Consider the following 139,044-nt stretch of genomic DNA (forward strand, 5'->3'; position numbering starts at 1 on the left):
AACAAATAAAAACCTCAAAAGAAAAAACACCCCCAACCCTCTTCCCGACGCCCCACCCCACTCCCCCCCCCCCCCCCCCTAGCTTTTGACGGGGACTACTTCCTTCAAATACATGGCAAATGGCTATCATCTTATATAAAGCCTCCCGATCGACCCTCTCAGCATATATTTAATTTTCTCAACGTACAAAACCCCATGACATCCCCCATCCACGCCGAGGGAATGGGTGGAGAAGCGTACCTCTACTTCAAAAGATCCTGCTTACGAGCAATGAGTTGAAGGCTAAAACATCTTCCTCCACTCCCATCTGCAGCTCTAGCTGGTCCGACACCCCGAAAATGGCCTCTAGGGAAGCAGGCTCTATTTCCATTTTTATTTTATAAATTTAGAGTAACCAATTCATTTTTTCCAATTAAGGGGCAATTTAGCATTGCCAATTCACCTAGCCTGCACATCTTTGGGTTGTGGGGACGAAACCCATGCAAACACGGGGAGAATGTGCAAACTCCACACGGACAGTGACCCAGAGCCGGGATCGAACCTGTGACATTGGCGCCGTGGGACACCGCGTTGCCCTATTTCCGTTTGTCAGATCACTGACATGGCGTTGAAGAAAGAGCCCCAGACATTCGCCAGCTTAGGACATGCCCAGGACATACGTACATGATTCACAGGGCTCCTCCCACATCGCTCGTACTTATCCTCTACCCCCTCAAACAACCGACACATCCTAGCCCTTGTTAAGGTCAGCACGGTAGCACAGTGGTTAGCACTGTTGCTTCACAGCGCCAGGGACCCGGATTCAATTACCAGCTTGGGCCAATGTCTGTGCGGAGTCTGCACCTTCTCTCCGTGTCCGCATGGGGTTCCTCCGGGTGCTCCGGTTTCCACCCACAAGTCCCGAAAGACGTGCTGTTAGGTAATTTGGACATTTTGAATTCTCCCTCAGTATACCCGATCAGGCGCCGGAATGTGGCGACTGGGAGATTTTAACAGTAACTTCATTGCAGTGTTAACGTAAGCCTACTTGTGACACTAATAAAGATGATTATTATTATAAGTGTGCCCAATGAACCACTTTTAATGGTATGAGCCCAAGCCTCGCATAGCTTGATGTGGCTTCACCAGCCCCCCCCCCCCCCCCACCTCCCCTCCCAGCTCTTTCTCCCATTTGACCTTAATCCCACCCCCAGTGACGCAACATCCTCCACCAGAATCTTCCCATAAATTCATGAAGTACTCCCCTCCTCCATCCCCGCCAACGACAGGATCCTCTCAAACAGCGATAATGGCGGCATCATCGGAAAGGTCAGAAAAACCCTCTTCGCAAAATTCCTGACCTACAAGTATCTAAACCTTTCGGACTGCACAAAACCATACTTCTCCACTAGCTCCTCCAAACTTGCAAACCGCCCCTCCAGGAATAAAGCCCCCATTACCACCACCCCTTTATCCTTCCAGCCTCTAAACCTGGTGTCCAATCTTGCAGGCTCAAACAGATGGTTACGCTCTCTGCTTTCTATCCATTAACTCATTCTCAATCCACACAATCTACTCAATATCCCAATTCTGTGCCCTCAAATTTCAATTACTGACCTCTTTTGTGGGACCTTACCAAAAGCAATCTGAAAATCCAACACTGCATCTACTTGTTCTCCTTAATCTATGCTCTAAGTAATATGCTCAAATACCTTCAATACATTTGTCAAACATGTTTTTCATTTCATAGATCCATGTTGCCACTGCCCAGCTTGATCACTCTTTTCTAAATGTCCAGTTATCACATCTTTTATAATATATTTGTTTGCCACGGGGAGTTTTTGAGGGTTCCGCTGCGTCTTTTAAGGGAAAATTGATGAGAATATGATGAAGCAATGGGATTACTCCAGCTAAGGTCCAGCTAAACACAATGGGCTGAATGGTCTCATTCTGTACTGCAAACCTCTGGGTTCCAAGATTCAAACTTTTCCCTGAACAGTACTATGGAATTATAATAAGTAAACAAGGCTTTGGCATAATGTCTCATTGGGCTGATGGTAAATAAACTGAACCTTAGTTCACCCTTGAAGCTTGCAGTGCTGTTTTCTGCACCAACATTGAAACTGTTGGAAGATCACAAGTTGTTTATTCTAATCATGTCATAAAGCAGAATACAACATTCAACAGTAAATGATCTTTGACAGACTATTTAACTGAAATGTTTTTGATAGAACAGTTGACTGCTGGGAACTCTATTTATAGTTTCCCAAGTATATAAACGCTTTAAGGACAGCCTTTAGCTTTATAAGGTTCTACAGATTCTTTTCAGCCAATTGAATTTGTCATGCTCGGAGCTGAATATATTATTGTGTCCAAATTGTCAAAATCTCCCAATTATAGATTTTTCAGCTGACTTGTAACTATTCTATTATTCCAAATATAAGACCTTGAAATCGAAGCACATTTTCTTCTATGAACACCATTTAATTTAAATGTGTGTTAACTGATGTATGTTTTGACAATATTATATCATGGATTCTATTGGTGTAGCCAAATCAAACTCATCTGATATTCTGTGATTTTTACTCAGTCATCATTAAGTTTATCCCACCGTCTGTTTCTTGAGCTTAAACCCTTGGGATATGATACTTATTTTATTAAAGATTGGGTTTACTCATTTTTTCACACATTTGTTATCACTGCTGTCATAGTGCTCCTAAATGTGACAAACAACAAAGCAGCTGTATGGCAGAGAAATGATGCAAAAATTAAAATATCGACTGGTGGCCAACAGTTACAGCTGCAAACTCATTCTTAGAAATTTGAGATATACCAGTGATTCAGAGGAAACGAGTTCAAACCCAGTTATGTGTGCAACTTCTGTGTGCAACTAAGCCCTGAATGCATGAGCGGCAAACTGGTTAGCACTGCTGCCACACAGCGCCAGGATCCAAGGTTCAATTCCGGCCTTGGGTGACTGTGCGGAGTCTGTATGTTCTCCCAGTGTCCCCGGTTTCCTCCGGGTGCTCCGGTTTCCACCCACAGTTGGATTGACCGATCCAAATTGCCCTTAGTGTCCAAACGTTAGGCGGAGTTACATGGATGGGTTGTGGTGGGTAGCGTGCTCTTTCAGAGCGCCAGTGCAGATTCGATGGGCTGAATGGCGTCCTTCTGCACTTTAGGGATTCTATGGTTCTATGATGGCTGCCAATGGTAGAGCCAAGAGAGGGGCTGGGCCAGGGTGAGGGGATGTAAAATAAGCCCTGTGTCAAAGGAACGGGATGTTTGGGGTTGTAGAGCAGGAGGAGGTTATAGGGAGTGAAGAACGTGGATGAAGGGCATGATACCACCAGCGGCAAAAGACAGATGAGAAAATGGAGACCAGCCAGCGGAGTTTCGGTGCAGGCCTAATGCTAAAAAATTCGTCACCTTTGCCAGGCTGGAGTCCAACTCACTCAATTCCTCGTATTTAAAATGTCACCTGCATGTTTAAATCTCTTCACACCCTGGATTTCAGGAGTGAATCAAAGAAACACTCTGCACACGACGGGTGGTAGAAATTTCAAACTCTCCTCTGGGGCGGCATTCTCCGAACCCCCAGCCGCGTGTTTCTCAGCGACGTGCCGTTCACTGCCAGTGGGATTCTATACTCCCGCCGCTTGTCAACAGGATTTCCCATTGAAGCCACCCCGCCCCGCCGGGTGGGGGGATGCACTGCCACCGGGAAAAGTGAATCGCAACGGCCGGAGAATTCAGCCCTGAAAACAGCAATTGGCGTTGGGTCAACTGGATTGATAAGACTTCTGCTAATCTAAGATTCCAAGGGTCATGGGGAAAGCATGATCTCACTGAATGACAGAACGGCACTTTGTGTCCTACTCCTGTTCCTATGTCCCTTCTATGGGGAGTCTGTACTCTGGGACATTTGATTCCGTAGCAGCTGCAGGTCTTCAACATGAAAATTCGTAGCCAACATTTGACGCCTTTTTTTTTTTCACTACACTGGTTCCTGTCAGCCGGTGCAGGATTACTGGTGTGGGGCCAATTATACTGGCTGCTCCCACCCCCACCTCCAGGTTTGTAAGACAGCCCTGCAGCATGCACAATAGAGACTTGTATATTATTCAAATAAAAAAACATTTGGCAAACTTGGGCCCGGGGCCTAAGAGGGTTTGAGCTGCACTCCTGGATGTTCTCACCAACACCAAAACAAACCCTTCTAGGTGGTCTCAGTGGAAGTGCTCCCAAGGATGCTATTAGGGAGCCTGCACTAGACACTCTAACAAGTAGTGAAAAATACAGTATAATAAAGGAATTTGAGTGCCGGCTACAGCTGCACAAAATCAGGAGACGATGCAGACAGCTTGGTGCCCGGGTAACGTGACTTCCTTCCAGCCGAGGTTTTATGGATCTACACTGATAACTATTAAGTAACTAATTAACTAACTGATTACTACCTAACTCGCCCTATCCTGATGCACCCATAATGTACCGCATATTAACATTTTCACTGCTTAATGGCTTTTTGTGTTGCAGTTCACTCAGTGGTCTAGTGGGTAAATGTTTAAACCTGGTGCTGTACTGGGTTATGCAGAGCAACTGTCCCACACCCTTGGTCTGTCCTGATTTGCCTGATTTGAACTGGGGTGGCAGGGTAGACACTGCAATTAGAGCCTGTGTCCTTCAGGTACAGAGTGAAACCAGAGTGCTCATTCCTATTGATTATCCAGTGATCCCCTTCGTGGAAAATCACAGGATTGTTGCCGTGCAGAAGGACACCATTTCGCCCATTGCTAAAAGGGCATCATGGCTTAGCGCCATTCTCCTGCCTTTTCCCCGTACCCCTGCACATTGTTTCCATTCAAGCAATCATCTGATGCCCTCTTGAATGCCTCGATTGAACCCGCCTCCACCACACTTCAAGACAGTGCCTTCCAGACCCGAACCACCCACTGTGTGAAAAATAAATTCTTACATAGCATTTCCTTCATTTGCAAATCACTTTAAAATCTGTGCTCTCTCATTCTTGATCCTTTTACGAGTAGGAAAAGTTTCTCCCCATCTACTCTGTCCAGCCCACTCATGATTTTGAGCATCTCTATCAAATCTCCTGTAAGCCTTCTTCTCTACAAGGAGAAGGGTCCTAACCTCTTCAATCTGTCCTCATAACTGAAGCTTCTCATCCCTGGAACAATTGTGTAGGTTTGGTCTTTCTGGAGAGCATATTTACCATAGAGGGAGTGCAATGAATGTTCACTAGATTGGTTCCTGAGATGACAGGGCGTTCTATAAAGACAGATGATGTAGACTAAGCCTATAAGGCTAAGAGGTAATCTAACTGAACACACAGAATTAATGGACTCTGGCACATAGTGTAGCAAGCTGAATTTGAGGTGAGCCATAGTTGAATGGTGGAACAGGCTGGAAAAGCCTAGTGGCCTCTACAACCCCTCATTTGTATGCCTTTATGAAAGAAAATGTTGGAGTTGTTGCAATTCTGAAATTGACTTCAATGTGTTAGGCATGATGTGGAGATGCCAGCGTTGGACTGGGGTGGGCACAGTAAGAAGTCTTATAACACCCGGTTAAAGTCCAACAGGTTTGTTTCGAATCACTAGCTTTTGGAGCGCAGCTTCTTCACCTGAGGAAGGAGCTGTGCTCCGAAAGCTAGTGATTCGAATCAAACCTGTTGGACTTTAACCTGGTGTTGTAAGACTTCTCAATGCGTTAGGGCATGGTGGCTATGGTTGCCAACCCTCCAGGATTGGCCAGGGAACTCCAGGAATTGAAGATCAATCTCAAAGACACTTGTGTGCAACCCTGGAAAAAAATGAGAGGGACATTGAAAAAAAGAGAGCTGAGCACAGGGAGGCGTCATGTGATGAAACCTCTAGGGATACATTTGATCACAGTTGACATCCCTAATGGTAAAGGGAGGGGTTACTCAAGTTGGGCCCTCTCTCTGGATCTGTATCAGTGAATATTGCTGTAAAACCACGTGTACGTAAATGTCAAGTTAGGGGCGAGTCAGAGATTGCTATGCCTCCTGCAGTCGAATAGTCTACTGCTTACCCATTAGAGGAGATGTGCGAGGCAGGTTTTTTACACAGAGTGTGGTGAGTGCCTGGAACGCGCTGCCAGGGGAAGTTGCGGAAGCAGATACATTAACAGCGTTCAAAAGGCATCTCGACAAATACATGGATAGGATGGGTATAGAGGAATACGGCACAAGGAAGTGCTGAGGGTTTTGGCCAAGGTTGGTATCATGACCGATACAGGCTTGGTGGGCCGAAGGGCCTGTTCCTGTGCTGTATTGTTCTTTGTTCTTTACTTACTCTTATGCATAATGGATGTCTGCATGGTGAAACTACCAGGAGAGGAGAGAGTGAAACAAAAACTGCAGGAAAAAAAGTAGCCAACACAGTGCCCAGCATCAGAGAAGAGCAAAGAGTGACATCTCCTCTCGTGTTTCCACGTAATAAGAAGAGGGGAATTGCATGCTAAACTCAGAGGAGATTGCAGGAAAGGAATGCTATAAGAGCACAACTTTTTTAATTGTTAGCAATTAAAGATATAAATATGTCAAATCTCATGATTCTTGCATCAGAAATGTCCCCGAACCCACGAACAGCACTTGGTCCAACATGGAAAATAGTGCGGACTGAAGCATCGCCCCTCCAAACCACCGGGAACCCTGTGCAGAAGTGAACAGATTTCCTCATGAATAATGGCACAGAGTGGGGAAGTGACTCACACGTCCCATTATTTTTCTCTTCAGAGAAGTTCAGTGAAACAAAGCAGCCTGCCAATTTTTTTTTTTATCGCAGTTTAGTCAAATTGAATGGAAAATTCAGAGGTGTACATGTATACAGTTGGCCTGGTACACACCCTTCAAATCTAAACAAAGCCACAATCTCAGAAAAGACTGTCCCGATACTATGGACTGGCTGCTGTTTTAAAAGTGAAGACACTTGTTTTTGCAGCAAAGTAGGATGGAATGCCACATATAATAATTCCAGTCTTATTTCAGAGGCTTGTAAAGAACGATGACTAAAGCTGTTAGGCCTGAACTAATCTAAGAAACAGCTGGGTTCCCAAGTCTATCGCTTTATTAATCATTTAGTCAGCTTGAACCCTCAATGGATTATTCCTTTGAGCAGCTCGTGTTCAATTTTATATATATATATATATATGTGTGTGTGTGTGTGTGTAGATCATGTAAGGGGGACTTATGCTCTTCAGATTAGTTTCCTTTAAAGAATGGGTTTCAGTGGGACGTCACAGCCAATCACCCAGCAGCCCGGCCGGTTTCTGTGGTGTGTTTATAAAAAAAAGGGAGAGAGATGATGCGAGGCAGAGAGCCCAGAGCTGACTCACTTTAGAATCAGCCTGTTTGTAACTTACAGCAGCGCTCCTGTCTACGGTGCTGTCTGCATGCAGAAAGCACAGAACTGAGCAGTTCACTCTGAAGCAGTCGAGAGGGAGAAGCTTTAAAGCAACAACAGCAGAAAATGGATTTGGAATCTGGGGAGCTGAGTGAGGGAGATCTCTCCTCAGGTAGGAATATTTGTTCAAGCTTGAAAAATGACTTCACATCATTCTCATGAAACTGCTGAAACCTGATTAGGTATAAGTCACCTTATGGTGTCCTGCTGCATGGCTTGTTAATGAAATCGACAGTGGCTCATTTATATAAAACGTTCTGTCCTTAAGTAAAATCCATATCACTGCTGTTTCTAACGTTACAGAAAAATACACTGAAAAATGCACCAGAGGAAACATTCAGCATGAAACTCTACTTCGAGCGTAGTCTATTATTTTTTTTTGGAGGGGGGGGGGGGGGGTCATTTCTCTACTTGTGATTAACGTTTTATACTGTTCCCAGCAAATGTCTTTCAGCCAAGTTAAACACTGAGTCTGCAACAGCAATCAGTCGGTGTGCTGGGGGTGGGGTGGACTTCTAACAAAAAAAAAGTTAAATTCAGTCCTCCAATGAGTTTCATAGGCTGGAAGAATTCCAATGTCTCCAGTAGCTGAAAAGTAAAACTTTCCTTTCTGAGCTACTGCTGAATTCCCTTAACCAAAGGACCGAATGCTAAAGATGTTCGACATCTGCATTAAGCTGCTCTTGCCTCTTTGATACAGAGGCCAACTGCGGCTTAATAACGTCCTCCAATTCTTCAAAAAGGGCTCTCAAGTCGCAATGTAGTTTTAGAATGAAACAGTTGTGTTGCCAAGCAGGTCTATCTGAACTTTGGGTGGTTGGGGTTGGTGTGCGGAGACTGGGGAAATAACCAGGAACTACACACAACTAATGATCAATTAGTGTTTTTTTTAGGAACTAGCAAATGTTGGGATCCGCTCCACTCCGGGTCCGTGCCCATCTGAAAATATGCTGATTCTTTTTGGCAGGATTTCTTGCTGTGCTAATGAGTAATTGTTGTTCAGCGATTAACACCTGCCATACCAGGCCGCTGCGGAGCCGAGTTAACAGTCTCATCCCATCGCCATCTCCTGTCTGATTCATGCTCAAAACCATTCATGTAAAAAAGGCTGCTATTTATGTCATCTTCGTCCACGGTAAACAGAACTAACATTCTCGGTGCCAGATTTGTACCAGCTGGAAGTCAGTGACAGAGCAACTGGTGTGAACAGGCCGAGGGTGAGTCAAATGTCACTTACCCCTCACACAAAGTTGTGATGGTAGTCCAACTCCAGTCCATGATCTTAGCTAGCTGGCAAGAGAGAAACGTCTCTCTCCCCAACCCCCTTCTCTTTACTTTATGTTTGCCGAGTGGTCATTTATTTTAACTAAAGCAGTTCTTTTAACTCCATGATTCAGATGCTGACATTATCCTTGGCCTGTGATACTGTCCATTCCCTGAACTTTGAAGCTTTTGTAATGGGGAATGCAGACTTGCCTCTGACAGTCTGCACTCCTGCAATATTAAGCTCCTTACACATATACAGATCTGGCTATGTGGCCAGACTTTCAGCAGCCTTAGTCATTAGCTCTGGAATTGCCTTTACCCTGTAAGTCTCTCTTTGAAACCTACCTCTTTGACCAAGGTTTTTGCCACCTGGTCTAATATCTCTTTATGTAGCTCAGTGTCAATCGTTTTGTCTGTTAACATCCCTGGGACACGTCTTGGGAGATTAATTCTACTATATTCAAGGTGCTATAGAAATGCAAGTTGTTACTGACATGAATGGGTGAAATTTCACGCCAGCTTGGTATGAACGGGCTGCACCATTCATAGACTCGCACTTTGAAGAAATGCTGTAATGCAAAAGGGCCGATAAAATGTGAAGCAGCACCTAGCAAAAGTGGTTTCTTTTCCTGTCTCAAAGGCTCATGGTTGTACAAGAATGAAAGATTAAACCACCCTCTGGCATCATGAGATATCACGTTGTATGTCAGCTGCAGGAGTCCCTTCCCCTCTTCAGTCAGGGAACATGAAGGTAGATACTTCATTTATATAGTGCTTTTTAAGATCTCAAGATGTCCCATAGCATTTTACAACCAATGCATTACAGTTGATATGTAAACACTGTTGTTAGGTTGCCAATGAGGCAGCCAACAGGTGTGCAGCAAGTTCCCTCTAACAATGTGATAATGACCAGATAATCTTTGTTGGCGACATTGGTCGAGGAGCAAATATTGGCCAGAATACTGGGCAGATCTTACTTGAGCAGAAAGACAGAGTCTAGGGTTTAATGTCTCAACAGAAAGATGCTATCTTAGTATGACAGTTGATTACCAGCATCAACTTTGTGCTCAGGTCTCTGGAGTATTAAGTGAACCCACAACCTTCTGACTTGGAGTCAAGGGTACTATTCACTGAGCCATGACAGATGCACAGCACAACCTCTGAACAGAAGCACGCAAACAGTATTGGCCTTATTTGCGATGATGCTATGGGTGTTCCAAATTTACTTTTTGGTGGGAATGGGATGAATGCAGGAATGCCAGCCCCTCTGCCATGGGAAGTTCCACAATACCAGCAGGCAGTGAGATGCATGGGCAAAAGGGATAGAGTAGAAAAGTAGGGAAGTGTTACTGCAACTGTATACGGCATTGATGAGACTGCACCTGGAGCACTGTGTACAGTTCTGGTCCCTTTATCATGGGGGAATGGCAGACGTGTTTAACAGTTACTTTGCCTCGGTGTTTATAGTAGAAAAGGAGGATAACTTGCCGGAAGTCCCCCCAAAAAATAATAGTCGATACAGGACAGGGACTTAATCCAATTAACGTAAGTACAGCATCACTAACCAGGAAATTAATGGAAGTACAAGAGTGACAAATCCTCAGGACCTGACAGTTTCCATCCAAGGGTGTTAAAGGAAGTAGGGGAGCACATTGTAGATGCCCTAGCTATAATCTTTCAGAATTCCCTAGATTCAGGAGTAGTCCCGCTGAATTGAAAATTTGCACATGTCACTCCACTTTTTAAGAAGGGTGAAAGGTGGAAACCAGGGGACTACAGAGCAGATAGCCTAACGTCTGTAGTGGGAAATTGCTGGAGTGTATAATCAGGCATGGGGTAACTGAGCACCTTGAAAACTTTGGTCGATCAGGGAGAGCCACAGGATTTGTGAAGGGAAGGTCATGCCTGACTAATCTTATTGAATTTTTTGAGGAGGTGACTAAGGTAGTGGACAGGGGAAAGTCTATGGATGTCATTTATATGGACTTCCAAAAGGCATTTGATAAAGTTTCACACAAGAGGCTCTTAACTAAGGTGGAAGCCCAAGGAGTTGAGGGCAAATTATTGACAGGTTAGGAAACTAGTTGAGTGGCAGACGACAGAGAGTGGGGATAATGGGTAATTACTCTAATTGGCAGGATGTAACTTGGGGCATCCCACAGGGATCTGCGCTAAAGCCTCAATTATTCGCACTGTTCATTAATGACTTGGATGATGGCATAGAAAGTGAAATCCAAATTTGCGGATGATACAAAGTTAGGTGGCATTGAAGACAGCCTAGATGATACCTTAAAATTGCAAGAAGATATTGACAGTCGAGGTGAATGGGAAAAATTGTGGCCAATGGAATTTAATGTAAGCAAGTATGAGGTCATGCATTTTGGACCAAAAAAGGATAGGGCAGGGTACTTTCTGAATGGAAAGAGGTTAGGTGCAGTAGATGTCCAAAGAGACTTGGGGTTCAGGTGCATATGCCCTTAAAATGCCAGAAATGGCAGAAAATAATCAAAAAGGCTAATGGAATGCTAGCCTTTATATCTATAGAAGATTGGAATATAAGGACACAGGGGTTATGCTGCAGCTATACAAACCCCTGGTTAGACCCCATTTGGAGCAGTTCTGGGTACCACACCTCAGGATGGATATTGTGGCCTTGGAGGGAGTGCAATGTAGGTTTATAAAAATGATACCAGGATAACAGAGGTTAGGTTATGAGGGGAGATTACTCAGATTAGATCTGTTTTCATTAGAATGTAAAGGCTAAGCGGTGATCTGATCGAAGAATTCAAGATATTAACAGTATTCAGGATATTCAGATAAACTATTTCCACTGGCTGGAGAATCTAAAACTAGGGGGCATGGTCTAAAAATTAAAGCTAGACCATGCAGAAGAGATGTTCGGAAGAACTTCTTCAATCTAAGGGTGGTAGAGGTTTGGAACTCTCTCCCACAAACAGCATTTGAAGCTAGATCAGTTTTTAATTTTAAATCTGAGATAGATAGATTTTTGTGAAGCAAAAATATTAAGGGATATGGTCCAACGACAGGTATATGGAGTTAGTTCACAGATCCGCCATGATCTCATTCAATGGCAGGACAAGCTCGAGGGGATGGATGGCCGAATTCTGTTATTTGAAGGTGGATTTGTTGCATTAGAGGGAGTTCACTAAATTGACTCCAGAGATTTACAGTGCAGGAGGAGGCCATTTGGCCCATCGAGTCTGCACCGGCCCTTGGAAAGAGCACCCCACTTAAGCCCACAGCTCCAGCCTATCCGGTAGCCCAGTTACCCCAACTAACCTTTTTTTTTTGGACACTAAGGGCAATTTATCATCGTCAATCCATCTAACCTGCACATCTTTGGACTGTGGGAGGAAACCAGAGCACCCAGAGGAAACCCACGCAGACACGGGGAGAACACGCAGACGCTGCACAGACTGTGACCCAAGCCGGGAATCGAACCTGGGACCCTGGAGCTGTGAGGCAACTGTGCTAACCACTGTGCTACCATGCTGCCCCTTGTGTACCGCTCTCCATAGCCCTTCAATGGGTTGAAGGGCTATGGAGAATGGACAGGAAAGTGGAGTTGAGGCCGAGAGAAATTCAGACTATGGGTGGGATCCTCCCCTACCCGGGCGGGGGGTTCCGGCGTAATGGAGTGGCGGGAACCACTCCGGCATCGGGCCGCCCCAAAGGTGCGGAAGTCTCCGCACCTTTAGGGGCCAAGAACTCACCTTGAGGGGCTAGGTCCGCACCGGAGTGGCTTCCGCTCCGCCGGCTGGCGGGAAAGGCCTGTAGCCACTTAAAATGGCCAACTCCCGATTCAAAATGGCGAACGGCAAAGGCTGATGGGAAAGTCAGCCAACAAGACAAAAACCAGCAGCTGCAGGTTGGCTGTGTATTTACCTCTGGAAAGGCCAGACAATATCGATACCAGCAACCATCAGCATGACAAAACAACAGCCGTCTGCATACTAATGAGCAATCCCCGGGAACAATAAGCAACATTTAGACACACAAAGCAAAACCAGACTCTTCGGCGCCAGCAGGAGCCTACACAAAAGGAGGTGAACGAGCACCTCAAGACCGCTCATCGATCAGGGAACCGCTCCAGCATTGGAGAAAATCGAACCAAGCGATTGGGACAAAGTCCAATCACTTGGGACCAGGTACAGGGTCCGCCCCGAAAGGTGGAAAGCCCCTGGGGACTATAAGAATTGAGCCCCAAGTTCAAATCACTCTCTTCTTCTCCACCTCTTCACTCTCTTCATGCTCTTCTTCCTGCCCGGGTCACCCAGCAACAACGAACCAACATTGACCGTGACCGGAGCAGTGAAGATCGAAATCATAAGTCTTAATTCAACGCTCGCTACGAGATAGGCGCTCCTAGCTACCAATCCGTACCAACTTTGAATCCCGCAGGCTCAGAACCCGAACGAAAGGCCATTTCTTTCCCTGACCTGGTGGGCCAGTCCAAAGTTAAGTATAGGCCTGTTAGTTGTAGAAGTAGCTTAGACATAGAATTTGTACATGAGTAGCGATTATTGTGTATAATAAATGTGCTTTGATTTAAACCTTACTAATCGGTGTATTGGATTATTGATCATTACTCGGACTTGAACCTTGTGGCGGTATCTTAAAGATACCTGGCGACTCGAGAGCAAAGGTAATAAAACAGAGCAATTGAAATAAGGCAAAATCAGCAACATTATTTGGCGACATCTGATGGGACCCGATCTAGAAGTGGAAAACCACTCCGGGAGAACCCAGAATTTGAATTAGAGATCCAAGTGGAAACAGAAAACCACAAGTGTTCAAGCAGTTCTGATCAATACTCATAATTCGGAAGTATGTGTATGCATGCGTAACTTAACAGGGCGATAAGGTAAAACTGATAGATTTTTTGTTGCGACAAAACTGTCGGAAGTTTATATTTCGGAAAGTAGCGAAAGCCGTACCCGTATTTACAGCACCGCCTTAATACCCCTGTCCCAAATTTGAAGAGCAGCATTCGGATTAATACTCCTGTCCCAAATTTGAAGAGCAGCATTCGGATAGGAAAGATGGCAATGCAGCACCTAATGAACCCAGAGGAATTTGCGGTCGCAGCAACCAGCAGCAGTAAAGTGGGACAATGTCCCATTTGGGAGGACGAGATCAGGAAATATCTCAAAGGTAAAGGATTGCCCCTTTGGAATTAATTCTGTGATAATGAGGAATCAGGCCCCGGGAGTAGAGGACATACTTGGTGGGAGAACCTGAGCGTGATCCACAAAAAGAGCTTAGGGAAAACTCGTAAGCCGATGGCAATCGTGTCCTGCTTGGCACAATTGCGAGGCACAGAGAAGGTCATCAGGACGCTCCAGAAAGAAGTTGAGGGCATACATCGAATGAGTAAGGTCGATGTAAGCGAGGTAGAAAAGGAGAATTTGGAATTGAGAAGGAAGTTGGCAGCAAAAGATGGAGAGGTGGAGGATGCCAAAAGGGCACACCAGTCTTGTCTGGCGCATTTAAGCAGCTTCCAGTCTCAATACGAAAAGGCCTATCAGGACACGCAACGTGCAGTCCTGGTACGTGAAGAAACAGAAAAGCAGGTAGAAGCGTTACAGAGACAGTGTAGCGATCTAAAGGCAGCATTAAGAGCACTCCATGCTGCCACCACAGAACAAAGACAAAGCACGCAAGATCACGCAAAGTGCTGGAAGCAGATTGCAGAGCTGCAATCGCTGCTGTCAGTTCAGAAAGGTTTCCAGGAAACCTTTGGAGAAAAATTAGATCAGGAAGATGGCCCTGATTGGGAAGAATTGAATGAAACAGCGCAGAGATATGTTCAGGGAACATGTGCGCAGGGAAAGCCACAAAAGAGGAAAGCGCCCCAACCCCCCACACAGCAGATAGTTCAAGCTCCAATGAACCCAGTAACCACCCACCGCACAGCCACATCGGACGATGCGGAATTTCTATACTCCACCCCCGAAACAGTGACCCAATTACAGGATGCGTGCGATAAGATCACACCGTTCCTCCTCACCTCAGACCCCCACCATTTCTTTGCCACAGTTAAGCATCAGGCGAGAAGTGGGTAGTGAAAAGATTGTCCCGCGCTTGGGAGAAATCTATACAAAGCAAACCCGCAGTCAGGAATCCCGAGGAAAAGCAGGCCGGAGCAGATATACAGGCAGTGAAAACACACCAGAACCCCAAATGGGTGAATGAGGGAAAGAACAGCCCCCCACCCAAGTCACAGGAGTGTTACAACTGCGGACAGTTGGGACACTTCGCAAGAGAGTGCAATGCCCCCAAAAAGCCACAGAGAGCCCAGCAGACTGGCGTTAGTGCCCGTTCAGATCAAACGGACTTGACCGGAACGGACTGAAGGTGTACGGGCTCCCCCAGTTGGGTCTGCGACACCCTTTCGGATAGGTCCGGACGACCGGTAGTTGCAGCGCACATTCGGGGACAGCCCATCGAATTTCTCTGGGACACAGGAGGGTCCCACACCACGATAAATTCGCCAACCCTGTTTCAAAAAGACACGTGGCCCACTACAGCCACTATCACCCTCAGCGGCTTTACAGGCCACTCACAGCAGGGACACATCACAGCCCCTGTACCCATCCAAATTGGTACCATCACCACCAAGCACCCCATAGTTTTAGTTGACCTGCCCCACACAGCAGAACACATTCTGGGAATCGATTTCATGAATTCCCATAATCTTTAATTCGATCCAGTCAACCAGTGTGTCTGGCGGATGGCAAAATCAGCAAGAGCCCCCGCAACGCTCAACATAGGAGAGTATGCAAACAAAATTAGCGCAGTAGGCAAATTTTGGTTCAACCCGACCACGCTTAGTACGGACAAGCAGGTTAGGGCAGTTCTGCAAAAGAACAGGGCAGCATTCGCGAACCACAAGCACGACTGTGGACGGATGACTGGCTCCGTACAAATAACAGGACCTGACCCTAGACCCCAAAAACAGTATGGATTTCCCCAAGAGGAAGAGGGAGAAATCGCCAAGGTAATAGAAAGCTTATTAGAGCAGAGCGTACTCAGATCAGTAGCCTCCACTAATAATGCCCCGATTTGGCCAGTGAGAAAGCCCGATGGATCATGGCGACTGACCATCGATTACCAGGAACTCAACAAAGTCACCCCCGCAGCAGCCCCCACAGTAGCCACAAGTCCCGAGACCATGCTCAAGCAGGGACTCAACTCACGATACTTTACGGTTTTGGACGTCAGTAATGGATTCTGGTCCATTCCATTGGCAAAGGCGTGCCAGTACAAATTTGCCTTCACCTTTAAAGCACAGCAGTACACGTGGACATGCCTGCCACAAGGCTTCCACAACTCCCCCTCCATTTTCCACCGACAGCTGGCAAATGTTTAGCCAAATTCTCTCGCCCCGAATGTCTGGTTCAGTACGTAGACGACTTACTACTGCAGACAGACACCAAGGAAGAGCACATTGAGCTTCTGTCCGAGCTCCTGGAACTCTTACACTCAATCGGTTGTAAAGTCAACCCCAAAAAGGCCCAGATTTTGGAAGAAAAAGTGATTTATTTGGGAACAATTAGCACACATGGTAAACGCGAGATCGAGCATAAAAGGATTGACTCGATTGCTAAATTGCCCCTTCCCCAGAACGTTTCAGCCCTCCGGTCATTTTTAGGACTGGTTGGCTACTGCCGAAACCACATTGACGGTTTCGCCATCAAGGCAGCGCCCCTCTCAGACCTCCTAAAGAAAGGAGCCCCCTGGGAATGGCTTCCGCAGCATACGGATGCTGTGGACTCTTTAAAACAGGCACTCATAGCAGTCCCCGCACTACAAGTTCCAGACCTGCTTTCCCCTTACGCCATAGAGGTAGCGACCACAGACCGCACCCTTTCGGCCGTGCTCCTCCAGGAACGGCACGACCAGTTAAGGCCCGTAGCTTATGCCTCCAGAATTTTAGATGCTGTGGAGCAGGGATTTTCAGCCTGTGAGAGGCACCTGCTCGCAGAATTTTTGGCAGTGCAGTATTTTTCATATATTACCGGACTGAACCCCATTACAATTTTCACCAAACACACCCCCACCCAACCTTTACTGGACGGACGACTCAAGGACGGTACAGTAAGCCAGATTAGAGCAGCTAGATGGACCCTTCTCTTGCAGGGACGGGACATCACTGTTAAAAGGACAAAGACACACACCTTTTTAGCTGACAACTTACAGTACCCCGGAACCCCCATGAATGTGAGATTATCTCTCCACACCACAACACAGGCCCCTTTATTGCTAAAACACCCCCCAGAAAGATAGGTAATTCAACCCAGAGCCCCCAGCACACAGACATGTGTGAGCCCATAAAGATCTATGTGGATGCATCTTCCACAGTCTTGGATGGGAAGCGCATAACAGGTTGCGGTATCTTTGTCGAGGACGCACAGGGACGCGCCCTTGAGGAAATATCGTTAAAACGCCCAGGCCACTTAGGCGCGCAGGCAGCAGAGCTCGTGGCCATCGCGTATATAGTTGAACACCCAGATTCCTTCCCCAGCCCAGCAGACATATACTCGGACAGCCTCTATGTCTGCAACAGCCTTACGGAATTCCTGCCCCTGTGGAAAGCAAGAGGATTTGCTTCCGCAGACGGGAAACCCCTCCCCTCAGCCCCATTGCTCCGTCACATTTTAGAGAAAACCCAGAACAGGACTTTTGGAATAATCAAAGTTCGCAGTCACCATCGTTCCTCCCCCCCCCTGGAAATGTGAAAGCCGACGCACTGGCTAAGGCAGGTTCCAAGCATGGATACCTTTGGACACCCCCCGAAAGCGCCCCAGTGAGTGCAGTTCAGGTCTCACAGACAAAGATCGAGGATCTAGTGGAGGCCCAGAAGCAGGACAGCAATCTCAGGGAGATTGTAAAAGGAAACTATCCAGCACCCTATGAGAGATTTAAAAATGCACTGACCACACATGATGGTGTGGTGCTAAAAGACACCCTTTATGTGGTTCCTGAACAGGACAGGAATCAACTGATTTGTTTGTTCCATGACGGTCATGGACATCAGGGAATCGATCCCACTACAGCCCATCTCAAGCAGCTTTGTTGGTGGCTGAATTTAAAGGACGATGTAAACCACTACATCGAGAATTGTCTCATCTGTGCCCAGAATAATCTGGACAGATATGCCAAAAAGGCTCAACTCAGCCACACCCGACCCGTTAATGGCCCCTGGACTAACCTCCAGATTGATTTTATAGGACCATTGCCCCCTTGCAGGAATGGCTATAAATATGTACTTGTGGTAATTAACACATTTACAAAATGGGTGGAAGCATTCCCAGCCCGCACAAACACTGCAAAAACCACAGCCAAGATTTTGACCCACCACATCTTTACAAGATGGGAACTCCCCCGCAGCATTGAATCCGACCAAGGCTCCCATTTTACGGGGCGTGTCATGCAGAACGTCCTCACAATATTTGGCATCACCCAAAAATTCCACATAGCATACCACCCACAGTCAAGTGGTATCGTGGAGCGCATGAATCGGACCCTAAAATCCACCCTCAGACAAATGGTCCAGCAGAACAACACCACTTGGGACTCAGTCCTCCCTTTTGCGCTGATGTTTTTGCGTAATACAATTTCTACTTCCACAGGTTACACCCCACACACCCTCGTGACCGGACGCCCCATGAAAGGCACAGAATATTTATTAGGTTTAGACTTGACCAGCCCCGAAGTGACGGCCCTCACACACGAGAGAGCAGTGGAGCAATTAGTTCACAATGTTAAAATGGCTCAGCTAGCAGCCGCAGTAAAATTGGGCACCAGAAAGAAACAGAGCAAGGCTTGTTTCGACAAGACAGTGCATGTGACTGAGTACAGTATAGGACAGCAAGTTATGCTCTCTGTATATAACTCCAGCACATTCCTGTCCCCAAAATACTCGGGTCCGGACTCCATTGCGGACAAAGTAAGCCCTTCCGTATATAAAATAAAGTACCCCAACGGTAAGACTGCGTGGTTCCATATAAACCAGCTGAAGGCATATGGAACACAGTCTAACCACGCACACCACGTCATGCTCGATGCAGCACACCACACCCCGCCCACCGCCAACGTAACCCTACCATCCCCCAACACGTCCAGCCCAGCCACGGATTTGACCTCGACTCCACCCCCGAAATATACACTCCGCCCCGAAACACCCACAGACTGCAGCAGCAGAGACAGCGACTGTGACTCGGACGATAGCCACAGCACACCACCCTACTACCCCCATGCAACAGGCCCCACACCCAACGATTCCGAGTACGATCCAAGTGATCCCTTCATGATCACTTTCCTAAATAAACCCCACCACCGACCACCGAACTACACTGACGACCCCAATTCCGTCCCCACACAACTAGACATCAACTATTGGCACAGAGGCAACTCGTTCCGACTCATCCACAACAACGAGAGCGACCCCACCTCACACCATGCAGCCCTTTCAGCCCTGATACACTCAAGGGTTTGGCACCCAGGAGAAGATGACGACCTTGGGTCTGACTCCCCAACCGAGAACCCCTTTGCGACCCTGTTCGCAACCGAGAACTGAGATGTCCAGATGATGTTTTAAAAGGAACCGCTTGGGAGAAGTGGTGTCCTTTCTGATGGAACCTGCAGAATGTTTTATGTTGTTTGTAAGTTTGTTAAATGTTGTTTGTCAGACAGGAAAACGGTTTCACGGCCCCATGCCTTTTCGGCCGAAACCTCTGAGGACTTGCCTACAGAGACTCACTATTGCCAGACACTAGTTCAGCGGAACTAGCTTGTCTGCTGAGACTTGTTACAGTACCAGAGGCCCATTCGTAACTGCTCTCCTGGTTCAAGGAAGGAACCACTACGGCAGCCCCACCATGATGACTACATTTCTTGCCCGTTCTTGTCGGTTGCTCAGGCAGTGGAGAAACGGCTTGGAACCCACCCTGCCTGGGAACCCCCCTCTGGTCAACTACGCTAGGGTAGGGGACACACGGCATTGGTAGCCGTCCTACCCGGGGACTCCATCCATCTCTTACCCGTCGCAGCCCATACGCACCTCATTTGGCAATTTTAGTTCAAAAAGTTTTGTTTTGTTTCAGGTAACCCTTAGGTTGCCAACCGCATGCTATTTACATCCTGAAACATTTGGATGGTAAATTGCACAGTCTGCGAGACGGCTCGCACTGGTTCATTATTGGGAAGTGTGTCTTTTCCTAAAATTCGGTTTTTGAAAAAAAATGAGGGAGTCACACATAGTGACCAATTATAAAGGGAGTAATTGGCACTACAGGACAGACAGACTATCGTACGAGATGTTAAACCAAGATAGTAACAGACACTATGCTTGTTTCCACAGAACTCCAGAAGCTCCAGGACCTGAGAAGAGAAGAAAAGAAAAGAAAAGAGCCATGAGGACTTCCTTCACATGGATCAGCATCATCTTTATGGACATTTGGTTGCGAGTGAACGCGAACCCCATGACTTCAAGCCCCCCAGCCGTTAATGTTTCACTTCCCCACAGTACCCAGAGCCCAGTCACCAGCGACACCACACCATCTTGGTGTGCCAGGTTTATAACCTGGTACTCTCTGTCATATGTAATAGAAACCTTACTGGTATTGGCGATACTCTGCTGCATCGTGCAGACTATGCGTCTAAGAAAATGGAGAAGGAGAGCCTACCGCGCTCGAACCCCAGTATATAGGATCAGATCCCCTATTTTCGGATATGACCAGACCCCCGACCCCCGCGATCTATAATAAAGAGCATTCATTTGCGGTTTTATTGTAAATAAAGAAATGTAAAGCAATGTTCATGAGCAAATTGTACGATCCTGAGCTTGACTGCCAAGCCAGGAAAACTGTGTATAAACTGCTATGATTTTGTTGTATGGTTGAGGAAGTTAGGATAATGAAATGTTTAAGTGAGTGTAGTGTATTAAGAATAGTTAGAGGTTCCCAGTTTATTGGTTTGTAATGCATGTCCCTGTTTGACATAGCACCCTTAGAATTGTCAGTTAAAATTTTTTGCATAGTTATGGTCAGTGTAGAGGCCATGAAGGAAGTGCCCCCCCATGTCAGGGAATGGAAAGCAGCATAGTTATGTGATCCTTCACGCTTCGCGTTAGGATCACAAGGAGGGTATGTAGCCACTTAAAATGGCCAACCCCCGATTCAAAATGGCAAACGGCAAAGGCTAATGGGAAAGTCAGCCAACAAGACAAAAACCAGCAGCTGCAGGTTGGCTGTGTATTTACCTCTGGAAAGGCCAGACGATATCGATACCAGCAACCATCAGCATAACAAAACAACAGCCATCTGCATACTAATGAGCAATCCCCGGGAACAATAAGCAACATTTAGACACACAAAGCAAAACCAGACTCTTCGGCGCCAGCAGGAGCCTACACAAAAGGAGGTGAATGAGCACATCAAGACCGCCCATCGATCAGGGAACCGCTCCAGCATTGGAGAAAATTGAACCAAGCGATTGGGACAAAGTCCAATCACTTGGGACCAGGTACAGGGTCCGCCCCGAAAGGTGGAAAGCCCCTGGGGACTATAAGAATTGAGCCCCAAGTTCAAATCGCTCTCTTCTTCTCCACCTCTTCGCTCTCTTCACGCTCTTCTTCCTGCCCAGGTCACCCAACAACAACGAACCAACATTGACCGTGACCGGAGCAGTGAAGATCAAAATCGTAAGTTTTAATTCAATGCTCGCTACGAGATAGGCGCTCCTAGCTACCAATCCGTACCAACTTCGAATCCCGCAGGCTCAGAACCCAAACGAAAGGCCATTTGTTTCCCTGACCTGGTGGGCCAGTCCAAAGTTAAGTATTGGCCTGTTAGTTGTAGAAGTAGCTTAGACGTAGAATTTGTGCATAAGTAGCGATTACTGTGTATAATAAATGTGTTTTGATTTAAATCTTACTAATCGGTGTATTGGATTATTGATCACTACTCGGACTTGAACCTCGTGGCAGTATCATAAAGATACCTGGCGACTCAAGAGCAAAGGTAATAAAACAGAGCAATTGAAATAAGGCAAAATCAGCAACAGGTCTTTGGCACCACGCCAGCCGGTGCCGAAAGGTCTTCGCCAGGCGACGCATGCGCGGGAGCGTCAGCAGCTGCTGACGTCATCCCCGCGCATGCGCAGGGGAGGGGGTCTCTTAGGCCTGCGCCATAGTGAAGATGGTGGGCCCCGATCGGGGGCCAGGCCACCGTGGGGGCACCTCCCTGGACCAGATCGTCCTGCACGGCCCCCAGGACCCCGGAGACTGCCCGCGCCGCCTTGTCCCGCCGGTAAGGTAGGTGGTTTAATCCACGCCGGCAGGAGAGTGTTGACAGCGGCGGGACTTCGGCCCATCGCGGGCCGGAGAATCACCGGGAGTGGGCCCGCCGACTGGCGCGGCGCGATTCCCGCCCCCGCCGACCGGTGCGCCGTGATTCCCGCCCCCGCCGCATCTCTGGTGGCGGAGAATTCGGGACACGGCCTGGGCGGGATTCACGCCAGCCCCCGGTGATTCTCCGACCCGGTGGGGGGGTCGGAGAATCGCGCCCATGATCGTATTGAGTGGCAGAGCGTGCGCAAGGGGCTGAATTGCCTACTCATAGTTCTTATTGTGACTATAATACAGAGAAATGCAATGAACAAAAGATTTCAATCTATATGTGCAATCCAACCACAATGCAGGCTCCATTGTGTTTTATTGCATCACATTGCACGTAATTTATTATCCAGAACTCAACTTTATTCTTTGGTATTTAAGATTTGTCGAAATGATAACCAAAAAATAAATTCCAGCTGTAAAGCATGATGCCCCTAAACCACATGCTTTATCTCACCCTGTTTCCTGGAGATTTACTTGTTCATAAATAAACTCTCCTTGTCTCAGCGGAAACATCTGGGACCATTGTTTAATTAACCTTTGTGCAATGTAAATATTTTGTACATCGTTAATTCATTGTTAACGGGGCTCTGACTGCCTGAAGAACGTGTCACCGGGCATTTTGTTTTGCTGGGGGGGAGCAGACCCCTGCATCATTTTCATAATGGAAACAACACAAGTAAGTGAAACAATAATCAAGATCCCACCCTACCAGAAAACGCTGACATAGTTTTTGAATTGAAATTCAAGTTCAATGCACTGAAAAACAATCAACGATCATTTCACATCAAATGTTCTATTTTGGAATGAGTTTTGCATGCAGTGTTTTGTCATCTTTGGCATCAAGTGCGCTCAAAGGCATTAAACATGATCAGCAACTTGCACTGAAAAACACAAGGAAATTATTTACTTAAATAATATGATGTTTTTTCACTTAATCCAAAAGACCTTCCTCCATAGGTGTATTGGACATTCTGAATTCTCCCTCCGTGTACAGGCTCCGGAGTGTGGCGACTAGGGGCTTTTCACAGTAACTTCATTGCAGTGTTAACGTAAGCCTACTTGTGACACTAATAAAGATTATTTATTATTATTGTTACATGCGTGAGGGCACCACCACATCACCATCAGTTCTCCATTTGTTTCACTGTACTGGGAGGTAAACATGCAGGTTGTGGAATGATTGGCGTGAATCTTGGCACCCTAGTGCTTCTCTCTTTCCCCCATGCCCCTACCCCCTAATCCCCTGGTGCCCTCTTCCATGGTGCTTACATTCATCCACACCACTTGACCTAGATCTCCCTCCTGTGGCCCTACGCCCCCCCCCCACCTCTGATGACTATCTTCTCTCCTCCTCCCAGTCTCAATGTTGCATCCTCCTCCCAGTCTTGGGCCTTTTCACTTCCCTTCTCGCCAGTGTCAGGACCTCGTCAATACCCCCGGCCTCGGGCAACACGGTGGCGCAGTGAGTAGCACTACAGTCTCATGGCGCCGAGGTTCCAGGTTCGAATCCCGGCCCTGGGTCACCGTCCGTGTGGAGTTTGCACGTTCTCCCAGTGTTTGCGTGGGTTTCGCCCCCACAAGCCAAAAAGATGGGCAGGGTGGGTGGATTGGACATGCTAAATTGCCCTTTAACTGGAAAATATGAATTGGGTACTCTAAATTTATATTTTTTTAAAATCTGGCCTCAGGACCTATCAACCCCTTCTTTTTTTAATTTAGGGTACCCAATTATTTTTTCTTTCCAATTAAGGGGCAATTTAGTGTGGCCAATCCATCCACCAGCACATCTTTAGGTTGTGGTGGTGAAACCCACACCGACACGGGGAGAATGTGCAAACTCCACGCGGACAGAGACCCAGGACCGGGATTTGAACACGGGTCCTTAGCGCCATAGTCCCAGTGCTAACCACTGTGCCACGTGCTGCCCTTTTATCAACCCCTTCTCCCAGTGTGGGGCCTCTCCACCCACTGCCAATCTTTGAGCCCAAGTCCCCGCCTTCGGCCACTGAGCTCCAGACGCTGGCCAAATACAAATGAGCAAGGTCATGCAACCCATTCATCTAGTTGAATCCCATGCATCTTATCACAATATCTAATTTGTTCTTAACCAGCCCTTGAGGTTTCCAAGTAACCATTCAATTAAAAAGAAAATAATATTGGATCATTACAGACTTTTCTGCAACCCGATCCTTAATCATTCATCAGCACCGTATTGCTGACTAATATACTGTTGTCTGTGTCTAATTTATCACTTTTTGATGTGCATTCAGAGCCATCACTTACATTTAAACAACAACATGGCCCAAGGCATTTAAAGGCATTTCTGCCTTTGTAATGAGTGTGGCCCAGCTTGGTTCTCTTAGCAGCTCCCTAGTCTCTAGGTAAAGGTGTTGATTCCTACAGCAGGACTTAAGTTCAGAACCCGGAATAATTGGGAGTGCTAAGCTTGCAGCAATGTTGTTGTTTGAGTGTATGTTGAACTCACATCTTCTTCGAATGGTGCATAAGAGTTGCCTTTATATTTCGTCCCAACAGCATGAGGACAAAGTTGCCAACCAAAGTAGTCTTCCTTTGTCCAAATCTGGCCTGCTTACATTGCTGTTGCTGTCAATTCAGTGTGGCTCATCTGTCACTGACGGCAGAAAGCCCTTAGGTGCAATATCAAAACAGCTAAACATCCCAATTTTGAAGAAGCTCTTTCTCACATTTCAATTACTCAACAGCAACTTTATTCATTCACTGAGCTTTTTGATGTCCATCTAGACTAACAGTGATGAGGGAGTGTAATTTTGCCTCCATCTAAAAGCTGAATTTTAACATAACACTCAGACACTAATGTATTTTGCAACATTACAACATTAAGTCAAAATGGGAATGTAAGTGATGGCTCTGAATGCACATCGAAAAGTGATAAATTAGACACAGACAACAGTATATTAGTCAGAAACATGGTGCTGATGAATGATTAAGGATCGGGATCCAGAAAAATCTGTAATGATCCAATATTATTTTCCTTTTGATTGGATGGTTACTTTGGCAGGATCAGTGCACGGTTTAAATGTGTAGGCTTTGGAGTTATTAATCCAAAGGTGGAATCCCTCCTGTGTATGTTTAACAGAGCCTAAATGTGTCCCTACCATTTCCAACTAATAATGCTGTCTGCAGGAAGTGGACAAGTACTGTCCAAATATTCCATATCAGAAAGCAATGTTTCTTATTTTGATCATCCTCATTGCCACTGTGAAGTGCTTGGAAAGAAACAGTAAGAAACATTCAGAATTAGAACTGACATGTGTTGTTAAACATGGATTATTTATTTTAATTTCTTCCAGACTCCCTCTGCTGGTACATGTGTGCATGCTAGCCTTAAATGGTCAAAATGCACAATGCAATTTTCAATACACTACAATTGCCCTATCCAGTTACAGACAGGAAATCAAATTTACAATTGCTTCAAATTGTTTCTACCTGAAAGCAGAACGTCCGCTGGGTATCACTGTTTACTTCAAAAGCCAGTGCCACTGTCCATGCACAGGGACATGCAGCAACCATATGTGCCTACACTGTGCCTTTAATGTAATAAAGTGGCACAAGGCATTTAAAGAAAGATAACGCAACATTTGGCACTGAGTCACATAAGGAGACGTTGGGGCAGATAAATTAATTATGATTTTTAACTTCTATCATAAACCAATTGCAATCATATATTTTGTTACCTGTAAAGTTAAATGAAATGCGTTTCACTTCCTGGTTATCAGTTTGTGAGGATGATTCAATGTTATTGAATGCTTACCCTGCATCATTGCTGCTGGACGCCTGGACATCCCGTTGACTTGGCACCAGATTTAAATTACTATTGGGAATGGGGAAATCAGTGCCATCGAGATCTCTAGACCTTTGTGGGCAGCTTTCTTCAAGATCAGCAACGAGCTCCCAATAGACAATTTCAGCATGCGGAAGAAATGACCAAAGGCAAGTAGGTTTTTTGTTTCTACTGGTGGCCCATATCCACACATTACCAGTAGAGTGCCCCAAATCCGGCAAACCGGAGAACCAAATCTGTGCCAGATTTCAGAACTTGACCGTTTTCAGAAGAAAAATCGAACACCTGAAGAAAAACCAACTGATATGATTGCAAAGCACTTTAGGTTAATGGCCATGTTGCCCCCCCCTCCATGTTATTTGAAAATATTTTTTTAACCTGCACAAAAAGTTATCCGTTTTAGTAGTCATTTGGGGTTGGTTTGAATGCTCCTGCAGATCACTCCGAGCTGAGCCGAGTGGGGTTACGGTTCACTGGGCCGCAATGTGCGAAGCCAATCAGCACTCGGCAATCCACTCCGATCTTTCCCAAGATGGGTCAGGTAGGGGGTCAAGTTTTGCTGCAGTGCAGTGGAAAAAAAATGCCCAGCTTTCAGACACTGCCGATTTCCGGTTAGCCGGATGTGAGGTTCTCCGAGTGCACCTTGACATTGGTTCACATAAGTTCCACACATGAATGGATAAAATTAGAGCGAACATTGGCGAGGCAACTTGTCCATTTCCTACTTTATTCCGCCACTATAAATCGCAGAATTTACCTCCTCGTGCACTAATGGTCGTCATTCCATTTCCAATAATAATTATCCTTTTCGCCTGTGTAACAGGATTACCAAATTCGGGATAAATTTTGAAGTGCTCTCGTCCACCGATGCCTACCATCCCTTTAGGCCCCACTATCAGCACCCTTCTTAGCCATGATCACCACCACTTACATTCCCTTTGTCTTTTCGTCCACAACATCTTTGTCAATCTCCACCCATCACTGGCCCTCTATTCTGCTCCACAACCCATACCCACCCCCAACAACAGTATAAATATAAACCACATTCTATTTCCAGTTCTCTCCAGCTTTGACAAAGAGTCATCCAGACTCGAAACGTTAGCTCCGTTCTCGCTCCACAGACGCTGTCAGACCAGCTGAGATTGTCCAGCATTTTCTGTTTCAGATTCCAGCATTCATGGTAATTTGCTTTTCACTATGAGAAATTTGGTTGATATTTGTCAATCTGCGTTAATATTAGGACTTTACAGCTCTCAAAGGCTTTCATCTCTGCGAGTTGCTTAAAAATAAAACGATAGACGTGAAAGAACGGTGCACAAACTCACAGTGTCACCTCGTTATTTCAGGATATTATTTAAGTACCACAAAAGTAAGTTTATTCTCTCTAGATAGAGTAACTTGGCCATGATTTGCAGACGGGAGTGGGCAATTGTACCACCTGCGCTAATCATCCTACTTCTCACAATATTATCTCAATGTATTTCTACGTCTAAACCTCTCAATCTTATTTCTTGACAGGAATTTGTCAACCCTTTTATCATTTTTTTTGTTCCAACATCTGTTTGTTGGTAGTGTCACATTTCTATCGAGCTCTAATTGAAAATGAATTACCCGAATATCGCATTTTCTCTTAATTTCCCTCATATGAAATTGCAATCATTTTGCGGTAGCATAGTGGTTAGTACTGTTGCTTCACAGCACCAGGTTCGATTCCCAGCTTGGGTCACTGTCTGTGCGGAGTCTGCGCGTTCTTCCCTTGTCTGCGTGGGTTTCCTCCGGGTTCTCCGGTTTCCTCCCACAAGTCCGAAAGATGTGCTGTTAGGTGAATTGGACATTCTGAATTCTCTCTGTGTGTACCGGAACAGGCGCCGGAATGTGGAGACTAGGGGATTTTCACAGTGACTTTATTGCAGTGTTAATGTAAGCCTACTTGCGACACTAATAATAAAGATTACTATAATAAAGATTATTATTAAAGGTCCAATGACTCGCTATATTCCTTGCTTGCTTCTGAAAAATTGAACTTGCTCATGTTCTACTTAATGAGTTCAGTGAATATTGTTCCTGTATTTCTTTTACAATCTCATCAATTAGTTCGCATTTTTCAGTCCATTTTTAGAGACCTCCCCGTCCTGATCCTTTACTGAAGATTTTAAAACTGCCCTACTTAACCTACTTACCGGGATATAAATAACACCTCGGTTGAACTAAAAACTGCCCCATGTGTAAAGGCTTCCTTTGTCCCTGAAGTAACCTGAGAAGGTGAAAAATAAATGCAACTCAGGACTCATGGTCAACGTCATAGGGAAACAATTTAGCCATTCAACTAAAGAACTGTCGAAACGTTTTTGACATTATCCCGTTTCTCCTGGATACTTTTTTAAAAATTCATTTACGGGATGTGGGCGTCGCTGGTTACGCCAGCATTTATTGCCCAAGCCTAGTTGCACTTCAGAAGGTGGTGGTGAGTTGTATTCTTGAACCGCTGCAGTCCTTCAGGTGCAGGTACACCCACTGTGCTGTTAGGGAGGGTGTTCCAGGATGTTGCCCCTGTGACAGTGAAGGAACAGCGATATATTTCCAAGTCAGGGTTGTGAGTGACGTGGAGGGGAACCTCCAGGTGATAGGGTTCCCAGGTATCTGCTGCCCTTGTCCTTCTAGCTGGTAGTGGGTGTGGGTTTGGATGATGCTGCCGAAGGAACATTGGTAAGTTACTGCAGTGCATCTTATAGATGGTACACACGGTTGCTACTGTTCGTCGGTGGTGAAGGGTTTGAATGTTTGTGGAAGGGGGAGCAATCAAGTGGGCTGCTTTGTCCTGGATAGTGGCGAACTTCTTGAGTGTTGCTTGAGCTGCACTCATCCAGGTATGTGGAGAATATTCCATTACACACCTGACTTGTGCCTTATAGATTGTGGACAGGCTTTGGGGGGGATCAGGGGATGAATTACTCGCTGTAGGATTCCTAGCCCTTGACCTGCCCTGGTAGCCACAGTATTAATATGGCTAGTCCAGTTCAGTTTCTGATCTATGGTGGTAAACACCAGTATGTTGATTGTGGGGGATTCAGTGATGGTATTGAATGTCAAAGGGCGAGGATTAGATCCTCTCTTGTGGAAGATGGTCATTGCCTGCTTACTGCCCAGAGTCATGGTTTTATCCCTGATTTCCCTCTCATATAATGACATTTTGTTGCTCATTTTGTGTAAATCGTTCATTTCATCAATTTCTACTTGATTCAACTCTGACATAGTCCACAGCCAAAGAGCCTACTAATGCTTAATTGATGGGATCATATATGAAGTATTAGTCTACAGGGAAAGATATTTATTTCTCAAGTACAATTTCTTTCTCAAATCCTGAAGTGCATTATTATCACCCAGCTGGCTTATATCTCCTACAATGTTGGGGCAATCGAAACAATGTTGGGACAATATTAGTAAAATGCATCAGTGATTCATAGCCCTAGTAACTCCCCAATTTCTAAGAACTGCAGGGTTTTAATTTGCTTAGTGATATACTTTTGCATCCAGCAGAGGGCAGTAGAGAGGAGCTGCTGATTGGCTGTTGCAAGGGACATTTGTATACCTCCGTTGTGGTCACCCGAACTTGAAGGTGTACCTGAGCTAGAGACCCTAGCTGTTCAAGTGAAGACAAGCATCCAGCAGAGGGCAGTAGAGCAGAGCTGCTGATTGGCTGTTGCAAGGGAAATTTGTATACCTCCATTGTGGTCACCCGAACTTGAAGGTGTACCTGAGCTAGAGACCCCAGCTGTTCAAGTGAAGACAAGCATCCAGCAGAGGGCAGTAGAGCAGAGCTGCTGATTGGCCGTTGCAAGGGAAATTTGCATACCTCCGTTGTGGTCACCCGAACTTGAAGGTGGTTTGTGGAGGAGCTGTTGTCAAGTGACACTTAAACCCAAAACACTTCTTCAGTGTTTCCCTCCCTAGCCCCTCCTCTAACCAAAACAAAACCGCTGTAAAGATCAAGAGGAAGGCTCGAGGGCAGGTAGAAGTAGAACCGTGACGTCACAGCCTGCAGGTAAGGGATTGGCTGGTGATTGGTAAGTAGTTTTTCTTTTCTTTTCCGTCAGGTGTTATCGTGCAGGGCGCAGAGGTTGCTGAGTGAGTGCTTGCTGAGAAGGGGAGTGAATAACAGGTAAGCTCTTTCTTTTTCTTTTTTTTACCTAGAGGGGATGGCAGGGAAGGTAGTGCAATGTTCCTCTTGCAGAATGTTTGAGGTGAGGGACGCCGTCAGTGTCCCTGCTGATTTCATCTGTGTGAAGTGCACCCATCTCCAGCTCCTCAGAAACCATGTTAGGGAACTGGAGCTGGAGCTGGATGAACTCTGGATCATTCAGGAGGCAGAGGTGGTCATAGATAGAAGCTTCAGGGATGTAGTTACTCCAAAGAATAAAGATAGATGGGTGACGGTGAGAGGGGCTGGGAGGAAGCAGTCAGTACAGGGATCCCCTGTGGTCGTTCCCCTTAGTAACAAGTATACCGCTTTGGATACTGTTGGGGAGGACGACTTACCAGGGGTAAGCCATGGGGTGCAGGTCTCTGGCACAGAGTCTGTCCTTGTTGTTCAGAAGGGAAGGGGGAGAGGAGTAGAGCATTAGTCATTGGAAACTCTATAGTTAGGGGGATAGATAGGAGATTCTGTGGGAATGAGAGAGACTCGCGGTTGGTGTGTTGCCTCCCAGGTGTCAGGGTGCGTGATGTCTCGGATCGTGTTTTCGGGATCCTTAAGGGGGAGCAGCCCCAAGTCGTGGTCCACATAGGTACCAACGACATAGGTAGGAAAAGGGATAGGGATGTAAGGCAGGAATTCATGGAGCTACGGTGAAAACTTAGATCTAGGACAAACAGAGTTATTATCTCTGGGTTGTTACCCGTGCCACGTGATAGCGAGACGAGGAATAGGGAGAGAGAGGAGTTGAACATGTGGCTACAGGGATGGTGCAGGAGGGAGAGTTTCAGATTTCTAGATAATTGGGGCTCATTCTGGGGTCAGTGGGACCTCTACAAATGGGATGGTCTACACCTGGACCAGAGGGGTACCAATATCCTGGGGGCAAAATTTGCTAATGCTCTTCGGGAGGGTTTAAACTAGTTCAGCAGGGGCTTGTGAACCTGAATTGCAGCTCCAGTATACAGGAGGTTGAGAGTAGTGAGGTCATGAGTAAGGTTTCAAAGTTGCAGGAGTGTACCGGCAGGCAGGAAGGTGGTTTAAAACGTGTCTTCTTCAATGCCAGGAGCATCCGGAATAAGGTGGGTGAACTTGCGTCATGGGTTGGTACCTGGGACTTCGATGTTGTGGCCATTTCGGAGACATGGATAGAGCAGGGACAGGCATCGTTGTTGCAGGTGCCGGGGTTTAGATATTTCAGTAAGCTCAGGGAAGGTGGTAAAAGATGGTGAGGGGTGGCATTGTTAGTCAAGGACAGTATTACGGTGGCAGAAAGGATGTTTGATGAGGACTCGTCTACTGAGGTAGTATGGGCTGAGGTTAGAAACAGGAAAGGAGAGTTCACCATGTTAGGGGTTTTCTATAGGCCTCTGAAAAGTTCCAGAGGTGTAGAGGAAAGGATTGCAAAGATGATTCTGGATAGGAGCGAAAGCAACAGGGTAGTTGTTATGGGGGACTTTAACTTTTCAAATATTGACCGGTAACGCTATCGTTCGAGTACTTTAGATGGGTCCGTTTTTGCCCAATGTGTGCAGGAGGGTTTCCTGACACAGTATGTAGATAGGCCAACGAGAGGCGAGGCCGTGTTGGATTTGATACTGGGTAATGAACCAGGACAGGTGTTAGAATTGGAAGTAGGTGAGCACTTTGGTGATAGTGACCACAATTCGATTACGTTTACTTTAGTGATGGAAAGGGATAGGTATATACCGCAGGGCAAGAGTTATATCTGGGGGAAAGGCAATTATGATGCGATGAGGCAAGACTTAGGATGCATCGGATGGAGAGGAAAACTGCAGGGGATGGGGACAATGGAAATGTGGAGCTTGTTCAAGGACCAGCTACTGCGTGTCCTTGATAAGTATGTACCTGTCAGGCAGGGAGGAAGTGGTCGAGCAAGGGAACCGTGGTTTACTAAAGCAGTCGAAACACTTGTCAAGAGGACGAAGGAGGCTTATGTAAAGATGAGACATGAAGGCTCAGTTAGGGTGCTCGAGAGTTACAAGTTAGCTAGGAAGGACCTAAAGAGAGAGCTAAGAAGAGCCAGGAGGGGACATGAGAAGTCTTTGGCAGGTAGGATCAAGGATAACCCTAAAGCTTTCCACAGATATGTCAGGAATAAACAAATGACTAGGGTAAGAGTAGGGCCAGTCAAGGACAGTAGTGGGAAGTTGTGCGTGGAGTCCGAGGAGATAGGAGAGGTGCTAAATGAATATTTTTTGTCAGTATTCACACAGGAAAAAGACAATGTTGTCGAGGAGAATACTGAGATTCAGGCTACTAGACTAGAAGGGCTTGAGGTTCATAAGGAGGAGGTATTAACAATTCTGGAAAGTGTGAAAATAGATAAGTCCCCTGGGCCGGATGGGATTTATCCTAGGATTCTCTGGGAAGCTAGGGAGGAGATTGCTGAGCCTTTGGCTTTGATCTTTAAGTCATCTTTGTCTACAGGAATAGTGCCAGAAGACTGGAGGATAGCAAATGTTGTCCACTTGTTCAAGAAGGGGAGTAGAGACAACCCCGGTAACTATAGACCAGTGAGCCTTACTTCTGTTGTGGGTAAAGTCTTGGAAAGGCTTATAAGAGATAGGATGTATTATCATCTGGAAAGGAATAATTTGATGAGAGATAGTCAACACGGTTTTGTGAAGGGTAGAAGTGCCTCACAATGCTTATTGAGTTCTTTGAGAAGGTGACCAAACAGGTGGATGAGGGTAAAGCAGTTGATGTGGTGTATATGGATTTCAGTAAAGCGTTTGATAAGGTTCCCCATGGTAGGCCACTGCAGAAAATACGGAAGCATGGGATTCAGGGAGATTTAGCAGTTTGGATCATAAATTGGCTAGCTGGAAGAAGACAAAGGGTGGTGGTTGATGGGAAGTGTTCAGACTGGAGTCCAGTTACTAGTGGTGTACCACAAAGATCTGTTTTGGGGCCACTGCTGTGTGTCATTTTTATAAATGACCTGGAGAAGGGCGTAGAAGGATGGGTGAGTAAATTTGCAGATTACACTAAAGTCAGTGGAGTTGTGGACCGTGCGGAAGGATGTTACAAGTTACAGAGGGACATAGATAAGCTGCAGCGCTGGGCTGAGAGGTGGCAAATGGAGTTTAATGCAGAAAAGTGTGAGGTGATTCATTTTGGAAGGAATAACAGGAAGACAGAGTACTGGGCTAATGGTAAGATTCTTGGCAGTGTGGATGAGCAGAGAGATCTCGGTGTCCATGTACATAGATCCCTGAAAGTTGCCACTCAGTTTGAGAGGGCTGTTAAGAAGGCATACGTTGTGTTAGCTTTTATTGGTAGAGGGATTGAGTTTCGGAGCGATGAAGTCATGTTGCAGCTGTACATAACTCTGGTGCGGCCGCATTTGGAGTATTGTGTGCAATTCTGGTCGCCGCATTATAGGAAGGATGTGGAAGCATTGTAAAGGGTGCAGAGGAGATTTACCAGAATGGTGCCTGGTATGGAGGGACGATCTTATGAGGAAAGGCTGAGGGACTTGAGGCTGTTTTCGTTAGAGAGAAGAAGGTTAAGAGGTGACTTAATTGAGGCATACAAGATGATCAGATGATTGGATAGGGTGGACAGTGAGAGCCTTTTTCCTCGGATGGAGATGTCTATCATGAGGGGACATAGCTTTAAATTGAGGGGAGATAGATATAAGACAGATGTCAGAGGTAGGTTCTTTACTCAGAGAGTAGTAAGGGTGTGGAATGCCCTGCCTGCAACAGTAGTGGACTCGCCAACACTAAGGGCATTCAAATGGTCATTGGGTAGACATATGGACGATAAGGGAATAGTGTAGATGGGCTTTAGAGTGGTTTCACAGGTCAGCGCAACATCAAGGGCCGAAGGCCTGTACTGCGCTGTAATGTTCTATGTTCTATGTTTTGCTGTATCTCTGTCAGTTCCATTCCAGATTCATTTATGTACTTGTCTCACACACACTCACTATAAAAGGAACTAAACTGGACTCTTTTGGGTTCTGTATTTAGATAATTCTAAAGCTATCCAAATGATTGGAAGGGTTAGTTAAAACACAAACTTTAGGCTTCAAACTAGATAATCATTAATCAAAGCAATTTGGCTAAAATATAACTGGAAGAATTAATCAAACTCACGCCTCTGGCCCAGTGCCACCTTCATGAACTCTTGCTGCATTGATTTTGGTTGACTTGATACAAAACTTTGACTAAAAAGGAAGCAGAAAATTGTAGCCAAGAGACAATATAACGGGTGGTTGGATATTTCTGATTTTGTTTTATATTAAAGGATTTTGTTTAAACTGTGTTGACTTCAGTGTGGGGGACTGGCATTGAAGAATTATTGAGCCTGACAATGTCAAAACCCAAATTAAGACTAATGGTAATAAGGGAATTAAATTCATCCATTAGAACAACAGAATGTCTATTTTTCTCCAAAACCACAAGAGGTTATATTTATATAACATCTTTAATGTGATAAATCTTCTCAAGACACTTCACAGTGAGGAGTCCGACCTAAGTCTGCAAGGTTCTGTTAAAATGGTTGATGGAATTCTGGCGTGTACATGGCTAACTCATTGCCACCACTAATAAATGGTAGAGAAGTGGGTGGGGAGCTAACAAAAGACCAACAAGAGCAGATAATGTGAGCAAAAATGAATGGTTGCTAAGGTAGGAAGGAATGAGGTTTCATTGGGATTTTTGGCTGAGAATGGGGATTACTCGGATAGTTGATGAACAGGGGGACAGAGAATCAATGAAGATCAACAAGGAGATGGGTGAACAGGACTTGGTGCAGGCATGGCTATTGGCATATCTGGATGATTTGTGATCTTGGTTGGAAGATCATTGATTCTCGAAGTTACAAAATATGGATATGAATTTCATAATCGGTAGAGTATCATGAATTTCAGCATCGACATTCACACCCTCCACCACCGATGTATAGTGACAGCAGTGTGTACTATCTACAAGATGCACTGCGGTAGCTCATTTGACCGCACTTTCCAAATCTACGATCTCTTCCACTTGGATGGACAAGGGCAACAGATGCATGGGAATACCAACTCAAGTTTCCCTCCAAGCCACACACCATTTTGACTTAGAACTATATGACTATTCGTTCACTGTCTCTGGATTAAAAACCCAGGAACCGCAGACCCCCCCACCCCGAGCCCCCAACCTCATGGACTGCATTGGTTCAAAAAAGTGGCTCAACACCGCTTTCTCAAGGGCAATTAAGGGCCGGCAATAACCTCGGAGGAGATGGTGGCATAGTGGTAATGGACTAATCTGGACTAGTAATCTAGAGGCCCATGCTAATGCTCTGGGGGCATGGGTCCAAAATCCGGTTGCCACCTAATATATCTGAAAAATAAAGTTAACTCAGTAATGGTGACCATGATAACCATCATTGATTGTTGTCGAAACCTACTTAGTTCATTAATGCCATTTAGGGAAGGAAATCTGCTGTCCTTACATGGTCTGGCTGATGTATGGCTCCTGTCAGCAATGTGGCTGCCTCTTAACTGCCCTCTGAAATGGCCTAATTAAGTCACTCAGTTCAAGGGCAATTAGGGATGGAAAACAAATGTTGGTCTTGCCAGTGATGCCTACATCCCATGAAAGAATAAAGAAAAAAAAGATGAGGCAGGGATTTTGGGGACACTCCAGAGATGGAAATAGGCAGATGAAGAAACATTCAGTTTCTGTCTTGATAAATGCTGGCAGACCTGAGGTTTTCCGATATACTCTGTTCTTGTTGTAGGAATAGGCAGACCTGGCAAAGTATGGATGTGGGGCTTGAAGCTTAGCGTGGAGCCGATCAGGATCATTACTTCCCAACTTGTTGACAAAAACCGCATTTTCAGAAATCGCATGTTTGAAAGCAGCTCGTTCATTTCATGACTGGGTCTTAATTACAGGGAAAATGGGCATTCTCTTATTTCTTATTAAAGGAGGAATTTAACCCCAAAGTTACTGATTACGATCATTTATTATGCTTGTTACTTCAGCCTCAGCCTCCAGATTGTATTTCTTGAGAGCATTGTCTCCTTGTTCCATGAATCACTACTTACAAAAATGTATTTCTTAAAAAGATGAAAATAAGAAAATTGAAAATAAGAAAATTGCTGTTAAAATTAAGACCAGGCTGCATGGCGGCATAGAGGCTAGCAATGCCGCCTCACAGCGCCGAGGTCCCAAGTTCGATCCCGGCCCTGGGTCACTGTCTGTGTGGAGTTTGTACACTCGCCCCATGACTGCGTGGATCTCGCCCCCCACAACCCAAAGGATGTGCTGGGTCGATGGATTGGCCACACTAAATAATTGGATACTCTTAAATTTATTTTTTTTAAGTTAAAATTAAGACTAATTATTTAAAAGTGCTGATAGCACTGTTCCTTAAAAACATTATGCAATTTTAAATTCCAAGCAATGCAAAATTGTCCAAGCCAATATCCATTGAGGAATTGGCCTTGGCTATGTGACCAATGGTGGGACAATCAAGTATGGGATAATCCCAAGGGATAAATATGATATCACTTGGGCTTTACATCAACTATAAGGTGCTGCCTTTTCAACCTCTTCCCTCGCCTTAGGTGTGGTGATCCTCTGGTTAAACCATCCACCCATCAGCTCTCCCCCTCAAAGGGGGAAGCAGCCTATGGTTAATCTGGGACTATGGCGACTTTACCTTGAATAATAATCTTTATTGTCACAAGTAGGCTTACATTAACACTGCAATGAAGTTACTGTGAAAAGACCCTAGTCGCCATATTCCAGCGCCTGTTCAGGTACACTGAGGGAGAATTCAGAATGTCCAAATTACATAACAAGCACATCCTTCGGGGCTTGTGGGATGAATCCGGAGCACTCGGAGGAAACCCATGCAGAAACAAGGAGAACGTGCAGACTCAGCACAGACAGCGACCCAAGCCGGGAATCGAACCTGGGACACCAGCGCCATGAAGCATCAGTGCTAATCACTATGCTACTGTGTAATAAAACTATTACATGAAATGATTTGGTAGAATTTGGGCACAGAATCTGGCGTTTAGTTCACTCTTGGAACTTTGGGCTTGAGCAGCAGAGAAGGGAGCGCTTGGGCCCCCAGAGGTTAGCACTTCTGTCTCACAGCACCAGAGTCCCATGCTCAGGTCCGATCTCGGGCGACCGTCCGTGCTGAGTCCATACCCCCCCCCCCCCCACCCAATTCATATTCTGTTACAAAATCAATTTTGTAAATCTTGAAATAGAAATCACTGAACCAGCAGTAAAGCTTCAAATGGAAAACCACCAACACTTAAAAAAGACAGTGAATTCCAACTTTTTGTTGTATCATGAGACTAGATTTTGGATTTTCAAATACCTTTCTTCACTGGAATGTATTTAATTTTACAGTGGGAAGCATGGCCTCACCGTGAACTATTAATCTATTTGATTTTAGCTTAAATACAGTTCCAACATATCTAATTAGTGTCAAAATTACTTTGAAATTTAAGATGAAAGATTGTTTTAATGGTCCCTCTAGGAAGGATGAGATTGGAGATGAAAGGCTTCCAAGGTACCTTCCCAGGTTCATGTCATTAGCCTGCAATCGTCAACTTGGCTTTACTGTCTGTTCACGGATTCTGGCAACTAGGTCCCATAGTTAATAATTTATTATTGTGCCAGATGCTAACAGTTTAGAGAGAAATATGCTTAATTGGTGCATACAGGCCAACAAGCCACTGATGCGGAATGAAAAGCAGATCAACTAATGAAGGTTCTTTTATTTCTCCTGATGTTCTTCTGTAGCCACACCAAATCCTTGCCTAATGCAACCAGAGTGTCCGACAGTGTTAATATGGGGCAGAATTCTCCTATAGTGGGGCTATGTCCCCACGCTAGCGTCAACACGTCTCTTACCTGCAGAGGGCTCGCAGGGCCCCGGAGTGCTTCTTGCAGCCCTGGCTGCGGATACGGGGCCCTGCACTTCCGGTCGGGAGTCCGCGCATGCGCACGGCGGTGGCCTGTGGCGGCCGGCACTTGGAACATGGCAGACACGCACCACGGAGCGGCACCAAAAATGTAGGTTCCCACAAGATCGCGCGCGCCCGCGGATCGGTGCCGTCCGATCGCCCTCCTAGTTGTACATGAGGCCCCCCCCCCCCTGGTGAAGGGAACCCCCGCCCCCCCCACCAGGGCGACCGCGGACTGAGTCCGCAGGCACCACCGGCCGTACCCAACAAGCAAAACGTGGTTAGAACCACGCTGTCGGGAACTCGGCTAGTTACCCTCGGTGAATCGTTGGGGGGGGGGGACCTCTGTCAATGGCCCACTACCCATGCCGTGTAGACCGCATGCGATTCGTGGTGGTTCTCCGGGGACCGTAAAATCGCGGACCGGATTTCGTCGTTAATGCACATTCTCCGCCCCCGCGCAGATCGCGATTTTGGCGTGGAGGCTCGGAGAATCCAGCCCATGGTACTTTATGTTAGTGGTAGATAATGAGTACCCTGGTGAAAACCTTGCTAATATTTGAGCACTGTTTCCACCAGCCCTGTGGGCAGACAGGGCATTAAGGTCAGCAAGGAAATCCAACAGGATTTGACAGCATGGTTAATTAAATAAATTGCATTTTCTTTGCTTTCTACTTTCGAGGATCTTAAAGATCCACATTACCAAGTTTCCTGTTAATCATAGAATTTACAGTGCAGAAGGAGGCCATTTGGCCCATCGAGTCTGCTCCAGCTCTTGGAAAGAGCACCCTACCCAAGGTCAACACCTCCACCCTATCCCCATAACCCAGTAACCCCACCCAACACTAAGGACAATTTTGGACACTAAGGGCAATTTATCATGGCCAATCCACCTAATCTGCCATCTTTGGACTGTGGGAGGAAACCGGAGCACCCGGAGGAAACCCACGCACACACGGGGAGGATGTGCAGACTCCGCACAGACAGTGACCCAAGCCGGAATTGAACCTGGGACCCTGGAGCTGTGAAGCGATTGTGCTAGCCACAATGCTACCGTGCTGCCCTTGTTAACTTAGAAACTCGCCGTTGTTTTCCAATTCTGTAACTCTGCTGTTCAGCAGCAATGTTCACCATAACTGTTCGAATTAGCATGGTTGAATTTGCAGTTAAAGGATGTGGTGGACACAACAAAGTTGAATTGTCACCTTTTGCCAAATATTGACACCCTTCCTCTGGCATATGTATCTGTTGCATTGCTACATATCTATGGCGTACAGTTTGAGCGATTGGGAACTTCCAGTCTTGAAAGGAGGATCACAAAATATGGGAAATGGTCCACTAGGCAATGAAAATAATCATTCCCTGGAATGTACCAGTTCAGCCTTTGGCCAACTGAGGAAGAGAGTATTTGAGGGCCAGGATCTCAAACCTAAAGTTAAGGTCATGGCTTACCTGGCAGCAGGGATCCCTGTACTCCTATATGCTTCAAGGACTTGGTGACCTCCAGCAGGCACCACAAAGCACTGGAGAAGTATCACCAGTAATCCCTTCACAAGATCCTCTTGATCAGGTGGCAATAAAGGCAGTGTTGTCCTCTCCCAAGACAACGCGCCCTGCATCAAGGTACTAATTACTCAGAAGCAGCTCCGCTGGGCGGGGCATGTTGTTTGTATTCCTGACGCCAGACCTCCAAAGCATTGCATCCCTGGAGAACAGGGGAGAAAGATTTTTGGGGATGCCCTCAAACTATCCTTGAAGTGGTCAAACATATTCTTCAATTCATGGGGGTCCCTGGTTTGCGACGGACCGAAATGGATGGACCCATTTGGGAAGACTTATTGAGAGACTTGGTCGGGAACATGCGGAGGCAAGGTTGAGGCAGCAGGGTGAGCGTCTGATGCTCCCTTCAAACCTCCGAACAGCCAATTTGCCTAACCCTTCATGCACCACCTGCTCTTCGTGTGGTACAGTCCGCAGGTCACACAACGGACATTTCAACCATTGGAGAACCCATCAAACCAGAGTGGAGGCAGGTCATCCCTGATCCCAAAAGATTTTAAGTGATTTGCAAAAGAAGGAAATGCAGTGTGAGGAGTGGAAACAAATGTTTTCACACCGCAAGTGGTTGGGGTCTTGAATTCTCTGCCTGGAAGTGTGATGGAGGCAGGTTCAATCGAGGCATTCGAGAGGGCATTCAAAGTTTATTTGATGTGAAGTGGGACAGGAAAATGCACAAAAATGGCACTAAGTCATGATGCTCATTCAGAGAGCCAGTGGGCTGAATGGCCTCCTTCTGTAACAATTATGTGATGTCCCCAGAATAAGACAAGAACAATGTTGGGTTTAGGTTGGGGTGGGGGGGGGGGGGGGGGGGGGAAGAGTTCTGTAGAAGCAGTGTTGCTCTTGATTTATTCTTTGGTTCTTTACATAAAATCCAATGTTTTTATTGGTTGACATGACATGCTATTATTTCAGGACATGTTTAAATTTTTGGTTCATGCTCTCAAATGTAGTGTTCATGGAGATCTTGCAGCAGATGTGCATTTTAACAGTGGTGCGTACCATTTTATTAGCTCATTGAGAAACTTCTTCTAATGCTTACCAAATAGAAACAATTGCTCATCATGGTGTGTTCTTATTAAGAAAGCCTGAGCTATCAACTCCTTTTCCTGTACAACAAATTTTTTCATGCATTTTAGAATCCAATATTGTTCATTCAATGTATAAGTGTCCTGATGCTGTTTGGGTACACTCTCTGACATGATCGATGGTACAGAGCCATGCAGATAACGAAGATCTCAAGCTTGATAATTGGTCTGTGCTGCATTAACTAATCTCAGATTGGGCAGCAGTTCACACATCTGCAAATGAGTTCAGGAGCCCTGCGCTAGGGAGGGACAAAACTCTGCCACGGCTTGGGGTCAGGAGGGTGGTGCATCTCTGGATCAAAAAACGCCTTATCAATACGCGACGGAGCTTTGTGCTTCCACATCCACCAGCCTGAAATTTATACCTATTCAACTTTACCGGCTGAAATGGCGAGGGCAGAATGAAAAACGCCAACCGCAATGTTTAGGCTTCCTTGTGAAGGATGGTCACTGAGACAGTATATCAGATAGCTTCAGCCACTTGTAGAATCATACCACCAACGGCAAGAGTTGGTGGCTTGAGATGAACACATTCTTCTAAGTTTTTTTAATTTGCCAGTGCAGTAACAGAAGCTGTGGGAATGCACAGAAAAGAATGAGAACAAGAGAAATTACCAATAGCTGAACACACACCGAGAACAAGGAGATCTTTGAAAGGCGCAATTGTAGGCTGTAAAAGCAAAAGTAATTTTTGGTCGGATTTACTGATGCTTGGACTGAAGACTTGCTCTGAGCTGCCAAACAGCTGGAGGCGACATAAGCTTCCCTTTATCAAAAGTTCCATTAACAACCTCGATTGCACACCAACCTCCGAATGTCCTAAACAGATATCTTCAGACCAAATTCCAGCCAGAATCAACTTCAATTCAAAACGCTGAATGTGAGGACAACTGAAAGTGCCTTTTATTCATTTGCCTAAAAGAATACCGAGAGCCGTGTTCTTGGCTGATAACATTGTGCTCGTTACAGTAAAAGTTACTGCTTATTAGCAAAGAGCCACAGTGGCACAGTGGTTAGCACTGCTGCCTCACTGCGCCAGAGGCCTGGCTTCATTTCCAGCCTCGGGTGACTGTCCGACTGTGTGGAGTTTGCACATTTTCCCCCGTGTCTTTTCTCCTTGCTTTTCTTTATCAAATTCTTTGTCTTCTCCCAGCTGTGATTCCAAAACCTAGGGCACTAGGTTTTAAATTTTGTATGTCAAGAGGAGAGCTTTTTGTGCAGAACACATCGCTGGCATGGTCAGCAGCTATTGCCCTTGAACTCAGTGACTTGCTCGGCCATTTCAGAGGATATTTAAGAGTCAACAACATTGCTGTGGATCTAGAGTCTCGTGTAGGCCAGACCAGATCAGGACAGCAGATTCCCTTCCCTAAAAGGCATTAATGAACCAGATGGGTGTTTACAACAATCAAAAATGGTTTCATGGTCATACCTTGACTTTTTAAAATTCCATCATCTGCCGTGGTGGGATTTGAATCTGGGCATAATCCTGGGTCTCAAGATTACGAGTCCAGTGACAATACCACTACCCCACCATCTCCCCCGCTATGCACCCTTCCTGACCCAAAGCCACAGCAATGTTCTATCCGTCCCTACCCAGGGCTACTGAACTCATTTGTAACTCCGTGAACCACTGTCCATTCTGAGATCAGTTACCACAACATAGGCCAATAACTTAGCACGTTTCTCACACGGGAAGGAAGGAGCGGCATTATTTCATACAAGTAATTCCACCAGAAGTAAGTCTGGTGATATACCTATGGGCTATATCATGGATGGATGGTGTGTTACCTCCGACCAGCAGATGGCGGTACAGACACAGCATGCGTTCTCTACACCAAGGTCATATGTCATATGACCTGTGACTCCGCTATAAGGGGAGACACATGCGGCCACCTTGAGGAGAAGAAGATTGAGAGGGTAATAAGACAAACATGTGAATGGTCAGTGCTAGGTGCAACTTCCAGAGGAGTAGTTAGCAGACTCCATGATAACGTGCTCTGTATCAGATATCTATCTTACCACACGAGACTCAATAAAATATTCTGGTTTGGACAAGTCGCAATATTTGGTGCATTCCTTCATGAAGTACAAAGGACTAAACACAACAGTAAGCTTCAATTGTATAACATTGGAAAATTTATGGGAAGGTACAAAACCAATGAGTTACCTGACCATATGGTTTCCTGAAACGAGGCACCAACCTGATACTGAAAAGAAAACACAAGGACCTCCTCTTATGCAAGGATGAGCCCAATACAGTTTAAGATGGTGCACAGGTGCATATGACTCGGGCAAAAATGCATGGGTTCTTCAGGGGGTAGCAGATGAGTGTGAGAGTTGTGGGTGGGGTCCAGCGAATCACACGCACATGTTTTGGAGGTGTGAAAAATTGGGAAGATTCTGGGCGGGAGTGTTCGCGGTCTTAGCCAGGATAGTGGAGGAGCAGGTGGACCCCGACCCTTTGGTGATAATATTTGGGGTTTCAAAGAAGCCGGAGCTCATGGAGAGCTGATTGCACGGCGGCGAATTTTGCTGGAGTGGCGGTCGGCATCGCCACCGGGGGTAGCGGCTTGGTTGGGTGAGCTGTACAACTTCCTGCGGTTGGAGAAGATAAAGTATGAGTTAAGGGGCTCAGCAGGGGAGTTTGAGAAAAGGTGGGGGGTGTTTGTGACTGCTTGAGGGGCTGTTTGTCACTGGGTGGGGGGTGGGGGGGTGGGGGGGGGGAGGGGGAGGGTGAAAAAGGGGAAAAAATCTGTACAGACTGTATAGTTGATTGCTGGGAAGCATGTTTCCCGGCGTGTTTATTTGCTGTAACCTGTTTTGATACATGACTATCCCTAATCAAATTATTCCTTTCTAGATAATTATAAATCCTATCTCGTATAAAACTTTCCAAGACTTTTCCCACAACAGAAGTAAGGCTCACTGGTCTATAGTTACCGGGGTTGTCTCTACTCCCCTTCTTGAACAAGGGGACAACATTTTCTATCCTACAGTCTTCTGGCACTATTCCTGCAGACATATGACAACATAAAGATCAAAGCCAAAGGCTCAGCAATCTCCTCCCTAGCTTCCCAGAGAATCCTAGGATAAATCCCATCTGGCCCAGGGGACTTATCTATTTTCACACTTTCCAGAATTGCTAACACCTCCTCCTTATGAACCTCAAGCCCTTCTAGTCTAGTAGCCCGTATCTCAGTGTTCTCCTCGACAACATTGTCTTTTTCCTGTGTGAATACTGACAAAAAATATTCATTTAGCATCTCTCCTCTCTCCTCGGACTCCACGCACTCTTCCAAGACAACTCATTCTGCCCTAGGATCCAGTGACAATCATGGGTCTCAGGTCGGTGTCATACCTGCAGCGGACATCACTGCTACTCAATAAAGCTCCTGGCCGATGATTGACCAGCAGCTCTCGACGGGCGGGGCGCCTACTGGTTAGGGTTGCCAATCCTCCAGGTCCTATGTCACTGCTGTGTGAAACCCTGGAGAAAATGCATCAGGACAACAAACAAAAAATCTTGTCATTTTCCTTGAGCCTTTCTATTTACCAGATGTAACAATATTGAATATGGAAAGAACAGGCTGTTGAGTCTCATCCAATTGGGTAACTTTTGTTTTCCAATATCATAGGAAGGCAATGCATCGTAAGGATGGCTGGAGCATGGGGGCAAGTCACGTAATGAAATCTCCTGGAATACATTTAATCACAGTTGGCAACCCTACTGCCATTTTGTATGAGTGTGTGTGTGTCTCTGTCTATGTGTTGTGTGGGGGGTGGGGGGTTGCAGAGGAGAGGGAAAGAGTCTGATCTCTGCCTCACCAGCTTCAAATCTGCTGGGGTTTTTTTTAGATAGGGCAATAACTGGCATCCATTTTCTCCAGAGGCTACGAGGGAGAAGAGTTGATCTCTTAACATTCTAGCGGCAAAGCATCTGCCAATTCATTTTGGTGTGTCTGCATTTGATCACAGGTAGTTGAAGGCAGTGGCCTCTTTCCTCATGCTCCAAAAAGGCTTGTAAACATCAAAAGCAGAATCAGAGCTTTGCTTCTATAATATTCCAGACTTAGCAACCTCAAAAGTTTAAGCCAACTAAAACCCTAGCTAAAAAAACGGTTTAAACCTGTTTATATGAATGAACTAGACTCAACAAATGCCATGAGATAATTCTTGTTCAGTAGAATATAAATTAAACCACAAAGCTATATTTGGCGAGAATTTGTTCACACATCTCCTCAATTAAGTGACTGCTGAAAAAGCGTCTACAATTAGTCAATGGTTCACTAAAGGTTGCGGACTTCTACAGTGAAATAAATATTCAAGGATTAGATGTCAGCATCAAATACACTTTAAATTAATCCCTATGCACTGTCATTCACTATTAACACTCTATTGGAAAAAGATAACTGCCAAATTATCTTGGGATGTCTGCATTTGATCGCTGACAGTGAAAAAGAGGTTGTGTGGCACAGTGGGTAGGATCACTGCCTCTGAGCCTGAAGCTCCGGGTTGAACTCCCACTGCAGGACTTGATGGCTAGGAAGGGTGCGTTCATAACGCGGTCAAACCGGTTGAGTATCACCGTCTGAATGCTTCTACCTCGCGTCAATGGCAGGTGTTAAGAGCAGGAGGGATTCCTGGTCCGTCAAAAGATGGAAAGAAATGGTGCCTCTACCATCGCTATCCACAGCTGCAGGTTACAAGCATGTAAAAGTGTATGTTGCCACGGCTTGGACTCCTTGGGGAGTTGGTTGGCTCAGTTGGACCAGATCGGCGTGCTAACAGAACAGGGTTTGACCCCCATTCTGGCTGGGGTGGATTTGGGACATGAATCCTTTTTCTACCTGAGGTGGAGGTCAAGGCATTGTGGGTTGGACCAACCTTCAGGCAGAGAACCTGAGAAGAAATGTAAAGGCAAGTATATATCTGCTTTCCATGGGCTGGGAATGGTAGAATAATGGAATAGCGATCCAGAGACAAGAGTTCAACTCCTGCCATGTCACCGAGGGATTTAAATTCAATTAAACAAATCTGGAATTTAAAAGAGCTGATATCAGTAATGGTGACCACAAAACTATTGGATTATCATTAAAAACCCATCTGGAGGAAGGCATGCCCAGTCGACACTGCAAAGTCTGATTCGGCAAGCACCTGACATAGTCATACTCTCCGAATCATTCCTTACAGCCAATGTCTTAGGCTCCTCCATTACCACCCTAGATAGCTATAGTCCCAGTGGCCAATTACCGCCACAATAGTCAGTCATGGGCTAAGTGGCAAGTAAGAATCATGCCACACAGGTCTACCAGGCATTGACCATCTCCAACAAGACAGACACCTCCCCATGACATTCAATGGCATTATTTTGGAATGCTCTCCACTTAAATGGATGTGTTCTACTCTACTTAAGAAGCTGGATGTGTTCTACTTCTACTTAAGAAGCTTGACACCATTCAGGATAAAGCAGCCCACTTCACCACCTTAGGTATTCATTCTCTCCATCGCCAATGCACAGTGACTGCAATGTGAACCATCTAGAAAATGTATCACAGCAACTCAAGGTTACTTCATCAGCTGCTTCCAAACTCGTGTCTTCTGCTACCTCAGAGCAAGGACAGCAGGCACCTGCGAACACCACTAGCTCAAATGTTCCATCCAAGTAACACACACTATCCTGACTTGGACGTATATCACCGTTCCTTCATTCTTGCTGCATCAAAATCCTGGCGTTCCCTACAGTGGGAGTACCTTCAATGCAGTGGTTCATCGCAACCTTCTCGAGGGCAATTATGGATGGTCAATAAATGCTGGTTTTGCCACATCCTGTGAATAAATAAAAAATCCCATTGTGGAATAGTTCCAAACTGATTTATACTGTTAAGACTCTTTGGAGGAAATGTAAATTCATCATTCCCACCCTCCAAGGAGCCAGCCACACTCAAAAAAAAAAAAGTGGCAGTCAAAGATTTGGTACAATATGGTGCCAATCCTTCAGCTCACATACATGTCTTTTAAAAGGTGACTGTTCGCTGGGAGCACAGGGTCAGCTCGGTGGCACAGTGGTTAGTACTGCTGCCTCACAGCACCAGGGACCCAGGTTCGATTCTGACTTTGGTCACTGTCTGTGTGGAGTTTGCACTTTCTCCCTGTGTCTGCATAGGTTTCCTCTGGGTTCTCCGGTTTCCTCGCACAGTCCAAAGATATGCAGGTTAGGTGGATTGTCCATGATAAATTGCCCCTTAGAGACCAAAGGTTAGGTGGGGTTACAGGGATAGGGCAGGGATTGGATCTGTGTAGGGTGCTCTTTCAAAGGGTCAGTACAGACTCGATGGGCTAAATGTCCTTCTGCACTGTGGGGATTCTGTTCTCAAAATCATTACTACTTTTATCATTATGATTTTCTGTCACATTAATTGGGAGATAACATAAGGAGATTAAATATCAAGAGCATTGACATGCCCAGCAAGGCAAAACATTAGCCTTTTCAGTGCAGATGTTGGTCAGGAATATAGAACTATGCATGAGGTAATATGAGTGCGGCAAATTTTGTGACCTATAAATATCATGAATGTACAAATTAACTTAGATACAGAATGAAAAGTACCATTCATTGGCTCCATGTGCTGATCAATTTTTGTTATTGTGAATATTCAAGGGGCGGGATTCTCCGACCCCCTGCCGGGCCGGAGAATCGGCAGGGGGCGGTATGAATCCCGCCCTTGCCAGCTGCCGAATTCTCCGGAGCCGTGGTTTTGGCGGGGGCAGGAATCGCGCCACGTCGGTTGGTGGCCGCTGGCAGCAGCCCCCCCCCCCCCCCCCCCCCCCCCCCGCGATTCTCCGGCCAGCTATGGGCCGAGCGACAGCCCGTTTTAGGAGGGTCCCTCCGGCATAAATTAGACCTGGTACTTACCGGCGGGACCTGGCTCTGAGGGTGGCCACCAGGGTCCTCGGGGGGTGCGGGGGAATCTGGCCCCAGGGGGTGCCCCCACGGTGGCCTGACCCGCGATCGGGGCCCACCAATCTGCGGGCGGGCCTATGCCGTGGGGGCACTCGTTCCCTCCGCACCGGCTGCTGTGGACCTTCGCCTTGGCCGGTGGGGAGACGAATCCCCTGCACATGCGCTGGGATAATGCCAGCGCACGCTGGTGCTCCCGCGCATGTGGCAACTCACGCTGGCCGGCGGAGGCCCTTCGGCGCCTGTTGGCGAGGCGCCATGCCCCTTCTGCGCCAGTTGGCGCAGCACCAACCCCGCCGGCGCTGGCCTAGCCCCTGAAGGTGCGGAGGATTCCGCACCTTCCGGGCAGCCCGTCGCCGGAGTGGTTCACGCCACTCCTTGGCGCCGGGACTGCCCGCCCCACCGGGAAGGAGGTAATCCCGCCCATTCCCCAAAACAATTTATTAATTGGTCTTTCCCTTGTGTCGAGGGTATTCAGTATTCCAAAAGGATAGACAGGGTGAAACAGGAGCACAAATAATTGAGGATAGGACAGTTGAGGAACAACAGCAGATGTTCAGGGAGATATTAAACACCTCTCAAAAAAAAATTCTGAGGGGAAGAGGAATTGTAAATGGGAGAAAATTGTTCCATGACTAACAAGGATGTCAAGGAGGATATAAAGGCAAAAACTAGGGCATACCATACTGTAAAAGCTAGTGGCAAGCTAGAGGATTGGGAGAACTTTAGGGGTCAGCAAAAGTTACTAAAAATAGAATCGAAAAAGCTAAGGTGAACTACGAAAGGAAACTACCTGAAAACATAAATACTGACAATAAGAACTTCTATAATTGTATAAAGAGGAAGAGAATAGCTAAAGTAAATGTTGGCCCTTTAGAGGAGATACTGGTGAGGTAATAATGGGGTGCACAGAGATGACGAAGGCACTGAACCAATATTTTGCCTCTGTCTTCACAGTAGAACAGCAGTTAATGCAGAGGAACTCAGTGCAATAGTCATCACTAGGGAGAAGGTATTGAATAAACTAATGGGACTAAAGGCAGATAAGTCTCTGGGACCTGATGGCCTGTCCCCTAGCATATTAAAGGAGGTGGAAGCAGAGATAGTGGATGGATTGGTTGTGGTATTTCAAAATTCCCTGGATTCTGGAAAGATCCGGTGGATTGGAAACACGCTAATGTAACTCCCCTATTCAAATAGGGAGAGAGGCAAAAAAGTAGGAAACTATAGACCAGTTAACTTGACCTCTGTGGTGGGGAAGTTGCTGGAATCAATCACTGAAGAGATGACTGAACATTTGGAAAGACAAAACTCAATCCACCATTGTCGGCATAACTTATAAAAGGTAAGTCATGCTTGACAAACTTGCTTGAGTTCTTTGAGGACATAACCAATAAGTGGATAATGGGTAACCTATGGATCATAAAATCATAGAATTTACAGTGCAGAAGGAGGCCATTCGGCCCATCGAGTCTGCACCGGCCCTTGGAAAGAGCACCCTGCCCAAGCCCACGTCTCCACTCGATCCCCATAATCCAATAACCCCACCTAACCTTTGAACACTAAGGGTCCAAATTTAGGGTGGTAACCTGCACATCTTTGGCCTGTGGGAGGAAACGGGAGCACCCAGAGGAAATTGGAGCACCCGGAGGAAACCAGAGCAGACACGGGGAGAAAGTGCAAACTCCACACAGACAGCTTCCCGAGGCCAGAATTGAACCTGGGTCCTTGGAGCTGGAGGCAGCAGTGCTAACCACTGTACCACCGTGCTGCCCTTTGTGGTATGGTACATCTAGGGCTATCTAGGACTTTGACAAAGGGTCATCTGGACTCGAAACGTTAGCTCTTTTCTCTCCCTATAGATGCTGCCAGATCTACTGAGATTTTCCCGCATTTTCTCTTTCGTTTCAGATTCCAGCATCCGCAGTAATTTGCTTATATCTAGAATTCAATTGTTTACAATCTATATAAATTATCTGCAAACAGGCATGGAGTGTAACATAGCATAATTTGCGGATGATACTAAAATAGGTGGGAAAGCAGGCAGTGAAGAGAGATACAGGTTTTACAGATGGAAACAGATAGCATAGGAGATTGAGACAAAATTTGGCAGATTTGGGCCAGGATTCTCCGAGCCTCTGCGCCAGCAGTCGCGCCCGGCACAGGGGCTGAGAATGGGGCGTTGGACCGGAGAATCGGCGCCAGTTGCGCGCGGCCGACGCAGCGCCGGTCGGGGACTGTTGAAAGAGGCCCCCGCGCCGATTCTCCGCAGGCGACTGGCCAAGTTCCCGTCGGCATGGTTCTAACATGGTTCCACCCGGCAGGAGCTCGGAGTCGCGGCTGCGGTGGCCGTCCTGCTGGGGGACGGGGGGATCCGTCACTGGGGGAAGGGGCCTCCACGATGGCCAGGCTTGCGCGGATCCTCGGCCAGAAGTGCAGGGCCCCCTATCGGCAGCCGGACGTGCGTGGAGCACTCCGGAGCCCTGCAAGTCCCCTTAAAAACTGAGAATCATCCCGGACTTTATAGATAAAAGCCCGGAGTGATTCGCGCCCGTTTTCCCGCGGGCGTGGGGACATAGCCCCATTATTGGAGAATCCTGGCCTTGATTTTTTTATTTGATTTAATTTGATTTATTGTCACATGTACCGAAGTACAGTGAAAAGTATTTTTCTGTGGCCAAGGGAGCGTACACAGTACGTACATAGTAGACAAAAAAAGAATAATCGCCAGAGTACATTGACAAATGGCACATCGACAAACAGTGATTGGTTAGAGTGAGGAACAAGGGGCCAAACAAAGCAAATACATGAGCAAGAGCAGCATAGGATGTTGTGAATGGTGTTCTTACAGGGAACAGATCAGTCCAAGGGAGAGTCGTTGAGGAGTCTTGTAGCTGTGGGGAAGAAGCTGTTCCTATGTCTGGATGGGCGGGTCTTCATACTTCTCTTTCTTCTGCCTGATGGAAGGTCTGGAAGAAGGCAAACCTGGGTGGGAGGGGTCTCTGATAATGCTGTCTGCCTTCCTGAGGCAGCGGGAGGTGTAGACATCATCAATGCGAGGGTGGCACACTCTGCAGTTTCTTGCGATCTTGGGCCGAGCAGTTGCCATACCAAGCTGTGATGCAGCAGATAGGATTCACCTACCACTGCAACTGTTCCACAGCAGATGCTATCTCCCTGGCTCTACAATCAACACTCGAAAACCTCGACAACAAGGACACCTACGTGGGACTGCTGTTCATAGACTACAGCTCCGCCTTCAACACCATTATCCCGACAAGACTTATAACCAAACTCTGCAATCTTGGACTTGACCCCTCCCTGTGCAGCTGGATCCTTCACTTCCTCACCAACAGACCGCAATCTGTCAGGATAGGCAAGAGCACCTCCTCCACAATAGTCCTCAACACCGGAGCCCCGCAAGGATGTGTGCTCAGTGCTCAACTGTACACCCTATGCACACATGACTGTGTGGCAACATTAAACTCCAACTCAATTTATAAGTTTGCAGATGATGTGACTGTGATGGGTCATATCTCAAACAACGATGAATCAGACTACAGAAGGGAGATCGATCATTTGGTTGCATGGCGTACCGAAAACAACCTCTCTCTAAATGCCGGAAAGACCAAGGAACTGATCATCGACTTCAGGAAGGGTTGCACGACCCCCCCACCCCCGCCTGCATCAATGGCTCAGAAGTGGAGATGGTCGATAGCTTTATGTTCCTGGGGATAAGTGTGGGGTTATCCATTTTGTCCAAAAAAATAGTCAAGAAAATTATTATCTAAATGGAAAGCAGATTCAAAATGCGTCTGGGCAGAGGGTCTGGGTGTCTTTGTACATGAATCGCAGAAAGTCTGTATGCAGATACAAAATGTAATAAGGAAGGCAAATGGAATGTTAAGTTTATTGCAAAAGGACTGGAGTATAAAAGTAGAGAAGTATTGTTGCAATTGTATGGGGTGTTGGTGAGACCACATCTGGAGTATTGTGTCCAGTTTCGGTCTCCTTATTTGAGGAAGGATGTGGTGGCATTGGGGGCAGTACAGAGGTGGTTCAGCAGATTGATTCCAGGGATGAAGGGGTTGACGTATGAAGAGAGATTAAACAGTTTGGGCTTATACTCGCTGGAGTTTAGAAGGATGAGAGGGGATCTGATCGAGGTGTATAAAATACTTAAAGAGATTGATAGAGTAAATGTAGACCAAATGTTCCCCCTTGTGGGGCAATCTGGAACGAGAGGTCAGAGATATAGGTTGAGAGGCGGTAGATTTAAAACTGCGTTGAGGAGACACTACTTCTCGCAGAGGGTGGTGAATTTGTGGAACTCGCTGCCCCACAGCGCGGTGCAGTCCGAATCATTAAATGGTTTCAAGAAGATAGATATATTTCTGATTTTAAAAATGGGTTAAAGGGCTATGGTGAACAGGTAGGGTGGTGGCTTTGAGACTAGGAAGAGATCAGCCATGACCTGATTGAATGGCGGAGCAGACTCGAAGGGCTGCATTGCCTACTTCTGCTCCTAATTCCTGTATTAGGGGGTGGGATTCTCCGACCGTGAATCCCGCCGGCCGCCGAATTCTCCGGCACCGGATATTCGGTGGGGGTGGGAATCGCAACGCGCCGGTCAGCGGGCCTCCCCCGGTGATTCTCCGGCCCGCGATGAGCCGAAGTCCCGCTGCTGTCATGCCAGTCCCGGCAGCGTGAATCAAACCACCTACCTTCCCGGCGGGACTGGCGGCGCGGGCGGGGCTCCGGGGACCTGGGGGGGGGGTGCGGGGCGATCCGACCCCGGGGGCTGCCCCCACGGTGGCCTGGGGCCCACCAATCCACGGGCGTGCCTGTGCCGTGGGGGCACTCTTTTCCCTCTGCCTCGGCCAGAGCCTTCACCATGGCCAACGCGGAAGAGACCCCCCCCCCGCGCAAGCGCGGGGATGACGTCAGCAGTTGCTGATGCTCCAGGGCATGCGCGGATTTACGCTGGCCTGCGAAGTCTTTTCGGCCCCGGCTGGCGTTGCACCAAAGGCCTTCCACGCCAGCCGGTGGAGCGGAAACCACTCCGGCGCGGGCCTAGCCCGTCACAGTGAGAGCTTGGCCCCATTGGGGCGGCCCGACGCCGGAGTGGTTCCCGCCACTCCATCCCGCCGGGACCCCCCGCCCCACCGGGTAAGGGAGAATCCCGGCCCTTATGTCAGTTTGCTTCAGTTGTACTCTTGCCTCAGAATCAGGAAGTTGCATATCTGAGCCTAAGTCCATAATCTATGCTGAGATCTCACTACATTACTGAAGTGTGCCACAATATTGGAGATAATGTTCTTTTTGATTCCATGGCTGGTTGAGCGGGCATCAAAAGATCCAATGGTAACCCAGCAATAGAGGTTTAGAGATGCTAACATTCAACATCATCCATTTTACACTGCTGTCCAAAGACAAAGTCAAAACTACCCCCAGAGAGTCATAGTCACACTGCCTCATAGAGACACAGAACTTTATAGCGCAGCAAGAGGCCCTTTGGCCCATTTCCCTCGCACCGACCATCAAGCACCTAACTACTGTAATCCCATTTTCCAGCATTTGGTATGCTGTGGCATTTCAAGTGCTCATCTAAAAGCTTCTTAAATGTTGTGAGGGCTCCCGCTTCTCCCAACCTGTCAGGCAGTGAGTTCCAGATTTCCACCACCCTCTTGATGAAAATGTTTTTCCTCAAATCCCCTCTAAGCCTCCTGCCCTTACCTTGATTATTGACCCCTCCACTAAGGGGAAAAGTATCTTCCTATCCACCCTATCTATGTCCCTCATAATTTTATACACCCCAATCACGTCCCATTTCAGCCTTCTCTGTTCCAGCCTATCTCATCTCTCTTAATAGCTAAAATGATCCAGCCCAGGCAACAGCCCAGGTTCACATTCTCGAGAAATACAGCACAGAAAAGGGCCTTCGACCCATCAAGTCTGTGCTGGTCAAAAAGAACCACCTATCTATTCAAATCCCTTTTCCCAGAACGTGGCCCATAGCCTTGTATGCCTTGGGATCGCAAGTGCAGCAAGGAATAAAGGCATACAGAGCTGGGAACACAATACTCAAATGTCTCTGACTCCAGTCAGTGACACAAGTAGGCTTACATTAACGCTGCAATGAAGTTACTGTGAAAATCCCCTAGGCGCACACACTCCGGCGCCTGTTCGGATACACAGAGGGAGAATTCGGAATGTCCAATTCACCTAACAAGCACGTTTTTGGGGACTTGTGGGAGGAAACCGGGGCACCTGGAGGAAACCCATGCAGACGTGGGGAGAAAGCTAAACGTTTTCTCTTTCTTTTGGTTATTCATTACAGATGAATAATGGTGTTCCAGGCAGTCCTTTGGTACACTGGGTCACATCCCTACCTCTGGGCCAGAAGCTCTGGGTTCAAGTCTCATTGCAGGGCTTGATGGCCAAGGAAGTGCATTCATAATGTCCTCACAGATAGTGACCCAAGCCGGGAATCAAACCTGGGACCCTGAAGCTGTGAAGCAATAATGGCACTAATTCCAGAAAGGTGGGTAACTGAGCAATAGCTCCTCATCCTGACTGATTCTTCCCTCTTCCCCATTGCAATTAGATCAGGAAACGCCTGCCCTCAGATCTTTATTTCCAATGCGTCCGTCTTAAATTGTGATAAACATGTATTCACTAATGAACTCTTGAAAAAGTTAATGTGCTGAGTGTTTATTTTCTTTAATGTAACTCTTTTAATTAGACCGGTTTTGCTCTCATTGCTGGACAAGGATTAACTTAAGTAAAGCATCAAAAAGGGATTTAATTAAAAAGGGCATGGCCTTTATGATGATGAACTCAAGTTTATGGATGCCGTGTTTACAAAAAGCTTTAATTATGCGTATTTATTCAGTTGATGTGGAATTTCTATAAATGTCCCAGCCAAATTTGGGGTTAGACACTGTTCAAAGGCTCAGTCATAGCGGTCACTATTCCACCTCTTAGAGCACTGGTTTACACTAATGTGAATCTCTGCAAGCTAAAAGCTAAACGTTTCTCTATCTATTGGTTATTCATTACAAATGAATAATGTTGTTCCAGGAGTTCCTATGGTGAAAATGAAATGAAATGAAATGAAAATCGCTTATTGTCACAAGTAGGCTTCAAATTAAGTTACTGTGAAAAGCCCCAAGTCGCCACATTCCGGCGCCTGTTTGGGGAGGCTGGTACAGGAATTGAACCCGCGCTGCTGACCTTGTTCTGCTTTACAAGCCAGCTCCTGTGCTAAACCAGCCCTGGTACACTGGGTCGCATCCCTACCTCTGAGCCAGAAGCCCTGGGTTCAAGTCCCACTGCAGGACTTGATGGCCAAGGAAGTGCATTCATAATGTCCTCACAGACAGTGATCCAGAGCTGGGATCGAACCTCAGACCTCGGCGCCATGAGGCCGCAGGGCTAACCCACTGCGCCACCGTGCTGCCCTAGGAAGTGCATTCATAATGTGGCCAAACCGGTTGAATATCAATCTGTAGACCTTCCAACATAAAATGACAGGTGATAAGAATGGGAGAGATTCCCGGTCCACCATGTAATGGAAAGTAATTGGAGGCTCTACCACCATTACGTTGCCCCTGGCTACAACATTCGTGCAAAGTTAGATGTTGCACAACAACTCCGACTCCTTGGGCTGTTTAGCTGGATGGCTGCTGTTGGTCAGATGGTCCAACAGCACTGGGTTCGGTGCCTGTTCCAACTAGGTTGTGTGTGGGCGCTGACTCCTTGCCCTAATCAGGGTGGAGACAGTGGCGCTGTGGGTCAGACTGGCCTGGTGTAGGGAGTTGGAGGCAATGTGGGTGAGGATGGAGGCAGGCTCTTATAGAGGGTCGAGGTTGCGGGCACTGGCAATGGCGCCATTCCTGTTTGCCCCTGGGAAATACTCAGGTAGTCCGGCGGTGGTAGCCATGCTGAAGATTTGGAGGCAATTTTGGCAACATTTTAAGTTGGGGGCATGGTCGAAACTGATGCAGGTTCAAGAGAATCATGTGTTTGAGCCAGCAAGACTGGTGTTAGGTTTTGGGGATGGGAGGAGTGGGGCTGATGGAAATGACGGACCTATTTTTTTGAAGAGCGATTTGTGAGTTTGGAGAGTTGACGGAGAAGTTTGGGATTCTGCCGGGAGCCTTTAGATATATGCAGGTGCGGGGTTTTGCAAGGAAGGTTTTTCCGACGTTTCCGGTGACATCTCCCTCCTCGTTGTTGGGCGGGGTATTGTCGGTGATGGGGTTGGAAGGGGGGGGTCATCTCGGCGATTTATGGAGGAGGACATGGTGTTGTTGTAGGTGGTTACGGCCAAGTGGGATGAGGAGCCGGGGGTGGCATTGGAGGAGGGGCTTTGGTGTGTGCTGTTGCGTAGGGCGAATGCCGCAACTTTGTGTGTGAGGCTGGGGTTAACACAGTTAAAGGTGGTGTACAGGGAGCACCTGACAAGGTTGACAATGAGCCGGTTGTTTGAGGGGGTGGAGGACGCTTGCGCGCGATGTGGGAGAGGTCCGGCCAACCATGTGCATATGTTCTGGTCCTGTCTGAAGTTGGAGAAATGCTGGAGGTCCCGCACGTGGATTTGGAGTCCAGTGGCCTGGGGGCCATATTTGGGATATCGGACTTGCCGGCGCTGCAGACGGTGTTTTAGCCTTCGCCTCACTGATTGCTCGCTGGCGGATCCTGGTGGGGTGGAGATGAACCTCTCCACCCAGTCCTCAGTTTGACTTGGGGAACCTGATGGACCTGAAGGTTAGGTTTACCTTAAGGGGGGACTGAGGGTTTTCACAAGAGATGGGGTCTATTTATTCTGCGTTTTAAAGAGTTGGTTACTGTCATTTATGAACATTGTTAATCGTTCAATAAATACGTTAAGTTATCTCCGAGTCTGGAGCATCTTTCAGCAGAGCCGACATCAAGTGGCAGCTTATGTTACCAGCAATAACATAACACAACATGGTACAGGAGTGACTTCTCAATATCCCTAGTTCAACTCAGCAAGGTTAGAGACAACCAGCAACCGAATCCAGGCACGATGAACAAGATTCAGGCTCCTCATCAATTCAGGACCACCGGTAATCTTAGTGCTAGTTGGTTCGAACAAAAATTCCGACTATACATGGATGCATCCGACCTGAATGGCTCGACTGATGCTCGGAAGGTAGCTCTTTTACTCACCATTGCGGGTGAACATGCGATAGAGATCTTCAACTCGTTTCAATACTCAGAAGGCCAGGACAAAACGAAATACCAGACCATCCTGGACAAATTCGACAGCTACTGCGAGGTGGACACGAACGAAATCGGTAAAAATGGCACGAGTACTCACCACGAGGCAGAGGTAGGGTTGAAACAGAAGAAGACGGCAGTTTTGAATGGCAGCCATCTTGCACGTGTGCAGTCTGATCAGTCCGCACATGCACACTTCCCTAAAGGACGCAAACCGGTGTTTTGCGCATGCGCGAGAAGCCGACCATGCGCAGTTGCGAAAAGAGCGCACAGTAAAGGATCGTCGGCGTGCGCATGCGCAATTGAGTCCGACACATGACGTCACGAGCATCATGACGTCAGAGGCCCTGGACCACACCCACTTAAAGGTGAAATGCCCGAAAATTAAAATGAATAGTTTTAGAGCCACAAAACATAATTCTTTCACCTCGAAAGACAGAACAATGCCTGAACTTCTACCAGACGTTGAAAATAACCTCCGCAGCACCCTGGAGCAAGCAGTTTGCACCACCCGAAGTGAAGAGCACAATGACAAATCCAAAACCAAAGAAGATGATTTGTTCATTGAACAAGAAGAAAACGATGCCACACAGCGAGTACTGAACATCAACTCCGTTGGCATCAGGAGTGTGCGACACCAAACGTATGACTCTGATCAAGGCAGTGCTACAGATCCAGATGATGACTACCTGGATAATGCATACCGAGTGGGCATCATCACGAAGTGTGAATACGCCACACCGGGCACATTGCAAGTCCTGTCAATCCTTACCATGGATTTCGAGGATGAATGGATTGCAGTGATGGATGTCAACCAATGTCCCATCCAGTTCAAACTGCACACAGGTGCCTCCGCCAATCTGATCTCGCAGTCAGACTTCACGAGAATCAAGAATGCTCCCAAGCTCCTTCCAGCTGCCTGCAAACTCCAGGACTACACTGGCAATGCCATTAAGGCACCGGGGCCCTGCCATCTGACAGTGTCCAACCGACACATACAGACAAGCCTACGCTTCGAGATTGTTCAGCCAAACAGGGCGTTCCTGCGAGGTGCGCACGCCTGCAAGCAATTGAACCTCATCCAACGGGTCTACACCATGACGCCGTCTCATCCGGATCCTCAGGCCGGATCGTCCAGATCATCCAGCATCGACAACATCCTACCCAGTTCCCAGATGTCTTCAGTAGGATGGTCACACTTCCGTATGAGTACAGGATTCTACTGCGGCCTGACGCCAAGCCAGTGGTCCACGCACCACGAAGAGTCCCCGACTCCACACAGACAGCAATGAAAGACTCCACAGTGAGTCCACTGCACGGCTCCACACAGCTAGCGATGAAAGATTCCACAGAGAGCGATACAAGCCTTCACAGAGAGCTCGTTGACAGACTCCACTATGGAAGCAACTCAAGACTCCATAGCAAAGTTCATGCATGAACAAGACCATGAAGGTCTATCAACCTTACCTGAGCAACCAGCAGCAGACTATGAAAGTCTACCAAGCTCATGTGAACAACAAGAAGACACTGAATGTCTGCCCACTGTCTGTGAGACAAGTGACGAAAAAAATCACAATTCCCATACAAGATGTGCAAGATCACAGCGAGACTGACAGATCTCAGCTCGTATGTACAGAGGCACTCAACAATCAAAGTGAAACTACTCGAGTCCAGTGAGACCACGCCAATTAAAACCTGACCCACTCCAACCTATCCACAAGAAAATGAAATCTTGAAGATTTTGACTCCAGAAGAGGAGCACCAAGAAACCAATGATGATTCAAATGAACCAGAAATGACTCCAGAAGAGGAGCACCAAGGAATCAAAGAGGAATCACATCAACCACAAAGGAGTGATGTCACCAAGATCAATGCAACATCCGGTCATTCTCACAACCCTCGAGAAGAAACGCTCAATGAAGCATCAGATACCACAAAGGACACTGACACAAGTAACTTGGAGAATGACTCGAATTATCCACACAGAACAGTCATTGAGCGCGACAAGCACAACAAAAACAACAACAATAAAACAACAACTTGTTCGACATGGTACAACTCTGCACATGAAGGACAATGTAACAGCACAGCTCAAAACAATGGCAAGAGTACAAACATACCATGGCATGAGAACGAATCTCAGCAATTCACATTTGCTCCACTACAAACAAGCAAACCAGCTTTCAAGAAAGATGACATACAGAATCAATACCGCATGCATAGAAAAAAAAAGTCTAAATCGGACAACAAAGTGATTCGACCATTTGAACACCTCAAGATGACTTCTTGGTTAATTAAACACAAGAACATTCACAACGTTCACAAAGAAATGGCAACATCAACATCACCTCTTCAACAACAGAAGAAGAAAGCAACTCGACCGTACAAATTCAGAAGATTGGACTCAGAGATATTAATTGGTATTGTATAATCATCAATATCATCACAACTTGTACATATCATCATTCATCTACCTGTTTTCTACAATTTTCTTTAATAAAGTACAGAAAATATGTAACACGAGAAAAGGGGGAATGTAGTGATATACATCACTGTATATACACAAGGGGTTAATGTAATTACACTACAACTAAGTAACCACTAGAGGGAGCACCAGAGATGTCATGACATGCAGACACGCAACCAATGGGTCATTAGAACAGGACACAACCAATGGGCAATCAGGACACCCAGAGGCGGCATTACCACAAGGAGGCACTACATGACCCATATAAAAAGGACAAGGCACACAGGCTCTGCCTCTTCCACCGGCAGAAACCAAGACAGCAGGACAGGGTTGATTATCAGCAACGTAACACCCTAGCACATGGTCGAGAGCAAGCTTGTATAGTTAGCAGAATAGACCGAGTTACTAGAGGCAGATTAGTAGAGTGTCGAACTCATTTAAGAGCATTGTTAATCGTTCAATAAATACGTTAAACTTATCTCCGAGTCTGGAGCATCTTTCAGTCGAGTCTATATCAAGTGGCAGCTTGTGTTCCTAGCAATAACATAACACAACAATTACCATCAGCTGCTGGAGGAGGGGGGTTTGGGGGTTGTAGGGATGGGGGAGGGGTCTATTTGAGTTATTGGGGTTTTGGTTTGTAGAGTGGGGGGAAGGGGTTGTTGTTTTGCATTGTTTTGCTTTTTTTTTGTGTATAGAATGTTAGAAACTGAATTTAAATATTTTCAAAAAATAATAAAATGGAGATGTTTATTATGCTGTGTTTGTAATGTGGCAAATTATGGTTGAATAATGTGTGGTTGTTCATACTGAAACAACTTCATCAGAACCATCTATTGGCAACTCCTCACAGCAAAAAAAAAGGCAGCCTGATTTTCTCAGAGTTTATAATTAAAGCCAGGAACATATTTGTTATTAAAAACAGGTGGCGAATAACTGGTGTGAAAGCCATCCTTACAAAGCATAAATCGTGCCATTTAATGAAGGAAATGGAGAGCCATATTATACATTGAAAATGAAAAGATCAGTGCCCTTTTCAGCAACGTTGTTTCAATTATTTTCCAATAATTGTTAACGATTTATTTGGAAAACCAACCATAACATTTGAAAATGAATGCAGATTAGTGTGAGAAAAGATCTTTAGCTTGCTGAAAATCCTCTGGGTTTAGTGCTGCAGCTGGTTATTTCCAGCACTACTTCATGTGTCCTGTGGTCCTCGGGCAGTATTTTCTGACCCCGTTGTGTTTGGACCCGTAACGGGAGATTCTGCGGCCCGGCCTAATGTCCGTTGACGCTCGGCTGGGCCGGATGATCCCAGCGGCGGGCGGGGTTGTAAAATCCCACCACTAGTATTTCTACTTTACAGATATAGGGCGGGATTTAACTAAATGGGACTAAAGTCCTGTAGCTGTTCAAGAATAAAGCTCACACACCACCTTCTCAAGCGCAGTTAGGGATGGTCAGTAGATGCTGGTCTAGCCAGCGACACCCTCATCCTGTGCAAGAATAAAAGAAACAAGAGTCAAACCTCTGCTCAGGTCATGCTGATTTAATTAAGTGCAATTCACCCAAAATCAGCATAACCCTCACCAAAGACTGTCAAACATTTAAGTGCAGTTAACATTCAGCACGTATCAAATTCCTGTAATCTTTTGTGTTAGTTTAGAAAACATCTCACTGGAAGCTTGTCCTTCCCACAAACCTTGAAATGACCCCTGGCTAACTTGATCATCATTGGGAATTCCTGATAATTGTTATCTTTCGTAGGTCTTCGAGTAGGCTGTAAAAGTTAATGCTTTTGGGTAAAGGGACAGTACTGGGCACGATTTAAAAGGTTTTAAATGTAACCTCTTTAATTTACTAACAAACAAACAACTGTGCCACAACATCACTGGTAAATGCTGCAACCAGGCTCTGTAACTGTACAGTTATTAAGGAGAATTTTCAGGGTCGGCACGGTGGCGCAGTGGTTAGCACTGCTGCCTCACAGCGCCGAGGTCCCGGATTCGATCCCGGCCCCGGGTTACTGTCCGTGTGGAGTTTGCACATTCTCCCCGTGTCTGCGTGGGTCTCACCCCCACAACTCAGATGTGCAGGGTAGGTGGAGTGGCCACGCTAAATTGCCCCTTAATTGAAAGTATTGGGTACTCTACATTTATTTATTTTTAAATTAAGGAGAATTTTCAGTTATTTAAAACGGAGTTACTCAAGTGCAGAATTGGCAGAATGAATTAAAATGCTTTTTTTTGTGATAACTCCCTTTTTAGCGTTTAATCAAAATGCTGCAGTTAGCTCATTGCCCTTAATTATACCAGGGGAAATACTTCAAAGCATCTTTTTAAACTTTTTAATTCAGTTTTTAGAATGTTCTTGGATTTGATGTTATCAAGGCCTCATCTGGCTATTCAGGTGGATGGAGAAGGTTCTTGGCACCATTTCTGGAAGAGCAGTGTAGTTCTCCCAGTAATAGTCACAGGTTAGCATTAAATAGATCACACTTATATCAAATCTATTGGTGGAACCTTGGTATGTGCAAGTCTGGTTGCAGCATTTGCCTACATAAAACAGTGATCGCACCTCAAAAAATTTTAGTAAATTAGCAATGGACATGATGGTATGAATGAAATGTCCTGTCTCTCCCAATCAGCTTTTAAGGTTGGGGGCAGTTTCAAACTAGTTCCCAGACAGCATGGTTCCAAAGTACAAAGCTTCCTCCGAACAAGTTTAAGATGATTATTTCACTCAAATGTCGTAACGATTTGCAGGGAATAGGAATAAAAAACTATGCACAGGGGCAGTTAGAGTTGATCCAAGGGAGAGGCAGCCAAACGCTGTCTCTGACCTGTGCTTTGCATGACAAAAGAGCTATTTTTGCACTGGGTATGAAAAATGTGTTTTTTTTTAAATTACCAAAAAATAAACCGAAATACTGCTGAGAATTCTGTGCCGATGCTGCAAAAAAAGAATTTCTAGGCATTGTACCCAAGGCTGCTGAACATTAAATCCGTGCCACAGATCCCACACTACTGATTTGCACTACCACAGGAGGGCTAAAGACTTGCCAGCTTACATCTCTGAATTTGCAACATTGTCCAAAATAAAGCTTTGCGCAAGTGGAGGAGACACAGCCTGAGTGAGACATACCCAGAGTGGGAATTTGGAACTTGGTAATTTGGCGCAGTGAGGTAAATCGGTGCAGAGTGGGACAAGGTGCTTTTTCCCTACTGTTTTGTTCTCTCTCTTTCTTCTGGCCTGTAACTTTTAATCTGCAGGGAGAGAACCAGAGAGCATCTGAGACCCTCAGAAGGTAAGTAAGTAATTTTTACTGATTTTTACTTTTATTACCTTTTCAAATTGTGTGTGTGGGGTGAACTGAAGTGACATCACAGAAAAGCTGTGGCCTGATTGGCTGGTTGGGAATCTATACTAAATTTAAAAAATTAAGCATTGGAGTTGAAATCAGCCATGATTGAATGGTGGAGTGGACTCGATGGGCCGAATGGCCTTACTTCAGCTCCTATGTCTTATGGTAAACTAATTAAACATAATTACTTAATTATAATTTAGAGGTATCTAAGCCAGAGATCGGAGAGTACTGTATTTAGCTTTCAAATTTATAGTAGAAATCTAGTGCTAGGAAACATAGTTAACAGTAACTTTTTAAAAAACTTTTAAATTTAATTTACTAATTAATTGACGCAATGTCAATTAGAGGGGTGTGGTGCTCTGACTGTGAGATGTGGCAGGTCCGGGAGGCTTCCAGCTTCCCGGATGGCTTCATCTGCAGAAAGTGCACCCAACTGGAGCTCCTCACAGACCACCTGGTTCGGTTGGAGTGGCAGTTGGATGCACTTAGGAGCATGCAGGTGGTGGAAACGTCATAGATAGCAGTTGTATAAATGTGGTCACACCCAAGGTGCAGGCAGAGAAATGGGTGACCACCAGAAAAGGCAGGCAGTCAGTGCAGGAATCCCCTGTGGTTGTCCCCCTCTCGAACAGGTATACCCCTTTGGATACTATCAGGGGGGATAGCCTATCAGGAGAAAACAGCAGCACCCAGAGCAGTGGCACCATGGCTGGCTCTGATGTTCAGAAGGGAGGGTCAAAGTGCAGAAGAGCAATAGTCATAGGGGACTCTATAGTCAGGGGCACAGATAGGCGCTTCTGTGGACGTGAAAGAGACTCCAGGATGGTATGTTGCCTCCCTGGTGCCAGGGTCCAGGATGTCTCCGAACGGGTAGAGGCATCCTGAAGGGGGAGGGGAAACAAGCAGAGGTCGTTGTACATATTGGTACTAACGACATAGGCAGGAAGGGGCATGAGGTCCTGCAGCAGGAGTTCAGGGAGCTAGGCAGAAAGTTAAAAGACAGGACCTCTAGGGTTGTAATCTCGGGATTACTCCCTGTGCCACGTGCCAGTGAGGCTAGAAATAGGAAGATAGAGCAGCTAAACACGTGGCTAAACAGCTAGTGTAGGAGGGAGGGTTTCCGTTATCTGGACCACTGGGAGCTCTTCCGGGGCAGGTGTGACCTATATAAGGACAGGTTGCATATAAACTGGAGAGGCATAAATATCCTGGCCGCGAGGTTTGCTAGTGTCACACGGGAGGGTTTAAACTAGTATGGCAGGGGGGTGGGCACGGGAGCAATAGGTCAGAAGGTGAGAGCATTGAGGAAGAACTAGGGAATAGGGCCAGTATGGCTGTGAGGCAGAGCAGACAGGGAGAAGTTGCTGAACACAGTGGGTCTGGTGGCCTGAAGTGCATATGTTTTAATGCAAGGAGTATTACGGGTAAGGCAGATGAACTTAGAGCTTAGATTAGTACTTGGACCTATGATTGCCATTACAGAGACCTGGTTGAGGGAAGGGCAGGACTGGCAGCTAAACATTCCAGGATTTAGATGTTTCAGGCGGGATAGAGGAAAATGTAAAAGTGGCGGCGGAGTTGCGCTACTGGTTAGGGAGAATATCACAGCTGTACTACGGGAGGACACCTCAGAGGGCAGTGAGGCTATATGGGTAGAGATCAGAAATAAGAAGGGTGCAGTCACAATGTTGGGGGTTTACTACAGGCCTCCCAACAGCCAGCGGGAGATAGAGGAGCAGATAGGTAGACAGATTTTGGAAAAGAGTAAAAACAACAGAGTTGTTGTGATGGGAGACTTCAACTTCCCCAATATTGACTGGGACTCACTTAGTGCTAGTGGCTTAGACGGGGCAGAGTTTGTAAGGAGGATCCAGGAGGGCTTCTTAAAACAATATGTAGACAGTCCAACTAGGGAAGGGGCTGTACTGGACCTGGTACTGGGGAATGAGCCCGGCCAGGTGGTAGAAGTTTCAGTAGGGGAGCATTTCAGAAACAGTGACCACAATTCAGTAAGTTTTAAAGTGCTGGTGGACAAGGATAAGAGTGGCCCTAGGGTGAATGTGCTAAATTGGGGGAAGGCTAATTCTAACAATATTAGGCAGGAACTGAAGAACCTAGATTGGGGGCGGATGTTTGAGGGTAAATCAACATCTGACATGTGGGAGGCTTTCAAGTGTCAGTTGAAAGGAATTCAGGACCAGCATGTTCCTGTGAGGAAGAAGGATAAATACGGCAATTTCCGGGAACCTTGGATAACGAGAGATATTGTAGGCCTCATCAAAAAGAAAAAGGAGGCATTTGTCAGGGCTAAAAGGCTGGGAACAGACGAAGCCTGTGTGGAATATAAGGAAAGTAGGAAGGAACTTAAGCAAGGAGTCAGGAGGGCTAGAAGGGGGTCACGAAAAGTCATTGGCAAATACGGTTAAGGAAAATCTCAAGGCTTTTTACACATACATAAAAAGCAAGAGGGTAGCCAGGGAAAGGGTTGGCCCACTGAAGGATAGGCAAGGGAATCTATGTGTGGAGCCAGAGGAAATGGGCGAGGTACTAAATGAATACTTTGCATCAGTATTCACCAAAGAGTAGGAATTGGTCGATGTTGAGTCTGGAGAAGGGTGTGTAGATAGCCTGGGTCACATTGAGATCCAAAAAGACGAGGTGTTGGGCGTCTTGAAAAATATTAAGGTAGATAAGTCCCCAGGACCTGATGGGATCTACCCCAGAATACTGAAGGAGGCTAGAGAGGAAATTGCTGAGGCCTTGACAGAAATCTTTGGATCCTCACTGTCTTCAGGTGATGTCCCGGAGGACTGGGGAATAGCCAATGTTGTTCCTCTGTTTAAGAAGGGTAGCAAGGATAATCCAGGGAACTACAGGCCGGTGAGCCTTACGTCAGTGGTAGGGAAATTACTGGAGAGAATTCTTCGAGACAGGATCTACTCCCATTTGGTAGCAAATGGACGTATTAGTGAGAGGCAGCATGGTTTTGTGAAGGGGAGGTCGTGTCTCACTAACTTGATAAAGTTTTTCGAAGAGGTCACAAAGATGATTGATGCAGGTAGGGCAGTGGATGTTGTCTACATGGACTTCAGTAAGGCCTTTGACAAGGTTCCTCATGGTAGACTAGTACAAAAGGTGAAGTCACACGGGATCAGGGGTGAGCTGGCACGGTGGATACGGAACTGGCTATGTCATAAAAGGCAGAGAGTAGCAATGGAAGGATGCTTTTCTAATTGGAAGGCTGTGATTAGTGGTGTTCCGCAGGGATCAGTGCTGGGACCGTTGCTGGTTGTAGTATATATAAATGATTTGGAGGAAAATGTAACTGGTCTGATTAGTAAGTTTGCAGACGACACAAAGGTTGGTGGAATTGCGGATAGCGATGAGGACTGTCAGAGGATACAGCAGGATTTAGATTGGAGACTTGGACGGAGAGATGGCAGATGGAGTTTAATCCGGACAAATGTGAGGTAATGCATTTTGGAAGGTCTAATGCAGGTAAGGAATATATAGTGAATGGTAGAACCCTCAAGAGTATTGAAAGTCAGAGAGATCTAGGTGTACAGGTCCACAGGTCACTGAAAGGGGCAACACAGGTGGAGAAGGTAGTCAAGAAGGCATACGGCATGCTTGCCTTCATTGGCCGGGGCATTGAGTATAAGAATTTGCAAGTCATGTTGCTGTATAGAACCTTAGTTAGGCCACACTTGGAGCATAGTGTTCAATTCTGGTCGCCACACTACCAGAAGGATGTGGAGGCTTTAGAGAGGGTGCAGAAGAGATTTACCAGAATGTTGCCTGGTATGGAGGGCATTAGCTATGAGGAGCGGTTGAATAAACTCAGTTTGTTCTCACTGGAACAACGGAGGTTGAGGGGCGACCTGATAGAGGTCTACAAAATTATGAGGGGCATAGACAGAGTGGATAGTCAGAGGCTTTTCCCCAGGGTAGAGGGGTCAATTACTAGGGGGCATAAATTTAAGGTGCAAGGGGCAAGGTTTAGATTAGATGTATGAGGCAAGTTTTTTACACAGAGGGTAGTGGGTGCCTGGAACTCGCCACCGGAGGAGGTGGTGGAAGCAGGGACAATAGTGACATTTAAGGGGCATCTTGACAAATACATGAATAGGATGGGAATAGAGGGATACGGACCCAGGAAGTGTAGAAGATTGTAGTTTAGTCGGGCAGCATGGTCGGCACGGGCTTGGAGGGCCGAAGGGCCTGTTCCTGTGCTGTACTTTTCTTTGTTCTTTGTTGTTCTAAACTTTAAACTGACAGCGCAGCTTTTAATTTTTCTTTCTGTTTATGGGAAAATCACTTGCTGATTAAAGAAAAATGCAGGTGAATTTTCTGAAAGGTTTTAAGCCCAGGATGCAATGGCGAGTTAATCAAGCATTATTTTTGCATCAAATTACTTTCAGATCAGTGTATTACTTACTTCCTCCGTATGTGTGCAGGCATAAGTGGACCGAAACGAGCTGCCTCTGCAGTTTGGTAAATTAACCCTCATTCCACTAAATCACATCTGTTCAATTAAATTAATTCCTCCCGGTTTGATGCCAAATAGAAGTCGGAGACGAAAAGAAACCAGGTCGTTAGCGAGATGTAACGATGCAGAAGATGCACAAAAGGATGATTTCTTTCGTGAGTTCAGCAATGACTCTCTGGTTTAGCCATAGTGAGAAGGGATAATGAGTGACGCACCCAGGGAAGTGACCCAGGCTTGATTTCCAATTTTTGTCTGGATTAGTTACGATCTCAGTTGATGAAATAACTGGATGGGAAGATTCCAGAATGGAACCTAGGCTCAAGAAGACCATGGGCGCGATCTAACCGAATCGGAGTCCCGAGGCAGGCACATTTAGCTGGGTGCTTACCGGCTCTCGCAGTGCCACGAAACACCAGACTACCTACCGGGACTCTGGTTTGATTCGGAGCCTCAGCGAGGAACTCCCTGACAAGGCTGCACTCTGTCCCGTTTCCCAGGTGGCTGTGCCAGGATGCCAGGCTGGCAGTGCCAAGGTGCCCAGGTGGCACTGCCAGAGTGCGTGGGTGGCATCAGGAGTTCCAGGGTGCCGCACTGCCCTGAGGGCAAGCACCTGGGGGTCTCTAATCCCCTGGGAGACCCCCTTGAGTGCCATTCCATGTGATGAGGCGAAAGGGTTACAGTAGCACTGTTGCTTCACAGCGCAAGAGTCCCGGGTTGGATTCCCGGCTTGGATCACTGTTTGCACGGAGTCTGCACGTTCTACGCATGTCTGCGTGCGTTTCCTCCGGGTGCTCCGGTTTCCTCTCACTAAGTATCGAAAAGACCTGCTGTTACCGAAAAGACGTGCGCTGAGATGAATTGGACATTCGGAATTCTCCCTCCGTAAACCCGAGCAGGCGCCGGAATGTGGTGACTAGGGGCTTTTCACAGTAACTTCATTGCAGTGTTAATGAAAGCCTGCTTGTGACAATAATAAAGATTATTATTATTATTAGAGACAAGACAAATTAAACTATTTAAAGGGATCAATATTTTCTCATTACATTTTCAAATCCCAATTTCTGTTAACCATTGAACGATTGCTGCTGACATATAAATAACTACAGTCCACAAGGAGGCTGGACAATGACTCCAGCCGGGAAACCTAAGCTAACAAGGAGTTAGAAAATCACAAGAAACTAAAGCAGTTCCAAAAAAGCAAAATGTTGTGATCAATGCCTTTGTGCAAGCTTAAACAATCCATAAAATATCAACTTCAGCTCTTAATCAGTCCCAAAAGCACTGGTAACCAGCATAATGAACAGTTATTATCAATCAATTAGATCCTTTGCTTAGTGGCCATGGCTTCCTGAATTTAGCTCTGCTACGTATTTCTGGAGATTATTAGACAAATTATTATCGAACATTCTGAATATGTGATCAAACCTTTTGCTCTCAGTGAAAAAAATCTGTGCAATCAAATTTCTTACGCTGCACGGTAGCACAGTGGTTGGTAATGTTGCTTCACAGCACCAGGGACCCGGGTTGGATTCCTGCTTGGGTCATGTCTGTGCGAAGTCTGCACGTTCTCCTCGTGTCTGCGTGGGTTTCCTCCGGGTGCTCCGGTTTCCTCCCACAAGTCCCGAAAGACATACTGTTAGGTGAATTGGACATTCTGAATTCTCCGTCTTTGTACCCGAACAGGCGCTCGAATGTGGCGACTAAGGGATTTTCACAGTAACCTCATTGCAGTGTTAATGTAAGCCTACTTGTGACACGAATAAAGATTATCCTTATTATTATTATTGAACTATGCAGTACAAGAACTCTAAACAATGTTAAGGAGTGGTCACAAAATGACAATTAAGGGGCGGGATTCTCCGCGATCCGGCGGGGTGGGCCACTCCGGTGCCGAGAAGTGGCGTGAACCATTCTGGCGTCGGGTCGCCCCGAAGGTGCGGAATACTCTACACCTTCAGGGGCTAGGCCGGCGGCGGAGTGTTTGGCACCATGCCAGCTGCCGTGGAAGGGCATGGCGCCACGCCAGCCGGCACCGAAGGGCCTCCGTCGGCCGGCGCGAGTTGCCGCATGCACGGGAGCGCCAGTGTGTACTGGCGTCATCTCAGCACATGCGCAGCGGGGTTCTTCTCCACACCGGCCATGGCGGAGGTTGACAGTAGTGTGGGATCTGTGGCATGGATTTAATGTTCTGCAGCCTTGGGGACAATGCCTAGAAATTATTTTTTTGCAGCATAGGCACACAATTCTCAGCAGCATTTCTGTTTATCTTTTGGGAAAGAGTGCCCCCACGGCACAGGCCCTCCCACGGTTCGGTGGGCCCCGATCACGGGCCAGGCCAGCGTGGAGGCACCCCCCGGGGCCAGATCCCCCCACGCCCCCCCGAAGACCTTGCAGGCCGCCCGTGGAGCCAGGTCCCGCCGGTAAGAACCTGTTGTGATTTACGCCGGCAGGACCCACCAAAAACAGGCGGCCTCGCGGGCCGGGGGGGCCACTACTAGCGGCCGCCGACCGGCGCAGCGCGATTCGCACCCCCGCCAAAACCCCAGCGCCAGAGAAGTCGGCGGGGGCGGGATTCACACCGCCCTGAGGCGATTCTTTGATCCGGCAGGGGGTCGGAGAATCCCGCCCCAGGTATTTGAATATTGGAATAAATGGATTTCTTCCCTCCCTCCCCCACCCCCAACATATAAAATGCTTTCCTGTATGTAAAGCAGATCAAGAATGGACCTCATAATAGCCACAAATTCTGAACTGGAAATATCTTTGAATTTCTTTTAAAGTTGAAATTGGGATCTTATTTAATTCTAAAGACATAATCGATTGCAATTGTATATATATTTGTAGTGTCTTAAAACAATCAAATTTTTCATTGTTTTCTCACTTATCTTCTATAAAGTGAGCACAGAGAAGTTTTAAAAAAGCGAAGTGTGCAATTATGCTCCTTCATTAACTGGCAAACATTAAACACACCACCACTGCTAGCCCGTGGCACATTAACTGGCACCTGCAATATGATTGATTTTACACCACACTCACTGCTCGCTCTCCACTCTCCCAAACACATGTCGTACCCTTTACGCTCAGTTGTAGCAAGAAAAATTTAAATGTTTGTGGATTGTCCCGTACAGTTAATTTAAGATGGGCTCAATGTGTTTCCTGGGCTCCAAGCAGCTTGCGATTCCATAAAGTCGACTATACCCACGAAAGACTGAAGTGCAGGCTTGTGGCTGAAGTACAATTTGAGAATAATTGGGAAGGTTGGTGCAAAGGCGACCCTACAGACAGTCTTTGGTGGCTTGTACAGAGTGGATGAAAAAGCAAAGTACTGTTAAGTAGTGGACAGGTGGCACCAAGTTTGGATATGAATGCCTGATGACAATAAAAGGGCAGCTGAAACTGAGAAAGGTCAAACATCCCACAGTTTTGAACCCCATGTAGGGAAATAATGAATTTGTGCAGAAGGTGACAAAATATTCCTCGATTCACTTACTTCCCTAAAATCTATCTCCGCATTGAATATATTCATCAGCCGAGCATGCATTCTCCTCGGGCAGGAGAAAATTCCAAAGATTCACGAACCCTCTTGAGTTTTCCAAACTTTCTCCTCCCAAAATGGCCACACTCCTCATCCTCAGACAGATGCTCCAGCCAGGCAGAACAACCTTTCAGCATCTACCCGGTCAACGCCGCTCGAAATTCTATATGTTTCAATGAGTTTGTCTCGTGTCCTTAAATTCCAGAGAGGAATTATGCCCAACCATTCAATCTCTCCACGTAGGACAGCCCTCTCATCACAGTTATGTTGTCGGACAGTTTAACCCTGTTTTCTGCATGCATACTTCCCAGTCGCGGTCGGCAGACAAGGATCAGAAAGGAGAGTCTTGGCTGAGGTTTCATTTCACAGAAGTCGGACATAACGATGGATAAAGGATTGGGTGCCAGAGGCGATTGAGTGGGTGGTACCACATAATTGGCAATTACAGGATTTGAAGAGCGAAATGTCCATAGAATATAACTGGGCCAGTGGAGGAAGATCACTCTTCATTGTCCATTAGTTGTGCTGGTGTCCAGGCCACGGACACTGAGATTAGTTTTCTTTTACGGAAACAACTACGTAGCACAAACTGGAATTTGAACTTGCAACATTCTGGAAAGCCCAGCGTCTCACATAATAACTTCAAATTTATACAGCGCCTTTAACAAAATAAAACATTGGGCACTTCACCTGGTGTTGCACTTAACCAGCAAGCAAGTCTGAAAGCTGCGTGCCTTTCTATTTATATGCTGATGAATTTAAAAACAATGACTTGCAATTATATAGTTCCTTTAATGTTGTTTTTAAGTCCCAAACCGTTTTGCAGGAGAGTGATCAAGTAGAATTTGATACCGAGCCACAGGAGATAGTGGGGCAGTGAATAAATGTTTGGTCAAAAAGATAGTAGAGAGAGTGAGAGAATTCTAGAGCTTAGGGCTTTAATTGGCATCTGAAGACACATTGGCGGAACGATTAAAATCGATTTCTTAAATTTGGTGTTTCCGTGATTTTAAAAAGTAAATTTAAAATAGCTTTGGTGCCCCCTAATCTGTCCGCAAGCACAGAGGAAGAAGCTGGTCGCACGGCGTGGATCAGCAAATTGCTGTCAATTAATTCAGGAAGCAAATGAGAGTGTTTATTACAGCAATTGGAAAATAAACACCGACTTTCGGAGCGATGTGGAGTCCTGCGGTGCAAAATATTTCAGGGTGTGATGTGATGCTCTGGGGATCCAAGTATTAGTTGCTAAGGTGCAGAGGGCCTGGGAGGGGAATGAGGGCCAAAAGGGGGAGGGGGAACTCGCACATCCCAAGGGCAGGTATTGTTTAAAAATAAGGCCTGTTGGAAAGAAAGGGTTCCTTTTCTGTAATCTAATATTTATTTTGTAGTATGTGGAGCAAAGTGCTGACCTTGAGGTGTCTCACTCATTGCCCTCAGGGAATAAAGATTTTCCTACTGCTCCAGAAACCGCATACATGTCAAACCAGATTTATTACATATTTCAATAGTGGACTAATTTTATGAGGTATTCAGTATATTATTCCTACAGCTACCTCCAGCCTAGCTGGTCATCACAAAGTTTCATGATTGAAAGTGTTTCTGCAACCCCTCCCCCCACCCAACCTTTTCTTTTGACCAGTCCCGTTCGCACCCTGATAGATCTACTCATTGTCCTCCAGTATTCACTGCTCCATCTTTATGTTTCATTTTAATTTGCAGGGAAATGGTGTTTCCAGATTGATCTAAAAGTGAAGGGATGAGGAAGAATAATTTACCACAGAAAAGTACAGGAGGAGGATGTCCCCTGGTCGCTTAACGTCATTCTTGTACAAGCCATGAAGGTTTTCTCCGATTACTATTTCCAACAAAATCATAAAGCCTTGTAACAAGGTTTTGATGAAAACGCACTGCAGCCCAGGCGGAAGATTCCTGGGAGAACTCTACTTTGCACATTACTCACATTAACCACCTGGCCTTGTTAATTGTTAATGTTTGAGAAAATCCTTGAAACATGTACAGAAACATAGAAAATAGAAGCAGGAGGAGGCCATTCAGCCCTTCGAGCCTGCTCCACCATCCATTATGATCATGGCTGATCATCGAATTCAATACCCAGATCCCATTTTTGCCCCATCCCATATCCCTCCATCCCTTTAGCCCCGAGAGCTACATCTAATTCCTTCTTGAAATTACACAACATTGTGGCCTCAACTACTTTCTGTGGTAGTGAATTCCACAGATTCACCACTCTCTGGGTGAAGAAATTTCACCTCACCTCTTATCCTCAAACTATGACCCCTAGTTCTGGACTCCCCCACCATCGGGAACGTTCTTTCTGAATCTACTTTGTCTAAACCTGTTATAGTTTCTATGAGATATCCTCTCAACCTTCTAAATTCCAATAAGTATAATCCTAACCGACCTAATCTCTCCTCATGACAGTGCCGCCATCCAAGGAATCAACCTGGTAAACCTTTGCTGCACTGCATCCATAGCAGGAACATCCTTCCTCAGATAAGGACACCAAAACTGCACACAATACTCCAGGTGTGACCTCACCAATGTCCGATACAATTGCAGTAAACCACCCCTTGTCCTATATGCAAATTATCTCGCTATGATGGCCAAACATGCTCTTTACTGCCTGCTGTACCTGCAAGCTTACTTTCAGCGACTGACTCGTGAGGACACCAAAGAATTCACTGAGTATCCACCTCTCTCAATTTACACCCAATTCACACCCATTCAAATAATAATCTGCCTTCCTATTTTTGCTACCGAAGTGGATAACATCACATTTATCCACGTTATACTGCATCTGTCATGCAGATGCCCACTCAGCCTGTCCAAATCCCGCTGACACATCTCTGCATCCTCTGCAAGCAGTTCTGCTTGTCCTCAAACTAGGCCTAGAATCTTGAACAGAGTCAAAATATAGAACAGCACACACTCATGAGATTGTAGGTTAAGCCTCATATAATTAGTCAAATTCATTTATGGACACTTGCCGCACAACTATCAGATTGTTCTACCAGACATATTTCCCCTCATGGGGAAATCTAGATCCAGGAGGCACAGTTTCAAAATAAAGTATCTCCCATTTAAGACAGAGGAGGAGGAGGGGGAATTTCTTCTCTCAGAGGTTCATTGGTGTTTGGAATTCCGTCCCCCAACAAGCAGTGAAGTCTAGGCCATTGAATGTATCCAAGGTTAATTTAGGCAGATTTTTGATTGACAAAGAAATCAAGAGTATGGGGGAAATGGAGTTAAGGCCACATCAGATCAGCCACGATTTCATCGACTGGTGGAGCAGGCTCGGAATGCTGAATGGCCTACTACTCTTATTTCTTATGATCTCATTGTTTTTACACAACCTGCGTAGATAAAAATAAACCGGGCAGCTGAAGGAAAATTCAGCAGTGATCTAAGAATAGAGTCTTGCTGGACCAGTGTGTGTATTTCACAATAATGGCTCTTGTGTTATGGGCCACTTGCTGACTATGTTCCTGCCTGATGAGGCTCCATTCCACACCCTCACTAAAGTTCTCCTGTAGCATGATTCAGTGCCGAGCTCGTGTCCACCCCTCAACTTGGAGGGCAACGTATTGATCTGGTCACCTGTACTAAGAGACTGCCATGAGTGATCCTCTTCGTATGTGAGGCTTTGCCTTCTTCAATTCAAGGTAGTCCACAGGGCACCTATGACGGTGGCCAGGATGAGTAGGTTTTTTGTGAGGGAGGAGGATAGGTGTGGGTGGTGCACGTGTGGACCGGCGAATCATGTCCACATGTTTTGGGCCTGCCCGAAGCTGGTGGGATTCTGGCGGGGGTTTGCTGACGTTACGTCTGAGGCGTTGAGGGTGAAGGTGGTCCCGAGTCCAGAAGTGACAATCTTTGGGGTGTCAGAAGACCCGGGAGTCCAGGGGGCGAGAGAGGCCGATGTCCTGGCCTTTGTCTCCCGGGAAGCCCGGAGACGGATCTTGCTGGGTGTTGGAGGGTCTCGGGGTCGCCGAAACCGGGGGTGTGGGTGAGCGACCTCGCGGGATACCTCCAGTTGGAAAAGATCAAGTTCGCCTTGAGAGGGACTGTGGAGGGGTTTGGCGGGAGATGGAAATCATTCACGACTACTTCAAGAATAGTTAAGAAGACAGCAGGGGGGTTGGGGGTGGGGTGGTTAAAAAAGGAGGTAGGGGAGGTGGAGGGTAGCGGCAGGAAGGGTGGACGGTGGAGTGTTAGATATTTATTTGCTATGTGAATTCCTGTTTGCTGTCTTTCTGGTTGTGGCTGTGTTCGATGTATATATACAAATGCCTCAATAAAAACATTTTTTTTTAAAAGAAACTGCCATGAGACTTGGCTGCCATTAGACAGCAGGTTCACCTACATCATGTAGGCAGAACACTCATTGATTGCAATGAAAAGAACTTGCGGGATTTTTAGATGATGCTGTCACCCCACCTCGTCCTTTTCTATGGCAGGATAATGGTGGAATGGGGCAGCCCCAGGACCGTGACCCCCACACTGGCATTTACGACTTCAAGTTTTTTTTTAAAAAGGTTAAGGCCTGGTGAATCAGATCCTGTCGTAAAATCCAATCTTCCCACGACCCCATAAGCCCTGGTAACACCCTTATCATGCCTCAGATACACAGTGGTACGTACATAAACAGCCATTTGATCGCGAGCGTGACCCCACAAACAACGGCGAGATGAAAAATCAGCTATTCTGCATTTTGGGGAGTAGGGAATATTGGCGTAGGATGCTGGGAGAAATCCCTTCCCTTCTTCATAGCACCATAGGATTTTCAACATCCACTAGAATCAGATCTCAAATGTAACATTTCGCACAAAAGAACAACTAAAAATACAGCACTCGCCTTCAGTACTGCGTTGAAACATTGTCTTAAATTCATGCTCAAGTCTGTTCAACTAACGACACAAGAGTTAGGCTAACCAAGCTAAATTACATTTCCAATGAGCTTGACAAAAATACTTATTCTGGTGTTATGATAACAAACAGAAACTGCTCTGGCACAGTCCTAGTTGTGGAATTAATGTGACCTACTTTAATAAACTTAGTGGGTTTTTCTATTTGCGTAGGAAGAATAATTCTGCTTTTTATTTTAAGTTTATACATTGAGCAATGAAATGACAGCCATTTACAGCTTAAATCATAGGATTGCTGGCTACTGTGGCCCCAAAATGATGTGACAGAACCAATCATCTGCCCAGTGAGTGAAAGCTCCAGAAGTGCCCTGATAACATTAAAAAATAAATCTGATTTCTCTGCCGCCGCTTTAGCCAAAGGTAAGTTGTTTCTAATCTTTCAGCAACAACAGCTGTGCTCTTTCCTACCCCATCTGTCGGGAATCTAGCATTCAGTCTGATCCACGTCACACAATGCAGCAGCCAGCTCCAGATGTGCTGCTGGAAACTTGCTCCCCTGCCTGCAGCCTCAGTGATGCAAGTTATGGTTTCCCCACCCTGTGGGCCTCTCACAGGAACTGTGTGTCCCTGTGCACGCTGGGCCATCAGCCTCAGGCCAAGGGCCTCCAGTCTGCCGAGCCCTGGCAGCCCAGGAAACTCTGCCTTATTTGTGCTCCTGTTTCATGCCCACTGATGGGGCTGGGTTGCTTTTAACGTAGCTGCTGCCTTGTTGGAGAAATTAATTTCAACTCCACACTCCCAGAATGCCTTGATATGTTTTTTAATTCATTTGCGGGATGTTGGCATCGCTGGGTCAGCCAGCATTTATTGCCCATCCCTAGTTGCCCTTCAGAAGGTGGTGTGTTGCCTTCTTGAACCGCTGCAGTCCTTGAGGTGTAAGTACACCCACTGTGCTGTCGGGGAGGGAGTTCCAGGACATTATCCCAGCGACAGTGAAGGAACGGCGATATATTTCCAAGTCAGAGTGGTGAGTGACTTGGAGGGGAACCTCCAGGTGGTGGGGTTCCCAGGAATCTGCTGCTCTTGTCCTTCTAGACGGTAGTGGTCGTGGGTTTGGAAGATGCTGCCTAAGGAACCTTGGTGAGTTATGGAATGCATCTTGCAGATGGTACACATGGCTGCCACAGTTCATCGGTGGTGGAGGGTTTGAATGTATGGGGAAGGTGGAGCAATCAAGCTCCTGGAATCATGGAGGCAGGGGCAGTCCCAGAGGACAGGAAAGTGGCTAATGTAACACCGTTGTTTAAGAAGGGAGAAAGGCAGAAGACGGGAAATTATAGGCCGGTTAGTCTGACTTCGGTCATTGTAAGATTTTGGAGTCCATTATTAAAGATTAGATCGCGGAATACTTGTAAGTGCACGATAAAATAAGACTGAGTCAGCACGGCTTCGTCAAGGGGAGGTCTGACAAATCTGTTAGAGTTCTTTGAGGAGGTAACAAGGAAGTTAGACAAAGTAGAACCAGTGGATGTGATTTATTAAGATATCCAGAAGGCCTTTGACAAGGTGCCGCACAGGAGACTGTTAAATAAGCTAAGAGTCCATAGTGTTAAGGGTAAGATCCTGGCATGGATAAAGGATTGGCTGACAGGCAGATGGCAGAGAGTGGGGATAAAGGGGTCTTTTTCAGGATGGCAGCCGGTGACTAGTGGTGTGCCTTGGGGGTTGGTGCTGGGACCATAACTTTTCACATTAATGATTTGGAAGAAGGAACTGAAGGCACTGTTGCTAAGTTTGAGATGATACAAAGATATGTAGAGGGACAGGTAGTATTGAGGAAGCACGGGGTCTACAGAAGGACTTGGGCAGGCTAGGAGAGTGGGCAATGAAGTGGCAGAATGTGGAAAAGTGTGAGGTTATGCACTTTGGAAGGAGGAATGGAGGCATAGACTATTTTCTAAATGGGGAAATGCTAAGGAAATCAGAAGCACAAAGGGACTTGGGAGTCCTTGTTCAAGATTCTCTTAAGGTTAACGTTCAGGTTCAGTCGGCAGTTAGGAAGGCAAATGCAATGTTAGTATTCATGTCGAGAGGGCTAGAATACAAGACCAGGGATGTACTTCTGAGGCTCTGGTCAGACCCCATTTGGAGTATTGTGAGCAGTTTTGGGCCGCCTATCTAAGGAAGGATGTGCTGTCCTTGGAAAGGTTCCAGAGGAGGTATTTATATTGTGTATATAGCGCAATTCTTATGTTTTTCATGTATGGAATGATCTGTCTGGACTGTACGCAGAACAATACTTTTCTCTGTACCTCAGTACACGTGACAATAAATCCAAATCCAAATCCTAAATCAGAAGGCAGGATCTGTTCATACCAAGAGTTTGAGATATGGGAAAATTGAAGGGAACCTGGATTTAAACTCTTACGTAAGGAAGTTACTCAAAACCTTTGGAAAAATCACAGATTTTCATTGTGTCCAATTCTGGGGACCATACATTAGGAAGGGTGACAATATCTTGGAAGTGCATGCAGAGGAGTCGCCCCAGAAAATTCCAGCGATCGGTGACTTGTAGAGATTAGAGAATCTGAGATTGTTCTCCTTCAGAGCAAAGGTGATATTTAATAGAGGCATTCAAACTCATGAGGGGTTTCGATAGGACATAGAAGAAAAAACTGTTATTACTGGTGGGAAGGCCAGAAACCAGAAGTGACAGAAGACTTCTGTGACCAAGAAAATGGAATCAAGGGCCTGTGTGCCGATCTGCAGCCTCCGTTTTCGACCCTGCTCTCCTGAGAGGTGGGCAGGGAGTGGGGCTGGAGGGCAGGGAAGTGAAGTCTCCCTCATCATTACTTACGTAGTTAAGGAGCTTGTTAAGTGCTCATTTTACAAGGTATTTCCACACAGGCAAAAGAAACAGAGGAAAGATGAGAATAAATTTCTTTGAGCAGTATATTATTATAATCAGGAATGCACGAGGGCAGTGGAAACATTTTTAATAACAATTTTCAAAAAGGAATTTGCTAAATTCCTGAGAAGGTAACCATGGCGGGCTGTGGGAAAGAGTGGACAAATTGGGAAACACTTTCAAAGAAGAAGCCGAATGGCAATTGGATAGCATTTTCAAAGAAGGGGCCGAATGGCCTCCTTCTGTGCTGTGCACGGTTCTATCTTTATCCCGAGACTTCATAAAGTCAAAGACAAAAGTTCAGTCATTGCTGTCTTACAGCGCTCCTTCATTTTGGGACAGGAAGTGTGCTAGTAGCAAGAGTGAGGCCCATGTATCAGCTTCTCCACTGGCCTCTATTGTGCAGTGCTCCATCTAGTGTTGCGAGTTGTAACTCTCCGGCCCTCAAGCAAAGTTCCAATGAATAAAAACAAATTTTTGTGTGCCTAATTGGGTCGACGCAGGGGTGTGTGACCAAGAAAATGGAATCAGAGGCCTGTGTGTCGATCTGCAGCCTCCGTTTTCGACCCTGCTCTCCTCAGAGGTGGGGAGGGAGTGGGGCTGGAGGGCAGGAAAGTGAAGTCTCCCTCATCGTTACTTACGTAGTTAAGGAGCTTGTTAAGTGCTTACTTTACAAGGTATTTTCACACGGCGCAGGCAGCCTTTGGGAGCTGTGTAAAGCTGAACATCTCCAAGCTCTCGGGTGCAGGGTTGGCAACTTTGAAATAACATAGAGATGCCGGCGTTGGACTGGGGAGAGCACAGTAAAAAGTCTTACAACACCAGGTTAAAGTCCAACAGGTTTGTTTCAAATCATTAGCTTTTGGAGCACTTCTCCTTCCTCAGGTGAAGGAGGAGGAAGGAGCTGGGCTCCGAAAGCTAGTAATTTGAAACAAATCTGTTGGACTTTAACCTGGTGTTGTAAGACTTCTTATTGAACTTTGAAATAGTTTTACCTGGCTTTATAAAGTGGACGTTTGACGAAATTCTATCGTATAGCATTTAAATTCAAGACTAACATTTCTCTGCCCTAGTTTTCTATTTGCCCTGGCCATTGTGAAAAGGCAGACTCCCTCATTTAAAAAAAAATTCTCCTATATACACAGCAATAGCTGTCGAGTGGGGCACAATGTGGCCTAGTTCAGTGGTGTTGTGCTTCTAGTTCCCGCACTCCCCTCCACCGCCCAAACAAGTTGGCTGACAGACCCATCCCTCTCACTATTTTGGCTTCCACTTCGTCAAAAATGTCAATCCCCAGTTTGTGTCGGGTGGGGGGGTGGGGGGGGGGGGGGGGGGCAAAATGCTGCCAAAGTACTGCTCGGAGTCTATCTTTGTTGTCTGAATGGGCGGCATGGTAACAGTGAATGGCACGGTATCACAGTGGTTAGCACTGTTGCTTCACAGCGCCAGGGTCCCAGGTTTGACTCCCGGCTTGGGTCACTGCCTGTGCGGAGTCTGCACGTTCTCCCCGTGTCTGCGTGGGTTTCCTCCGGGCGCTCCGGTTTCCTCCCAGAAGTCCCGAAAGACGTGCTGTTAGGTAATTTGGACATTCTGAATTCTCCCTCTGTGTACCCGAACAGGTGCCGATTAGGGGCTTTTCACATAACTTCATTGCAGTGTCAATGTAAGCCTAATTGTGACAATAAAGATTATTATATGTATTTTATTTCCATATAGAAATGCAACATTCTTCAGGAGGTTTAGTAACTTGTGTTAATTGTCCAGGTAACTAACTCTATAAAGACCACTTCAAGTACTTGATGTCCATGTCACTTTAATCTAAATTATGCATTTATAAAACCAGCTGATGTTACAAGGTAATGTTGGAGGTTTATCTAATGCCAGGAGAATAATTGCATCAATCAAACACCAGGATAAAATGACACTGAATCAGTTGCATATTTCATCAGGTTCGGCCTTAAATTTATGCTAATCTATTTGTGCAGATGGGTAAATGCACCGGTCACTGTGCCACTAAACCACAGAAAACAGGAATGTGGCCTGTTCAATTTCCACTAAGTACTAACATAGTGAAGTCCTTAATGATGTGTTGGTTGCTCTGGATCCGTGGAACACATACAGGCCACCAACACTTAAAATATCGCAACATTATTTTATTAAGTCAGAAACTGTTGAACATACTTTCACTGTGGATTAACACGATATTAGATTGAACTAAAGACCTATGCCTTGTCCTAACCAGTCTATGCATTCAGCACATGGTGAAGATCTGTGCTACTAGCTGTAAGCTCTGTCCTACTAGCAGGTTGCAGCTCGAATGAGAGGGAACTCTGATGCCCCTGTCTTTATTGTGCGTGTGCTCTAACTGGTGATTGGCTGCGGTGTTGTGTGTGTTGATTGGTCCCGCTGTATGTCCATCAGTGTGTGTGTATCTGCACCATGATATACTGGTGTATATTATGACACTTATGGTGGGTGAACTTGCAGCATGGGTTGGTACCTGGGTCTTCAATGTTGTGGCCATTTCAGAGACATGGATAGAGCAGGGACCAGGAATGGTTGTTGCAGGTTCCGGGGTTTAGATGTTTCAGTAAGCTTCAGGGAAGGTGGTAAAAGAGGGGGAGGTGTGGCATTGTTAGTCAAGGACAGTATTACGGAGGTAGAAAGGATGTTTGATGAGGACTCGTCTACTGAGGTAGTATAGGCTGAGGTTAGAAACAGGAAAGGAGAGGTCACCCTGTTGGGAGTTATTTATAGGCCTCCAAAAAGTTCCAGAGATGGAGAGGAAAGGATTGCAAAGATGATTCTGGATAGGAGCGAAAGTAACAGGGTAGGTGTTATGGGGGACTTTAACTTTCCAAATATTGACTGGAAACGCTATAGTTCGAGTATTTTAGATGGATCAGTTTTTGTCCAATGTGTGCAGGAGGGTTTCCTGACACAGTATGTAGATAGGCCAACAAGAGGCGAGGCCACATTGGATTTGGTACTGGGTAATGAACCAGGCCAGGTGTTAGATTTGGAGGTGGGTGAGCACTTTGGTGATGGTGACCACAATTCGGTTACGTTTGCTTTAGCGATGGAAAGGGTAGGTATATACCGCAGGGGGAAAGGCAATTATGATGCAATTAGGCAAGACTTTGGATGCATCGGATGGGGAAGGAAACTGCAGGGAATGGGCACAATTGAAATGTAGAGCTTGTTCAAGGAACAGCTCCTGCGTGTCCTTGATAAGTATGTACCTGTCAGGCAGGGAGGAAGTGGTCGAGCGAGGGAACCGTGGTTTACTAAAGTAATTGAATCACTTGTCAAGAGGAAGAAGGAGGCTTATGTAAAGATGAGACGTGAAGGTTCAGTTAGGGTGCTTGAGAGTTACAAGTTAGCCAGGAAGGACTTAAAGAGAGAGCTAAAAAGAGCCAGGAGGGGACATGAGAAGTCCTTGGCAGGTAGGATCAAGGAAAACCCTAAAGCTTTCTATAGGTATGTCAGGAATAAAAGAATGACTAGGGTAAGAGCAGGGCCAGTCAAGGACAGTAGTGGGAAGTTGTGCTTCGAGTCCGAGGAAATGGGAGAGACGTTAAATGAATATTTTTCGTCAGTATTCACACGGGAAAAAGACAATGTTATCGAGGAGAATACTGAGATACAGGCGACTAGACTAGACGGGATTGAGGTTCATCAGGAGGAGGTGTTAGCAATTCTGAAAAGTGTGAAAATAGATAAGTCACCAGGGTCGGATGGGATTTATCCTTGGATTCTCTGGGAAGCTATGGAGGAGATTGCAGAGCCTTTGGCTTTGATCTTTATGTCATCATTGTCTACAGGAATAGTGCCAGAAGACTGGAGGATAGCAAGTGTTGTCCCCTTGTTCAAGAAGGGGAGTAGAGACAACCCCGGTAACTATAGGCCAGTGAGCCTTACTTCTGTTGTGGGCAAAGTCTTGGAAAGGATTATAAGAGGAATAATTTGATTAGGGATAGTCAACACGGTTTTGTGAAGGGTAAGTCGTGCCTCATAAACCTTATTGAGTTCTTTGAGAAGGTGACCAAACTGGTGGATGAGGGAAAAGCAGTTGATGTGGTGTATATGGATTTCAGTAAAGCATTTGATAAGGCTCCCACGGTAGGCTATTGCAGAAAATACGGTGGCATGGGATTGAAGGTGATTTAGCGGTTTGGATCAGAAATTGGCTAGCTGTAAGAAGACAGAGGGTGGTGGTTGATGGGAAATGTTCAGCCTGGAGTTCAGTTACTAGTGGTGTACCACAAGGATCGGTTTTGGGGACACTGCTGTTTGTTATTTCTATAAATGACCTGGAGGAGGGCACAGAAGGATGGGTGAGTAAATTTGCAGATGACACTAAAGACGGTGGAGTTGTGGACAGTGCAGAAGGATGTTGCAGGTTACAGAGGGACATAGATAAGCTGCAGAGATGGGCTGATAAGTGGCAAATGGAGTTTAATGCAGAAAAGTGTGAGGTGATTCATTTTGGAAGGAATAACAGAAAGACAGAGTACTGGGCTAATGGTAAGATCCTTGGTAGTGTGGATGAACAGAGAGATCTCGGTGTCCATGTACATAGATCCCTGAAAGTTGCCACCCAGGTTGAGAGGGTTGTTAAGAAGGCGCACGGTGTTTTAGCTTTTATTGGTAGAGGGATTGAGTTTCAGAGCCATGAGGTCATGTTGCAGCTGTACAAAACTCTGGTGCGGCCGCATTTGGAGAATTGCGTGCAATTCTGGTCGCCGCATTATAGGAAGGATGTGGAAGCATTAGAAAGGGTGCAGAGGAGATTTACCAGGATGTTGCCTGGTATGGAGGGATGATCTTATGAGGGAAGGCTGAGGGACTTGAGGATGTTTTCGTTAGAGAGAAGGTTAAGAGGTGACTTAATTGAGGCATACAAGATGATCAGAGGATTAGATAGGGTGGACAGTGAGAGCCTTTTTCCTCGCATGGTGATGTCTAGCACGAGGGGACATAGCTTTAAATTGAGGGGAGATAGATATAAGACAGATGTCAGAGGTAGGTTCTTTACTCAGAGAGTAGTAAGGGCGTGGAATGCCCTGCCTGCAACAGTAATGGACTCGCCAACACTAAGGGCGTTCAAATGGTCATTGGATAGACATATGGACGATAAGGGAATAGAGTAGATGGGCTTTAGAGTGGTTTCACAGATCGGCGCAACATCGAGGGCCAAAGGGCCTATACTGCGCTGTAATGTTCTATGTTCTATATTCTGTACAGTACGAAGTCTTACAACACCAGGTTAAAGTCCAACAGGTTTGTTTCGATGTCACTAGCTTTCGGAGCGCTGCTCCTTCCTCAGGTGAATGAAGAGGTATGTTCACATCATGGCTACTATATTCTGTATGCTACCCACCATCATCTCAGCACAACTCCAACCTGGCAAGGGGCAGAAAAGGCCATCCACAGTTAAAGAGCAAGGTATCTTCACTGGAGCACCAAACATGATGGTGAAGCACTATTTGTTTGAATATATGACCTCATTTCTCTTACCTGGAAGGAGGAGATCTCCTAGAGGCTGTAACGGTGACCACCTTCAAGAAAGGTACGGCTGCAGTAACCACAGAGGAATTTCCCTGCTGTCTGCCACAGGGAAGGTCATCGCAAAAATCCTCCTTAATCACCTTCTCCTGTGGCTGAAAAGCTCCTGCCAGAGTTGTAATGCACATTCCACCCATTGAGGAGCACAATGATCTTCACCCTGCATCAACTACAAGAGAAATGCAGTGAACAGCACCAACCCTTGTACATGGCCTTCTTTACCCTCACAAAGGCCTTTGACATTGTCAACCATGAGGGATTTTGGAACGCCCACCTCCACGATGACATGCAGGCTGTGATCCTGACCAATCGATCGACCAGACCCAATTCACGTTCGGGCTGGAGGTAAGGCAAGGCTGTGTCATCCCACTGATGCTGTTCTCGATCTCCCTTGCTGCAATGTTCCATCTCACCTCCAAGGCGCTCCCTGCTGGAGTGGAGCTAAACTACAGAACAAACGGGAATCTGTTCAACCTCTGCTGCCTGTAGGCCAGATCCAAGGCCATCCCATCTCTGTCATAGAACTACAGTTTGCAGATGATCTTTGTGCCTGCGCACACTCATAGGCCAAGCTCCAAGCCATCGTCAACACCTTCACGGAGGCATACGGAAGCATGGGCCTTACACTAAACATCCATAAGGCAAGGTCCTCTCCCAACTTGCATCCACAGCACTGGCCCCTGGCTGGCAAAATCCACGATGAGGCCTTGGAAAGCATGGACCACTTTCCATACTTTGGAACACATTCCATATCTTGGGAGCCTACTGTCAACAAGGGCAGACATTGGCGACAAGATTTAACACTGCCTTCGGCGTGTCAGCGCAACCTTTGGTCGTCTGAAGAAGAAAGTGTTTCAAGACCAGAATCTCAGACCCAACAAGCTCAAGGTCGACAGAGCAGTCGTGATACCCACCCTCCTATATATGACTATGTATAGCAGGCACCTCAAAACACTGATGTTCCACCACCTCCGCAAGATGCTACAAATCCATTGGCAGGGTCGGTGCATCAATGTCCGTGTTCTCACTCAGGCCAACACCCCCAGCAGCGAAACATTGATCATATTTGATCAGCTCCGCTGCGCAGGACACATCGTGCACATGTCTGACACTAGACTCCCGAAACAAGTGCTCCGCTCGAAGTTTCGACACAGCAAGCGAGCCCCAGCCAGGCAGAGGAAATGCTTTGAGGACATCCTCAAACCTCTTTGAAAAAGTGCAACATCCTCACCGACATCTGGGAATCCCTGGCCCAAGACCACCTGAATTGGAGGTAAAGAATCCGGGAATGAGCTGAAACCCGAAAGTTTCATCGTTGAGAGCAAGCTGAAGCCAAACATAGACAGTGAATGGGGGGGCGTGGCAACCCAGGCACCCCACCCACCCACTCCTCCAACCACCATCTGCCCCACCTGTGACAGAGACTGTAGGTGATGCATTGGGAACTCATTTTTAGTGTGGAAGCATGTCATCCTCGATCCAGAGGGGCTGCCTAAGAAGGAGAGCCTTTCTTAAATAAGTACTCCAAATGTGGTCTCACCAACACCCTGTAGCAAAACAACCCTATTATATTTTATCCCCCTTGTGATGGATGGTAATATTCCATTTGCCTTCTAAATCGCTTATTGCACCTGTATTATGTGATTACGTACCGGGGCACCCAAATCTCCCTCTACTTCAAGAGTTCTGCAATCTCTCTCCATTCAAAAAAATATGCCGCTCATCCTCAGAATGAGGCTATGCCTTCAGAAGAGGAGAAAATAGAAGAGAAGGAAAAATGAAATACTCAAAAGTGCTTAAAATGTGGGAAACCTTTCACTCTTTGCTCCTTAAAGTAAAGCCAAAAACAGATTATTTATGATGATTTCCCCGAAGCAAATGGTGGAGATCTTCATCAAGTGCGTCAAACCCATTAGATGTGTCAAAACACCATCAGGGTTAATTGTGCTATAAACTGGATTTAGAAACCCCTTTAACAAACTGTGCGACCTAACGTTGGGTTGGCCACACCTTTTAAAACAAATACATACTTCTTAAAATGGATGTTAACAAGCTGAGATCGAAGTTCAGAGACTGCAGATATCCATCTTGACATGATAGCTTCACGTAACTTAGAATGGCTTGATGTTTGTATCTACTAGAGGTACCTGGTTAAAAAAATAACAGATTAAGCAAACTTGACACAGCTTGAAAACTAAATTGAAGGCTAATTCCATTTAATCATTTCATATTACTGTTAGTTATTGCTCCCCTCCAGCTTCATGCCATTACTAGAATCTCCAAATTTTGGGAACGCGGGAGCTGATTGGCTGTAACTCCCTTATTTCAGTCATTCGTATGTGCCTCTTCTGTGCTCTTGACTTGCTGCCAGCTCTTTCCGATAGTTCAGTTCACGTCTCCCTTATTTCTCCATTTGGCCTGAAGCGTATTCATACCTTACTGAAATCACCCTTGACCCTCAGCCTGACCTTGCCCTCAGCTGCCAGTATCTCACATTCTCAAACTGAAACATGTTGCTGAATAAAGGGCCCAGCCAAGTACAGGTGGAACAGTTACTATTTGCGGTCCTGATGCTGGTGTGAAAGCCAATTAGTTAACCTTGCTAGAATTCCCAGAGCAAATAGATCTGTCAGAAATTACTCAAAGTGACAGCATTTAATCAAATATTATGGCTAAAAATTAACAGGATGGGCACAGTGGGAACTCTTGTCCAGCCTGATACCATCAGCAGTAGAGTTGTGCAATGCTCGTCATGCAAAGTTAAGGGCTAGACTCTGACAAATCTTTGGCGTTGTGAAGAGTTGACATGTCCAGGAAGAGTCCACAATCTAAGTGACACGAGTAGAGTCCTGGAAGTTCGTCTCATTGTTATTTGTATGGTCCATTACTGTGCCTCACCCACATAACAACAACTAATGTGATTCTACGAAAGGTTGGTTGGAATTTTGTTCAGATGTACAATAACGCCCTATAGGAATGCAAAAATGTTGCTTCTCTCAAGACATTATATAGCTGCGGAGGTGGATGGGATGTAATGTTTCGTTTTGATGCTTCAGCCGTTATGGTGTGAGGCAGACACAATGAACTGAACTGGATGGCCTTTTCCTGACCATCAATTTTAGATAATACCATCCGAGGCAAGAGATCCCCTACCTTAAGCATTCGCTTCCTCCGTTACTGGCACACAGTATGTACCATCGAAAAGATGCACAGCAGCAACTCACCACGGCTCCTTCCACAGCACCATACGAACCAGTGACCACCAGCACCTGGAACAAGGGCAGAAGATAATAATAATCTTTTTATTGTCACGAGTCGGCTTACATTAACACTGCAATGAAGTTACTGTGAAAAGCCCCTAGTCGCCACATTCCGGCGCCTGCTCGTGTATACAGAGGGAGAATTCAGAATTCTCAGTCAGCTAGTACGGGAATTGAACCCCCCCCCCCCCCCCCCCGCCCCCAAGACACACCACCATCCTGACTTGGAAATGTATTGCCATTCCTTCACTGTTGCTGGGTCAAAGATGCATAACTCCCTCTCCTAATAGCACAGTGTATACACCTACACCGCATGGACTGCCATAGATGAAGCAGGTGGCTCATTACTAACTTCTCAAGGGTAATTAAGGATTGGCAATAAATGCCTGCCAAGCCAGCGGTGCTCACGCTCCAAGAGCAAATTTTCAAAAAGCTTTCTTTCTTGTATCAAGTGGATTGAGGTAAATTGTATAATGTATGGTCTTCAGTAAACCTTTGACAAGGTTCCTCATTAATGATGCTGGGTAATTTCAAGTGGCAGAATTTCAAGGTAAAACCTGGAACTGAAGAATAAACTGCAGAAAACGAAGTGTTCGAGTAAAGTGACAATAGCGGAATATCTCAGGGAATAGACATCCAGGGATGAGACATGGCGCTGAAAACCCGATTCTGGATCTGGTTGGAAAGCACCATGTGGAACACCTTCTTGGATACATCAGAGGACCAATAGCCTCCCTCAACTGCGTTTATATTGTGCATTTGCGAATACATGCCATTATTTTACTAAAATGAGCCCTGCCCATAAATATTGACCTTGGGTGCTACAACCTCGAATAAAAACAGGAAGTGTCAGAAAAACTCAGCAGATCTGTCAGAAACTGTGGAGAGAAAGAGTTAACGTTTCGAGTCCAAAATGACTGACTGAAGAGAGGACTGAAGAATTATGAAGAAGTTTGAACTCGAAATATTAACTCTGTTTCTCTCCCCAGAGATGCCGCCAGACCAGCTGAGTTTTTTGAACAATTTGTTTTTATTTCATATATCCAGCACCTATAGTATTTCCGGCACCCACAGTATTTCCAGCACCCACAGTATTTTGATGCTATAATCTATTTCTGGTACATTGTTTATATTTTAATGCCTCATATGCTTTTATCTTTTTATATAGATTTTGTTGATATTAATTGAGCATTGTTGTTTACAATCAATCTCTTATTGACCCTTAATGATGTACATGAGCAGTGGGATCAACTGCTTGTGTAATGCTAGTGTGCATGTACTTACATGGGCCACGTATGCTGCACTCGATGTGGGCCATGTCTGCATGGTCCCATTGTTACGACCCCCTGGGCTAGTGTGCAGTCAATTCCAGTCCCACTTGATCCATAGTCACAACACAGAAATTAACAAATAATTCTTAGAAAAACACCTGAAGTCTTTCGCCCTTGGCTGCCCAGTAACTACAGTCACCAGGTTAGTAAATTTAAACACAATTAATTTTATTAATAACAATGACTATAATTCAAAATGCATCAAATGCAAGTAGTTAACTATTATCAAGTTCCTAACTCCCCCACTTTAACTCGCTCCCACACTGCACACATGCACAAGACAAACAAACACAGAGGGGAAAAGAGGGGTGTAAAAATAATGCTGAAAGTAAAAAGGATACGAGTCTTTGTTTCAGTTGGTTGTCTTCTAGCACACCTTCATTTAGTTTAGGTTTTCAGCTCAAGGTTTCTGCTTTCATTCTGTAATGGTTTTCACTGTAGATTCATCCAGGTTCTCTGTAGGTTCAGAAATACTGCAGCTATGCAGCTTTTCTGGAAACGCAGACTCACCAGTTTTTCTCTGAGCGTCCAGGACCAAATGTCCTTTCCTTCTTCGCTGAAAACCATCCCACCTGGGTAGAACCCAATCACCACCTGTTACCGGGCAGAATACGGCCCTTTTGGCCTATTCGTTGGCCACCAGACAACCAATCGAACCAAGTCCCTCTCCAATATTTTGGGTGACAAAAAGTCTGAGTTCTGCTATCCAAAAAGCTAGCACAGTGTACTATATTGTAACTTTTGAGTTCCTCACTTCCTCTGCTAGACTTAAAGGTCCATTAAATATCCATGGATCAAAAATTATAACAGCAAAATGAGGGAATCAACTATTACACCATATAAAGAAGATAGCCTCCTTGGGTAAAAATACACATCCTTCCCTATCCGGCTCTTTTAAAGCATTCTTTTCAAGTCACATTGTGAAGAAATCCCTTAATTTAACAATTTTCTGGAGCAATAGTGAGCAGTTTGTGCAAAGAACCCCAAAAGGTTACTTGTTGCCCAACCACATTATAAGGTGTGAAATACTGTGGGTGTGCTGCAGGACTTTGGCTTTTATGCCAGACAGAATTCTCGCACTTGAATCCATGTTAATTATTTTACATCGATGTTGATGACACTTGAGACAAACTTCCTCAGCAATTAATGTCAAGCAACGTAAAAATTCAACAATCGGGTTAAGGCAGACTATCCAGCTATCTAACCACAGCTGAAGGGGACTCAGCTTGCTAGATACTAAACTACTGCATTTGTCATTTTAAACCTTAACAAATGTATTGAGTTTCCATCCAATCTTTAAGCAGTTTTAAAGTAAGGGAATTATTAGATTGCCTTGGTGCGACCCAGGCAAATAATCGTGGGTTCATTCCCATTAATTTGTGATAGATTGTGTTCAAAAACAGACACTGGCTCGTGAATATTGTCTTTGGCAATTGGGTTTTAATTGGTTACTTTATATTCGATGCTTCGCGTCTTGTTCAAAGAAAACTTCAAGAGTAGCTGGTGTCTTATTTTCTGGTACTGCTCCTGCCTTCACTAAACCTTACAAAATATTCAGTTGCAGCTTCCTTTACTTCTATTCTCGGTCCCTCAAGGACTACTGGATGCATTCCAACCGGCCCTGATATCTTATGAATATTTAAATTTTCCAGTCTTTATGTCATCACGAATCTGCGTTTTTTCCGAGAACTCGGAGGCACCTGTTGCTCCTCCAATGACCTGAACATCCTCCTTTCTTCCAAACCGCCACTCTTCTCTCCAGATGACACTGATACTTGCTGGGGCTGGGAGTGGCTTTGGCATCTGACCCAAGTGGCCACTTTTTACGTCAGCCTAGACTATGGATCTTTTTCGAGACTGAGTTTTCAACAGAGAATGCGGTGCACACAGTGGGCTGCGTGTCCAGCTGTGCTCCTGATGGCCAGAGACTCCCTGATTGCCATGTTTAGAGATTCAGTAAGAGGCCCCAGCTGAAACCTGCCTACCAGCAGGGGGCATGCGTAAGGGCTGAAAGGCAAGGGGAGGACATTCCGGCACTCCTTAAGAAGCCAATTTAAAAACAAAATGTCAGACAAATGATCAAATGTGGCAAACAGGCCTGGACGGCAACAAAAAGTGACTGACAACAGAAACGTATGTCTCGTACAAAGTGGTGGAGCAGCCGCAACCGCTCAATTGATGGATGAAGTGGAAGTCCTGCTGCCAAAGATAACAATAATCTTTATTATTGTCACAAGTAGGCTTACATTAACACTGCAATGAAGTTACTGTGAAAATCCCCTAGTCGCCCTATCTAGATGCGCCTTATAAGTGATTCATCTCTCCTCTAATAACCACCTTAAGGGCTTCCCACAGCATAGAGGATGAGACAGGCACATTTTTGTTGAACCTAATATATTCCCCAGTGGTATGCGCCCACAAAACCCCTTGTCCACTAACAGGGCTGCATCCAACCTTCATGGTGGACCCCGGCTCCAGATCCAAGTCCTCAAAATGTGGGATACTCCACCTTCCCCAACCAAGAGAGGAGACCGACCCATCAGAAAGTTAATTCTAGAATAAACTTTGTGGACCTGAGAAAAAAAAATGAAAATTCCTTGGGCAGGTGTTTTCAGCTGGGCCCACCCGGCGCCTGGAAATTCCTGCCGAGGTCAACAGATCGTTACATGGTCCCCGTCCCATCTGTGGCGATTTTGCAGAGGGCGCAGCCAAAAAATCTAGCTCCTTATCTCTTGGGTGTATAAACCGCCCCTGATCAGCTCCCCTCCCCATCTGCTCTATAAAAGCTAACAGCGCTGTTGCTACTCCCAATGGAGCCAACGATTTAGGCCTAGATCGATCCAATTTGGGATGAAGTACACAGTTTGAATGCCCTTCAAAAACCAGTTGATGCATGACCAGATCAGGAATGGAAGCCAACAGTCTCCCCACAAATGCCGTATCATCCCAATTTGGAGCGTAGATATTGACCAATACCACCAATGTCCCTGCCCAAGAACCTGCTGACCATCACTTATCTGCCGTTGGTGTCCACCACCATCTTGGTAGCCAAAAAAAGAACCCATTTGTTAATCAAAATCGCCCCCTCCACCGCCCCCCCCTCCCCACCCACACCGAGCCCTACTGTCGAACCCTGAATGAAATATCTAGCTCACCCAACCCTTCCACAGTCTGGTCTGATCCCTTGTCCGTGAATGGGTCTCCTGCAAAAACACCACGTCAGCCCTCAGGTCCTACCTCGCCAGCTCAGCTCCAATGTCTTGCTAGATCCTGACGAGGTTACATTCCCATTTCTAATCCCGGTGTTCCTTGGCCCACTTCAGGACCCGCTCCATCTCCTGAAAGCTGTGAAACCGAACGATGACTGCCTGTGGTGGCTCGTTTAGCCGGAACTTCAGCCGGAGTGCCTGATGGACCCTGTCCAGCTCCAGAGGGCACTCTGAAGTCCACCCTCCCCCCTCCCCCATCACCTTTCCAAACATCTGTGAAAAATACGCAGTGGGAGCCGGCCTTCCACCCCCTCCGACAACCCCACCACTCTGAGGTCCTGTCTCCTCGAGCGGTTCTCTACATCGACTTTAGCCCTCAGCAACTTATTCTCGCCAGTTACCATGGCGATCGCAGCCTCGAGTGAGGCAATTTGCTTACTGTGCCTTGTCAAAGTCTTCTCAATTCTCTCTAACACCTCACCGTCTCGGAGGTCTTTTCCAATTTCAATATCATGTCGGCAAGCGTTTCTGCCTTTATCGGAGCAGTCGTGGTCACAGGAGCAGTCTCTGCCATTTTCCCCACAGAGGAGCCACACGAAGCAGCCTCAGAGTCTGTGGACAAATTTCCGTCCACTGGTTTCTTACCCCTGGCCTTTCGTGGCATTTTTCTGATGCAGGCACCTTGTGTCTTCCAGTGGATACATTCTTTTCCCCAACAAAATTACCCCAAACGCGGATAAAAAGGGCCGAAAAACAAATGTCCTGGCGGGAGCTAACTTGAGAGTGACATTGTGGTATTACGGTACCTGACAGGCTAAAGCACCGTTGGTGGAAACTGTATGCTTTCTATTGGTAGAATGTATGATAGCTCCGCCCTGATAGGTGGGGTATAAGAACCCGTGCCGCCCCAGCAGCCTTCATTCTGTAACTCAGCTGCTGGGGAAACATCTAGCTTATTAAAGCCTTCAGTTGGACTACAACCTCGCTTTAGTGGTCATTGATCGGGCATCAATTTAATAAGCTAGTTTTAAAGAAGAAAGGATGGAGCTCCGAATCAAGCCGGAGTGTCTGCAACAAACGCGGCGAACTCAGCGGCAATCTTTAAGCACTGGCTGGCGTGCTTTAAAGGGTATCTCGAGACAGCCAAAAACGCACCCACGGGATAGCAGAAACTGCACGTCCTGCACTCAAGGGTGAGCACGGAGATTTACACCCTTATCGAGGAGGCGGAAGTCTTCGATGCAGCAACAGAGCTGCTAAAAGGACACTATATTCGCCCGGTAAACCAGGCCTATGCCCGGCACCTGCTTGCAACAAGGCGACAAACCCCTGGGGAATCGCTGGAGGAATTCTACCGTGCACACCTGGTGTTGGGCAGAAGCTGCGGCTGCCCGCAGATTTCAGCGAGCGAACACACGGAGCTCTTAGTCCGGGACGCTTTCATAGCAGGTATGCTATCGTCACAAATCCGCCAGCGCCTGTTAGAAAAGGACACCCTGGGTCTCAGGGAGGCACGGGCCCTTACAGGATCCCTGGACGTGGCCTCCAGGAACGCCCGCGCTTACGTTCCCGACCGCGCGGCAGCCCCCTGGGCAGCGTGGAACCCCTCCGTGGCCGACCCCGAGACTTCCCCCATTCCCCCAAAGGCATGTGCTGCAAGGCGGCCTGGCAACCCCGAGGGGCCCCGCTGCTACTTTTGCGGGCAGGCAAAGCACCACTGCCAGCGCTGCCTGGCCCGCGCATCCACCTGCAACGGATGCGGCAAAAAGGGCCATTTCATGGGGGTACGCTGCGGTTGCCGCGGTCTCCGGCGGCGAATGCGGACCGCAACCACTAACTTCTCCACGGGCCCCGTGCATCCAGCGGTCGCCGCCATCTGCAATATTCAAGGCCACGTGCGGACCCCGGGCGCCGCCATTTTGTTCTGTGGATGCCACGTTGGAGGGATGGGCGCTGCCATTTTGTCCACCCCCAGCCATGTGTGACCAATGGGAGACGCCATCTTGGATGAACCCCAAGGACCCCAGCTCGGCTGACCACGCACTGCCCGAAGAGAACTCTCAACTGCTGCGACGACCGTATTCATCAACGGGCACAAGACGTCCTGTCTAATCGACTCTGGGAGCACGGAGAGCTTCATACACCCTGACACGGTAAGGCGCTGTTCTCTCCTCATCCACCCCATTAATCAAAAAACCTCCCTGGCTTCCGGTTCACACTCAGTGGAGATAAAGGGGTTTTGTGTAGAAAACCGCACAGTTTAGGGAAGGGAGTTCAAAAATTTCCGTCTCTACGTCCTTCCCCACCTCTGCGGGGCTACACTCCTGGGTTTAGACTTCCAGTGTTACCTTCAAAGTCTGACCTTCCAATTCGACGGCCCAATACCCCCCGTTACTGTCTGCGGCCTCGCGACCCTTAAGGTTGACCTGCCTTCCCTGTTTGCGAACCTCACCCCGGATTGCAAACCCATCGCCACCAGGAGCAGACGCTACAGTGCCCAGGACCGGATCTTTATTAGGTCAGAGGTCCAAAGGCTACTGAGGGAAGGGGTCATTGAAGCCAGTAACAGCCCCTGGAGAGCTCAAGTACTGGTGGTAAAGACCGGGAGAAGCATGGGGTGGTCATCGACTACAGTCAGACCATCAACAGATTGACGCAGCTGGACACGTACCCTCTCCCCCGCATATCCGACCTGGTAAACAGGATCGCGCATTATAAGGTCTTCTCCACAGTGGACCTCAAGTCCGCCTACCACCATCTCCCCATCCGCACTATTGACCGCAAATACACTGCCTTTGAGGCAGATGGGCGGCTCTATCACTTCTTAACGGTTCCCTTCGGTGTCACTAACTTGGTCTTCCAGCGTGAGATGGATCGAATGGTTGACCGGTACGGTTTACAGGCAACATTCCCATATCTCGATAATGTCACCATCTGCGGCCATGACCAGCAGGACCATGACACCAACCTCCGAAAATTTCTCCAGACCGCTAAAATCCTTAACCTTACATACAACAAGGATAAATGCGTGTTTAGCACCGACCGTCTAGCCATCCTTGGCTACGTTGTGCGAAATGGAGTAATAGGCCCCGCCCCTGAACGCATGCGCCCCCTTATGGAGTTCCCCCTCCCTCACTGCTCCAAGGCCCTGAAACATTGCCTAGGGTTTTTTAGCTACTACGCCCAGTGGGTCCCCAACTACGCGGACAAGGCCCATCCCCTGATCCAATCCACAGCTTTTCCCCTGTCGATAGAGGCCCGCCAGGCCTTCAGCCGCATCAAAGCAGACATTGCAAAGGCCACGATGCACACCATCGACGAGTCCCTCCCCTTCCAAGTCGAGAGCGATGCGTCCGACGTAGCTCTGGCGGCCACCCTCAACCAAGCGGGCAGACCCATGGCCTTCTTCTCTCGTACCCTCCATGCTTCCGAAAACTGCCACTCCTCAGTTGAAAAGGAGGCCCAGGCAATAGTAGAAGCTGTGCGACATTGGAGGCATTACCTGGCCGGCAGGAGATTCACTCTCCTCACTGGCCAACAGTCGGTTGCTTTCATGTTTGATAATGCACAGCGGGGCAAGATAAAAAACAACAAGATTTTGCGGTGGAGGATCGAACTCTCCACCTACAACTATGAGATCTTGTATCATCCCGGGAAGCTAATGAGCCTCCTGACGCCCTGTCCCGCGGCACATGTGCCACCGCACAAGTGGACCGCCTCCGAGCCCTCCACGAGGACCTCTGCCACCCGGGGATCACTCGCTTTTTCCATTTTGTCAAGACCCGCAACCTGCCCTACTCCATCGAGGAGGTCAGGACAGCTATCAGGGACTGCCAAATCTGTGCGGAGTGCAAACCGCACTTCTACCGACCAGAGAAAGTGCACCTGATAAAGGCTCCCCGTCCCTTTGAACGCCTCAGCATGGACTTCAAAGGCCCCCTCCCCTCCACCGACCGCAACATGTACTCCCTGAATGTGATTGACGTGTACTCCCGGTTCCCATTCGCCATCCTCTGCCCCGACATGACCGCAACCACCGTCATCAAGGCCCCCCATAGCATCTTTGCACTGTTTGGGTTCCCCGCTTACATACATAGTGATAGGGGGTCCTCCTTTATGAGCGACGAACTGCGTCAATTCCTGCTCAGCAAGGGCATCGTCTCGAGCAGGACGACCAGTTACAACCCCCGGGGTAACGGACAGGTAGAGAGGGAGAACGAAACGGTCTGGAAGACCGTCCTGCTGGCCCTACAGTCCAGGAACCTCCCAATCTCCCGCTGGCAAGAAGTCCTCCCGGGTGCTCTCCGCTCCATCCGGTCACTGCTTTGTACGACCACCAATCAGACACCTCACGAACGTCTCCTTGTCTTCCCCAGGAAGTCCTCCTCTGGGACCTCGCTCCCGACCTGGCTGGCAGCACCTGGACTCATCCTGCTCCGAAAACACATGCGGGCACACAAGTCGGAACCGTTGGTCGAGAGGGTCCATCTGCTCCATGCTAACCCCCAGTACGCCTACGTGGCGTACCCCGTTGGCCGACAAAATACGGTCTCCCTACGGGACCTGGCGCCCGCCGGAACCACACGCATATTCCAGCCGCCAGTCCCACCCTCCCTCCACTGCAGCACCTTACAGGAGGATCGGTCCTTTCGTCGGCCCACCCACCGACGCTCCCCGCAGGCACTCCCTTCCCAGGTCAACCGTTTTCCCTACCAGCGCCATCTCGGGGTGCCGAAGCTGCCATGGAGATCGAAGCCACGCTCCCGGAGTCACAGACGCCCGAGCCTCCACCGGAGTCACCACCGAAGCTCCGACGATCACAGAGGACAACCAGGGCCCCTGATCGACTGATTACTTCATTCTAATTGTAATCTGTAAATATAAACCATCGAATGTACATAACTATCAGAATTGTAAATAGTTACTAAACACTGTACAGAGGTATTACGGTACCTCCATAACTAATTATACCATGTTGCCATGTTTTGTAGTTTCAGGCCACCACCCCCGCCGGACTCTTTTTTAACAGGGGGTGAATGTGGTATTACAGGAATTACGGTACCTGACAGCCCAAAGCACCATTGGTGGAAACTATGCTTTCTATTGGTAGAATGTATGATAGCTCCGCCCTGATAGGCGGGGTATAAGAACCCGTGCCTCCCCAGCAGCCTTCATTCTGTACCTGAGCTGCTGAGGAAACATCTAGCTTATTAAAGCCTTCAGATGGACTACAACCTCGCTTTAGTGGTCATTGATCATGCATCAGACATCTCCTTACATGCCACCATCAGAAGTCAGCCCGAATCGTAAATTATCTCCATATCAGACTGGAAGGAGGTGGAGGCAATGCAAAGGCCAATGAATTTGACTGACGGTGCCAGCCGTACACGCAGATATGTGCGACTGCCTCCATCCTGACGCAGAGAGTGAAAGCAGTTGCTGAACTGTAAACCAGCTCTTGATTAGAAGGCTTAATGGCATAATATTGTATGTGGACTGGCTGGCTTTGGCATCAGTATCTTGCAGCACCAAATATTGCAACTGAGGTGTGTGGAATGCTGATCCTAACACACAGTTTTGAAAAATCACCTATTTCCGCAGCGTACAGTACAGTGCAACGTTACGCTCCGAAATGGGGCTCTGAAGGAAAGTTTACATACAGCCTCCTCTTTACAGATCTTCCAGTCCTGCCCGAACACTGCCAAACCCTTTTTAATTCAGGTTGTCAGTTGGTGCTTTGGGAGGTAATGATGCACAAGATCTATTAATAGCCTTCCCCGCATCTTCTGTAAACTCTTGAGATTACTTCCATCTTCAGCTTGTGAATAGTCAGAATTAAGGTGGTGACTTTTGCTTTTCAAAAAAAACAAACTAGGATGCCCTATTTACATAAAGGACCCCAGGGAGCAGACAAATACAAAGCGGCAGCAATATGAACGGAAATGTGCATGAAGTATGGTTCAGGCAAAGATCAGTGGCCATCACACGTCCTGTTCGAGTTGGTAGAAGTATTGCTGTTCATAAACCCTGCCTCACTCAGCATTGGCAATGATTGTTCAGTTCTGCATTCCGTTTTACAAAAAGGATATAGAGACATTAGAAAGGGCACAAATTAAGTATCCCATAGTGTTTACTGACATCTGGATGGGTTATTGAGAATCTGTTTTGGTCTCATCTGGGGGGGGGGCATGGTAGCACAGTGGTTAGCACTATTGCTTCACAGCGCCAGGGACCCGGGTTCGATTCCCGGCTTGAGTCACTGTCTGTGCGGAGTCTGCACGTTGTCCCCGTGTCTGCGTGGGTGCTCCGGTTTCCTCCCACAAGTCCCGAAAGACATGCTTGTTAGGTGAATTGGACATTTTGAAATCACCCTCAATGTACCCAAACAGGCGCCGGAATGTGGCAACTAAGGGATTTTCACAGTAACGTCATTGCAGTGTTAATGTAAGTCTACGTGTGACACTAATAAAGATTATTATTATTGTGCAGTATGATGTGTTCCTCCACAGTTTTTCTGTTACTTCACACCTACCTCCTATTAACCTTGAATATTAGAGTATAAGAGTATTTAGAGAATGGGTTGATGCTGACTTGATTGGCCGAATGGGCTTCTTCTGCACTGTAGTGATTCTATGATCCATTTGTGGGTGAATCCAAAACTAGGAAGCATGAGTGGGAGATAATCACTGGGAAGGAGCTTGTGTTAAGATCAAATGCCAGTATAGATCAGTGGTTCAGAATGGCCAGTCTGTGTTTCTATTGTGACCTTTGTATTTTTTCTCCCCTTTTATTTTCACAGGGGGAACAGAATCATTCAACTCCAAAAGCCTGGCCCTGCAAGCTCAGAAAAAGATCCTCAGCAAAATGGCCACCAAGGCAATGGCCAATATGCTAATTGACGACACGAGTAGTGACATCCTGGATGAGCTGTACAAAGTAACCAGAGATTACACAAGTGACAAGAAAGAAGCCCACAAAGTCTTGAAGGACTTGATCAAGATCGCTTTAAAAATTGGGATCCTCTACAGAAACAACCAGTTTAACCAGGACGAAGCGGAGATTGTGGATAAATTCAAGAAGAAATTAAATCAGGCCGCCATGACGGCGGTCAGCTTCTACGAGGTCGAGTTTACCTTTGACAGGAACATTCTGTCGGGACTCCTGCACGAGTGCAAGGATTTGCTTCACGAACTGATCGAGCGTCACCTCACACCCAAATCCCACGGGCGCATTGATCACATTTTCAGACTCTTTGCAAAAGTGGAGTTTCTGTCCGACTTGTACAATCCCGAGGGAGTTTACAAAGTGTACCTGCAGAAAATCTGCGAGGGCGTCAACAAACTGCTGGACGAAGGAACCATCTGAACTTTTTAAGGCCCAAATGTTGAAAAAAACCAAGAACACATTGAAAGCTCCCTGCTGCTCTACAAGAAACAGCTATACCACGATAGGTCTATTCCTAGTGTTTGTATTTGAGTGCTGCAGAGAATCCTTTTGTCTAAATGTTATACTGTGGGTGTATACATTTAAAAACCAATCCCTTTTGTGAATCAGTGTTGTTGCTTTGGAGGAGGAGTACATTACCTGCTGTGACTGTGCATGTTGAAGAACTTTTCGTAAGAATTTAAATTACATTTTCGCTCGCACATCCCGGGATATATATATTACTGCTATCTATTCTCAGAAGTTGAGGTATTTTCCAACAGCTCAATCCAAGTAGCAACACCATTAAAGTTGGAAAACTTGTTGCAGAATTGCAGAAGGTCGAGCGAAACACACAAAATTTTTGCTGTAACTCAAAATGAGAACAGTAACTTAGGCCAAACATAATTAGCTGTTTAAAGAGAAGCGAAGCGATTTGCAGCTTCGGGGGCCACTCAGCTCACTGTGCCTGTGTCAGTTCTCTTCAAGCAGCCATCGTCATAGCGCCGTGCCATTCCTCCTCCACACTTTTTTCCTTCTCAGATTTTTATCCAGCTGCCTTTTTAAAAGTTGTTGAAAGATCGGTGCTTCCGCCGCTTTTGGCTCCGCATCCTAACAGTCCTCCGTTTTGTAAAAACAAAATCGCCAAGCGATGAACAATTTGAAAGAGAAACGGACTATTTTCTCTCACAAAGGCAAATGACACAAGGCTCAAACCCAGAGTAACAGCAATAGCCGCCACTCATCACAACTGTGAAGAATTTCGTAGGAACTGCTGCCTGTCAAGTAACCAGGAGCGCCACCATTTCCTGCTTTAACTACTCTCCCGTCCCCCAAAATGGCACAAAATAATGTGCCAGGTGGGTGACGTACAACCACTTTTCTACACAAGTGCGTGGCTGGCAAGAGGGAACCCTAATCTGTCTCGGTCAGTGCATTCTGTAACAGAAACGGGCCTGGCTCCCATTTCCAGCCCCCCCCCGCCCCCAGGCATTTTAGAGACAATGACTTTGCTAACGGAATAGCAAGTCGGGTTTTAGTGTCTCCAAAGGCAAGGGTGACTTGTTCTGCACGTTTGTTTTCTGTGGGGAAAACTGAGAGACAGCAAACCCAGGGAGGCCACATCCAAGGGTAAAAGTCATTGAGATACTCTCCTGGAACTGGGCACAGGTTTTGTGTAGAATACAAAAGCGTTGTAAAATAAAGGGGAGACGGCTGGTTAAAAAGTAAACAAATAGGTGCACCCAGGTAGCTGTCATCAAAATGTGGAGTACAATAAGAAATGGGGGTGGGGGGGGGGGGGGGGGTGGTATTTCACCAGGTAAACAGGAGTGGGATTGCGTCCCTGTTTTTAGTATCCAAGGTTTTTCTCTTTTTGTTAGAAGGCCTTGAGATTCCAGTGAAATGTCAGCAAAGTTTCTGAGCCGTTTAAAAATAAAACCAACCAAAACTTATGTTGAGAATCTGGGATACTGTCACTTCAACTTTATCTTAGTTTCCAAATCATGGAAGTGTAAATGAAATTTTAAAGATAACCATGCTTCATCAGTTTAGGCTTTTGTTCTCTATCCGTTCTGTATTTGAATTATTCTTAAATGCTTTGGCATATATCCAATGAGCCCGTTACCTAGGTTACTGAAATCTCTGCTCAAACACGAATAATGAAGTGGAGATGCCGGCGTTGGACTGGGGTGAGCACAGTAAGGAGTCTTATAACACCAGGTTAAAGTCCAACAGGTTTGTTTCGATGTCACTAGCTTTCGGAGCGCTGCTCCTTCCTCAGGTGAATGAAGAGGTATGTTCCAGAAACATATATATAGACAGATTCAAAGACGCCAGACAATGCTTGGAATGCGAGCATCAGCAGGTGATTAAATCTTTACAGATCCAGAGATGAGGTAACCCCAGGTTAAAGAGGTGTGAATTGTGTCAAGCCAGGTCTGTAGGTTTAGTTACAGGGTTCTTCTGCAGGTACCCTCATGCTGGTTCTACCACATTTGAGGAAGTACTGAATTGCTATCATAATTTGCAAGTCTTGCTCTACAACTAATAATTCATTGAAACATTGAAGTCAATGGTGCTTTATTATAAAGAGGCTGGGGGCTATTTATAGTTCACCTTGCACCAATCAGTGACCTTCACCAAATATGCTGCTCCATGCCTCTTTGACACAGATCTCGGGGCGTTGCTGGAGTCAGGATTAAAAGCACAAGAGGAGGAAAGATTTCAATGGTGGTCACTATAAATGCGTATGGCCCCGTAAGGAGGTTAGGTAAGGTCCAGAGAAAAGAAAAATCTCAAGTCGAAGGCTTTGCACCCACATCCACTCAGCAACAACTGGCCAATGTTGCCAGCTCTGCGAGATTTGTTAGTTGGAAGATGCCTACATAAAGCATGCATTCGCACCAATAAAAGCCGTGGGTGCAAACAGCAAACTGCATCTATCACAATTGATGTTACCATATTCTTCTCTAACAGAACCTGAGAAACGTTATGGTGCAGGAGGAGGCCAATCAGCCCATCGTGTCAGCGCCGGCTAAAGGAAAAAAAATAGCCGCTCGTTTTAATCCACTTTCCAGCACCTGGTCTGTAGCCTCGCAGGTCTCATCACTTCAGATGCAGATCCAGATACCTTTTAAATGTGTTGAATGTCATGGGCAGCACAGTGGTTAGCACTGCTGTCTCATGACGCCGAGGTCCCGGGTTTGATACCAGCCCGGGTCAGTGTCCGTGTGAAGTTTGCAATTGCTCCCCATGTCTGCGCGGGTCTCATAAAGGATGTGCAGGGTAGGTCAATTGCTGAATTGCCCCTTAATTGGAAAAAAATTGGGTACTCTAAATTTAGTTTTTTTTTTAAACAAGAGTTGAATGTTTCAGCTGCTAACACCAATCCTGGCCGTGAATTCCAGACACACTTATCTGGGTGATGAGGTTTTTTCTCATGTCCCCTCTATTCCATCTACCAATTGCCTTAAATCTATGTTCCCTGGTAAATAACCCCTCAGCTCAGGGAAAATGAGTCTTTCCTGTCTAGGCCCCTCAATTTTGTCCACCTCAATTTGGTCAACCCTTAGCCTCCACTATTCTAACCACATAGCAGCAATATTCAAGCCTTGGCACCATGAACCAAGTTACATACAAACCCCAGTTTAAGCACACATCATTGATATTGGTATCAACCCTTACTTCCTTTTAGGTTTTCAAAAAAAAAAGAAACAATCTTTTTCCATTGTAGAAAACATTTGCATAAATTGATTTATCGCTGACCTCACACAGAATTTATTCACTAGCAGTCTAATATAAACTTAAAAGATCGAAGGGCGGGGGGGAAAGCAATTGCACACGAGGAACAAGGTGGCGCAGTGTCTTAAATACTGGCTTTTTGCCTTTAGATTCCAAGTTGAAATCCACCACAGCCTGGTGCAATGAAAGCCGCCTTTGTCTGTTAACTGTGAGGGTCCAATGTGAAGTGAATATGTGCATTTTTCGATCCAGCTCCTGCTGGGTACAGACCCACAGTCCCGAATGGCATTGATTGACAATCACTCAGAGACCACAGGTCTGGAAAATGGGAGTAACATCATACGGATCAAGCGGGGAGTGCGGATTCATGGCCGCGGCACAGGAAACTTTGCATTTACTTTACTTTAACCAGGAATGCCTGAACGTGTTGGCTGAGGTGGAAAAGCAAATCTCCCAGCACCGACATCCCTCAATTTACTAATAATCTGTGATTAAAACTTCACAACACAGCTGCGGCGACGTCCACTGAGCGAATAAACTGCAAGTTTCTTCACCAGTGTGTCCCATTCACGAAAGCTTGTCATGCCAAAAAGAAATCAAGTCAAAGTTGTATTTTTACAAAGTTTTAAAAAAAATACTTTATAATAATAAAAGGCACCCTTCACCTTCAAGTGCAGAGTAAAACCAGCCTAAATTGATAAATGTAATCTGCTGTAAGAGTTATTACATCCAATGGTTCTAACACTCCCACTGTATGTGCATGAGCAATTTAGCAGCAATCCAGTTATTAATTCTGGCTCCTTTTTAAAGTATGATATACCTTCAAGAGGCCGAGAGAGCGAGTGAACATAAGGCTTTATTAGTCATGAACTTGCCTAGCCAGAGTCGGTTGTGCAGATGAGTGCCACCCGCAGGTGGCCAGGTTATATATGGCCCCGGTGAGGGCAGAACCAGAGGCGTAGCCCACCGGGGTTACAGTACAGTACCTGGAAGCAGCTCGTATCACCACTTCCAGGTCAAAGGTTACATTAGGTGGTATGATGGTTACAGTGCCATGCATTATGGTGAATACATTCACCACAAAGTACAAGAACATCTGACAGAGGCATTTGCTAGGGATTCTTTCTTTCATGTGGGGCAATTAGATTGGATTTTTAAAAAAGAATATTTTGCAATTTATGAGTTCAATTTGTTCACATCAAGATAAAGTATGATAGGGCAGCATGGTGGCGCAGTGGGTTAGCCCTGCTGCCGCACGGCGTCGAGGTCCCAGGTTCGGTCCCGGCTCTGGGTCACTGTCCGTGTGGAGTTTGCATATTCTCCCCATGTTTGCGTGGGTTTCGCCCCCACAACCCAAAGATGTGCAGGGTAGATGGATTGGCCACGCTAAATTGCCCCTTAATTGGAAAAAATTAATGGGGTACTCTAAAAAAATTTTTTTAAATTTTTTAAAATAAATAAAGTATAATGCTGTTGTCATTCACAAATCAGGTAAAAGATACAACACTGCCTAACAAACCCAACCTCAAAGATCTTGCACAGTATTAATGTACCTTTAACACCTCTTTAATTGCCTATTTATAATAGCTACCACACTATAGTGTCCACTGTGCTAAATTTCAGGGTGGGCGCACGCTCCAGCCTCATCAACAGTGATTGGACTGTGATTCACCAGACTCATTCGAAACTGTTAAGCAAACCATTACGAAATTTAGAACTAGAAAATGCAAGAAATACTTAGCAGGTCAGAGAGCCTCTGTGGAGAGACAGACAGAGTTAACGTTTCAGGTCAATAACTTCTCCCCAGAAGGAAAAACTTTGACAAAAGTGAAGCCCTGCGGATGCTGGAAATCTGAAGCAAGAACAGAAATTGCTGGAAATACTCAACAGGTCCGACAGCATGTGTGGAGAGAGAAAAAGAGGTTGATGATCATTCATCAGGCAAACTTTACTCCTGCCTGACTGGACCCTGTTCAAAACCAGGCTCCTGAGGTGAAGTGTTAACAACCTTTCCCAATCTTTATTTATCTCCCAGTAATTAGCAATGGATTGTCTTGATCTATTTGCAATAATTGATGACAAGCTCCCATTTGCGCAATGTCACACACAAGCCCCAAACAAAGACTATGATATCTGCTGCAAAAAGTGAAAGATTAGCTGTAAATTTGATAACTGTCTTTACTAATAAGTTTCTTTCCAGCATCATCAATGACCCACACTTATTTCTTATGTTCTTATGTGCGAAGGTTCACAGTACAGGATCCCACCACATCAAAGAAGTGCAAGAGGAAAGATAAAGTTGACCAATGTGATAAAAATAGTAATCTTTATTGTCACAAGTAGGTTTACATTAACACCGCAATGAAGTTACTGGGAAAAGTCCCTAGTCGCCACATTCCGGCACCTGTTCGGGTACACAGAGGGAGAATTCAGAATGTCCAAATTTCCTAACAATACTTCTTTCGAGGCTTGTGGGAGGCAACCGGAGCACCCGGTGGAAACCCACGCCGACACAGGGAGAACGTGCAGACCCTGCACAGACAGTGACCGAAGCCAGGTATCGAACCTCCTGGGACCCTGGCACTGTGAAGCGACAGTGCTTACTGTGCTACTGTGCCGCCCATATATAAAGCTTACGTTTTAAAAACTTAGAATGCAGGAGAGAAGAGAAACTGGAGGGGGGGGGGGGGGGGAGAAGAAGAGATAGTAACATATCTTTGCCAAAGAGTCACCGGACTCGAAACGTTAGCTCTTTTCTCTCCCTGGTTTAGCACAGGGCTAAATTGCTGGCTTTGAAAGCAGACCAAGGCAGGCCAGTAGCACGATTCAATTCCCGTACCAGCCTCCCCGAACAGGCGTCGGAATGTGGCGACTAGGGGCTTTTCACAGTAACTTCATTTGAAGCCTACTTGTGACAATAAGCGATTTTCATTCATTTCATTTTTTCATTTCAGATGCTGCCAGACCTGCTGAGATTTTTGTTTCAGATTCCAGCATCCGCAGTAATTTGCTTTTATTTAGTTACATAGTTTGACCTAACAGTATTCAGGTAACTGTCACGATAAACTCTTCAGCTCATGGCAAGACTGCAGTCTTGTAATCACCATGATTATCAATAATCCCTTTATGTTTGCATATTGAATTGAATCTACTATGTCATGGCAATCACAGTCTGTTGCCACTGGGCTCCCTTTTACTTATCTTAGTCTGGAACTTCACATTTCTCGCCCAGATTTCAAACTTGGGTTTGATGAGGGATGTGCAGCATGGCTGTTCCTGGAGATCTTCGATGAAGTGCCGAATCATTGTGGGGGAGGGGGTCAGAGCAGGGTAGCTGTATGAGGGTCAGTAGTATAATAATCCAGCAGTTGGAAGTGATTTTAATCCTTCTTACCCTCCCTGAGTTACTATTCTGCTAAGCTTGGGACTATCCAAAGTTTCCAACTTCAAATCGCAGGGTTCCAGGCACAGGGTAATTGCCCTGCGGAAGTTGAAACTTCCTAGGCAATTCCCATTCAATCCTCGCCTGGGCACCTCAGAGTGGTCCCCCGGAACACCTGCGTACCACCTCCAGGGATATGACATTCCGAGCAACTAAACTTTTAGTCATCAGTTGCAAATCATTTCAGTGGGTTGAAGTGACAGCCAGAGTCACACCATGCATGATTAGTGACGTTGAAGGGCCCTGGACCCCAATGTTCACATTGGCACTGTTTATAAAAATAGGACCCAAAATTAAAATAACAAAAGATATCCATGAGTGGTTTAAAAGCTGTAATCCTAAATTGGGGCTTGCCTGATGTTTTGGTCTATAGTCGATAACATATCAACCAATCCATTCCCAGGCATTCATTATTATTGGTCTAAAAGAGCTTTAGTCGCTTTAGTCATTGATAATTATTAGTCATTGGGATATAATTAGAATCCATTATTAAGGAAGAAAGAATAGGATATTTGGAAAGTCAAAACGTGATCCATCAGAGTCAGCATGGTTTTATGAAGGATAAATTGTGTTTGACTAATTTACTAGAGTTCTTTGCAGGTGTAACAAGCAAACTGATGTGAGGATCCTGTAGATGTAGTGTACCTCCAGAAGGCATTTGATAAGGTGCCGCTCAATAGGTTAATACATAAGGTAAGATCACACAGGGCTGTGGGTAATATATAAGCTTGGGTAGAGGATTGGCTAACCAACAGAAAGCAAAGAGTCGGGATAAATAGGTATTTTTCTGGTTGGCAAGATATAACTAGGGGGGTGCCACAGGGTCCAGTCCTCAGGCTGAGGATTTACAATGACTTGGATGCAGGGATAGAAGGTACGACAGCCAAATTTGCAATGACACTAAAATAGGTGGGATAGTAAGTTGCAAGAAATAAGAAATTTACAAAAGGATATAGATAGTTTAGGTGAGTGGGCCATAATTTGGCAGATGGAGTTCAATGTGAATAAGTGTGAGGCTATCCATTTTGGTCAGCAAAATGGAAAGGCAACTTATTATCTAAATAAAGGTAAACTTCAGGGTGCTTTGGTGCAGAGGGATCTGGGTGGCCTTGTGCATGAATCGCAGAAAACTAATATTCAGGTACAGCAGGTAATCAGGTAATAAGGAAGGTAAATGGAATTTTGGCATTTAAGACTAAAGTAATAGGGTATTAAAATAGGGAAGTGTTGTTTCAACTGTGCACAGCATTAGTGAGGCCTCACCTGGAATGTTGGGCAGGATTCTCTGCCCCGCCGCTCCTCCTTTCTTCCCCGACCGGCCGGCGGGATTCTCCGTTACGCCTTCCCGTCAATGGGGTTTCCCATTGTGGGGCAGCCCCACGCCGTCGGGAAACCCCCAGGCGCCGGCATAACGGAGAATCACCCCGGCGGAGAACCCCCGCCATTATGTACAGTTTTGGTCCCTTTACTTGAGATGGGATGTAATTGCATTAGAGGAGGTTCACTAGATTGATTCCAGAGATTAGGGGTTTGTTTTAAGAGAGATTGAGCAGTTTAGGCCTATACTCACGAGGATTCACAAGGGGACTCATAAAGTAAATATAGAGAGAATATTTTCCCTTGTGGGACAATCTAGAATGAGAGGGCATTGTTAAGGATAGGTGGACCAGATTTAAAACTGAGATGAGGAGAAATTACTTCTCTCTACCCCAGGGTGCAGTGGATGCCGTGACAACGGGTTGAAGAATTATGAACAACAGGCAGGAAAGTGGAGTTGAGGGCAAGTTGAAATCAGCCATGATCATATTGAATGGCAGAGTAGGCTCGAGGGGGGGCTGAATTGCCTAAATCTGCTCTTAGTTTGTATGTACGAATAAAAATTGCTTCGGGAATTTAACAAGACCTCTCCTGAGGCTTGGGGGCAGTTATGGTTTCACAGATGTTGGTATCTCTCTATTACCTGTGCCAAGTGGCTGTACTTTACAGCAGCTTGGACATCGAATACCAGTGGCCCATTTGATCCTCTCTTTGACCAACATCCATTCCTGTGCACTCTGCTTCAGTGGTCACTTGATCTCCATCATGGGGAAAACCTCCAGGATAGTTTCACTTCTAAAGCAGCCCCAACCCACCCAAGCTGACAGCAGTCAATTTAACACAGACCCAGGATCCAGTTTGGGGACACCCAATTTTGCGTGTCTTTGTGGCACAAAACAGAGCAAATGGCAGCACAATGGCCCAGTGGTTAGCACTGCTGCCTCACAGGACCAGGGACCCGGAATAAATTACGGCCTTGGATGACTGGAGTTTGCACATTCTCCCAGTGTCTGCCTGGGTTTACTCCCGCAGCCCAAAGTTGTGCAGGTTAGGTGGGATTACAGGGATAGGGCGGTAGAATGGGCCTAGGTAGGGTGATCTTTCAGAGGGTTGGTGCAGAGATGATGGACCGAATGGCCTCCTTCTGCACTGTGGGGATTCTGTGGACTTTGGGAGGTTTAAAGGCTAAATTATTAGCTTATCTCAAAACTTTAATTTCCATCCAGATGCCTGGATTAGATAATGTGTCAAATACATTAGACGTGCATCAACTTGAATTGGTTTGAAGCATCCATCCTTCTGGATATTTCAATCCTTTGAAGCCAATGTTGCACCATGTTAACATTAAAGCACAGATGTTAATTCCCAGCACGCTGAAAATGGATGTTTTGAAAAAGATCTGACACGAGACAGGTTGTTGAACTACCAAATAATCATGTCTGCCAATTCAATGCAGTATTAAGCATACCCGAGAAAAAGTATTATAGTGCACTTAACTTGGCTTATATTCCTTTTGGTTTAGAAGATGGAGGGTGATCTAACTGAGGTGTGCAAAATAGTAAAGGGATTAAGACAGTGTAGAAACAGATCCCTATTTTGTCTGATAGGAGAGTCCAAAGCAAGGGAACACAATCTTAAAATTAGAGCTGGTAATTTAGCAATGAAATCAGGAAGCACTCAGATGGTAGTGAAAATCTGGAACTTGCACTTAAAAAACGTTATGGATTTTGGATCAAATGAAATTTCAGACTGAGATCGGCTAAGGGTACAAGGATATGGAGCGAAGGCATAACTAAATGGAATTAAAATATAGATCAGCTGTGATCTAGTAAAATGGCAAAGCAAGCTTTAGGGGTTGTGGGGCCTCCCCCGGTTCCTACACTGCATTATTGGAAGTGCTGTTTTACATATGTTAAACTGAAGCCCCATATGGCTATCCTATTTAAAAAGGGCACAGTAAGAAGTCTTATAACACCAGGTTAAAGTCCAACAGGTTTGTTTGGAATCACTAGCTTTCGGAGAGTAGCACCTTCATCAGGTGAGTGCTCGCCTTTTGAAGGAGCTGCGCTCCGAAAGCTAGTGATTATAAACAAACCTGTTGGACTTTAACCTGGTGTTATAAGACTTCTTACTGTGCTCACCCCAGTCCAACACCAGCATCTCCACATCGTACTTAAAAAGGAAGTGCCCCCTGCCATTGTTTCTCTCTAAATGAACATCCCCAAAAACAGATCAACTGGCCATTGGCTTATCATGGCTTGTGGGACCTCCTTTCAATCAGCTGCAGCATTTGCCAACAAAACAACAGGGGCTGCACTTCAAACCAGTTCTTTGGCGGCAAAGCACTTTAGAAACATCCTGGGGATGTGAAAGGTGCTATATAAATGCAAGTTCTTTCTTTTCCATTCAACTCTCCATTCACTGTGAATTAATAGCTTCAGGAAATACATGTTGTCACCGACCAAAACACTGGCAGCTGACTCCAACGTTTAAGCTGATTTTTATTCATAGCTGCTGAATCTTTCAATGTCTTTTTTTATTCAGTAATATTCAAGATTTATTAATGTACTTGTTACACTCTTATTTTAGCTGCTATTTGCCATTAGTTGCTGTTCAATTGCTCTGTTGTACACGCTGTATTGTATCGATAGGCAATGTGAATGTAAAATACTGTTGAAAGGTCAATAAATCTGCAGCTGACTCTTGATTATTTCAAGTGACTATTTCACTCACTTTCAGCATTATCTGGTTCTAGTAATTCATAGACTTTTGTATGAAGTGTCAGTCATGTACTGTCAGTTCTCAAATAAAGTATGCTTATTAAATGTAAAATGGATTTTAATCAATTGTCTCTGTTAGAAGGCTACACATCTAAACAGTTGGGCTTGTGACTGAAAGGGAAAGTCCAAATTTAGCTGGTTTCTTTCGATTCTGTCTGGAGGTTGAGATTTGACATCCTTAGTGGTTATACATGGATTACGACAGAATTTTCTTTTCTACACGGTTTGGCAGATAAATTAAGGACGCATTGACGCTTCACTTTAAAGCAGTGAATTTGGACCGGATGATCAAATCCCTACAGTACAGAAGGAGGCCAATCGGCCCATCGAGTCTGCACCGACCCTCTGAAAGAGCAACCTACCGAGGCCCCCACCCTATCCCCGTAGTCCAGTAACCCAACCTAACCTTTTGGACACTAATTTATCATGGCCAATCCACCTAACCTGCACATCTTTGGACTGTGGGATGAAACCAAAGAACCTCTAGGAAACCCACGCAGACGCGGGGAGAAAGTGCAAACACCTTACAGTCACCCCCCGAGGCCGGAATTGAACCCGGGTCTCTCCGCTGTGAGGCAGCAGTGTTAACCACTGAGCCACCGTGCCGCCACATGAATGACAATATTAAATTGCATTCATCTAAAAATATTAACTAGAAATAAACAAAATAATTTCTACCTCAATGATAAGGCAAGGGCTGTTGGTCTAATAGTTCAATGGTGTTTATTCTCCTGGGGAAATACTAACTATTACAAAGCCAGATAATAACCAAAATATATTCCTTGTCATAATTGTTTCTATTCATGGGACACTTTTAGATGAAAACGTCACAGCACTTTTCTCCATCATAGCCATTATGCTTGATCATAGATCATAGAATTTACAGTGCAGAAGGAGGCCATTCAGCCCATCGAGTCTGCACCGGCTCTTGGAAAGAGCACCCTACCCAGGTCAACACCTCCACCCTATCCCCACAACCCAGTAACCCCACCCAACACTTAAGACAATTTTGGACACTAAGGGCAATTTATCGTGGCCAATCCACCTAACCTGCACATCTTTGGACTGTGGGAGGAAACCGGAGCACCCGGAGGAAACCCACGCACACACGGGGAGGATGTGCAGACTCTGCACAGACAGTGACCCAAGCCGGAATTGAACCTGGGACCCTGGAGCTGTGAAGCAATTGTGCTAACCACTATGCTACCGTGCTGCCCTGTTGATGACTGTAGATTTGTTTTAAATGTATGAACCTTGTATAAGGCATGTTCATACACACATCAACCAATTATCTATGGCTTAATCAAGATTCCATCTGAACGATCTCTGCACACTGAGCATAGTTAAATCCAATAGAATATGGTGAAGGAATAGGTTTGAAGCTTGCTTTTTTTCTAACCTTAAGTTGATTCTCAGAACCACTCAGCATAGTGACAACTTCCTACTGCTTCCCCTCCCCCAACTACTCCAGCTGTGTCCATTTATAGTTATTTATACATTTCTATTGAGGTTTTCTTGTAATATACAGAACAAAGGTAAATGTGGACAAACAAAAGAAAAATAAAGAGAAAAATACATACGTCAGTCGGCTTCTGTTATCTATATCGGTTGTTTTGCATTGTCTCCAATGGTTAAAGCTTCCTGTTTTTCATTTTCCAGTAGGCGTTCGGTTCTGCCTGGGTCCCCTACGCCCCTCTTCCCTCTTTCTTCCTGACCCCCCTCCCCCTCTGGCCATCTGGCATGCCTTCTTCCATCGTCTGCTCTTGAGTCCTGTTCCAATTGGGTCGGCGTGATACCGTGCATTTTGTTATTTGCTGGCATGGTTGGGTTCCACGCCTCCGTATTCCCTCCCCCCCCCCCCCCCCCTCCTTGTTTACCGTGACTACCCTCTCCCTTCCTTTGGGTTATTGGCTGCTGGCTACACACAGGTCTTGGAACAACTGGGTGAATGGCTCCCACGTTTTGTGGAAGCCCTCCTTGACCCTCGGATGGTGAATTTAATTTTCTCCATTTGGAGAAATTCCGATAGGTCAGACAACCAGTTTGCAGCTCTGGGTGGTGCTGCTGATCGCCAGCCGAGCAGGTTTCTCCGGCAGGCTAAAGGCAAGGGCATTGGCCCTCCATCCCATGAAGAGATCTGGCTGTTCTGATACCCCGAAGGCTGCCACTTTTGGGCGAGGCCCACCACTTTGGACATTGCCTCGAAGAAGGCTGTCCAAAACCTAACAAGTCATGTAGGCATGGTTGGCCGGGCCTCCTTGGCACCGTTCACATTTGTGTGTCCATTTATAGTTGAACCAGTGATCATCACCTATCTTTAATAATGCAATTGGCGTAACAATGTAATTGCTAAAGGATGTAGTTGCTGATGGCTGGAGGTTATGCTACTTTGGCTGCAACAATGTTTCTGAAGCTGGTGTTTCGAAAGCTGGCTGCTTTTTTCTGACTTTGCAGCCTGAACTGAGACAAGGGAGAACAAGCCTGCTACTGGTTTGATGAAGGGGAAGAGGATCCTGCTGATGGAAGTTGCTAACAGGGGAGAGCGAGGGGGGGGGAACCTGCATGTTTTTGACATCCGGATGCTGTGTATCTGCTTCTGGCTGCCTTTTTTGCTTACTGAACTTGGAGTGAAGCAAGGGGAGGATTTTGATTGGCCTGCTACCGGGCTGAAGGTGGAGGAGAACTCGCACTTACAGTCTTTGAACTGAATGGTGTCGGAAGACCAGGTGCCGGTACTGTGGGAGTGGAAGGGCAGCGGTCCGACTGACTGTGTAACTTGGAGATCGTATCAGGGTGTCTCGTAGCCTATCGGCAACCTCCTGTGTTTGTGGCAATGTGCTACTCCCGGTTAGAGAAACATGTGGATTGTTACTGTTGATTTATATTGTTACTTGCCTGTACTTTTCTGTTTGGTGGTTGTATGGGGTCAGTGTATAATGAGGGTGAGGGCACAGTTCACTATGTATTTGTTTCTTCTGCAATTGGTTACCTCATGTAAGTGTAATGTTGTGGTTCTCTGTTTGTATAGCTATATTGAAGTGTATTTAAATCTGTATGTATGGCGCAGTGCCGTCTCCTTGTGGATTTACATTTCTTGTGCTATGCAGAATGTTCATGGACCAGGTTTGTTCTGTTCCTTTGTAATGGTATAATGCCAGTGATTTTGCTGTATGTTGTTGTGGTGTATTTTGTTTTATGTATACCGAAGATTTTTTATTAAACTAAAATATATGTAGTTGCTGACACATTGACAATAGTGTTCGGAGTGAAAGATCAAATACTTGAAAACAATTTTGCCTTGTCATTGCTTTCATTCTTTAAAATTGGAGACATTCAGTATCTTTAGTACAAAGTATTTAAAAGGATGAGTTACTCTGAGAGTTTACAGAAATTGTAGTCTCAGCTTTCAATCTTTTTGCTTGGAGCAGGTATATTTTGCACTTACCGCACGGGTAACAGCTACAGCTTGCATGCTGTTAGTGGAAGAGATTGTTTGCAAGTCTGCTTAACACTTTGCACTATTTTGAACAAAGGAGATCAGATCTGATGCAAGAGACTCTTGTCAGCTTTTCAACCCAACATCCTCCCCTTTTTGTAGGTCAGAAGTGAGCTTGAGAAAACACTTAGGTAGTAACGAATGGCATGGTGCTATCCTGCAGATTGCATGCCTAGTGCATCCACTGTGATACAATCCTATGAATACTGTTAAGAATTTCAAGGAATAAAATTACAAATCTCCAAAACAATATTACAATTTGGCACATTTCGATGAGATGCGCTAGTCACATTTTAAGTTCATCCAAATAGACAGCTACTCGAGCAGGCAATTTAAAGGCAGCATTTTCTCACAAGAAAGCATTAAGTATCTTGGATAATTATACCTCCACTTTAGTTCACATGTCTCTTGCATATGTCCCTTTGTTTTAGAAGTCTGCCTGAGGCATCGAGGTCAATACCAACTCTTCGGCATAAACCTGCTGGATTTTGAGCAGTTATCCACCAAATGGCGAAGAGCTTCCAGAATTCCCAATGCAACATTTACCAATAACCGGAGAACCCGGGAAACATTTCCCCCTGCATTCTTACAGTTAGAACATATAGAACATAGAACAATACAGCGCAGTACAGGCCCTTCGGCCCACGATGTTGCACCGAAACAAAAGCCATCTAACCTACACTATACCATTATCATCCATATGTTTATCCAATAAACTTTTAAATGCCCTCAATGTTGGCGAGTTCACTACTGTAGCAGGTAGGGCATTCCACGGCCTCACTACTCATTGCGTAAAGAACCTACCTCTGACCTCTGTCCTATATCTATTACCCCTCAGTTTAAAGTTATGTCCCCTCGTGCCAGCCATTTCCATCCGCGGGAGAAGGCTCTCACTGTCCACCCTATCCAACCCCCTGATCATTTTGTATGCCTCTATTAAGTCTCCTCTTAACCTTCTTCTCTCCAACGAAAACAACCTCAAGTCCATCAGCCTTTCCTCATAAGATTTTCCCTCCATACCAGGCAACATCCTGGTAAATCTCCTCTGCACCCGCTCCAAAGCCTCCACGTCCTTCCTATAATGCGGTGACCAGAACGATACGCAATACTCCAAATGTGGCCGTACCAGAGTTCTGTACAGCTGCAACATGACCTCCCGACTCCGGAACTCAATCCCTCTACCAATAAAGGCGAACACTCCATAGGCCTTCTTCACCACCCTATCAACCTGGGTGGCAACTTTCAGGGATCTATGTACATGGACACCTAGATCCCTCTGCTCATCCACACTTCCAAGAACTTTACCATTAGCCAAATATTCCGCATTCCTGTTATTCCTTCCAAAGTGAATCACCTCACACTTCTCTACATTAAACTCCATTTGCCACCTCTCAGCCCAGCTCTGCAGCTTATCTATATCCCTCTGTAACCTGCTACTTCCTTCCACACTATCGACAACACCACCGACTTTAGTATCGTCTGCAAATTTACTCACCCACCCTTCTGCGCCTTCCTCTAGGTCATTGATAAAAATGACAAACAGCAACGGCCCCAGAACAGATCCTTGTGGTACTCCACTTGTGACTGAACTCCATTCTGAACATTTCCCATCAACCACCACCCTCTGTCTTCTTTCAGCTAGCCAATTTCTGATCCACATCTCTAAATCACCCTCAATCCCCAGCCTCCGTATTTTCTGCAATAGCCTACCGTGGGGAACCTTATCAAACGCTTTGCTGAAATCCATATACACCACATCAACTGCTCTACCTTCATCTACCTGTTCAGTCACCTTCTCAAAGAACTCGATAAGGTTTGTGAGGCATGACCTACCCTTCACAAAGCCATGCTGACTATCCCTGATCATATTATTCCTATCTAGATGATTATAAATCTTGTCTCTTATAATCCCCTCCAAGACTTTACCCACTACAGACGTGAGGCTCACCGGTCTATAGTTGCCGGGGTTGTCTCTGCTCCCCTTTTTGAACAAAGGGACCACATTTGCTATCCTCCAGTCCTCTGGCACTATTCCTGTAGCCAATGATGACATAAAAATCAAAGCCAATGGTCCAGCAATCTTTTCCCTGGCCTCCCAGAGAATCCTAGGATAAATCCCATCAGGTCCCGGGGACTTATCTATTTTCAGCCTGTCCAGAATTGCCAACACCTCTTCCCTACGTACCTCAATGCCATCTAATCTATTTACCTGGAGCTCAGCATTCTCCTCCACAACATTATCTTTTTCCTGAGTGAATACTGACGAAAAATATTCATTTAGTATCTCGCCTATCTCTTCAGACTCTACACACAACTTCCCATCCCTGTCCTTGACTGGTCCTACTCTTTCCCTAGTCATTCGCTTATTCCTGACATACCTATAGAAAGCTTTTGGGTTTTCCTTGATCCTTCCTGCCAAATACTTCTCATGTCCCCTCCTTGCTCGTCTTAGCTCTCTCTTTAGATCCTTCCTCGCTACCTTGTAACTATCCATCGCCCCAACTGAAACTTCACACCTCATCTTCACATAGGCCTCCTTCTTCCTCTTAACAAGAGATTCCACTTCTTTGGTAAACCACGGTTCCCTCGCTCAGCACCTTCCTCCCTGCCTGACCGGTACATACTTATCAAGAACACGCAGTAGCTGATCCTTGAACAAGCTCCACTTATCCAGTGTGTCCAACACTTGCAGCCTACTTCTCCACCTTATCCCCCCCCAAGTCACGTCTAATGGCATCATAATTTCCCTTCCCCTAGCTATAACTCTTGCCCTGCGGTGTATACTTATCCCTTTCCATCCTTAACGTAAACGTCACCGAATTGTGGTCACTGTCCCCAAAGTGCTCACCTACCTCCAAATCCAACACCTGGCCTGGTTCATTACCCAAAACCAAATCCAATGTGGCCTCGCCTCTTGTTGGCCTGTCAACAAACTGTGTCAGGAAACCCTCCTGCACACACTGTACAAAAAACGACCCATCTAATGTACTCGAACTATATCTTTTCCAGTCAATATTTGGGAAGTTAAAGTCACCCATAATAACTACCCTGTTACTTTCGCTCTTATCCAGGATCATCCTCGCCATCCTTTCCTCTACATCCCTAGAACTATTTGGAGACCTATAGAAAACTCCCAACAGGGTGACCTCTCCTTTCCTGTTTCTAACCTCAGCCCATACTACCTCGGAAGATGAGTCCCCATCTAGCATCCTCTCCGCCACCGTAATACTGCTCTTGACTAGCAGCGCCACACCTCCCCCTCTTTTGCCTCCTTCTCTGAGCTTACTAAAACACCTAAACCCCGGAACCTGCAACATCCATTCCTGTCCCTGCTCTATCCATGTCTCTGAAATGGCCACAACATCGAAGTCCCAGGTACCAACCCATGCTGCCAGTTCCCCTACCTTATTTCGTATACTCCTGGCATTGAAGTAGACACACTTCAAACCACCTACCTGAACACTGGCCCCCTCCTGCGACGTCAAATCTGAGCTCCTGACCTCTATACTCTCATTCTCCCTTACCCTAAAACTACAATCCAGGTTCCCATGCCCTGCTGCATTAGTTTAAACCCCCCCAAAGAGCACTAACAAATCCCCCCCCCCCCAGGATATTTGTGCCCCGCAGGTTCAGGTGTAGACCATCCTGTCTGTAGAGGTCCCACCTTCCCCAGAAAGAGCCCCAGTTATCCAGAAATCTGAATCCCTCCCGCCTGCACCATCCCTGTAGCCACGTGTTTAATTGCTCTCTCTCCCTTTTCCTCATCTCACTATCACGTGGCACGGGCAACAACCCAGAGATAACAACTCTGTTTGTTCTAGTTCTGAGCTTCCATCCTAGCTCCCTGAAAGCCTGCCTGACATCCTTATCCCCTTTCCTACCTATGTCGTTAGTGCCAATGTGGACCACGACTTGGGGATGCTCCCCCTCCCCCTTAAGGACCCGGAAAACACGATCCGAGACATCACGTACCCTTGCAGCTGGGAGGCAACATACCAAACGTGAGTCTCTCACGCTCCCACAAAATCTCCTATCTGTGCCCCTGACTATCGAGTCCCCAATTACTAATGCTCTGCTCCTCTCCCCCCTTCCCTTCTGAGCAACAGGGACAGACTCCGTGCCAGAGGCCCGTACCCCATGGCTTACCCCTGGTAAGTCCCCCCCCCCACAAGTATCCAAAGCGGTATACTTGTTTCTCAGGAGAACGACCGCAGGGGATCCCTGCACTGACTGCTTTTTCCCAGTCCCTCTTACAGTTACCCATCTATCTCCAATCTTTGGTGTAACTAATTCCCTGAAGCTGCTATCTATGACCCCCTCTGCCTCCCGAATGATCCGAAGTTCTTCCAACTCCAGCTCCAGTTCCCTAACTCGGTCTTGGAGGAGCTGGAGATGGCAGCACTTCCTGCAGGTAAAATCAGCAGGGACACTAACGGCATCCCTCACCTCAAACATCCTGCAGGAGGAACATTGCACTCCCTTCCCTGCCATCCCTCTAACTTTCTACCAAGATCTGGCTAACAACTAAATTAAATTTTTTATATAAAAAAAAAAATATTAATAACAATAATAAAATATGGTACTTACCTCACACCAAAGGGTTTTATTATTAGGTTAGAGGAGGAGGGCGGGTGGGAGACACTACATGTGTAGTGTCTCGGGTTTCCTCTCCACCAGAATTTATTGGTGAGGGTCTTCCCAGAAGTCCGCGGGTCGACTTCCTGTTCCCACCTTAAACACTAAAATTAAAAAAATAAAAAAAATTTAAAGGAGAGACTTACCTCCCAGAAATCACTTCCGCACTGCCCCCGCTGAAATGGACTAGCCTGCTCCGCTCCTGCTGAAATCGACTTGGCCTGCAAGGTAAGTAAGTTGTTAATCAGTACTTACCTCACCCAGGCAGCGACCTTTTAAATGGTCCCCTCTGCCTCGCAGCTCCTGCGCTTTTTCAAATTCCCGCGCTGATTCTAAGGTCCCGGCTCTCACTCCCGAACTAAACAGCTGACCTGCAAGGTAAGTAAGTTAATCAGTACTTACCTCACCCAGGCAGCGACCTTTTAAACGGTCCCCTCTGCCTCGCAGCTCCCGCGCTTTTTCAAATTCCCGCGCTGTTTCTAAGGTCCCGGCTCTCACTCCCGAACTAAACAGCTGACCTGCAAGGTAAGTAAGTTAATCAGTTAATATGTATCATACAATCAAGTCTTTTAATTGAGTGTCCAGCTATTGGAGTATTGCAGGTTGTAAATGATAACTGGTCACCTCACTTTTAGGTTTTACTCAAAAAAAGGGCACAAAAACACAGTTGTCCTAATTGCCATACTCATTAATTCACAAACTAGCTCAAGGGCATTTTCATCGTCGGAATACAAATGAGCACATCATATTGCATTGTTGTTGCTGCAAGGGCATATACCTGAACAGCTGTCCCACATGAGCGAATGCATTCACATGTGAGTTACGACAAATAATGAAACTAGTAATAAAGTCTCACCTTAAATATAACCTTGAGATCATATTCACTCCAGTCATTAAACCAGATTTTAATTCCCTAAGACGCTACATGCTCCACTAGCTTACTGTAAAGCATAGAGATACATACATGTTGCTTCCATGAGTGGAGAGAAGAATGTAGTCTCTAAATAGCAGGCTGTCATCCAGAGAGTTACTTGCGTGAACATTGGTTCTAACTAAGTTCACACAGCCCTGGGAAATAGAAACTGGAAGCTCTGAGTATGGGACAACTCATTGCCCACCCAAATCAAAAAGGATCTGTAGGGCTCTTTAGCCTTGGTTGCGGCCAATCAAGATAAATACCATGAGAAACAGCCACTTTTCCCTCCTAAAAGATTTAAGATTCCCTTGTATGAGACTTCAATTAGGCCTGATGAAGGGCAGAACACAGCAGATGGAGATAGAAGTTGTAACATGGGAGCAGTTCACTTGGCTCAACTAGTCCCTGTTGCCATTTACTCTCCATGAAAGCAATGGATAATTGTAATCCGTTATCCACTCCATTACAACCAAAGGTGCTTCATTAGAAAGTCCTGTAGTTGTGAAAAGCATGATATATATGCAAGTCTTTCTTCCATTAACCTCCGCAAAGTACTCCTTCCAAGGCCACTATACCTTTTCCTGGGTTGGTAGCCAAATTGATGGCAGTAGTTAAGATGGAGTCTGACCAAGAGTCTGTGCAGCTGAAGCATATATTCCTCATTCTTGAATTCCAACCAGAGATAAAGCTTTCCAATAGCCTTTTTGATTAGTTGTGGCACATATGCGCTTGCTTTTAGAGATGTGTTCATGAATATCTTTGCTCCTTGTCATTTATCATCAAGAAAATATGGCGACTTGGCTTTCTCAGATTCAAAGTAGATGATTTCTCATTTCCCACATTGAACCTCCTAGTCTATGACCTTAAGATTGAAGTTTGCAGAGGAGGTTGAAGTTCTTTCTTCCTACATCCAAGTTATAGTGAAAAGCTGAGAGACCCCAGTACCAGAAGGCTGGTAAACACTCCCTTATCACGTGCATTATTGATAGAATGAATCCTTTATCCATGCTCTGTGGCCAGGTGACAAGGTTATTTCCAATCCTGTGTGCTCTCATTGAACATGGAGAGACACTCCCCTACTCACCATGCTGGTAACCTTCCCTGGCTCGCTGGATTTTTGGAGATGATCTATACAAATCCACATGATCTATGCAAATCCCAAATGAGGAACAGCACCTCATCTTCCGATTAGGCACGGTACAGCTTTCCGGGCTTAACATTGAGTTCAACAACTTCAAACTGCGAACTCTCTCCTCCACCTTCAACCCATTTTTATTTCTATATTTTATCTTCATTTCTTCGATCTGTTTTTCCTCACCATTGTTCCCCCTCTCCCCAAACTTGGGCCATCTGTTTCCCTGTTGTCCTTTAGTGAACTGCTTACATTTGTTCTGCCATTAGCATCCGTCTTAGCCTTGATCACCCCCATTTACATTCTCTTTGCCATTCTATCTACAACATCTTTACCAATCTCCACCTATCGCTGTCCCTCTATCGAACCCCACTCCGCACCCCCCCCCCACCCCTCACACACTCAACAACAGTATAAATCTGACCCTATTTCCAGTTCTCCCCAGCTTTGACAAAGTCATCCAGACTCAAAACGTTAGCATCATTCTCTCACCACAGGTGCTGTCAGACCTGCTGAGATTGTCCAGTATTTTCTCTTTTTGTATTCAAATCCAATGCTGGCTTTCTTTAATCTGCAGATATTGGATTGGATTGGATTGGCTTATTGTCACGTGTATCGAGGTACAGTGAAAAGTATTTTTCTGCGTGCAGCTCAAACAGATCAGTAAGTACATGAAAAGAAAAGAAAAAGAAAATACATAATGGGGCAACACAGGGTACACAATGTAACTAGATAAACACCGGCATCGGGTGAAGCATACAGGGGTGTAATGTTAATGAGGTCAGTCCATAAGAGGGTCGTTTAGGAGTCTGGTAACAGCGGGGAAGAAGCTGTTTTTGAGTCTGTTCGTGCGTGTTCTCAGACTTTTGTATCTCCTGCCCGATGGAAGAAGTTGGAAGAGTGAGTAAGCCGGGTGGGAAGGGGGTCTTTGATTATGCTGCCCGCTTTCCCAAGGCAACGGGAGGTGTAGATGGAGTCAGTGGTTGGGAGGCACTTTGTGTGATGGATTGGGCTGTGTTCTCGACTCTCTGAAGTTTCTTGCGGTCTTGGGTCGAACAGTTGCCATGCCAGGCTGTGATGCAGCCAGATAGGATGCTCTCCTATCTGTGCTGGTTTAGCACAGTGGGCTAAACAGCTGGCTTGCAAGGAAGAACAAGACCAGCAGCGCAGGTTCAATTCCCGTACCGGCCTCCCCGAACAGGCGCCGGAATGTGGTGACTAGGGGCTTTTCACAGTAACTTCATTGAAGCCCACTTGGGACAATAAGCAATTATTATTATTATTTCTCTGATGCATCTGTAAAAGCTGGTAAGAGTTAATGTGCATAATCTGAATTTCCTTAGTTTCCTGAGGATGTATAGGCGCTGTTGTGCTTTGGTTATGTGTACCCTTAGGAATTTGAAGCTGTTAACCATCTCCACCTCGGCCCCGTTGATGTTGACAGGGGTGTGTACAGTACTTTGCTTCCTGAAGTCAATGACCAGCTCTTTAATTTTGCTGGCATTGAGGGATAGATTGTTGTGTTGCTGCACCACTCCACTAGGTTCTCTATCTCCCTCCTGTATTCTGACTTAGTGATCCGGCCCACAATGGTCGTATCATCAGCAAGTAGATGGAGACTTCCGGTGGTAGCCATGGAGTGAGAGGTCACTTATTTGGTAGCCCCCGCTCGTGGTGGACCTTTGGAACCTTTTCCCCCAACTTATGCGGGATTTGATCGGTAAAATAGGAGACTGGTGAGGTAGAGAAGAGGAATCCCCCACCAGTTTATGGAGTCGTGGAGCAGACGTGGTCTGCAGAGGAGAGATTGTTGGGCAAAGAAGGGAGTGGGGTCTGCGGCACAGGAAAACATGGTGAAGGTTCAGGGACTGGGATTGCCCGTCCAGTGGTCAACAGAACAGCTGGTGGAATTCCTTCAGGAGAGCGTCGCCAAGCAAAGACAGGAGTACCTGGACCCGATTAAGATGAGGATTGACCAGGTGGAGTAAAGATTGGAAGCCCAGGGACAGGTGATTCAGAAGGTGGAAGAGGCGGTGGGTGAGCACGAGGAACAGCTAACCACGATGGCGGTGGAGATGGGGCTGATGAGGAACCACCAGAAAAGGCTGCTGGAGAAGGTGGAGGATCTGGAGAACAGGTTGCGCAGGCAGAACCTGAGGATTATTGGCCTCCCGGAGGGCATTGAGGGATCGGACGCAGGGGCATATGTGGCGCATATGTTTGAGAAGCTGCTGGGGGAAGGTGCATTTACCCGACCCTTGGAAGTGGACAGGGCACACAGAGCGCTTGCGAGGAAGCCGCGGATGAATGAGCCGCCGAGGACGATGGTGGTACGAGTGCACCGGTTCCTGGACAAGGAACAGAACTTGAGGTGGGCCAGGCAGACGAGGAGCTGTAAGTGGGAAAATAACGAGCTGCGCATTTACCAGGACTTGGGTGCGGAACTGGCCAAAAGAAGGGCGAGCTTCAACAAAGTTAAAATGGCCCTCTTCAAGGGGGTGAAGTTCGGCATGTTGTACCCAGCTAATCTGTAGGTCACTTATGAGGGTCAAGAGCTTTATTTCGGATCGCCGAATGAGGCGATGAACTTTGTTAAGGACAGGGGACAGGCAGGTGATGGAAGACATTGAACATGGGGGCAAATAATTCTGTACCTATGCTGCTAAATTTCTTTTCTTTTTGGTTTGTATATGTAGTGCTTTTGTCCCAATATTTGGGCCATTGCGCCGTTTTGCATGCGGGTTAGCTTTGTTCTTGTTGGGGAATGGTGGGTTGAATTTTCTTCTTTGTGTTTGTTGGGGATTGTTATGTTTTGTATATGTCTGTTTGAGCGGGGGGTGGGGAGGGAGATCAGTGGGGGGTAGGATGCTTGGCGCCATGGGCGGGGGCTATCAGGCTAGCTGGGCGGGCTAGCTCATATAAGCGCAGTGGGGGGTGAGCAGGTGACCAGTTTGATATGGGGGGTTGGGATTGTTGTTTTGTTGGTGGGGGGGGGAAGGAGGTGGGAGGGGGGAAATTGTTCAGCTGACAGGGGAGGGACTGGTGCTGGGAGACAAATTGGAGGCCGATGATGGTGTGCGCCCGACGGCGGGCCTGAGGAGGCATGGGATGCCAGCTGGAGGCTGGTCTAAAAAGGGTGATGGTCGATCTGCAGAGGTGGGGGGTGGGGGGGCCCTACTCCGACCAGGCTGATCACATGGAACGTGAGAGGGCTGAATGGGCCGGTCAAGAGGGCTCACGTATTGGCGCATTTGAAGAGGTTGAAGGCGGATGTATCATTGTTACAGGAGACACACATGAGGGTAGTGGATCAGACTAGGCTCAGGAAGGGGTGGGTCGGGCAGGTATTTCATTCGGGGCTAGACTCTAAAACTAAGGGGGGGGTTGTGATCGCGATCAATAAGCAGGTGTCATTTGAGGTGGGGAATATAGTGGCGGGCACAGGGGGAAGGTATGTTATGGTGAGAGGTAAGCTGGAGGGGATGCCGGTGGTAATAGTGAATATCTACGCACCAAATTGGGACGACGCAGAGTTTATGAGGCGGGTGTTGGGGACGATTCCGGAGCTGGACTCGCATAGGTTGATCATGGGGCTGGACTTTAATACGGTCATGGATCCGAGGTTGGGTCGGTCGAGTTCAAGGACAGGGAGGGTGCCAGCCGCAGCGAAGCAGATAACGTGGTGTATGGAACAGATGGGGGTGGGGAGGGGGGGGGGGGGGAGAGGGGGGGGGGTGGATCCGTGGAGGTTTGATCGGCCAAGAGAGAAGGAGTTTTCTTTTTTCTCCCATGTTCACAAAGTTTACTCCCTGTCTGATTTTTTCATTTTGAACAGAGCTTTTCTGGCGGGGGTGGTGGACGCAGAGTACTCGGCGATTGTTGTGTTGGGCCATGCCCCACACTGGGTGGAGTTATGGTTGAGCAAGGAGGGGGGTCAGCGCCCGCAATGGAGATCGGATGTAGGACTGTTAGCGGATGAGGGGGTCTGCGGGCAGGTGAGGGAGGCCATCCAGAACTATTTGGAGATAAATGATACGGGGACGTTTCGGCAACAACGGTATGGGAGGCAGTGAAGGCAGTAGTTAGGGAAGGAGCTTATTTCGGTATGGGCTCATAGGAAGAAGGTGGAGCAGGCAGAGATGGATAGGCTGGTTAGGGAGATACTCCAGGTGGACAGAAAATATTCTGAAACCCCGGAGACGGGACTGTTGAAGGAACGGCTGAAGCTGCAGGTGGACTTTGGTCTGATATCCACAGGGAAGGCGGTGGGGCAGTTGAGGAAGGCAAGGGGGCGGTATATGATTATGGTGAGAAAGCCAGTAGGATGCTAGCACATCAGCTAAGGAAAAGGGATGTGGCCAGGGATTTAGGAAAAGGGAAGGGCAGAGGGGGGAACACGGTCTTGGACCCAGCGGGGGTGAAAGGGGTGTTCAAGGGGTTTTATAATCGGCTGTATGAATTGGAGCCCCCAGCTGGGGTGGAGGAGATGAGGCAGTTTTTAGAAGGGTTGAACTTTCCGAAAGTGGAGGAAGGGTTGGTGGAGGGGTTGTGAGCCCCGATCGGGATTGTAGAAGTAGTAGAGGGATTGGAGGCCATGCAGTCGGCAAGGTCCCGGGACCGGACGGCTACCCAGTGGAATTTTACAAGATGTTCTCTGGGATGCTGGGCCCGCTGCTGGTGAGGGCATTTAATGAGGCAAGGGAGCGGGGTGTCCTTCCCCCAACAATGTTACAGGCTTCAATTTCATTGCTCCTGAAGCAGGAGAAGGACCGAGAGCAATGTGGGTCATACAGGCCATCCCCCTACTGAATTTCGATGCCAAATTGCTGGCCAAAGTTCTGGCCTCGAGGATAGAGGACTGTGTTCTGGGGATGATAGGGGAAGACCAAACAGGGTTTGTTAAAGGTAGGCAGCTAACGACCAATGTTAGAAGGCTCCTGAATGTGATCATGGTGCCCTCCGAGGGGGGGGAGGGGAGGCAGAGATGGTGGTCACTATGGACGCGGAGAAGGCCTTTGACTGGTTGGAATGGGTTTCTCGGGGTGCAAATTGAATATGGGTAAAAGCGAGGTTTTTGTGATCCAGGCGAGGGGGCAGGGGAGGAGAGTGGGGGAGTTGCCATTTAAAGTGGAGGGAGGGAGTTTTCACTATTTAGGTATTCAGGTGGCACGGGGTTGGGAGCAGCTATAGAAATTAAATCTGGCCCGTTTAGTTGAACAAATGAAGGAGGACTTTCGGCGGTGGGACATGCTCCCGTTGTCACTGGCGGAGAGGGTGGGACATGCTCCCGTTGTCACTGGCGGGGAGGGTGGGACATGCTCCCGTTGTCACTGGCGGGGAGGGTGGGACATGCTCCCGTTGTCACTGGCGGGGAGGGTGGGATATGCTCCCGTTGTCACTGGTGGGGAGGGTACAGACCGTGAAAATGGTGGTTCTCCCGAGATTTTTGTTTGTTCTCCAGTGCCTTCCTATTTTTATACCAAAGGCCTTTCTTAAGCGAGTGAATAGAGTGATATCTGGGCTTGTGCAGGCGGGAAAAATCCCACGAGTAAAGAAAGTGCTGTTCGAGCGGAGCTGAGATGGGGGGGGGGGTTGCTGGCATTGCCGGACTTTAGGAACTACTACTTGGCAGCAAATATAATCATTTAGGTTAGGAAGTGGGTAGTGGGGGAGGGGTCGATGTGGGAGCGGGTGCAGGTGGCCCCATGTAAGGGCACTAGTTTGGGGGCATTGGTAACGGCTTCTCTGCCGTTCTCGTTGGCCCGGTACTCCACAAGCCCAGTGGTAGTGGCAGCTCTGAGAGATTGGGGACAGTGGCGGAAGCATATGGGAATGGAGGGTGCATCGGTCTGGGCTCCAATTTGTGGTTTGTCCTGAGGAGGATGGATGGGGGTTTTCGGAGGTGGCGGAGAGCAGGGATTGAGAGGCTGGGGAATCTATTTATTGATGGGAGCTTTCCCTGCTTGAAGGATCTGGAAGAGGAATTGAATTGCCGGGAGAGAATGGATTTCGGTATCTGCAGGTGAAGAATTTTTGACCTTTCCGCTTCTACTGCCGCAGGGTATACACGACAAGATAGTTTCTAGAACGGGGGTGGGGGAGGGGAAGGTATCGGAAATCTATAAAGAACTTATGGAGTGGGAGGAAACCCAGATAGATGAGATAAAACATAAATGGGAAGATGGGTAAGGAGTTAGAGATGGGCCTCTGGTAGGATGCTCTGAGCAGAGTCAACACGTCCTCATCATGTGCCAGGCTCAGCCTCTTACAGTTCAAGATGGTCCACCGGGCACACATGACGGTGAATCGGACGAGCAGGATTTTTGGGGTGGAGGGCAGTTGTGTGAGGTGTGCAGGAGGGCCCGCAAACCATGTCCACATGTTTTGGGCATTCCCGAAGCTTAGGGGACTCTGGCAGGGATTTGCCGATGTCATGTCTATGGTACTAAAAACTAGGGTGGCCCCCGAGTCCAGAGGTGGCGATCTTTGGAGTGTCGGAAGACCCGGGAGTCCTGAGTCCGGAGGCTGACATTTTGGCCTTTGCCTCCTTGGTAGCCCGGAGACGGATCTTACGAGTGTGGAGGGACTCAAAGCCCCCGAAATCGGGGGTATGGGTTAGTGACATGGCTGGGTTTCGCAGAATTGAGAAAATTAAGTTCGCCCTGAGAGGATCAACGTTCGGATTTGTTTGGAGGTGGCAGCCGTTTATCGACTTCTTCGGAGAAAACTAAACTGTCAGCAGATTCAACAAGGGGGGCGGGGGTTGGGGTAAGGGGATGTATGGGGGAATTAGACCAGTTTGTGTCTAGGTTAGACGGGAACAGTGGGAGATGGAGGGATGTGTAACGTACTGAACAATGTTTACATTTGTAGTTGTATCTTTTATTGTTATAAAACCATAAATGCCTTAATAAAATGTTTGTTAAAAAAAAACTTGTAGATGGAGTTGGAACCAAATTTTGCCAGGCAGTCATGTGTGTACAGGGAGTATAGTAGGGGGCTAAGTACGCAGCCTTGCGGTACTTAGATATTTGTCCAAGTGTATAATTGCTCGGTCTCTGATCGAGTTGTCAGGCCTCTGCCATTGTCCCCGTGGCTAAAGGGGGAGAGAGATGAAGAAGAAACATTCTGTGACAAATATTCTTTCAAGTACACACAATACCATTGAATTTTATTTCACCTGTTAAGGAAATGGAAGTCACAAACTGGTGTCTTTGTTATTTTTGTCAAACTAGAGTGACAGGTAGCAATCAACATTAATCAGGGTCGTTGCTTGTTGTCATTAAGGTTTTGCAGTAAGACGCGAATTATAAAGCCAGGAAAATCTTTAGTCCAGTACCAAAATAATGTGCACCACCACCGAAAGACAATTGGGTTCATTTGACATAATTCTAAGATCATTTGTTCTCTGGATTACATACAATTGACGGTGGAGCTGGATGGCATCCTTCCAGTTCTTTAAACATTCCTAATTGCCAATGATTCTAAATTGCCAATGTCTGCAAACTTATATCACTACTATTCAATGTTCTTCAGGTACCCGTCATTTTCCTTGGATTTTGTTTGCAGTCTTTAAAAGAAGTGGCGGCATGGTAGCATAGTGGTTAGCACTGTTGCTTCACAGTGCCAGGGACCCGGGTTCGATTCCCGGCTGTGCAGAATCTGCACATTCTCCTAGTGTCTGCGTGGGTTTCCTCCGGGAGCTCCGGTTTCCTCCCACAGTTCAAAGATCTGCGGGTTAGGTGGATTGGCCACGCTAAATTGCCCCATAGTGTCCGGGTTATGGGGATAGGGTGGAGGCATGGGCTTAGGTAGGATGCTCTTTCAGCGGCCGGTGTAGACCTGATGGGCTGCATGGCCTCCTTCTGCACTGTAAATTCTATGACAATGAGGAGGTAGCCTTTTAACTACCACACCATTAGCCTAAGTGTATACTTCAAAAAAACTAACGTTCTCCATCGAGTCTCAAACTTATCTGTTACCTTGAAAGTTCTGCAGTAATCCACAATGAGACTGGTTTTTCACATAATTGGCCAATACGGGATTTGCCCGATTGTTAACATTTGTGACCAAAGAATATAAAATGACATTTTCCAGAGAAGTGGCAAAGTTCCAACACATATCTTTATGTCTTTGGTCACAAATAAGAGGGAAATATTTGCCTATTTTCTTTCCTCTAGAGACAGTAAATCTAGTTTTGGACATCTTTACCATGACCTTCACTGTTTGCTCGAAGGCAGCCAAAAGTGTATTTTTAGAAATTCCGGTAAAACGGAGTGGTAGGTGAGTAGGAGGCAGGGTGTTAAGTACTTAGTTGGTTTGGTTATTTGCAACCCTGTCGACTTGTGTTTGATGGGTAAATATATAAATGCCTCAATAAAATATTTTTCAAACAAAAGAGAAGTGGGGGGTGGGCTCTCCCCTTCTTGAACCTTTGGATCCACAGGTACACCCATAGTGCTGTTAGGGAGGGAGTTCAGGATTTTGCCCTGGTGGCAGTGAAGGAACAGCAATATAGTTCCAAATCAGGATGGTGTGGGGCTTGGATGGGAACTTGCAGGTGGTGGTGTTTCCATGCACCTGCTCCCCTTGTATCTCTAGGTGATAGATGTTGAGAGTTTGGAAGGTACTGTTGAAGAAGGCTTGGCAAGATTCAGCAGTGCATCTTTGTAGATGGTACACACTTCTGCCACGGTGTATCAATAGTGGAAGGGGTGAACGGGTGCCAACCCAGCCGGCTACTTTTTCCTAGGTGGTATTGAGCTTGAGTGTTGTCGGAGCCTCACTCATCCAGGCAAATGTCGAAAATCCCATTACTCTACTGACTTGCACCTTGTCGATGGTGGACAGGCTTGGAGGAGTCAGGTGGTGGGTTACTTGCCACAGAATTCCCAATCTCTGACCTGCTCTTGTAGCCACATAATTATGAGTTTCTAGTCATTAGTAATCCACAGGATAGTGAGGTTTGGGAATTCAGCTACAGTATTGCCATTGAACATCAAGGGGAGACTGTGAGATTTGTTTTTGTTGGAGATGGCCATTGTCTGGCATGAATGTCTCTTGCCACTGATCAGCCCAAGCCTAAATGCTGACTAGATCTGGCTACATATAGACATTGAAGGTCGATTGATCGAGCAGGAATTGGCCAGTTTGGATTTGTTCTGCTTTTTGTGGATCTGACATAAGTGAGACATTTTCCATATTTTTGAATAGATGCCAGTGTTGTAGCTATACTGGAACAGCTTGGCTAAGGGTGGAACTAACTCTGGAGCACAAATCTTCAGTACTACTGCTGGAATGTTAGCAGGGCCCATAGCCTTTGCTGCGTTCAATGCTTATAGCCATTTCTGGATATCACATGGAGTGAATTGAATTGGCTGAAGACAGGTATCAGTGCCAATGGTCCATTGAAAATATAAAGAGAGTTTGGGGGAAAACTTCCCGAATGAGGAATAGGGAGCGTATTAGATGGTCTCTTGTGGTAATGGAACAGCTCCGTAGGCGACAAGAAACAATCGGCAACACAAACCACGATCGTGAACTTAAAACTGCCAAAGATCAACTCCAGGCAGTCTGTGAGCAATTGCGAGAATCAAAACCTCAGCTTGAACAATTAGATACCCTTTTTGGCGAACACAAGAAAACTAAAACCCTATTAACTGACTCAGACTCCAGAGTTCAAAAATTACTATCACAAATCGGTGAGCTACAAAAGGAAAATACCCAGTTTCTTAAAGATAAGTGTACTTCGGAGAATGAAATGGACGACATGAAAGGTCATGACAAACTGCTGAGAGAAAATTTGGCGGCTTAGAAGCCGACAAATCCGTTATTAAACCCTCAGCTGTATCTCAATTTTCCAGCCCAGACAATTCCGCCAAAGACGGAAGCAGGATTAATTCTGAGCCCAACTATACCGGCATCAGTTCCAGCATTGCCGCCAACCGCTGCTCCCATGGCGACTATGAATCCGCTGACACAAACTCCACAGGTGTGGTCCGGCCAACAATTCCCCATGTCCAGACCGGGTTCAATAGCCCTTGTCCCCATGAACGATCAACCTCAGCTATTCACCACGGCCGCATACAATGCGAGTGTAGTCGGCCAAAACACCCAGCTAACCCCGATTCAAAAGCCTCCCGGGGCAGCTTCAGCAGGCTCGGAGATTGTTATCACTACACGAGGCGCTGAACAAAGGAAACTAGATAGCTTGGACGATGATAGTGACGCAAAAGACGAACCTAGTGGCATGGCTGGAGCATTATGACTCGCCTCATTACGCACCAAACGGGTTAAAGTTGAAGCGACCGAAACAACCAAAAACAATGTAACAACCATTAGATCTCAGTATGCACGACATTGGGTTGATGATCAGGTAGACCCTGATAAAGTTGATCGATGGTCCAAAGACCTCCCGCACCCTAAAAGGTGGAGGGGGGGGGGGGGGGGTGGTTAGCCACCTTGGATCAGTTAGAGCGCTTACAGAATATTTAGTCTCCATCTGTTAGACGGTATACAGGTTTTGTCCATGATGGTTAATGCCCGCGATAGTCAAATACTCTCAACGGTAGTTCGGAGAGGCCTTGGTGACGATTTACAAAATCTGGAAGCGGGATGGCAGGCAATTAAAGATTGGCTATTCAGATTCAACCCATCTAAAACTGACTGGGAAAAAATAACACCCTGTGTTCAAAAGCATTGGGAGGATCTCACAGATTATGAGGAAAGATTTAGAACAGTTTGGAAGGAGCATTCCGGAATGGAGCTCCAGCACGGAGAAAGGACTTGGGATGCGAGTACCCTAGTTCCATTCAAAACCGCTTTTGTCGCTGGTTTGAGACCTGAACTGTCTAATGCCTTAAACATGGTTTTTCCTGACTGGGAGCTATTGGGTACTAACTACAGGGCCTTAATAGAACGATGCATTCAACTGGACTGCGGCTTGGAGGTTAAAGTCCGAGCTCTCCGTCCTAGCCCTCAGGCCCAGCCTCAAGCAGCAGCTGCTGCAAGTAGCGCAGAAAGCCCAACAGAAAATACTACTCCTCCTCCGGTAACACCAACCCCGGCCCGTGTTCTTGCTCCGCTAAAGGATTCCAAGAAAACTGGGAAATGTCATTTTCGTGGTAAAAATGGCCATTGAGCAAAATCATGCGGTTTCAGAATACGGGGGGGTGGCAGGGTGGGGGCAAGGAAATGACTACAAAAATGACTCATACTATCGAGACCCGTCCTGTGACTCATCCTATCGAGACCTGCCCCGTGACTCATACTATCGAGACCCGCCCCATGACTCATACTATCGAGACCCACCCTGTGACTCATACTATCGAGACCCGCCCCGTGACTTATACTATCGAGACCCGCCCTGTGACTCATACTATCGAGACCCGCCCCGTGACTTATACTATAGAGACCCGCCCCGTGACTCATGCTATCGAGACCCGCCCCGTGACTCATACTATCGAGACCCGCCCCGTGACTCATACTATCGAGACCCGCCCCGTGACTCATACTATCGAGACCCACCCCGTGACTCACACTATTGAGACCCGCCCCGTGACTCATACTATTGAGACCCGCCCCATGACTCATACTACAGGGATCCGCCCCGAGACACGTATCACCAGGATTCGTACAGGGATCAACATAGGCCCGCCCACTTTCACCACGGAAAGGCGAACTCGATGACAATGCCGCTTTGGTCGACAGGTTCAACAGATTAACCCCACGACACAAGAGGGCACTGCTCGACGTAACAACAAACTAACGAATCCCACTCTCAGTGAGTCCATTCACATAGCGTTACACGCTTTAATTGAGGACAAAAAGAATTTACTGTATATATCATTGAGAGTGGGAGGCCAACAAATAGAATTTCTTTTTGATACTGGAGCTGAATTAACCTGTCTTCCCCTAAATTATGCAAACTTGTTTCCCTTAAAGAGGCAGGTGGTTGAAGCTTATGCAGTACAAGGTGATCCATTAACCCTTCAACAAACAGAACCCATGTTGCTTGAATTTGGCCCACATCAACTGATGGCCTCCATCTGGATAGGTCCAGTAACCCAGGCCCTTCTGGGCATGGATATACTGGCCCAATTAAATTCTTCTCTTAATTTTGAGAATGGAAAAGTCACATCGTCCATCAGACATCTCAAAAAGAACCAACTGGAGCACCACCAAATTTGGGCCAAAGACAAAAATGACTTTGGCCTTTTAAACATGGAACCAGCATCCTTCACTTAAGTAGCACTACCATGTGCCAAACAGCACCTCATTAACCCCTCCTCAATTGAGGGAATACTACCTGTAGTGAAACAATTGGAAGACAGAGGAGTAGTAGTGCGAGTTCATAGTCCATCAAACAGTCCAGTGTGGCCTGTCAAGAAGGCTAATGGCACATGGCGTCTGACTATTGACTATAGAAGAACCAACCAATGCCTTGTCAGAAAAGCTCCTTTGGGAGCCGATCCATCCACCACCTTTAATGCCTTAACACCAGACCTTCAATGGTTTTCAGTTATAGACATGGCCAATGGCTTTTGGTCAGTACCACTGGCAGAGGAGGTGCAACCACGGTTTGCTTTCACCATCAGACAACAATACACATGGACCAGACTACCGCAAGGGTTTCACAACAGCCCTACTGTTTTTCACATGACTCGACAGGACCACCTGAGGGAACTTCCTGATATGCCCTCCACCATTATCCAGTATGTAGATAATATTCTGGTGGCCTCAATTAATGAAGAGGACCACGAAAGAGACTTATGTTTCCTTTTAGACCACCTTAGCTACAATGAACACTAAGCCAACCTCGCCAAAGAACAAATTTCCCAAGATTAAGTTGTCTACTTAGGTCAGAAAATATCCAAAGGCAAAAGGGAACTTACCTAGGACAGAATGGCTGCAATCAAAGCCACCAAAGAGCCAACAACTGTCCAGGAGGTGAGATCCTTTTTGGGACTATGCAATTTTAACACAAATTGGATTGCTTAATTTACTCAGATGGCTCAACCATTGAAATTCAAAAGACATGGTTGACCTCACAACGGAACAGAAAGAGTTATTCTTAAAACTGAAATGGGCCTTGCGCTCAGCATCTGCTCTTGGAATTCCAAACAATGGAAAGCCTTTCACCATGGGGCTGGTTTAGCACAGGGCTAAATCGCTGGCTTTGAAAGCAGACCAAGGCAGGCCAGCTGCACGGTTCAATTCATGTACCAGCCTCCCCGAACAGGCGCCGGAATGTGGCGACTAGGGGCTTGTCACAGTAACTTCATTTGAAGCCTACTTGTGACAAAGCGATTTTCATTATCATGTTTGTTCATGAGAAAGAAGGGTACATGACAGCAGTACTAGCCCAAGAACATGGTGACCAGCTAAGACCTGTAGGATACTACTCCGTCAAACTAGACAACATGGCCCTGGCATATGGCAGCTGCCTCAGTGCCATAGAAGCCACATGCTGTAGCCGTGATGGCTACAGCAGGCCTTGTCCTAGACCAGTAATTGACCATCAAATGTCCCCATGCAGTCCATTCTCTACTCTCCATGAACAGAGTATCACAAGTTACATCAGCCAGGTGGGCCAGATGGACAGCAGTTTTGGAAGCACCTAATCTTTACTTCCACCGTGCAAGCCCCGTAAATCCATCATCTTTGCTCCCGCTTCCCGAGGAGCAAAAGGGGGGAGAAGAAGAAGTACATGACTGTCTGGAAGTAACAGAAGAAATGGAGGAGGCACACCTGGTAGAAGACGAACCAATACAAAATCCAGATTTGGTTCTATTTATAGATGGTTCCTCCTTTATTGACAAGGGTATCATAAAGGCTGGATGGGCAGCCACTAGCCTGTATAAAGTTATGGCAAAAGGAAGTTTGTCCCCAGGAACATCAGCTCCACAGGCCGAATTGAGGGTACTAGCAGAAGCATGTTGAGTGGCAAAAGATCAAACAGTTAACATCTATACAGGCTCCAGATACGGTTTTGGAGTAGTCCATGATTTTGGCCACTTGTGGAGAAAAGGAGGATTCCTCACCACAGCAGGGACACCTACCTGATATGGGAAGGAAGTAGGAGACCTCCTAGAAGCCATAGCTTTGCCAAAAGAAGTTTCTATTCTAAAGTGTAAGGCCCATACTCAAGAAAACACTATAGAAGCACAAGGAAATGCTCTTACAGACCAAGCAGCAAAGGAAGCTGCCTCCCAGGCAGAACCAAGACACATCTACAATTTGAGAGTGACCAATTTATTACAAGAAATGCAACACGACTCTGTACAAGAGGAGAAATGTTCATGGTTAGACTCAGGTATCCAGTTGTATGATGATGATATTTGGAGACAAGTTCAGACTGATAAACCAGTTGCACCCCAGGCACTGATGCAATTTCTGGGCCAACAGATCCATTCATTGGGACATTTATCTCTTCAACAGATGATGGCTCGATTCCAGAGAAGTTGGTGTGGCAAAGGATTCAAAAAACATGAACAATTGGTATCAAACCGCTGAGTAACCTGTCAAAAGAACAACTTAGGCCCTATAACATCAATGCCTCAGCTAAAAGCTCCTGCCCCTGCAGGACCATTCCAGAACATACAGGACGATTACATCACCCTTCCTCCATGTCAAAGATACACTGACGTCCTTGTAATAGAGGATAAGTTCTCCAGATGGGTTGAGGCAGCTCCAACCAGGAGGACTACAGCCACCCTTACGGCCAAAGTCCTCTGCAAAGACTATATTCCCAGATGGGGAGTACCAGCTAGCATTGGATCAGGCAATGGAACCCATTTAACAGGTGCTATTTGCCAGGAGGTGTGCAGGTTACTGAACATCGATTGGAATCTACACTGCCCTTCTCATCCAGAATCATCAGGACAAGTGGAACGCATGAACCGGACTTTAAAAAGAACAATTGTCCAAATACAACCAAGGAGGCACGAATTGGATTCAAGCCTTGCCCACTAGTATTGTGCAGTATCAGAGCAACCCCAAACAGAACCACAGGCCTAACCCCATCTGAAGTCATCACTGGCAGACACATGTCCCTGCCAGGAACTATTGACTGAAGAAAGGCAGACTGTCATCTGATGAGTGATGCTTTACTTAGTATTGTCAAAATCTAACAAATGCTGTCAGTTCTGCTTCCCAACAGGTTTCGACGGCCTGGGGAGATCCTCCTGAGGGGGGCCACGACTTGGTGCCCGGCAAAGCAGTCTATTTGAAGATGATTCAGCGGGAGCCATTGGGGGCCAAGTGGGAAGGCCCCTACAGGTGCTTCTTACAACCCAGTCGGCCGTGAAACTCCAAGAAAAGAAAACCTGGATTCACGCGTCAAGTGAAGCGCGCGTACCAAAATCAGAATCTGTAAAAATGTTTGCCACAATATTGATTTTCAGTCACATGTTTGGTCTAACAGGCTTTACCAAGGAGTTAAATGACAATACGTTTCTTCATATGTCTAGGGTATATGCTGAAAATTTTAACATCTCCAAATGTTGGGTATGTATTGCAATTCCTACCCACTCAGGAGAAGGTATCCCTTTCTTATCTATTCCCTTGAACACTTCAGAAACAGCAGAATGGTGTTTCAGGGCGCCACCCGCTCTTCACAAATCCGTGAAGGAGCAAACAGATGTTGGAAAACCAAGTATCAAGTTAATTTAAAGAAAATAATCGAATTATGGAAATCAGCAGGTTATTCATTAAATACTTTTTTTAGGATGGTATCAACACAACTATGATAGAAACCAAAATCCTCCCCATATCAACCTCCCATCTACTATTAATCAGGAAGGATCAATATGTTTAATAAGTTATCATCCTAAAGGGATGAAGATGGGATAAAGTAACTGTATTCATTATTTTAATGTAAGCAGAGCTTACAAATGTACTCCAACACTGTTAGAGAGAATCATTGGCTCCTCATTATTAACAGGCCTTCAGAATCACACTCAATGGTACTTAGAGGAAGTTGCCCATTTTACTTCTTATAATGGGACTTATTGTATCTGTAACAACAAAGCATATCCTTGGCTTCCAAAACTTTGGTCAGGGTCTTGTCATTTAGGATACATAATACCTGCCATCCATCATCTTCCTTCTTTATCAAGACTACCACTTCAAAGAAATAAGCGTGCCCTCACTGCATGAGATAGATTCCTTGCCCAACTTGTTCCTTTTTATTGGGATGCAAAAGTAGCCAATGAATTGGATAAAATAACAACCATCATAGAAAAAGTAGCTAATTATACCTCTCCTGCCCTAGTCAAAGTTTCTGCCGAAATGCTAGCTATTCGAACTGTGGCTTTACAGAATCAGATGGCACTTGACTATTTGCCAGCCAAAAACGGGGGCACCTGTGCCCTGATTGGTGCAGAGTGTTGCACCTACTTCCCAGATAATGCAGAAGAAATCAAAAGCTTGGCAACGCATATTCAAGAAGAAGTCCGGAAACTTGACCAACCCTCTGACAACACACTTTGGGGGTGGCTTTCCGGGTGGTTGAGTGGCACAGGAATTTCCGTCATTCAGGGACTTCTCTTATTTTGCGTATTTGGGTTTGTCATTTACGTGGTGACCTTGCTGATCAGGTGCATTGGCCAATGTATGGCTACCCATAATGCCCCAACAATCAAAGTGGTTCATAGTAATCCATTGGACCAGGCTACTACTATTGAGCTATTACTGCATTATTAACCAATTATTACTGAATCATATAATCAACTTCAATTATTACTGAATTGTTATTGTACTTTATAATCACCTTTTTGTACAAAATACTTCCAGAATGTTTGTAATGCTTGCAAAGTTATGCCCACTCCATTGTTAAAGGTTGTTCTCAAACAAGTGAACCAGGTGAATGAGTTCCTCCTCGCGCTTAGTTCTATCCAGTCGCATTTCTTCCTTAACTTCTATTCGTTATTTTGATTCATCATATTAATCTTTAGAAGAATCAAAGGTGGGACTGATAGAAATCAGCCTTTTGAGTTAGCTATAAATAAAGATAGATAAAAGGTTTAATGAAGAAATCATTACGAATTAATTAATTAAATCATATTAACCATGAGAGTGGGAAAAGCTGAATGGCTGGGAATTGATCAGATAAGACTTAATTTTCATATTTTGCAAGCTGTGCAAACTGCTAGAGACTGCAAGGTCAAATAGCAGAAAGATCCTTTGTGTTAAAGAACTGGGCTGAGGTTCCAGTTCCGTTTCAAAGGTAACAACCAGTCAGTCCATGGTGACAAGTCCTGGTGAGAAATGTGTTTCGCTCAGACAATGTTATGGAAGATTACCCCAAATCATTTATCTCTTAAAATTGACGGACAGGCAGTTTGGCTGAATTGAGTGAATTGTAAATTAGTTAAAGTCAATCACAGCTGTAAAGAGGGCGAAGCTTTAAGATAGAAATCTCCTTAAAAGATCAGTTGTTGGGATGAGAAAACCCATTCTGGAATCACTCTAACCTATTTTTGAAACCTATTCTGCTTGCTTTGCAAAATCGTCAGTTTCTTTTGTTTTAAATCACTCAGTCGTTTTTGTACTGTGCATATTGATTTGAAATTACCAAGAAATATAATTGTATTTTGAATTCAACTACTGTATTTGCTAAAGACAATCGATCTGACTAGCTTGCTGCAGGGCTAGTTGGAATTTTCTAAAATTTTGTACTGAAATTGAGTTTACCAGTAAACATTAAAAGCTGACAAATAAAGTTTCAAATAACTTTGCCAAAACGTACAGTCTGGAATCTGTTATCTGGAAACTAAGAAGGGATAACGCATATCCAGGGCTCCGAATAGACACAGATCCATCAGGACCTTAGCTGGAGGATCATCCATCTTGGCACTTCAGACTGAAGATGGTTGCAAATGCTTCAGCCTGGTCTTTTGCACTGATGCGCTGGGTCCCCACATCATTGAGGAAGGGAATATTTGTGGAGCCTCCCGCTCAAGTGTCGTGAATCTGTGGGATTCAGTAGATGCCTGGACCTCGAGTAAATTTGAGGAGATACAGATTTTTAATTGTAATGGTTTGAAGGGTTAAGGAGAATGGACAGGAAAGTTTGAGGCAGAAAGGACATCAGCCTGGACTGTATTAAATAGTGGAGCAGGCTCGAGAGGCTGAATTGCCTACTCCTGCTCCCAGTTCTTCTGTTCTCCGATTTGTTGATTAATTGTCCATCACTATTCGCAATGTGACAACACTGCACATCCATTGCTTGTCAGAGTGCTTAGCTCTGTCTATCGTATGCTGCATCTACTGCTTGGCATGGTAGTAGTCCTGTGTCTAATTTCACCAGGTAAGCACTTTATTTTTCGGTATGCCTGGTGCTGCTCCTGGTATGCTCCCCTGCACTATTCATTGAACCAGGGCTGATTCTCTCTGTCTCTTTCTGCCCCCCCCCCCGCGGGATGGCAATGGCAGAATGAGGGACATGCCAGGTGATAAGGTTCCAGCTGAATTCTGCTGCTGCCGATGGCCCCAGCATCACATGGATGCCCACACAACGTGCTAGATCGGTTCTGAATCTACCCCATTTAGTATGATGGCAGTATCACATAACACGATGAAGGAGATCTTCAATGTATAGACAGTGTCTTCGGTACCACAAGAGCTGCGCGTTGGTCACTCCTACCAATACTGGAATGGACAAATACATCTGAGACAAGTAGATTGGTGAAGACTAGGTCAAGTAG

General features: G+C 46.3%; 1 protein-coding gene across 2 annotated transcripts; it reads left to right on the forward strand.

Annotated features, from left to right (window-relative positions):
* The first annotated feature begins 7,322 nt into the window (after positions 1-7,322).
* tnfaip8l3 (tumor necrosis factor, alpha-induced protein 8-like 3) lies at positions 7,323-99,600 on the forward strand. 2 transcript variants are annotated; one of them, XM_072470627.1, is made up of 2 exons: positions 7,323-7,536; positions 98,754-99,600. In XM_072470627.1, the coding sequence occupies exons 1-2, from the start codon at positions 7,491-7,493 to the stop codon at positions 99,317-99,319; spliced, it is 612 nt and encodes a 203-aa protein (XP_072326728.1). In that variant the 5' UTR covers positions 7,323-7,490; the 3' UTR covers positions 99,320-99,600. The 2 variants fall into 2 exon arrangements, with proteins under 2 accessions (XP_072326728.1, XP_072326729.1); XM_072470628.1 differs by lacking the exon at positions 7,323-7,536 and adding an exon at positions 76,392-76,818.
* Positions 99,601-139,044: the final 39,444 nt, after the last annotated feature.

Source organism: Scyliorhinus torazame, chromosome 12, assembly GCF_047496885.1.
Source record: "Scyliorhinus torazame isolate Kashiwa2021f chromosome 12, sScyTor2.1, whole genome shotgun sequence".
Taxonomy (NCBI): domain Eukaryota; kingdom Metazoa; phylum Chordata; class Chondrichthyes; order Carcharhiniformes; family Scyliorhinidae; genus Scyliorhinus; species Scyliorhinus torazame.

What these genes read in the sequence shown, in the direction of transcription:
- tnfaip8l3 (XM_072470627.1), top strand. Translation starts at nt 7,491, where the DNA reads ATGGATTTGGAATCTGGGGAGCTGAGTGAGGGAGATCTCTCCTCAG. An exon ending in TGAGGGAGATCTCTCCTCAG is followed by an intron (nt 7,537 to 98,753) that starts GTAGGAATATTT and finishes TTATTTTCACAG; the next exon opens with GGGGAACAGAATCATTCAAC.